The sequence below is a fragment of the Schistocerca nitens genome, chromosome 11 (genome assembly GCF_023898315.1).
Source record: "Schistocerca nitens isolate TAMUIC-IGC-003100 chromosome 11, iqSchNite1.1, whole genome shotgun sequence".
Classification (NCBI taxonomy): Eukaryota; Metazoa; Arthropoda; class Insecta; order Orthoptera; family Acrididae; genus Schistocerca; species Schistocerca nitens.
Genome location: NC_064624.1, coordinates 28,019,190 through 28,163,368, shown reverse-complemented (window position 1 = coordinate 28,163,368; position 144,179 = coordinate 28,019,190). Strand labels below are relative to the sequence as shown.

The following is a 144,179-nucleotide window of genomic DNA, read 5'->3' as shown; positions in this document are numbered from 1 at the left end:
TTCAAATACCTTTTAACTTCTGTCTTCTGGCGCTGAGGCTGCTGCTTGCTATTCCATTACAGTGGCGGACTTGGTGCGTCTGTGTATGATGTAGTCTCTTCCTGCATGACGGTCTTCAGCACCGAAACTGACTGAAAACTACTGCTACTCTCTTGTTGGGCCCACTGCGTCTCGCCTATTTATTCACTTCAGTTCACTGGAGGTGAACGACTTCACGGTCCTTGCCTCTTCTGTCACGTTGAAAAGCATCTTGAAGAATCTAGTTAACGTCGGTCATTGGCTCTTGGAATGTAGGCGAGGGCCTTTGCTCACATGTCACAACTGAGAAACATGTGATCCGGTCGGGCGATGCCCTGACGGCTGAATCGACAGCGTCCGCTTATGTGGAGAGGGGGATGGCTCCTGAACTTGCTGACTTCACGGTCATTGTCTCTTCAGCTCTGCCTGCTGTTAGCCAGTATGTAACTCTCTAAACTAAACCAAGTTTTTCATTTATTTTCTGATTTCTACTTCACTCTGAATTCACTAATTTATTTACTTAAGTACCACTCATCAAAACATCGCATTTTTCCTTCCTAATTAATAATCAGTCACCCTACATTTAATCACCCAGATAATGCTCTGAACAACTAAAATTTTTATGTATAGATGGTTAGACAATTACTCTTCATCTTCCAGATCTCCACAATAGTTAGATGTTGGTATTTAGGAAACTCACCTTCAAAATTTTCATTCTTTATTCTATTGCTGATCACTTTCTATTTCTTCCAGTGGCCTCTCTTTGTATAACTACCTCACACCTATCAATTCTATCCAGGATTATATTTAATTCGATGAATTATTGCGAGATTCTCTACTTATGTTGTCTAATTAAAGTTCTATTATTGTCACTCTATGTTAATATCCAGTGTTCTCGACCATTTCGAATTAACTTATTCCATCATCACTTCTCTTTATGAACACGATAACCCTGGGACCAATAAGTCCATCTTGATCCAGTACAAGATAAACCTACCTGTCCACAGATCTACCTTACTTCATGTATGCCCAATGTCTTTCACCTTCTATTTCGAACTTTTTGTTCCTCATCCTTTTTCTTACACTTCTTCTCCACTTGTATGCACTGAATCTTAGTTGACACATTAATTTCATATTTCCTTCATTTTACTTTTTGTATGTTGAAAAAGTCTTTAACATTCTCCAATACTTTTTTTCATCACCAATCTGTTTATCTCCCTTACTGTTATATTCTCCAACTCCTCATTACTATTTTCTCTACTCAAAATTGATCTTGTAGCCAATCTCATAGATTTTCAAAACCTTTCGTCGCTATCACTACGAAAATAGAGAAAATGGTTTAGTTCCCTCTTCATTTCATTCTTATTTTGGCAAACCACTAGACTTTCTTCTCACACCTAGTAGTACTGCTTTCTGTAATTCTTTATTTCTGTATCAATACTCTTACTTCTAGTATTCTTACTACACATTCTGTCTCCACTACTTTGTGCTGATGCCCCGAAGCATCTGCTAATTGAATTTGTTTCATTAATGTATATTTTACCCTTCTCAAAGGAATTCCTTGTTTGAAAGTTATGTTACCTTCTCTCACCCTCTCAAATAATTGCTAATGGGTTTTCTACAAATTTGCATTTACAACAGTTCAAAAAATGCAATTTGTTCTTGAAATTTATTTCTGATATATTCAACCAACAAAACATTATCTTCCTTCTTTTTATTATATCTCTTAACACTGCTGTGTATCTTTCTCTGGTTAGTTTTCACTATTTCTTTAAGTTCTTTTACTAACAGTTCCTGTCCTTCAGTCACCATATGAAACATGATCTTCAGATCCTTACTATTCCAAAAACAAAAATTTACTGCTTTTCATTAGACATAAAGTTTCATCTTTATCTCGCATACCTCCACCCATGACAATCATCATATGATCTGGCCAATGAAAAAAACATGCACAAGAAGAAAAAGAAGATGATATGTTTATCATCTCCCACTTGTGATCAGGCTGGGTTCACCTCACAGCTTCCTCATTCCTGTACACAGCCCTCAATACATAAGACTGGAAACTGTGCACTTAATATATTTTCCAGAGAGCTTAACAGAATTGGCAGTTCTTGATGGCCCTTCTATATTTTCTGTGCACTTATTATCAGGCGTTATAGAGGTCAGTTACAAACTTCTCATTTGCCATATGGTCCACTGGAGTTATTGACTCACTGATTCCCAATCATTTAGTTTAATATAAATTTAATTTTTAAGACTACTCAGTATTTTTGATAATCTGATTGTGAGCATTAGTTCATTTAAATTTCAACTGATGCACTGTTTCCCTGCATAAGCATTCTGTGATGTTTCTTATTTAAGAAAATCATATGAATTCTCCCAAGTTTTCTTTTGTGATAAAATTCTGTCACATTTACCTCTCAACAGAATCTATCAAGAATTCTTCTTGATATTTTATCAATCTATTTATATGCAAAATCTTGACAAGTTTTAATACTGCTCCTTCCTTTGTTACACACAAACAGATAAAAACAAAGCTGCACGGGATTAGCCGAGCAGTCTGAGGTGCTGCAGTCATGGACTGTGTGGCTGGTCCTGGCAGAGGTTCCAGTCCTCCCTCAGGCATGGGTGTGTGTGTTTGTCGTTAGGATAATTTAGGTTAAATAGTGTGTAAGCTTAGGGACTGATGACCTTAGCAGTTAAGTCCCATAGGATTTCACATACATTTGAACTTTTTTTTTTTTTGAAAACCAAAGACAAACAATGGTCATAGATATGGCTCCATATGAGCACTCTTTTCTGTCAATCCGGATTTTACCAGTATATTAAATTTTTGATAACGTATTCTTCTTTCTATACACCATATTTATGTCTTTTCTTTCCTTCTTCCTTTCAAAATATGCATATACCTGCGATAAAAAGAAAATTAGTAAGTTTATTCACACCTAAAACCGTGAATAATCAAAAAACAGACATGTACACCTTTCCTGTCTTAACTTATCAATGCTGACTTTTTTCTACTTTTTAACTGAACACTACTGAAATCGAATTGTTCAGTGTTGTCTCCATTCATTGTGTCATTAGATCTGTGTTAGTATGAAAATAAAGAAAACCCTACTCACCACAAACGTTTCCTGCTTTAATTATACTTATCCAAACCCTTCCTCTTCAGCTCGATTTTAGTTTAGATACAAAAGAACTAAATGCTTGGGTTCCCACAAGAACTTAAATATTTTCAACACATAAATTTCTTTAGATGAATTTAGATAATCCAGTCAACTACTTAATATGAGTGGTCACTTTACCATGTCAGAATTACACTTTGCATTCTCTATATTGGGACTATGGTAACTAGTGAACAAGACATCTCCCACAGTCCAGCATTTTATCAGTGGTATTGTCTGACCAAAACAATTTCAAAACTGTGACTCATTCTTTAGGATCAGAATCTTCTTTCGGATCACACTCACTATCAAAACTGCCAATATGCTTCTGTTCACAGTTACACCAACTAGTACAATACAGAAGGAATTAAGAAACTTTTTATAATCAACCAGAGAGTTGAGCAATTTTTACCCATTTTTAACAACAGTTTTGATTTTGTGCATGGCTGTCAGCACTCATCCTTGTGGCTGGCTCCTCGACTTCTGAAGGTAAAAGCCCATCTGTGATTTTCTGCTTCACTTTGTCTTTCTTACATCTGCACTGGCAGCACTTTTTATTTCTCTTACTAATCCTAAACAACAAAAATACTTAAAACATACCTAACGCCCCTGTCATGCCTCAAACATCATCATCTAAAAATTTAATCCATTACTATCGCTCGTTACTGTAGATGATGGGGTGAAGGTAGTTTTGTGACCCTTATCATTCCTGGAAACATGACGATTGCACTTGGGCCATCAAAAAATGCATCTGACTGTACATGTGTTAATTTGAATATGGTCCACTCCTATGATACTGTGGCGTAATTGGGTCGTTAGAGCAACAAGTTTAGCAACATAAGAGAGAGCGCTGTGTCACCATCAAGCTCGCCACACACCTGGTTATGAATATCAAGGGCAGTAATCAGGTCAATTACGCCAGCTGAGCAGCACCAGAATATTCCACAAACCTACTGGGGTACAAGAACCACCGACATCAGTGGTAGAAAGCTGTATTCAAGTACCAGCAGCCAGTTCATTAACATCGACCATCTTGAAGTACTGAAATGAAACAGAGTCTGTGCCACTTAGTGCTGCCACCAGTTTGGAGTCACCACTGCCACTGGAGACATTGTAATAGTCACTATCGTAGAGGGCGCTGTTGTGATGTCGCTGCCGTAACTATCGTCAGACGCCATCAACAGGTAGCGCCTGTCATAGGAGCCATTGCTTGGGCTGCATTGTGATAATGCACTGTCGCCACCATCCTGGAGCGCTGCCTCCACAAACGCCATGACTGAGGTCAGAGCCAGGGACCCTGGCCCACCGACTCTCGACAGCCGCCACTTGGGATGGCCGCAGAGAAGGGGCACTAACCTACCCCTCTCTCACTACGCCCCCAGCCACGATCGAAGAGAGGTCTGTGAAGTGTTCTTCCAACTACTGCAGTAGGACCCAGCAAGGCTGGAGTGCCGATGTTGAGACAGTAGATTTTTAGTTGCGTCAGCATAATCCGAATGAGCGTACGCTGTCACCTTCGACGCCACTGAGAATATTACATCATCCAGAGGGCACACAACCTATGTATTGCAGTTGAACAATAAATGTTGTTGTTCTGTCATTAGAAGCCATCCGTGGAAACTCCTCTACCATCCCCTTCGTCACACCCAGCAGAGAACCACCATTTGATCCCGGCAACGGGCACTGGAGGTCTGTGCCTGTAAACATGATCCATTTAGATGTGACCATTTACAACTGGGTCAGGTAAAGTGCTGAGGCATCATGGAGGACGGATTGTGTAGAGTTAAGAATTAGCAGTACGAATCTCCTACAGTGATGGTATAACACATGTTAAAGGAAATAAGTGCCAATTTCAGTTATTTTTGTTTCGAGTCTGTTAGGTTGTCCATTTCCTTTCTTTTGCCTGGCTCATTAATTAAATCCTTTTTGTATACTTTTCTCTCCATTAAATCGTAATCATAGCAAAGGAACTTTCAGTTTCTAAGGTTGCTGAGCAACTGAGGTATCAGGCAGATAAATTACATATATAGGTAAATAAGTTCAGAACAACAGAGTGGTAGCGCTTACATCACAACCCACCTACCCTTGATGGCACTGCTGTGGGATTGGTTACTCCATTTTCAGTGAAACAGGGGAAGATGTTTTTTGACAATTTGGCTACAGCCCACAGATTGGGGGGATGAAGTAAAGAGGATTTATTATGTGTTGCTAGAATGAAGTTAACAGGACATGCTAGAGCACATATTATGTCTAATGAGAATCTGAGGAAGGCTAAAACATTTGAGGATTTTCGGGAGGGGTTAATAGAAATTTAGTAGAAGAAGAACACTGCAAGATATTGTTGGCAACAACGTACTAGGGTTTTTCGTGAGGAGGATAAACAGACTGAAACTTTTGCAGAGCACCTTTGTAAAATCAATGTAGGTACCAATGAGCTCCTACCCCCATGAACCATGGACCTTGCAATTGGTGGGGAGGCTTGCGTGCCTCAGTGATACATATGGCCATACCATAGGTGCAACCACAATGGAGGGGTATCTGTTGAGAGGGCAGACAAACGTGTGGTTCCTGAAGAGGGGCAGCAGGCTTTTCAATAGTTTCAGGAGCTACAGTCTGGATGATTGACTGATCTGGCCTTGCAACACTAACCAAAACGGTCTTGCTGTACTGGTACTGCGAACGGCTGAAAGCAAGGGTAAACTACAGCCATAATTTTTCCCGGGGGCATGCAGCTTTACTGTATGGTTAAATGATGATGGCGTCCTTTTGGGTGAAATATTCCGGAGATAAAATAGCCACCCACTCGGATTTCCGGGCGGGGACTACTCAAGAAGACGTCATTATCAGGAGAAAGAAAACTGGCGTTCTACAGGTCGGAGACTGGAATGTCACATCCCTAAATTGGGCAGCTAGGTTAGAAAATTTAAAAAGGGAAATGGATAGGTTGAAGTTAGATATAGTGGGAATTAGTGAAGTTTGGTGGCAGGAGGAACAAGACTCTTGGTCAGGTGAATAGAGGGTTATAAATACAAAATCAAATAGGGGTAATGTAGGAGTAGGTTTAATAATGAATAAATAAAAATAGGAGTGGGGGTAAGCTACTACAAACAGCATAGTGAACGCATTATTGTGGCCAAGATAGACACAAAGCCCATGCCTACTACAGTAGTACAAGTTTATATGCCAACTAGCTCTGCAGATGATGAAGAAATAGATGAAATGTACGACGAGATAAAAGAAATTATTCAGGTAGTGAAGGGAGACGAAAATTTAATAGTCATGGGTGACTGGAATTCGTCAGTAGGAAAAGGGAGAGAAGGAAACATAGTAGGTGAATATGAATTGGGGGGAAGGAATGAAAGAGGAAGCCGCCTTGTAGAATTTTGCACAGAGCATAACTTAATCATAGCTAACACTTGGTTCAAGAATCATAAAAGAAGGTTGTATACATGGAAGAATCCTGGAGATACTAGAAGGTATCAGATAGATTACATAACGGTAAGAAAGAGATTTAGGAGCCAGGTTTTAAATTGTAAGACATTTCCAGGGGCAGATGTGGACTCTGGCCACAATCTATTGGTTATGAACTGCAGATTAAAACTGAAGAAACTGCAAAAAGGAGGGAATTTAAGGAGATGGGATATGGATAAACTGACTAAACCAGAGGTTGTACAGAGTTTCAGGCAGAGCATAAGCAAACAATTGACAGGAATGGGGGAAAGAAATACAGTAGAAAAAGAATGGGTAGCTCTGAGGGATGAAGTAGTGAAGGCAGCAGAGGATCAAGTAGGTAAAAAGATGAGGGCTAGTAGAAATCCTTGGGTAAGAGAAGAAATATTGAACTTAATTGATGTAAGGAGGAAATATACAAACGCAGTAAATGAAGCAGGCAAAAGGGAATACAAACGTCTCAAAAACGAGATCGACAGGAAGTGCAAAATGGCTAAGCAGGGATGGCTAGAGGACAAATGTAAGGATGTAGAGGCTTATCTCACTAGGGGTAAGATAGATACTGCCTACAGGAAAATTAAAGAGACCTTTGGAGAAAAGAGAGCCAGTTGTATGAATACCAAGAGCTCAGATGGAAAACCAGTTCTAAGCAAAGAAGGGAAAGCAGAAAGGTGGAAGGAGTATCTAGAGGATCTATACAATGGCGAAGTACTTGAGGAAAATATTATGGAAATGGAAGAGGATGTAGATGAAGATGAAATGGGAGATACGATACTGCGTGAAGAGTTTGACAGAGCACTGAAAGACCTGAGTCAAAACAAGGCCTGGGAGTAGACAACATTCCATTTGGAACTATTGACGGGCTTGGGAGAGCCAGTCCTGACAAAACTCTACCATGTGGTGAGCAAGATGTATGAGACAGACGAAATACCCTCAGACTTCAAGAAGTATGTAATTAATCCAATCCCAAAGAAAGCAGGTGTTGACAGATGCGAAAATTACCGAACTATCACTTTAATAAATCACAGCTGCAAAATACTAACGCGAATTCTTCACAGATGAATGGAAAAACAGGTAGAAGCCGACCTCGGCGAGGATCAATTTGGATTCCGCAGAAATGTTGGAACACGTGAGGCAATACTGACCCTACGACTTATCTTAGAAAATAGATTAAGGAAAGGCAAACCTTCATTTCTAGCATTTGTGGACTTTGAGAAAGCTTTTGACAATGTTGACTGGAATACTCTCTTTCAAATCCTAAAGGTGGCAGGGGTAAAATACAGGGAGCGAAAGGCTATTTACAATTTGCACAGAAACCAGATGGCAGTTATAAGATTCGAGGGGCACGAAAGGGAAGCAGCGGTTGGGAAGGCAGTGAGACAGGGTTGTAGCCTGTCCCCGATGTTATTCAATCTGTATATTGAGCAAGCATTAAAGGAAACAAAAGAAAAATTCGGAGTAGGTATTAAAGTCCATGGAGAAGAAATAAAAACGTTGAGGTAGACGCTAAATAACAAGTGTGAGATGATCCACATGAGTTCCATAAGAAATCCATTGTAATTCGATTACTTGATAAATAGTACAATTCTCAAAGCTGTCAATTCAACTAAGTACCTGGGTGTTAAAATTATGAACAACTTCAGTTGGAAGACCACATTGATAATATTGTGGGGAAGGCGAGTCAAAGGTTGCGTTTCATTGGCAGGACACTTAGAAGTGCAACAAGTCCACCAAAGAGACAGCTTACACTACACTCGTTCGTCCTCTGTTAGAATATTGCTGCACGGTGTGCGATCCTTACCAGGTGGGATTGACGGAGGACATCGAAAGAGTGCAAGAAGGGCAGCTCGTTTTGTATCATCACGTAATAGGGAAGAGAGTGTCCAGATATGATACGCTAGTCGGGATGGAAGTCATTGAAGCAAAGACGTTTTTCGTCGCGGCGAGATCTATTTACGAAACTTCAGTCACCAACTTTTTCTTCCGAATGCGAAAATATTTTGTTGAGCCCAACCTACATAGGTAGGAATGATCATCAAAATAAAATAAGAGAAATCAGAGCTCAAACGGAAAGGTTGAGGTGTTCGTTTTTCCTGCGCGCTGTTCGGGAGTGGAATGGTAGAGAGATAGTATGATTGTGGTTCGATGAACCTTCTGCCAAGCACTTATGTGTGAAGAGAAATTTGTTAACATCGAGTATAGATTTAGGTGTCAGGAAGTCGTTTCTGAAAGTATTTGTATGGAGTGTAGCCATGTATGGCAGTGAAACATGGACGATAAATGGTTTGGACAAGAGAATAGAAACTTTCGAAATGTGGTGCTACAGAATAATGCTGAAGATTAGATGGGTAGATCACATAACTAATGAGGAGGTATTGAATAGAATTGGTGAGAAGAGGAGTTGTGGCACAACTTGAGAAGAAGAAGGGACCGCTTGGTAGGACATGTTCTGAGGCATCAAGGGATCGCAAATTTAGCATTGGAGGGCAGCGTGGAGGGTAAAAATCGTAGAGGGAGACCAAGAGATGAATACACTAAGCAGATTCAGAAGGATGTACGTTGCAGGATAGAGTAGCATGGAGAGCTGCATCAAACCAGTCTCAGGACTGAAGACGACGACAACAACATCAACAACAACAACCAATGAGTTCATGGCTGATGATAGAGTTAACGCGATAATTTTGCAGTGAGCAGAGCAGGGGTCTCCTATCGTATTTTTGATGGGGCTACTACCGGAAATGTCAAGAAAAGTTGGTTTGGAGTTTCTTAAGTATCTGTGTGAAGCAATGGATATTGAATTATCAAATGGCTCTATGCACAATGGGACTTAACATCTGACGTCATCAGTCCCCTAAACTTAGGACTACTTAAACCTAACCAACCTAAGGACATCACACACATCCATGCTCGAGGCAGGATTCAAACATGCGACCATTGAATTATCATTAGAAGAAATTGGGTCATACGCTATGTCACATGAATGTCCATCAGTGTTGGCTGTGGACGTAAATTATTTTTTGCTCTGGCTGAAAGGAACATGTGCAAACAGATTGCAGACAGCAATGTTGTAGGTATTGTAAGAAATTTGGTCACTCGGATTGGCAATGCTGTAACAGGAATCAGCAACAACAGAAGTTTCACTTGCGTGGTAGATCTTTCGGGGAGCAGTTAAATGACACAGGGGGTGGGGTGTCCAATGTGCCACACTTTTAGTAAGAGTCAGATCATGTAAGAAAACAGTGGCAAACTTTTTTCTGATTGGCTTTGCGGGTGGATAAATTATGTAAAATGTTGTTGGATACCAGTTATCAGGTATCAGTAGCAAGCAATGGAGTATTTGAGGCAAAAGGCTTAAATGCACCAGGCTGGACTTTAAGTGGTGTAGATGGAGAACATGTAAATTCACTCGACGTTGGAATGTTGAAATTGTGAGTGGAGGAGGTTAACTTCCAAGTGGATGTAGAAGTTCTTCCCGTGGTTAGTGATAGGTACAACGTGATTCTCGGACTTGATTTCCTGGTTGCACACCACGCAAGAATTGACCTGGAATGGCATATGGCAGAACTGGACGGATATTTGCTTCACCAAGGCTCTGCAGCCGGAAGACCTCTGCTGTCACAAGGTCTACCTCATGGCCAAGTGAAACCAATTAAACTGTGTATGTCCCTTATGGTCAAATTGGGTGTTCCATACCAGAAAGTACAGGAAAGGTCATGTGGATTGATGTTGGCACTGAACTGCCAGTGAACTCAACGTGTATCGTTGAACCTTTGGCAGATAACAAAATACTAGATTCAATTAATTGTTTTATACTCCATACCATGTCCTGCATTCAGGAGGTACATAGCATGAAGGTACTGCCTGTCAGTATTAATAATTTTAGCCCTGAAGAATTAAACTTATCGCATGATACCCTGGTTGCGAATTTAGAAATGTTACATGAGCATGAACTGGACCGTGATTTTACAGTAAATTACGCAATGCCGAGAGGGTCTATCGACTGATCAGCACTATGAGTAAGGTAGCACATCTGTAAGCACACAACATAACATTAATGAAAACACTGTTGAATGAATACGTGGAATTATTTAATCTGTTGGGTCCATTACCAGCAACACCGCTTGTTTGGCACCATATTTCTACTGGAAGCAACGCACCCATCTACAAACGACCATATCGAGTTCCAAGGCATTTACAGTCAATTATTTATGGGTTAATAGAACAGCAATTCAGATATAACATCATAGAACCTAGTTGTGGTTCCTGGCTGTTCCCATTGTAATTGTAATCAAAACATCACCGAATGCTGACAAAGCATATTGTTTCTATTGTGACTAACGTTTCCTCAACCAGAAAACGGTGTCAGCAGATACGTAACCTATGCCCAACGTAACTGAGACATTGGACAACTTATGTCAGTGTCGCTACTTCACAACGCTGTATTTGAATAGTGGTTAACCCAAGTTGGAAGTACCATCAGAGGAGCATCGAAAACTACGTTCTCAACGCCAACTGGGCATTTTTAATTTCGTTGCACACCTTTTGGACTCAAAAACGCACTGGCAAGCTTTCGGCATTTGTTGGATAGTGTGTTATGCGGCTTAAAAACAAAACAGTAGTAGTAACTGGGTATGTTAGGTGCCCTAGGGGATTATTTACTGCGCGAACCAAGCCCACCCAGAAAATAATATATAAAAAAAAGTCAATAAAAATTTATTCAAGCAATGAACTCCAGATCATGAATTTCGTTATCATTATTTTTAGTTCTCTTCATTCCTTTATGTTTTAGTTTAATATTGCCACCTTCAGAAAATTGAAAGTCCCTGTTACTTATTATTTTCTTAAACCTGTCTTGCAAAATAATTTTAAATTTATTATCAACCTTCATACACATTTTCTCCCCATATCTAGTTTTTAAACGTTCACAATCAGTAATGTAATACAATTCATTAACTTCTAGCTCACTAATCCTCTTAGATAAATTAGAATTGCTTGCAATATTTAGCTTCTTCAGAAGAATATCCATTTATATAGAATAAAAATATAGTAGATAAATTAAAACTCTATAGCACTTTCAGTTGCCATGACACTGGTCACTAAAATTCTATAACATTCTGTTAATTTTTCAGGATTGATGCTCATCGACCCTGTAATTACATACTTAATAAAAGACCAAATTTTTCATCTGGTAAATCCTTACCACCTGCAATTCATAAAATTGAATTTTTGTGGAGGGGACGAACAGTCGAGGTTCAGCTGAAATGTTGCCACACTGAAAAATTCCTTAAGAGTGTGTCATTATAGATTACAATTTCTTTATTATGAAGTGCATATTGTACTGCAAGCTCATAAATGAGATAAAAATACATGGTAAAAATACTAATTATTCATTTATAGAGATTAAAAAATTTATAAGGATTAATATTTTTTAGATGGCACTATTTTACTGCTATTGAAATTTTTACACTCCCACGCCATTGTCATCCATGCATAAGCCAATTCCTAATTTTCTCCTTCCATACATAATGCTTCTAACTGCAGTGGCTGCAATTTCTTCTCCTAAAGTTGCTTTACTTGCAAGCATTCTTTCCTTCGCACCTAATTGAAGTTTTTATCAGTTTCATGTCTTTTTTCTAAATCTTTATGATCACGATAGGTAATGTCATGTTGTTTGCAAGTTTTGTCTAATGTATTTGTTCCTTAATCTTCACATGCTGATCTTTTTCAAGCTTAGTGAAAGACCGGCAAAATTTATAGCCTGAAAGATGGAGCTCAGTCATTGGTACATTATTTAAAACTCAATTGACCAATCCTTTCCCATGTTTTCCACTTTTCCAGAATGTGTGAGGAAGATAATTCAAGATTCTTATCAAATGCGGAATTCCTTTTGGATTGTTAACGATGAAATCACTAAATTTATTTGTCAACTTCAGCATTATTCTGATTCGTTCATTGTAATAATTTTATTTCTGGCTAATTCTTCCCCAGGTATGACAGCAGATCTATCAATTAATTGGCAGACATCATTTATCCAGGAATATTCGATTGAATTTTCTGGATATTTTTTTACTAAGTCTTCACCAACTTTTTCTCTTTCACTTTGCAATGAATCATCTAATTCTTTTTCTTAGTGCAGGAATAAATCATCAACAATTTCTTTTATCAAATGTTTGTATTTATTTCCTCCATTCGATTTTTTTTATTTTGATTATTATTAGAATACAATGCTTCTGAATTGTATAATATATCTTCATAATTTGATAAATGAGAACCTGTAAATAATGTATACATGTCTTCCATAGCTATCTGTTTTTTAGTTAAAAGATTCATTAATCCATCTGTACCTTCATGTGTCCTATCACCATAGTTTATTTATCTTCATCAAATTTTACTGGTAATTTACCACCGAATTTATATGAAACAACAGGTCTCAATGCAAAAAAATTATCCTCACTGTCATTAATGATTCTAACATTTTTTCACTTACATTTATTTTTCTAATATCGTTATCCTTCTTTCTTTCTCTCTGTCTTCTCCATACTTCGTTAATAAATCTTGTATTTCTGATTCACTTACAGTATAATCACGCTTTAGACTTCCATAGTCTGTAATTGGTGGTATTTCATAAATCCTTCTAATTGACAATGAGAAAAAGGAACTATTTGATTTTCTAGTTCTCTATTTTCATCAATAGCTTTCATAACATTATCAGCTACTCCTTCGCTACCTTGTTTAATGTCTTGAATTGTATCGATAACCGGTTGATCTTTTTCATATTTTTCGTACTCTGTTCTTGGTTGTTTATTCCATTTGTTTAACTCTTCTTTTTAATTGTTCTTTTACTCTTCTATTTCTCCTAGCTTTTTTAATAACATCTTCATCATATTTTGCGAACATTTAATAGAGATGAAAAGAAATTAATTGAACATTTTTAACATCTATGTTTAATGTTTATATCTTGGATACGGCGTCCTAGTGTTTCTCTTCTCTAAGCGGCTGTGTGTGTCAGTGTTGTGCATCGGCCAGCGGAGCAGTGCGGCGGGGGAAGGCCAGTGTCCCGGACTCGAACAACAGGCTCCAGCTTCCCAGTCTTCAGCTGTCAGATCTTCATCCCAGCTCACAGGTGACTACTGATGTGAGGCCGTCTCCTTCCCATCCTCACGAGTCACCTGTGTACGTAAAAATCAGTCTTCAAATATCTTTTAACTTCTATCTTCTGGTGGCAAGGCTGCTGCTTGCTATTCCATCACAGCGGCAGACTTGGTGCTTCTGTGTACGATGTAGTCTCTTCCTGCGTGACGGTCTTCAACACCGAAAATGAACTGAAAACTACTACCGTTTTCGGGCCCACTGTGTCTCGCATATTCACTTCAGTTCACTGGAGGTGAACGACTTCATGGTCATTGCCTTTTCTGTCACGTTGAAAAGCTTCTCGAAGAATCTTCTTAACATCAGTCATTGGCTCTTGGAATCTAGGTGAGGGCCTGTGATCACATGTGACAATTGAGAAACACGGGAGCCGGTCAGGCGATGCCCTGATGGCTGAATCGACAGCGTCTGCTTATGTGGGGAGGGCGATGGCTTCTCTTGAACGTTATGACATGCAACCATCAGACATTGTTACTGCTGCTCTGCCCGTTGTTTGCCAGTGTGTAATTCTTCTAAACCAAACGAAGTTTTTCATTTATTTTCTAATTTCTACTTCACTTCAAATTGATTTCACTTATTTATTTATCTATCTGAAGTACCACTCAACATTCCTCCACTCTTCTGAGAAATTCGCCCTGGAATTTACCACTCAACATTCCTCCACTCTTCACATGGCAAAAACACTACCACAAGCAATGGAAACTCTTGACTTAGACGATTACACACGTTTCACATTAAAAATGTTGAAAATACTTTATCACTTTACTAAAGCACTGTACGCTCATGAATCACATAGTTCACACATAAATTGTTATAATAAGTGTAACAAATCTTGATGACAATGAATAAACAAAAATAGATTTTTCACTTAGAAAATTACACAGCAACACCTGTTTAATCTACCCTACAGTAATGCAAGAATATCTATTCTACAGCATTGTTTATTTTAACATGAGACTGTTTAATAAAGACCAAAGTACAATAAACAAAATTAATACACAAATGCTCACAAGTAACCACTGAAGTACACTAGTTAAGAGTGTGGTATCCCATTAACAGGGATTTGATGAAGTGGTATATTATTATTTGGCTTATTTTTTTCGTTTTAAATGAAACAAAACTGTACAAAGCAGAAACACCAACTCAAAGGTTCCAGATATACCCATTCCTAGCATTATAATTCCAGTTTTGTGTTCACTTTTTAACTTTAAGGCATGTTGCATCATAACATTGGCATCAATTTTGTCTTGCTGTGAGTCAATGAACATATCTAATGACTTCAGAAGGAAATTGTCAAGGGATTCATTTAAGGAGGATAAGTTTTGTGTAGGAAATGCTTGCATGGCGTTTTCTGGCCAATAAATTAGAGGGAAGGATGAATTAACATTTGTATACCATCCACAGTCTACTATGATTCAATTAGGGCATTCGCACCCCTGCTTGAAGATTGTATGGTGCCATGTCTGTATGTTGTGTTGGCATGGCCACTCTTTTTCCTCTTAGGGAACTTGCTCCCCCCTTCAGGAAAGCAGCCACTATTGTTGAGGGAATTACATCTGGAGCGACCTTTAAGGTTTTAAACGACTTGCATGGACAATAGTAGTTCGGGTGGGCATTTGCAGTTAAACGTTGACTGGTGAAGTGATCTCAAAAATTTGATAAGGACCTCTGTAGTTTGTTACGAATTTCTTCGTTTTTCCTTTCGCAATGTGTGGGGATGACAGCATCACCCACTGACCGATTTCGTAATTTGGATATTTAGCTTGGGCATTACCTAATCTTTCCTGTCGTTACAAAGCCTTTGTATTAGAATTTTGAACCTTTTTCCATACATCCTTCATCCTTCGACAGAAACCTTTTACTGTTTCTCAGACTTTCCGTTTTTCTGCCTGATTACATCAAAAGGGGACAGCATTTTTCTCCCATAGATCACTTCATAAGGTGACATTCCAGTTGCTTCATGCGTTTTGGCGTTGTATACCGACACGATTATTGGTAAATACATATCCCAATTAGAATGTTGTTCGTTAATATAATAACGAAGCATCTTGCCAATTATCCAATGAACTCTTTCTGTGCGTCCGTTGCACTGAGGGTGTAATGGAGTTGTGCGTAATTTACGTATTTTTAGTAAGTGGCATAGCTGTTTCATTTTGTCAGACGTAAAATTAGATCCCTGATCTGTGATAATAGCTTCAGGTACGCCAAATTTAAGTATCCAGTTGTTAACTAAAGTATGGGCGACTGTTTTTCCTTGCTGATCTGGGAGATTCACCATAGCTAGATATCATGAAAAGTGATCTATAATCGTAAGAACATACTTATTACCAGCAAGTGTTTTATGGAATGGTCTGTAAAGATCCAGTCCACAGATCTGAAATGGACATGAAGCCTCAGCGAGCCTCTGTAAGGGTATTTTTAAACGAGAAAGTTCAGCTCATTGTGCGCATGCAATGCAGTTACGAATGTACTGCGCAACATCCTGCTTTCTGGTTTGCAACCAAAATCGCTCTGTTATGCGTCTTTCGGTTGTCCGCTGTCCACCATGTCCTGCAAGGATATGATCATGGGCCTCTGCCATTATTTCTTGTCTAAGGTGATGGGGAACAACAGTTCGCGCCCAAGTTTTGTTTTACAGCATAATACACCATCTTCAAACCAAAATTGTTTTTGAGTTGCGTATTTTTTGCATTCTGTATCCTCATCTCGTGCCTTTCTCCAGTCCCCAGTATCTCAGCCTCTTGCTTCCAAAAGTGCTATTTTCCGACTTAGGCAATCAGCATTCATATATTTTTTGCCTGGTTTATGGATAACTTCGAAATCCAATTCGGAAAGACATAGGGCCCATCGGGTGACGACTAGATTGATCCTTTAATCCAAGCAACCATTTTAAAGCTGCATGGTCTGTAATAACCTTGAATGTCCTACCATACAAGTAGCATTTAAAGTATTTGATGCCATAAATAACACTTAACAACACTTTCTCCGGTGTGGAATAATTTCTTTCTGCTGTTGTTAGTTGTCTCAAAGCGTAGGGTATGGGATTTCTGCGCCATTAATATTCTGACTCAAAACAACTCCTACTGAATGACCACTTGCGTCTCAGGATAAAATATATTCTTTATTATAATCTGGATATGCTAATACTGGACTGTGTGTTAGCTTATCTTTAAGGCTTTCAAATGCTGATTCACAATCTTCAGACCACTGAAATTCTGAACCCTTTTTGAATAATTGGGTTAGAGGTTGGGAAATTTCAGCTAATTTTGAACATATTTTAGGTAATACGATCCAAGACCAATGAAACATTGTACTTCCTTAACGCATTGTGGTGTTGAGAAGTTCTTAACTGCCGAAATTAATCGAGGATCTGTTATAATTCCTTTTTCAGTAATGACATGCCCTAGGAATGTAACCTCTGTCAATGCAAAACTGTATTTTTCCATATTTAATGTTAATTTAGCTTTTCTAAGTCTCTGTAAAACGTTACGCAGATGCACAGCATGTTCATTAATGTCCTGGAGAATACTATAATACCGTCTAGATATACACAACATTGCTGAGTTCTGAGTCCTTGCAATACTCATCGAGTAGTCTTCGAAAAGTTGCTGGTGCGTTTTTCAAACCGAAAGGCATTCTTTTAAATTTCCAGTAGCCTCCAGGGGTGGAAAATGCTGTTTTATGCCTATCTTCAGGTGCAACTTCCAATTGATGATATCTGCTACGTAAATCAATTGTTGAAAAGTATTAACTGCTACCCAAACTGTCACTGATATCTGTAATGTTTGGAAGAGAAGAAACATCTGATATAGTTTGTTTGTTAAGGTGTCTGTAGTCGCAACAAAATCTATATCATTTCGTACCATCGGGAGACTTTTTTGGAATAATTACAACATCTGAATTATAAGGCGAATCAGAATATTCTATAATTCCATCTTTTAGATGCTGTTCTACAAATTTATCCAGTACTGGCTGTAGGTGATGCGGAACTCTATAAGGCTTCCTATAAACTGAGGGGCTATTTCCTGTTGGGATCATATGCTGTGTGATATCTGTTGCTGGCAGTGGACCTTCTGCATTAAATAAATCTTGGAACTCAACTAACTGATGTGAGAATACTCTTTCAAATTCTGAAGGTGGCAGTCGTCAAATACGGGGAGTGAAAGGCTATTTACAATTTGTATAGAAACTAGATGGCAGTTGTAGGAGTTGAAGGGCATGAAAGGGATGCAGCAGTGGAGAAGGGAGTGAGACAGGGCTGCAGCTTCTCCCTGATGTTATTCAATCTGTATACTGAGCAAGCACTAAAGGAAACAAAAGAAAAATTCGGAGTAGGTATTAAAATCCATGGAGTAGAAATAAAAACTTTGAGGTTCGCCGCTGACATTGTAATTCTGTCAAAAACAGCAAAGGACTTGGAAGAGCAGTTGAACAGAATGGACAGTGTCTTGAATGGAGGATATAAGATGAACATCAACAAAAGCAAAACGAGGATAATGGAATGTAGTCGAATTGAGTCTGGTGATGCTGAGGGAACTAGATTAGGAAATGCGACACTTAAAGTAGTAAAGGAGTTTTGCTATTTGGGGAGCAAAATAACTGATGATGGTCAAAGTAGAGAGGATATAAAATGTTGACTGGCAATGGGAATTAAAGCGTTCCTGAAGAAGAGAAATTTGTTAATGTCAAGTATAGATTTAAGTGTCAGGAATTCGTTACTGAAAGTATTTGAATGGAGTGTAGCCATGTACAGAAGTGAAACATGGATGATGATAATTTGGACAAGATGAGAATTGAAGCTTTCGAAATGTGGTGCTACAGAAGAATGCTGATGATTAGATGGGTAGATCACAAACTAATGAGGAGGTATTGAATAGAATTGCGGACGAGTTTGTGGCACAACTTGACTAGAAGAAGGGATCAGTTGGTAGGACATGTTCTGAGGCATCAAGGTATCACCAATTTAGTATTGGAGGGCAGTGTGGAGGGTAAAAATCATAGAGGGAGACCAAGAGATGAATATACTAAGCAGATTCAGAAGGATGTAGGTTGCAGTAGGTACTGGGAGATGAAGCAGCTTGCACAGGCTAGAGTAGCATGGAGAGTCGCATCAAATCAGTCTCAGGACTGAAGCCCACAACAACAACAACTGTCATGTTCTGCCATCTGTTTTTATCACTTAATTTAATTAGGACTGGCATGGATCAGTTAGGTCCCTCAACAGTCATAAAACTACAGTCCTTTTCAAAAATTGACTATTGTGAACACCTGTTTCCAGTACATTACATAAGCTACCCTGTGTGGTGCACAACATGCCAGTTTGCTTGAGACATCATGATCTTGGACAGTTGATCATGATTCCCTTCCTAGTTCGCCTCCCATCCTTATTGCACCATCCGTTATATTTTAACACATTATAATTACAAATGTAAACAATACTCTCAACTTTAATTACGTTACAGACAATTGAAGCTGGTTTGGCCATTTTCCTAACAGCTTCGCCCTCCACTCTTTCCCATAGCTCACCAAGGAAGTTATCACTACTGGGTAGGCCTACTGGCTCCTATTTTGACATCCTTGTCCTAAATCTAACATCTCCATATTCATGCCAGTTTACATAATGGACACTTCCAAAATGTGGTTTCATTCTTATTAGATTTTCAGAAAAGTGGGGATAGAAACTCAGATATAGAATTAGTACAAATACAGTAAATCATACACATTAGCCAACTGTTGACCTAATTCTGTATGTATGGCTCACTCACAACGAAGACAACCTTTTGGCTACCAACTGACAAACCCATAATATAGTCACTGTGCTAATACTGCAATAGTAGGGACTTAAAACCGCACTCCAGCGTGACTTAATAACTATACACAGGGAACTGTGCAAACTGACTGCTACTCTGGAAGTAACCAAAGACTTGTAGATCTTGTTGTATAACACCCATGCAGCAGTTGCATGTTAACACCCTACTCACTATCATTCAGCCAAGACTGCAACAGAGACTCAGCCCTAACATAGTGCCAGCTGAAACCTTGCAGCAAACCACAACTAAAATACATTTCATGCATCAGTGGAAATGCAAATGATCTACTCCATGTAGGAATCAACCTTGCTGTATTACTGCACTGCTGCCATTGTACAACTGTCATGATCTATAGATGTGTTAAATGTGCAGATATCCCTGCCCATAACTTGCACCAGTTGCAAATTTGAGTTTTATCACCTTCTCTTTACTTGTCGTCTGTGTAGCTGCTTATGAACGTAATGTTTGGCAAATGGACATCCTGTTTCTTTGCAAGGGTTGTCCATCAGACCGTCATGTAGTTCGAGTTTCAACTCTGCATTCATACTAATTATTACAAGCGTCCCACCTTATTACTCTGCACTAGTGTCGTGAATTGTGAAATTGCATTGCTTTCAGAGGAACTAAGGAATTCCCTTGCTCTTTCACAAATCCTTATTTATGCCCACTGGGAACAGATTACCGTATTTGGTAGCACAGTCGACTATAGTAGCAGTTCTCTACTGTGACCATACATTTACACTTCCGACTTATCGCGTTTCTCTAAGGGTACAATTTTATTCAACGTTCTTATTATGATGTATCACACCCACCATTAGGTTATCTGCTCATTTAACTTACACACACAACAGCTTTGAACTTTTTCTGCTAATTTGCCTGAAACAACTTTTGTGATGGCACCTAACAGACAGCCTGCCTATGCTACCAAAACAAATCAGACATACCTTCTGCAAAGCACTGACAAATACTAACTTGGGAATATTGCAAGCCTCCACTGACCACAGCAATGCACACTTCACTGAGTGGAGTAAGCTGGAATAGCAACATACAGTGGTTTCCCTGGTGTGATCTCTCTTGCAGTCACTGTAGTTGTCCTCAGAATGGTTACATGGATCATATATAATCAAAGATATTGTGAACAATTCAGATCACCAAAACCAAATGGTGCACGAGCAGCAGTGTAGGGTAATTTTATACTTCAGTCATGACTCTCCTTTATGACTAAGCATTAGGAGATGGGAAGCTAATATGTATTAGTTTTTTTCCATTGTATAATTTTGTCATTTTGCTGATTTTGTAACATGGGACAGCATTACATTCCACTTAGTTAAGGACCAAACAAATGACATAGGATTTAACGATCAATATCAATTAAGTACATGAAATAAGGTTTAATAAAACAATGATAGTGTTACAGTTGTCTTCATCAGATTAGTTTATTATGGATATATAATGAGGCTTGTGATGTATCCTTCAATAACCTCGTAATTTTAACTTTTATACTACAAACTGCAGAGATTATAGGCAAGGTAATGAATCTTATCAATACTATTGAGATAAACCCCCATTTGTATTGAAATACCCAGCCAGGCTTCCCTGATGCACCCCTTTGATGCAGAGTTACAGTCTTTCATGAACTGCAAGGCCAGACCCTCACAACTGGTAACAACATTTGGTGGCCCCAATGTTGTCATTGCCGACCACAATACTCCTCCACCACCCACAGGCATCACCATTGCAGCAGTCTAGCCACTGCCCAGCTGATGCATCTTGACAGCCCTCATGCTGTCCCTGCTGGCTCACAACATGGTCGACACATCTGTTGCCTCTGCACTACCACACCACTGTACCAGTACATCATCTCAGTTGGCTGCATATACTTCTACAATAGCAAAATCGGGCAATTCGAACTCAAAATTATTGTGCTATTATATGTAACTTCTTAAATACTTTTGAGTTTTCTATTCCTGTCCACCTTTTTAACTACATTTTGGAAATTATTTGTTCGCCCTATTACAATCTTGCATCCTTTAGCAAGAGCCACTTATCCAAAGGTCAATTTTCAACCATTAAACTACTACTTTTGCAATTTTGAAGTTATTAGACTGCTGCTATGGAGGCGAAGTGAAGTGTGCGTGGTGGACTAACAGACGGAGTGGGAAAAGCTTTATGAAATATGTTTCACTGCAGAGCTGTGGCTAGGCAGGGGCTGGTTCTGTATCAGTACCACTGTATATGCCTTTTTCACATTCATACCATTCTGACAGCGAGGATGCTGACAGGGTGACACTTCCAAAAAGCATCGCTAGTGAGGAAAAGCTTCTAGAAACCCATCCAGCAACCAATCAGACAACTGTTAATGGTCCCATGGGGTCATAGAGCATAGCCAGTTTCAATTTGGCTCACTCTTGACAACCAGCTTTCACTCTGATCAGATGTGCCCCTCCATATCATTCTGCAGCACTATGCCCCTCAGTCTGTTAGTGGCCTTAGAGGTAGAGTTCTAATGTAAACACCAGTGAGTTGTTTTAAAGCATTCTCCATTGTTGTTCTTTTAAACAATATGCTTGATTGCCGTGTTCCTGAATCCACATCCTACAATTGGCTTGTCCTTGACAATTCTTCGGCAATTGTTTATTCTGTCATGATTAGCTTAGGTTATGATTTTATTAGTTACAGTTACACTCTTTAATTTATCGGTATCTACTGTGTTTATGTAGACTCAGTTCTTTGGGTGGTTTTCCACACAACCACCGAATATGTTTATTTTCTGCTTACATCTCTTGTACAGAGAAATGCTACGTGACCCATATTTAGCTGACACATATAGATATTCAGTCCATATTGTGTACCTATTACCTTTTTTAACATGTTACTACAAATTTTACTGTTTACTTAGAGATTAATAATATGTATAGTCGCCACACTTGGTAGTATATTTTCAGATTAGTCTGAATAAAACGCTATTGTCAAGAAGCCTGGCTTTTCCTTGCTTGTATTGGGAAATAATATTTAATAAAATGTGTGTGGATGACCTATCATGTTGCTGTTGTTGTCTTCAGTCCTGAGCCTGGTTTGATGCAGCTACCCATGCTACTCTACCTGTGTAAGCCATCATCTCCCAGTACCTACTTCAACCTACATCCTTCTGAATCTGCTTAGTGTATTCATCTCTTGGTCTCTCTGTACGTTTTGTACTCTCCACACTGCCCTCCAGTACTAAATTGGTGATCACTTGATGCCTCAGAACATGTCCTACCAACTGATCCCTTCTTCTAGCCAAGTTGTGCCACAAACTCCTCTTCTCCGCAATTCTATTCAATACCTCCTCAATAGTTATGTGATCTACCCATCTAATATTCAGCACCCTTCTGTAGCACCACATTTCGAAAGCTTCAATTCTCATCTTGTCCAAATTATTATCATCCATGTTTCACTTCTGTACATGGCTACACTCCATACAAATACTTTCAGATACAACTTCCTGACACTTAAATCTATACTGGACGTTATCAAATTTCTCCTCTTCGGGAACGCTTTCCTTGTCATTGCCAGTCTATATTTTATATCCTCTCTACTTCGACCATCATCAGTTATTTTGCTCCCCAAATAGCAAAACTCCTTGACTACTTTAAGTGTCCCATTTCCTAATCTAACCCCTCAGCATCACGTGATTTAATTCGACTACATTCCATTATCCTCGTTTTGCTTTTGTTGATGTACATCTCATATACTCCTTTCAAGACACTGTCCATTCCGTTCAACTGCTCTTCCAGGTCCTTTGCTGTCTCTCACAGGATTGTAGTGTTATCGGCGAAACTTGAAGTTTTTATTTCTGCTGCATGGATTTTAATACCGACTCCGAATTTTTCTTTTGTTTCCTTTACTGCTTGCTCAATATACGGATTGAATGACATCAGGGAGAGGCTACAACCCTGCCTCACTCCCTTCGCCACTGCTGCTTCCCTTTCATGCCCTTCAACTCTTATAACTGCCATCTGGTTTCTGTACAAATTGTAAATAGCATTTCACTCCCCGCATATGAGGACTGCCACCTTCAGAAGTTGAAAGAGAGTATTCCAGTCAACATTGTCAAAATCTTTCTCTAAGTCTACAAATGCTAGATATGTAGGTTTGCCTTTCTTTAATCTCTGTTGTAAGAAAAGTCATAGGGTCAGTATTGCCTCACGTGTTCCAATATTTCTATGGAATCCAAACTGATCTTTCCCAAGGTCAGCTTGTACCAGTGTTTCCATTCGTCTATAAAGAACTCACGATAGTATTTTGCAGCTGTGACTTATTAAAATGATAGTTCGGTAATTTTAACACCTGTCAGCACCTGCCTTCTTTGGGATTGGAAGTCCGAGGGTATTTCGCCTTGCTCACCAGATGGTAGAGTTTTGTCAGGACTGGCTCTCCCAAGGCTGTCAGTAGTTCTAATGGAATGTTGTCTAATCCCGGGGCATTGATTCGACTCAGGTCTTTCAGTGCTTTGTCGAACTCTTCCCACAGTATCGTATCTCCCATTTCATCTACATCCTCTTCCACTTCCATAATATTGTCCTCAAGTACATCGCCGTTGTATAGATCCTCTATATACTCCTTCCACCATACTGCCTTCTCTTCTTTGCTTAGCACTGGTTTTCCATCTAAGCTCCTAATATTCATACAGGTGATTCTCTTTTCTCCAAAGGTCTCTCTACTTTTCCTGTAGACAGTATCTATCTTACCCCTAGTGAGGTAAGCCTCTACATCGTTACATTTGTCCTCTAGCCATCCCTGCTTAGCCATTTCGCACTTCCTGTCGATCTTATTTTTCAGACGTTTGTATTCCTATTTGCCTTCTTCATTTACTGCATTTTTATATTTTCTCCTTTCATCAACTAAATTCAATATTTCTTCTGTTACCTGAGGATTTCTACTAGCCCTTAGCTTTTTACCTACTTGATCGTCTGCTGCATTTACTACTTCATCCTTCAAAGCTTCCCATTCTTCTTCTACTGTATTCATTTCCCCCATTCCTGTCAATTGTTCCCTTATGCTCTACCTGAAACTCTGTAAAGCGTCTGGTTTAGTCAGTTTATCCAGGTTCCATATGCTCAAATTCCCGCCTTTTTGCAGTTTCTTAAGTTTTAAAATACAGTTCATAGCCAACAGATTGTGGTCAGAGTCCACATCTGCCCCGGGAAATGTGTTACAATTTAAAACCTGGTTTGTAAATCCCCGTGTTACCATTATATAGTCTACCTGATACTTTCGAGTATCTCCAGGCTTCTTCCATGTATACAACCTTCTTTCGTGATTCTTGAACCAAGTGTTAGCTATGATCAAGTTATGCTCTGTGCAAAATTCTACCAGGTGCCTTCTTCTTTCATTTCTTACCTCCAATCCATATTCAACTACTACGTTTCCTTCTCTTCCTTTCCCTACTCTCGAATTCCAGTCACCGATGACTATTAAATTTTCGCATCCCTTCATTACCTGAATAATTTCTTTTACCTCATCATACATTTCAACAATTTCTTCATCTCGAGAGCTAGTTGGCATATAAACCTGTACTACTCTAGTAGGCATGGTGTTTGTGTCTATGTTGGCCACAATAATGTGTTCACTATGCTGTTTGTAGTAGCTTACCTGCAGTCCTATTTTTTATTCATTATTAAAACCTACTCCTGCATTACCTCTATTTGATTTTGTATTTATAACCCTGTATTCACCTCACCAGAAGGCTTGTTCCTCCTGCCATCGAACTTCACTAATTCCCACTATATCTAACTTTAACCAATTGATTTCCCTTTTTAAATTTTCTAACCTACCTGCCCGATTAAGGGATCTGACATTCCATGCTCCGACCTGTAGAACGCCTGTTTTCTTTCTCCTGATAACGACATCCTCTTGAGTAGTCCCTGCCTGGAGATACAACTGGAGGACTATTTTACCTCTGGAATATTTCACTCAAGAGGACGCCATCATCATTTAACCATACAGTAAAGCTGCATGCCCTCGGGAAAAATTATGGCTGAAGTTTCCCCTTGCTTTCAGCCATTCGCAGTACCAGCACAGCAAGGCCATTTTGGTTAGTGTTACAAGGCCAGATCAGTCAATCATCCAGACTGTGGCCCCTGCAACTACTGAAAAGGCTGCTGCCCCTCTTCAGGAACCACATGTTTGTCTGGCCTCTAAACAGATACCCCTCTCTTGTGGTTGCACAAACAGTACGGCTATCTGTATTGGTGAGGCACACAAGCCTCCCCACAAAAGGCAGGGTCCATGGTATCATGAGAAAAATGGAGTAAATGAAATCACATCACTACAAAGTGTCGTAGCTAAAGTGTAGCAAACAGATCAGTGCCAATCACTTAATTGTAACTATCCCCAGTTGTTACATGTGTGGTGGGACATACTAAAGCACTTTCACCAATAACAAATAGCTAGGGAATCAAAAATAAAAACAATCGTTCTGAAATTAAAAATGAAGCGTAAGTACAGTTTTCCTAAAACGTCATGTTTATTTACACAAATTAAGAAGAATATCCAGAATGGGAACATCTTTGAATATAACACAAGACATATTTAGTACTCATGTCCTCAGCTCTCCCAGGTGTTGTTCTTGTGTATACAAATGAATGGAATCGAACTGTAACACCTAATGTTTGTTTTTCGATTTCATTTTGTGTAAAACTTACACAGTATTGCACGCTGAACAAATAATTAGGAGCTTCGGTGCATAAAACTTATCTACATTATCTCTTAATCAATCAGAGCTTTGTGAAACAGAAAAATATCATAAAAAATATAGCTATTGTACACTGGTGTAAATGGTAACCAAGCACAATGATTTTGGTAGACTACACATTCTCGCATCTGACCAGTTTACATGTAGATGCACTGATGAGCAAAAATGTCATGAACACTGCCCGAGAGGAGAATGAATGCCATGTTGTACACACATGATGCAGAACGTAGATTACAAGTATAGCAGATCAGATATTAAAAAGTAATTGTTCTACCAATTAGATGGGTTGTGAACATGTAAATCCAATGAGATAAGTAACTTTAGCAAAGGGCAGGTTACGGTGGCATTGCAGTTGGCAACTAGCACCTCAAAAGTGGTGAAGCTGGCTTTCTGGATCTATGCTACTGTTGTGAACATCTGTGGCAAGTGGCTGAAAGGTGATAAATCCATAACCTTATGTAAAGATGTAATACTTATATACTTCATCGCAAATCATGGAGATCAGAAGCTTACCTGTTCTGTAAAGCTGGCAATATGGCATATCTTCAAATCCACCAAACTGTTCAATTGCAACTGCAGCGGGCAAGGGATCATGTAGGCTGGAATGAAGGTTAATGCTAATGTCAACTGCCAACTGTCAACACGTGTGACATTTCCTATTACACCAGGTCAGTTGACACATCCAGATATGCAGTCAACTAGGTGAATGGCACCAGGAGGTCCATTATGATATGGGCTACTTTGGGACATCTGGTAATAATTGAAGGCAAAATGACAGTTGCAGACTATGTGATCTTTATTGCAACTACAAGGATTCCTTCATGACTGATGTGCTCTCCCACAGTGAAGGCAGCTTTCAGCAGGATAACTGTCCATGTCATGCACAGAACGACTCCACAGTGGTCTGAGTAGCATGGTAACTAACACTGATGTCTCGACCAAACCATTTAGCTGATTTGAATGTGTCGAATACAACTGGTGCAATATACATCCAGAAACATGAAAACAACGTGTCAAGTCCATATCATGTAGAACTGTCAACGTATTTTGTTCCAAATGTGGACAAACATACTAGTAAGCATGTTGCTATATAATAATTGCCATAATTATGTTCCTCCAGTGATGAGTTTACTAGCCTGAGTGAAAGAAATGCTATAAATACATTCTTGATCTCACCTTTGTAAAATGCAGAGCTACAAGTACTACATGATGACTATAATTGGAATAACAAGCAGGAAGTCGTCACATTTTCTTGGCCTTCTACTGAATATTGCATGGTACTTATGATTACTGAAGAAGGTAAGGATTTATCACAATTCACAATCTTTTTGTCTCAATATCAACTGGGAAAAACTGTAGTGTTAATGACAAAAACATATTTGATTCATGTTTCAGGAGTATTTAGTAATAGAATTTCTTGACATCTCAACCTGCTGATATGGATTTTTATATTGTCACATTATGTGTTACCACTCTATAGTACGCATCATTGCACACTTTTGTTTCTAACACATTTTAATGTTATTTCACAAGCATTACAATTTCTTGTCCCCCCTGTTACATCCATTATTTTATAGGCCTTGATGGCACAAACCAGGAAAACCTATTTGCGTAAACTAACACTTACTTGTACTTTCTTTCTTATGTGAACTAATGCATGTGTTTTGAGAGTACCCAATTAAGTGAAACTTTTGGCTCAGATACCACATTTGTGACGTCCCCTTCCAATGTGTTCTAATGCATGTGTCTTGAGATCGCCTGAAGTAGCAAAAGATTTCCAACAAATATCACATTTGTGTCGATTCTTTCCAGAGTGAATTAATGCGTGTTTCTTGAGATAGCATAACATAGCAAAAGATCTCCCACAAATTTCACATTTGTGAGGTTTCTTTCCAGTGTGAATTAATGCATGCCTCTTGAGACTGCCTGCTCTAGCAAAAGATTTCCCACAAATCTCACATTTGTGAGGTTTCATTCCAGTATGAATTAAAGAATGTCTCTTGAGACTGCCTGCGCTAGCAAAAGATTTCCCACAAAACTCACATTTGTGCGGTTTCTTTGCAGTGTGAATTAACCTATGTGTCTTGAGATTGCCTGCCCTAGTAAAAGATTTTCCACAAGTCTCACATTTGTGAGGTTTATTTCCAGTGTGATTTAGCAAGTGTATCTTGAGATTGCATAACATAGTAAAACATTTCCCACAAATCTCACATTTGTGAGGTTTCTTTCCAGTGTGATTTAATGAATGTCTCTTGAGATTGCCTGCTAGAGCAAAAGATTTCCCACACATCTCACATTTGTGAGGTTTATTTCCAGTGTGAATGAATCGATGTATCTTGAGACCACCTGACCTAACAAAAGATTTCCCACAAATGTCACATTTGTGAGGTTTCTTTCCAGTGTGAATTAATCCATGTATCTTGACATCGCCTGACCTAACAAAACATATGCCACAAATTTCGCATTTGTGCGGTCTCTTTCCAGTGTGAATTAATCGGTGTATCTTGAGACCGCGTGACCTAACAAAAGATTTCCCACAAATCTCACATTTGTGCGGTCTCTTTCCAGTGTGAATTAATTCGTGTGTCTTGAGATTGTTAGACAAATAAAAACATCTCCCACAAATCTCACATTTGTGAGATTTCTTTCCAGTGTGAATTAATCCGTGTATCTTGAGATCGCCTGACCTAACAAAAGATTTCCCACAAATCTCACATTTGTGAGGCTTCTTTCCAGAGTGAATTAATCCATGTATCTTGAGATCGTATGACCTAACAAAAGATATCCCACAAATCTCACATTTGTGCGGTCTATTTCCAGTGTGAATTAATCCGTGCATCTTGAGACTGCTTGAACTAGCAAAAGATTTCCCACAAATCTCACATTTGTGCGGTCTCTTTCCAATGTGAATTAATTCATGTGTCGTGAGATTGTTAGACAAAGAAAAACATCTCCCACAAATCTCACATTTGTGCGATTTCTTTCCAGTGTGAATTACAACGTGATTCGTGAGATGATGCGCCTGGGCAAACGATTTGTCACAAATCGCACATTTGTGAGGTTTCTTTCCAGTGTGTATTAATGTGTGTGTATTGAGATGACCTGACTGAGCAAACGATTCCCCACGAATCTCACATTTGTGGGGTTTCTTTCCCATGTGAATTAGTTTCTCTCTCTTGAGATGATGTGACCTAACAAACAAGTTGCCACAAATACCATATCTGTCAGTTCTGTTTGCAGTAATTAGATCAGCCTGGGCACTGAAATTAACAGCTGTAGATAAATTTCCATAATCAACTGTTTTCTCTGTATCATTTGTCATGTGTGTGTTACACATGTCATTAGAGGGCTTCTTTGAAGCTTTCCAAGTTTCCTTACATGAAGACTGCTCATTGTGTTCTGTAGCAGAAACTTCTGGCAAACTATCCAAGATGATACTGCTTTGATGCTCATCAATATAGCCATATTCTTCATGGTTGCCAGCAATTAAGACATGATAATTCTCACTCATTCTTAAATGTTTTTTCAAACTAACATTACTGTGAAATACCTCACCACACCACTTACAAACATACAAAGGTGGTTGTGTGCCATCAATGTGCATAAACACATGCATTATGAGTCTGTATTTTGAAGGAAAGCTCTGTTGGCAGGAATTACATCTATATACATGAAATTCCTTTTCCCTCGTACTACAGTCATATCTGGTGGCAACTGAGCATTCCTCATCAACAGTCACATCTTCTGTATAGGTACCAAACTCGTGTGTTGACTTCTCCATGTCTATCACAAACTCATCCTGTCTATGGTGACAAGTTTCTTCACATGATACTCCACACCTCTCACCAGTACTCTGAGTCAATCTGAAGAATGAGGAGCAGAATGTTACATAATGATATATATACAACAAAGAAACAATATTTGAGTGTCCATAAATACAGTACTATGGGCCAGAAGTCACAAAAGTGCATATAAATTACATATCAGTAACTGTTAGTTATTTAAAATTATAATGTTCCACCAGAAGGTAAGAACTGATAAGGTGAAAGTGGTTTAAAACCAAAATAACCAGAGCAAATTCAATAACGATTAATCTGAGTCACTGCCAACTTGATTTTGAGATCAGAATTAAAATAATTTCACGCGCTACAATCTTTTTAAAATACAGTGCTACAAGTTAATGGTCTACACCAATTTATTAAATGTGTCAAAAAATGTCAGTTACATGTTATTATTCAATATTCTTAAGTTCAAGGCACTTCAGATTCAATTAAGAGAAATACTTTTTAACTGTTCCTTTTCCATTATCTCAGCTCTGTAAGTGCCTTTTCTTTGTTTTGCAGATACTTTCACCTTTGGAAATGATAAATTTATTTCACCTAGTAAACAGATTTTTTTGTTTGATTCCCAATGAGTCAAGAACTAGTGCAAGCTTCAATATTTGGATTAGGTATCTAGTATGGATGTTAATTAGGGGGATAAAGACTGTTCTTGAACAAGAATCAATGTCACAGCAATCAAGGGAAAAATTTTTGCAAACTGATAAATGAATGTGAATGGCACACTTGAAGATGGTTTTAATCTAAGACTGTTTTTGGCACTATGATTTATATGAAGCCTTCCACAAATGGAAATACCGTCTGAAAGGATGGGAATGGTTGTAAATTTTCCCGTACATTAGCAGTGATCCTTTTTAAAAAAATTTACATCTTCCCAACATCTGGTCACCTGGCGTTGCAGAACACCACTGACTAAAGGACACACACGTAAATGGCCACTTCAACACCCATTACACACTGCTGGCACATATTGAGTGGCAGTGATAACAGCTGATGCATGAGATACCCCTCTAGTATCTGGGTCCCATAATTCCACCTGCAGATAACCCTTTCCCACAGATTAGAACTGTGATGCCTTTCAGGTCCGCAGTATGTGCAGCATGTTGGAAATGAAATATTACGAACTACTGAGGGTGTGCATCCTCCAGTGTTTTCTTTTGTTCTGACTGTAACTTTCGACTTTTTGCATTGTGTAGGGTATATAGTTTTGTTTGACCTCGTCCTGGTAAATATCGAGTGTTTCTAAACTCGTAATTGGGACCACACGATTTTTTAACGTAACTTCTATCATGGACTGTCAGATTCTAGAAGTTGACAACTGAATCACTAAATATTGTAATTTCTTTTTAACTCAATTAGATACAACATAGGAAATTGAAGTAACTGAATATTAACAATAAAAAAAGAAATCGAAAACATATGCAAGTAAGATTTCAAATAAATACCTTTCTGTGTCTCAAAGTACAAGAAATAAAACTTCCAATTAAAATTTTATGTTATGCCAGTCAACCGTAAACAAACCAGAATAAGAAAGAGAATCTGTTGGAAAGTTCAACAATAAATTAATTTTGATGTTAATTATTTATCAATTATTTTGAGACCTCCATGTAAGCATTGTGTAGGTACTGCGTACTTGTGTCAAATCTTTAATCTGTACTGCATAACAATTTTTGTGGCAAGTACATTCATAAACTATTCATACAGTGTTGATGGAAGTGCACATATGTTTTATAAACACACATACTACAGCCTGGACAGTAACACTACTAAGACTTCCCCTCCTCTCCACCAGGACAGAATTACTGTACTCCAACTGTCTGTGTCCTGTGTAATCCACGGGAAAGTGTGAATGTCTGCAAATGTTTGCAAGCTGTCTAACTGATGTGGAACGTGGAGACCAGCCTGGTATTCACCTAGTGGGATGTGGAGAACTGCCAAAAACAACATCCAGGATGACCGGCACACCAGTCCTTCATAGTTAATCTGATGGGCAGATTCGATCTGGGGTCAGCACACTGACCCGAATCCAGAAAGCAGTGCATTAGTGGTCTCGGCTACACTGGCAGGTCGTTCCTTACATTACTGTGAAAATATTACATCTAGTTTCACTTACTAAGGAATGATTGTCAATGCATTTGGTGCCGAACTTGGAGATGGCTGTGAATACAAGCAATCCTATTAAAGCTTTTATCTCAAAAACATCATGCCGAGAAGGTATGTTCTTTTGAACATTTTCATATTATCAAGATTCTGTTTCATCACTGTTGAATCTCATTAAAACATCAGATTTCTTGTTCAATGTCTTGAGTTCTACCCAACGCATTACCACTAAGTCACAGGGCAGGAATCTGCAAAGCAATGTTATATTGTCTTGCGCAAACATTGCTTAGGTTGTGCCTTTGTCCATTTGAAAGAGTTTCCCCTACCATAAAAGCAGGAATCATGTTGACATGACTATGTCCTTTGTTATCAAAATCATTTCCACCACCACCACCCAGACCCTCTTCTGAATTTGTATCACCAATTTCCATTGTGTAATCTCGATGAATATTACTGTCAACCAGAACATTTATCCAAACTCTACGTTGAAGTACGGTTCTCTTACTCTCAGAACTCATGTTTGGTTTGTGGTGCACTCAACTGCACAGTCATCAGTACCTGTACAAAGTCCAAATTTTTACACATTCTATTTTCTTACACAGTGAAATGTAGCAACTGTCACGGATGATGCAGATGATGATGATGATGATGAAGACAATGCAAACACCCGGTCACCAGGCAGAGAAAATCACCAACCCAACAAGGAATCAATCCCGGAACCCCATGATCTAGAAGCAGCAATGCTAGCTACTAGACCACAAGCTGCAGACAGAACTCATGGAGAATAATAAGTCCGTTCAGGCTGGTTTGAATGGTTAGAGAGACGTGGCACACACTGCATATTGTAAAAGACAGTGACAGCAGGCACTATAGTTATTACACTGTAATAACAACAATAAACACAAGCTGTTGATAAAAATCCCTGCTGAGTAGCAATCATGGAACGAGTGTGGTATATTTGCAAGACATCATAGCAGCTTTATTATGAATCTACCGAGGAAAACATTGTCTGAGCAGCACCCTGTTTTCATGAAAGATGTCAATACAAAGCATTTCAAGTGATTATAATTAAACTGACAGTGTTCTGGGTGCTGCAGTGTGGGCTCTACACTTTGCAGGATGCTGTAAAATTGTAGGCTGTTCATTAACTGATGTCCTCACCAAGTATGCTGAAAAATAATTTTTCACTTTCCACCACCAGGTGAAAATATGGCGCTATAAGCAGTGAAAATGAGGTATCAGTGCAGGAAAAGAGGAGAAACGATCAGACCAATGATAATGGTGGTTCTACTAACGTTTATTAGGATATGATTAGATGTTACATGTTCAAAATGGTCTACTGACTGTGAAACATGCTGAACCATGACATGACATGGTTAACAATTGCCTACAGCATATCCAGTGTAATAAGATTGACTGTCATCATATGATATCCTTCTGATCAGGCATATCTGGATACATCTGCAATAAATCTTTCACATATCCCAACATCCACATGTTGCATGAATTTAGGTCGGTGGATCTCGAAGGCCACGTATCTTTCAACTACCTAGATATAATGTGGATGATACCGAACGTTTCATGAAACCAATCATTCACTGAACAACTGACATATCATGCTGCTCCATCTCGCATCAAAATAATGTCGCAGACACTGTTGTGTTCTTGAAATGCTGGAATCACATAACATAACAATGTCCTTATAAAGTTCCGATGTCACTGTACATCTACGAGGTGCATGACATGAACACCGACTAAGAATGAAGGGGCTTGTAAAATCACACCACACTGTCACATAAGCTGATTGCAGTGGGTGTTCCGCCACAAGATTTGGGAGGACAACCCCATGTGACAGTTCTGTGCATTCACAGCCCCATGCAGAGTAAAATTTGCCTTGTCCATCCAAAGAATATTCCCCAGCCAAAAGTCACTAATTACCATGCATGCCAAAAATGAAAGCAGAGTCACAGTGTTGTAGCCCATCTTGAGGCTTCTATAGCAGCATATTCTGAGCCTTGTAGAGGTGTAGGTGTGTGTGTGTGTGTGTGTGAGAGAGAGAGAGAGAGAGAGAGAGAGAGAGAGAGAGAGAGAGAGAGAGAGAGAGAGAGAGAGAGAGAGAGAGAGAGAGAGAGCACCTGCTTTATGGTCAGCTGTAGCTAAAAGCAACTTCACCAACTGATATTGGAATCTGCTGCAAGACTCAATTCACCTATTTCTTCAAATATCTTGATTGTATTCAACACATTTATTGACATGGGGCCTCTTCTCAGCCATTTATTTCAGTAATATTCCTCCAATGCAGTGCCACTGTTCTGATAAAACAACTGTACCACCAGTACACTGCATTTCTTGTCAATAGCCCCCTCATTGCATATGGAAGGCTTAAACATTCTTAACTAGGGTGCATACTTGGACAAGAAAAAATTTCCCAGATTTCCCAATTAGAAATGCGTTTTCTAGGGTGAAAAACGTTTTACTGGGTAGGAAGTACATTGTTCCATGTCAAAAGATGGTATCATTTCCCTAGGAGCTGAAAACCTAATCAATTCTTTTAATGGTTATGGATTTATAAACGACTGTAGAACTTTGTAGCAGTTTGGAAATCTCAACCTAGCAAAATTAATGCGTTTTTGAAATATCTTTGATGCATGGAAACATGTACACTACAAACTTTCGTATCACGAAAGTACGAACACGAAATCCACCAATTACACCACAGTAGCTTCCAAAGCACTGAAATCAAGATTGTGACGTGCTTTTGTCAGCCAAGCACAGCTCATGTCACATGATCTCACCATAGATGACAGCAAATATTCAGTGCATAGGAAACGATGTAGTCAGCCAATGACAACATGAATGTTAAGCCGTGCAAACACACAAACGGAAGAAGTTAATGGTTTAAATTAATATAAATCAGTACAACTACAAGAAAAGCTAAGTTTTCATATATAATTTTGACTTTCGAAAAGTTTTTGTTGTTTTTCCGAGGGTTTGGTTAGGCTGGACTCTAAGAGCACATGCTTCAATTCTAGCAGATTTATATTTCTATATTTATTATAAATTTCAGTAACGTGCACTGGACACTTCGTGGGTTACGTGGCTGAATACATGTTCTGTAGAGCACTTTGACTTTTCCCATAGTGAAGCCAGTTACATGTGAAATCGAGAACGTACGTTGCTCTTGTTCTTGAACGGCAACTATACTTTCTGCCAGTATTACTGCTTAATCTGTAATCAATGAAAGGACTATAATAATTATGAAAGACTAAACCTGAAACTAGGTCATTTTTTGTGTCTTATCCTTTCAAGATATATGACACGCTAGTGTGCCACCAACATCTAAAATTATGGCATAAATGGCTGGTCTTATGGGCCCAAAATTTTTCCACATGGCTGGTCCTAAGCGTTAAGCCTTGAAGGAAAATATAATGCTCCATGATTTAAGAAATTCATCACACATTCTGACACGCATCATCATCTTGCATAAAAGGAAATTTACTTTGAAAGAAACACTTCTGAAACCAACATTCGCGATATTTCACCGCGTCCTGTTAGAAATGTAACCAGTTGTGACATTACTCATCAAAATGAGCCCAGGAATGAGACATACTGAAAGCAGTTTGTTGTTACAAAATATTGCAGAATTTTTAACATTGCTGTCGGAAGATGCCTGTGTGTGCACTTATGTTGTTTTGAATGGCGCATTTTCTTTGCAACAAAAGATTTATTTCGGTGATATTCCCTCGTTCATGTTTTATTGCTGCAGTGTTATTCTGCAGTGGCGGGCTAAACTAAAATGTTTTATTAGTGTATCAGTTCTTAGCCATCAGAATTACAAAAATTTAACTGAAAAATAAAATAAAAATTACTGGAATTCTGAAAAATCCCTAAGCCGGATCTGAGCAGGTCCGAGTCCTTTTTGTGTGGCTATATTAAAGACAAGATGTACAGCAGTAACCCCAAAACCATTATTGAAATGAAAACTGACACTCCAGTGGTCATCGACGACATTGATGTTCCTACACTTCAGTGAGTGTTGCAGAATTTTGCTATTTGGCTGTGCCACATCATCGACAATGATGGCAGTCATATCGAACAGGTCATACGCTGAATCCGGATATCTGTAGTGAAGTTTCCATGTTGAATAAAGTGTGTGCACGCTGTAATTGGTAGCTAATTTACTATTTTTTATATAGTTCAATAATTTTAACCTTTTGTGTTTGCTAAGCGACAGATTGGGCACTGGGCTGCATATCCATCACTGCTACCTGTGTTTTGACTGAGCAATTCAATTATGTATCTTGGTGTGGTTTTCTGCCCAAGTTAAGAGTGAGGTTATTATTTCCTTTATCATAATTCATAGGAAGTTGAAATCACTGTGAACGTTCATAATCCTTTCCCCCAAAGTAACCCTCTCTCTTTCACTTTCTCATTCTTTCATGTAAACAATTTGTGGTAAAAAGAAAAATTAAGGGGCTACTGATTGAAGCTTTCCACTTTTGGTGAGATTTCTTTACTGGAGTGTACATCACCCATGTACATACACTTTAGAACCATATACTCTAAATGTCTAATTCATGTACAGTACTTGCCTGGTTTCATATTACACTACATTACATTAATACGTGTTCCACATTTCATGAATATGACATTTTGCAATGTGGAACTTGTGAGTTTAAGTTTACATTTCTTTACAGAATGATTTTTTTTTTTACAATTACTATTTCATATTTAAAAATTCATCTACTGAGTAGACGATGTTGTCATTCATAAATTCTTTTGATTTGTTTTTAGATGCTTGTTGACTATGTGTCAGACTGTTAATTCTCCCTGGTAAATGATCAAACAATTTTGCAGCAGCACAATTCATCTCTTCCTGTGCCAAAGTCAGATTTAGCCCACTGCACTTTGCTGTTACTTTTGAACTATGATTTGTCATTAATAACACTGGAAGTGAATGTATGTACTGTGAATGTACTGTGGATATCTCCAGTTTCTTAAATAAGTGTCTACAAGGTGATCTTGCATGTTCTCCAGCTATTATTCTGATTATACGCTTTTGTGCAATGAATACTTTTTCTCTTAATGATGAGTTATTTTACTGATATGTTTGTCACCAAAATTTGCAATAACCCTAATAGTGTAAGATGTTGAAGTGAAATGTTTCATCAGCTGATTGATGTGCTTCTCCAAATTAATTTCTCATCTATACACACTCCCAGAAATTTCGAATATTCTGCTTAGCAACAGATTTCTGTTCAAAATCTATATTTATCAATGGTATTATGCCATTTACTGCACAGTATAGTATATACTGTTTACTCAGAATTTATTGAGAGACTATCTGCAGGAACCACTTAATTCCCTGAAAGACAATTCACAATTTCCTCAGCTAATTATTGTTTCTTGGGTGTGATTAGAAAGAGAACTAGCTTTGCATTTTCATGAATGTAGAGTGCCAATATATATTATGAAAAATATGGGGAATAAAACTGAACACTCTGGGATACCATTCTTGACACCTCTCCATTTAGAGTTCTGCTGCCTTTAGCACACTATATCTACTGTTAATTTCAACCTTCTGCATTCTTCCACTTACATATGAATTAAACTGGCCATGCATGTCCTTCTCACAACAGGCTTTAATACTCTATTGGAAGTGCTATGAATTCCATGCAAGCTTTTACTTTGAGTGAATTTATTATTTTCCTAATTTCAGTTAGAGGTGGGTTGAATTTCAATTTTATCAAATTGCATAGGTATTGCTTCTTCCATGTACAAACTGTTATTTCCTAATGAACAGTTGGATCCTATTTTCTCTACAACATTTACAACATTATTATTGAAATTACTTCTGTTTTTTGTTTAACTTTTCATCGAGTTTGATAGGAATACACTCTTCCTGTGATTTCGACTGTCATGTTTCCTTTCTAGCGATATCCCAAATCGTTTTAATTTTATTATCAGAGGTGCTAATCCAAGACATAATGCACACACTTCTTGACTTTTTAATAGCTTTTCTTAATACAGTGCAACAGTTTTTGTGATGTTTGGCTCTTTCTGGACAATTACTCCTTCTGGCTGTAAAATAAATTTCGATTTTCTGTATACAACATATTTTTATCTCTTTAATAAGGCACAGCTTTTTAGATTGTTTCTCATGATTACATTTTGATGTTTCCTTAGGGAAATTATTCTCGCATTACATTTGAAATTAGCATCAGGTTCCCTGTAGATCTCATCCCATTCTGTTGCTAGCTTTGCAATTGTTAAATAGAATGCACTATTTTGGAGTGCTGTTTTGCACTAGTTGCATGGAGCTATGTCATATAGAATAACTAGCTGTGCATCATGATCATAAGGACCATTCTCCAAGGGAAAAGTATTTATTTGATGAAATTTATATTCAATCAATAAAATAACTCTCTGAGTGCTGCTTTCCTGTACTACCCATGCAGCAAAATCACTAACTGCTGTCGAATTCAAAGATCCAAGTAATACTTCAAGGTCGTTCTTTCTATCACATTCTTTCAGAAAATCTACATTGACAACCCCAACGAACAATAATATGCTTCTGTCTGACTGCCAGATGGCTCAATAAAGAATCAAAGTATTTCAGGAACAGTTGAAAATTTCTGAATGGGGGCCTACACACAGCTACAATTATAAAAGTGCCATTCAGTTTAAGCTCACAGGCATATGCGTCTGCATGTTGCTCTAAGCAACTTTTTTTTTAGTTTCTAAATTTTTCATACATCTGCATGACAGACAGTAAGTGCTTCATCTGAAGTACAGTACTTTCAACCCATCATTGATTTTTGAGGCTTGTCACATGCTGTTCATTGCACTATTTTGTTTGAGCCACATCTGAACCAAATGAATATTACGGAAACGATTATTTCTTTCCCTGATGCTGTGAATTTTTCTAAGAGAAATAGCAATATTTACTACAGTATCGGATCCTCCATCGGAGTGCACCTTTTATCATTGGATATGAGGTATGTGTATGCCAAAGGTTTATGAATTCTTCCACTTGATAGGTCGGCCCCTGTGAAAGCTGTCTTACAATTTAAAACTACATCTACATTTTTCCTTGAAGGATACTCGCCATGGTCCTGAAATTTCAATATACTACTTTTGACTGCACTTCTGCAAATATTCTCAGTAAATACCAGATACCTATGTTGTTGGAGTGTGCAGAGCTGATAAGATTGTCTCTTTCCACTTTGTCTTTAAGGTCATGAAGAAATTCTTTCAACATGTATATAATACTGTCTGCTGGCTCTGTGTGTTTTGGAACCAAGTCATCTTAACTCAGAAACAAAAACTGCAATACTAATAAATGAAAATCTCTGCTCTCTGAGCAAGCATATGCTTCTGTCCAGTGGGCACAAGTGAATGATGGGTAGTGAGTGTCAAAAAATCTGCAAAGCCATGTCAACAGCAGCACGAATTAAGCAAAGCATTACCAAATGAAATTGTCTGTCTGGTAACCACTGCTTATTATGCTACTCGGAAAGCACCTGTGGTGGAAATGACCCTGTGGTGAAGGTATGAGCTTAGAGACATGGACCAAGCCAAAATAGGCCAAAGGGTGCTTGTTCGCATTAAAAACATGGAGGGAAGATAAAAGCTGATAAAACTGGCATCCAACCTGCTAAAATAGCATCTATAACAAATCTTACAAATGCCGGGTAGATTGCTGCTTCCATTTGGTTAGGTTTGCCCCAATTAAAATGTGGGGGGACACAGGTGGGGGAATAGTGGCCAAGGACGGACGGACAGAAAGGGGGATGGGGGGAGGGAGGGAGGGAGGGAGGGAGGGAGGGGACAAGATGACAGTTATGAGCTAGGGAATGAGGTGCACAGGATGGAATGGCGATATGTGAGGGGAGGTTGGAAGGAAAGGGATGAGAGGACCCTCCTGCCTCCTCCATGTGCTTCTGCTAATTGCACATGTAGCAGCTAATATTCCAATTGCCCTCTGCTCTGCATTCACAGAACGAGAATTCCACTACAGTTGAGATGCATGTCATACTTGAGTGATATCAGCATAAGCATCCAGCCATGAACACCTCCACGCCCATGGCCAGTGCTCCAGCAACTTATAAATGCGCACACTGCCCTGTCTTCGTCACATCTCTGGGACCATTGTGTCATATCACGTTACTACAGCTAACATGTATGAAGTGTTGCATTGTTTGAATTGTTTAAAATGCCTGTCCACACAAGGAACGTTTAAGAACTGATGTACTTACAACTCTTATTATGTTTTGTTACTATTGTATCACTAGCAGGTTGTACTTTCTTTTTTTAAATATCTATGCACAGCACTCTTTCAGCATTTGCATGCTGATATTCACTGATGAAAACGTCGACTATGTATTACAAACAAAAAAGAAATTGCACTGCCAAGCATTTGATTTTCTCTATTCAGTTAATATATTTTTTGTCCATGGCATGCTGTAATGGGAGTGCTGATGAAGATATTGAAGCATCTTTCTGCTGTTGCTGTGGTATTCCACAAAAAGTAATGGGAATACTGTTGGTAAATATGTGAAGAGCAACTGGCTCTGAAACAATTATCAGCCACAGCACATAAATGTCCTAAGCCCACAAGCTTAGACATATGTAAGATGACGATGATGCCTAGTAATCTATATCTACATGATTACTCTGCAATTCACAATAAAGGGCCTGACAGAGGCTCATGGAACCATCGTTTTTAATCTACTTCTCTACCATTCCACTCTCACTGTGTGCTGGGAAAACGAACACTTACAACTTTTTATGTGAGCTCTGATACCTTGTACTTTACTATGATAATTTCTCCCTATGTAGATGGGCACCAATAAAATCTTATCACACTGATGACAAAATTGGTATTTGAAATTTGACGAAAAGTCTTCCCATAGTGAAAAACACCTTTGTTTTAAATACCACCACCCCAGTTCATGTAGCATATCTATAGCACTCACACCCCCATTTCGCGATAATACAAAACAAGCTGTCCTCTCTTGAATTTCTTTGATGTCCCACACCACACAGCAATACTCCACAAGAGGGCAGATAAGCATAGTGTAAGCCGTTTCTTTACAAGACCTGTTACGTTTTCAAAGTGGTCTGCCAAGAAATCAGTCTTTTGTTCGCTTTCTCAGAGCATTACCTACATGAATGTTATGATGTAATTTATTCATAAGTGTAATTCCTATGTATTTAGTTGAGTTCACAGATTTTAGGTTTGTATGATTTATCGTGTGAACGAAATTTAGTACATTCCTTTCAGTACTCATGTGGTTGACTTCATAGTTTTCATCATTTACAGTCAACTGATATTTTTCACATCATACAGGTATCCTGTCTATCACTGCACAATTCGTTTTGATCATCTGATGACTTTACAATAAGGTAAATGACAGCATAATCTGCAAATAATCGAAGAGAGCTGCTCAGATTGTCTCCTAAATCGGTATGTAGATCAGCGACAAGAGAGGGCCTATAACACTTACTTGGGAAACGTCAGATATTACTTCGATGATATTCCCAGTTATTACGAACTGTGACCTTTCTGGTACAAAATCATGAATCAGTTCACACAACTAGGATGATACTCCACAGGCACACAATGTAATAGGTCACTTGTGAGGGACTGAGTCAAAAGCCTTCTGAAAATCAAAAATTATGGAATCAATGTAATGTCTTCTGTCCATATCTGTCATTACTTTGTGAGAATAAAGAGCTTCTGTTTCGCAAGAATTATGTTTTCCGAATGTGTTTTTGCTACTGGTCAATGAATGATGTCTTGAAGGTAATTCATAATGTTCAAACAGATTATATTTTCCAAAATCCTATAGCAAAGCGACTTGGGTCCTGGTGTGACTTGTGAAACTTTCCTGTCTTTGGGTACCGATCTTTCTGCAGTTGAAGAGCTGTATATGACCGCTCAGTATGGAGCTATTGTATCAGCTTTCTGAAAGGAACCTGAATGATGTACAATCTGGACCAGAGGCATTGCCTTTCTTAAGTGTTAAGCTGCTCCACTACGTTTAGGATACCTACTTCTAAGTTACTCATGTAGGCAGTTATTCCTTATTAGAATTCTGGAATATTTACTTTGCTTTTCCTGTGAAGGAATTTAGAAAATTCGTCTTCACTAACTCGCTTTAGTAGCACTGTCGTCACTAACTTTACCATTCTTATTACGCAGTGAAGGTATTAATGCACCTTCAGTTGTATACTTCACATACAACCAGAATCTCTTTGGGATTTCTACCAATTTCGAGACAGAGTGTCGTTCTGGAAACTATTAAAAGCCTCTCTCATATAAGTTTGCGTTAAATTTCGAGCTTCTGTAAAACTTGTGGATTTTGCGTTCTTTTAAATTTAGCATGTGTTTTGCATTGTTTCTGCACCAAAAGTCTGACCTGTTGTGTGTCAGTACCACCTCTTATTAATATATTTGACATGTATCTCTAAGTTATTACTTATTTTGCTTTAAACTGCATATGGACATGTTTAGAAAGAATTATCTGAAGGAGTGGAAACTGTCTCTTCGGATTGTGTCAAGCAAATTTTTATCTGCTTTTTCAGGGCCATGAATATTGAGTTTATTTTCGTGAGTTTCGATGTTACAGTATTCACTCTTGTGAACTCTTCATGACTCAATAACATTGTGGTCACTAATCCCTGTACATGTTATGCTCCCTGTTTGGTCAGGGTTATTGAGTGCGCTTCTGAACTCTTTGTTGAAAATAATTTTCAGAGACGCCATTCACAACGGTTCCGGACGACGTTTTATGCCTACCACTGAGATTAAAAATTTATTTTCGCCACTATATCGATGGTAGACTGAAATTCCCACTAACTGTAATTGTACGAGTGGGATACCTATTTGAAATGACACTCAAGTTTTCTATGAACTGTTCACCAACTGTTTCATCGAAGTCACAGAGTAGGTAAAGGGAACTTATTAATTTATTCCTGTTGGTGGGTATAAGCTCCACCCATACTAATCATAATGTGTTGGTTTTCAGTCAGCGTCTTCATTAGTTAAAACGTCCGGCCTGAGAGGCCGTGGTCAATCTGTGAAACTACTACTTCATAACGATTCGTTGCCAACTGTGGGCAACAACTTCCGAGGTGAGTCAACGACTGTCTGCCAGGCCGTGCAGGTCCCAACATTGCCTGTCCATGACTTATTTCCAGTATGATAATGAGTTTCATGAACAAACAGAAGGCATGGCTATGGGCAGCCCTCTTAGTCCGGCTGTTGATAATCTTTTCATAGAATTTTATGAACAACAGGCACTGCAGTCTGACAGTAAAAGCCCTTTAAAGTGGTATCGGTATGTGGGTGAGACTTTTGTGATATGGAATCGTGGTAAAGAGGAATTGTATGGTTTCTTGATCTATCAGAATAGTACTAATCCCAAGATACAATTTACTATGGAGAAAAAGAGAAATGCACAATTAAATTTTTTGGACGTATCAGTAATTAAACAGGCAGATGGGAGTCTATGGCATAAAGTGTACATACAAGAAACACACACTGACCATTACCTCCATAAGGATTGGAGCCATCATCCCAGGCAGAAGAGAAGTGTCATTAGACCACTGGTGGAAAGAGCTAATAACATCTGTGCGCCAGTTTATTTGCAAGGTGATCCAAATCATAATAATAAAAATGCAAATGGCTGTTAAGAAAAGCGTGTGACAACATTCAGCAAGAACAACTGTCAGCTGGAAAAGTTTTTGTTCCATTTATTTATTAATATATATTATGAACCCTACTGGGGAAGTTCTGGCCAAGTGTCTATTTGAAACAATCTTTAGACCCACAAAGAAGATTAGTGCATGTAAACGTAGGCTTCTGCGGCCCTTGTCACAGTCAATTAAATTCTTTAAATTCTTTTGGGTTTGACGCCACATTGTCAACCACAAAATTCCGACGTATCGGCGACTGTTGCAAGGTGTCCGAGGAAGGGGTCTTGCAACAGTCGCTGGAACGTCGGAATTTTATAGTTGACAATGCGACCTCAAACCCAGAATTTCACTGACCAAGATTAGTGAGTGTTTAAGATCGGCGAAAGATGCACGACACCTCTTAGCAACTCCTGAGGCGTATAAAATTCCGTGTGGCTGTGGGAAGGTTATATTGGAACAAAGATAAGAAGTGCCCATACCCACTAAACCAGACAAAAAAGGAACTGTCCACTGGGATATACCGACAAATCAGCTGTAGCGGAACATGTTTTTAAAGACACTGATCATGAACTAAAATTTATTGAGACAAGCGAACTAGCCAGGACATCGATTATTATGCATGTATGTATAGTGAAGCTATAGAGATTCAGCAACACCACAATAATTTCAACAGAAAAGAGGAAGGCTTAAAGTTAGACAAGATATGGTGGTCGACTTTGCATCAACAACGATCGATTACATTCAATCGAGAATAATGACATTAGTCAGAGATAGACTTACGGTCGGCCACACGTGACATATGTTGCTGCCCTCTATGCACTCTGTATAATAGGGAAATCCATGGCCTGACAGCCATTGTTGACTCACTTCCGAAGATGTTGCCCGCAGTTAGCAACGAAACGTCAGGAAGAAGTAGTTTTACAGACAGACCACAGCCTCTCAAGCCCATAACTTTTAATTGATCACTTGTACTACCTAAAGGGAACGATCTACTTAAATTTCACTACAAGGTAAACTACATTGGAGAAATGAACACTACACCACCAACTGTATTTCATCTATTCTTTGGGAACATGGTTAGGACCCTTGAAAAATTTCAGCTGAACTTATTTCCATACCTTTATTGTGGTTGTATCTACCCTCTTTCGGTGCTGTACTTGCAGCCTTTGAAACTGAAGCCCTTTCTGCACTTACCTGAGACCCTATAACCTAACAAAAGCCCAGTCTCCGCTGCACATCCCCCATACTCATGGACGTGCTTCCTTTGTATAGTTGACTCCTGACCCACTAAGCAGAAGCCACAAATCCACCACCTTTTGGCGCTAGTCGAGGAATGTGCAACCTACACAATTGCAGAACTGTCTGGGACTCTGATTCAGACCTTCACTCCACTCAGCACCAAGGAGCCCCTTTCAGTTCAGCCCATGATGCTACAGATGGTGAGCTCCACCTTCATCTCACAAGCAAGACTGGCAGTCTTTACTAGCTAGTCACCTGAACCAGAAAGAACCTCTTCCAAACCAGAAAGAACCTCTTCCAAACCAATGTGGCACTTATTGTTAACACCAATGTGAGCCACCACCTACAATGGCTATGCCACGCTTTTCATGGCATCCAGAAGCAACCATTTCGTATCTAGTATGCACACAGAATGCATGTTGGATTTCTTCCCCTCTTATGCAGTCGTATCTCTAAATGGTGCCATTACACACCTAACATCAGAGCTTCCAATTACCAAAAATACTACCCTCTTAGAATGCCCAGTCTTGCACACTGAGAGGTTTCCTCTGGAACATGGCAAGTAACTTCATCTGGCTCATGGATTTCATCAGCCATAGACAGCACCCAAATCTGTTCATCAGACGAACTGAGCAGGTTCTCCGATTGGAAACATGGAAATTCTTTCACTACCACCCACATGCTGGAATGACTTCCCATTCAACAAGTGAGAAGTCAATCTCAGAGTGGGCAGTGCCCAAGGTGACTGCAGCAGTGGACCAATTGGTGGACAACACTGCCTGGAGCTGCGAGCAAAGAATCACTAAACTGATTTACATCTGAACACAGCAATTACTATATCTGTCCATATCAGAATTGGCATGGTAAATACACAGACATATACGAAATATACGAGTTGAAGGTAAGGAACACTGAGAAAATTAAAAATAAGTCACTTCTTATGAAAACATGTATCAGCTCACAGTACTCTGATGTGCTACTGCTGCTACTATGAGAGCTACCACTGGATTGGTCAATCTAAGTGCTGCAGGTAACACAAACCAAATGAGTGATGGAATGCAGATAGTGGTGCTATGCATTACACAGTTAATAAAGCGTAGAATGTGCCTGATAAATACACAAATGTGAACAAAATACGGGATTTGAAGCTAAATAATAATAATAATAATAATAATAATAATAATAATAATAATAATGTCTGCGAAAGAAAATAATAAAAATAGTCATTATTACTACAATTATTATTATTATTATTATTATTATTATTCAATTATAACTATAATAGTGATAGATGTCGCGAAAATATACTTACAGCAATTGATAAATAATTTGCTCACTTTTGACAAACATCGAAGGATAAGGATGTCAAGTCATGCATCAAAAGTCCCTGTTTTGAGCCAGTTTAAGTATTAATGCTGATGCTGATTAACAGAGAAAATGAGCAAATAAGCCTCTAACTAACACTATGTGCTTTTCTTGCAGGAGAGGTGAAGTCATTGCTGCAGCAGGCATCTGGTATCAACATAATGCTGTTCAGTCAAACCTACAGTTTGAATACCAGTGGGTGTAAGCATGTTAGTCTCAGTGTAATCTCGAATAGGGACGTCTAATAAATGGCATTACTTGAAAACCATCTATTTAGTGATGACAAAGTAATATTCTCCTTTGATTAATAACACTGAGCATGCAATGTGTCAAAGAAGATTTCAGCCTTCTTCCACAGAAACATTTGCTCTCCCCTAATGTTATGAGGTGATCATACGATCTCTGTAGGGGATTAAGTTGGTACAGTTAAAATAGTTAACAGAGGGACCACAGATCTACAGGAACAGATTTTCAACATTTTAATGAAATGCAGTACAGGATGAGCTAACGTGTTGGCAAAGAAGGCAGTCACATATCTTCCAATTCTACGGCACATTGTGCAGTAATCTACAGTTGATCACTTGCCAAATTTTCCACACATTGTAAACTACCATAGCTTGAAAAAAATGGCTCTGAGCACTATGGGACTTAACTTCTGAGGTCATCAGTCCCCTAGAACTTAGAACTACTTAAACCTAACTAACCTAACTAACCTAAGGACATCACACACATCCATGCCCGGGGCAGGAATCGAACCTGCGACCATAGCGGTCGCGCGGTTCCAGACTGTAGCGCCTAGAACCACTTGGTCACCCCGGGCTGGCACCATAGCTTGACTCCATGGTGCATTCTGTGAATTGATGGAAGTGGATATGTATGATTCATCATTACCAGATGTGGGCACTGAATTACGATCTTATTTAAGTTTTGTTGATATACCCAGCTGTAAAGAAGAGTTTATAAAACAACTCCATTTCAATGTAAACAAAAAGTTACCACCGTAACCAAGTGGACGAAACAGTCTCACCACAAGGGTCTTTAAATGACTAGTCCTGCAATGATGAAGGTAGAAACCAGAAGAACAAGATGAATGGATCATTACTTCTCGATATTAGAAGTGCTTTGGTTAGTTATTGAAGCTTCATGCTGCGGAAAATAATATAGTTTTTACACTGTTGACATTCTGCGGGAGACCACTTATAGCATGTATATATTTTTCAAAACTTCTGTTTCACTCAAAATAGCAGCTACTGTAGGAGATTTTGCATGGAGTTAAGGGAGTAACATACTAGGCAGCCAGAAAAAGCAGTGATATTCCACCATCTGACAATGTAAAACCAAACACCACATTCTTATTTGGCAACATCTCAGTGGAAAATCAGGTTATCTGCAGATATTTCTGCTTTGCTCGCCACATGCAAGTCAATATATTTTACTTCAGTGAGACATACTTAAGCATACGACAGCCCTTGGTCTGAGATACACCAACCTTGTAACTTTTAAACAGGAGAATGTGAATTTAATGCATATTTTCCAAGCACCTATAGGAACTGACATGTCACTCAATGAATTCGTTATATGTGAGGATTGCCAGAGTAACTCTCAGTATAGCTTGCTGGTTACAGATAAAACTAGTAAATTGAATGAGGGTCAATAGAAACAAAACTTCAACAAGATTCTTCAGAAAGGCAATGCACCAAAAAGCACCTGTCAGTATATTGCACACTATGCACATGTGTTGCACATTCATTCAGAAGACACAAAGGACGTGCATTTGACAAAAAGATGGAGGCAATCAACACTAAATTAATGGAACTCAAGGTCTTGTCAAGGGAGGTGCTATGAATGTTGAGGTGTTGAATGCTCGAATACAGCGATGTGAACTGTGTATCAACGAGAAATTAAGCAAATCAATGCAAAACTAACGTATGTGTGGAACAACAATGTGATAGCCAAGGCACTTCACCCCCATCACCACCGATTGTCTCAAAGTATATGTAAGTTGTAAACTGTCTCAAAAATGGCTTAGTATACAGCAGCATGTTGTCGAAAACGTGTAATGCTAAAAACTGAGGTGCGGAGGGCAATTTGACAGAAGTTACATTTGTAAAGGTTAGGGCACCTGCAACGAGACCAGTATCTCCCAGTAACAGGTAAGTCAGTAACTGACAGTCTGAAAGAGCTGTCAGGGACTATGGACAAAAGCAGAAACAGAAGGAGGAGGAGTAATGCTGAGTTAAGACAGAACACATGAGGTCATCAGGGCAAAACCATATATGTTAGGTAACCACTCAATCTGTTTAACCAAGAAAGCAATAAGAATAGGGAACAAGGAATTTGAAAGATTGCCTAGGCTGTTACAGTTAATACTTTTGAAAATGTCAAATGTTAAAAATACACCCTGAAACAATAAAAACATGTGGTCCAATATTACACATGACCAATGCATGTAAAACCCAAAAAGGATGAACAGAAGTGTCATAGAGCGACAAATACAGGATTTTAACTGAACCAGCAGCAGCAGAGCTCCACATAGTCCAAGTAAAATAGTCGTAGTTCAGCCTGAGAGACTGAACAATCTACCTCTAGAGTATATAAATTATGGTAACTAAATGAAATCATAGATCGATTACGACTGCTTACAGCTTCAGCTGGTGAAGACAAAGCAGATCACGGGAACAAAATAATATCGATCTTCCCTGAGCTTAAAAAATTTGAATCGTTGAGTAATTGAGGAGTGAGTTGTTCGTGAGCTTTACATACATGCATGCATAATATTTCTGATAATACGAGGAATGGATTATGCATGGGAGGCTGGTCTCAGATACGCAATACTACTAACAATCAAATAATGGTTCCAAGTACATTCTCGTGGTTACAGATACATTCCAATTTCGCTTGGGCCTTACCTTTGGAAGGAAAGACAGAAGGAGGTTTGAGAGGTTTCTGAACAACTGTTGCAGACAGGACTAAATTGACTGCCCAACAACTTTGAGACAAATGATGGAATTGAATTTTACGACAGGCAGTTCAAAGCAGAATTGGAATGATGTGGGATAAATCACTATTCAACATTCTCCCATTTGGAACCTAGTATTGCCAAATGGTTGCACTGGACAATCAAAAACCGAATGAGAAGCAATGAATCTTCAACGTATGCGCAAATGGCTGAACATACAGCCACAAATCATTGACAAATATAATCGCATTATTCACCACAGTATTAAGAACAAACCTATTCGTGTCAGAAATGAATTACGGGAATGCTTTTAACCCAATATGTTCCTCATAGAGCAGGTCGTATGTCGAGGGAACAGGGCATTGATGAAATGGCTTAGTTTCTTATCTAGGCTCAAGAGCTACGTGAATACTCGCAATTTTCTACGTAATACGAAAAGCAAAGCTCAAACCATGCAGTAGTGTGACATGAGTGCTAGGAAACGTATCAACAAAGTTGGAGGTGGTATTCTCGAGAATCTGCCATTCGAACTTTGCATCTCTGGATACAGTTTCTGTGGAGCTCGAACAAAACTGAAATAGCACCTGGCTTATGCTGATAAGGGCTTTAAGGTTCTGAACAATGTATGCAAAGGGGACAACATTGGCTACACTTCAAATAAAGATCATTATATTGCAGACCAAATGTTCATTGATAAGGCTGCACAGGATTGTCAAGGGATGGATATTCATGTAGGACAACCTATTTCTGCATACGTGGTTGATGAGGCAATGTTTGCTCGAACTTAAATAGGGTACTGGACTAACCTTCAAGAAACACTCAATGCAGCTCACTGCAAACTAAAGAAGAAGAAAAACCTACGGGATGTTTAAAAAATTGTTGACAGCGGCAAAAGGTACCTTGAGGCAGAAAGAAGGAAGGAAACGATGTGTTAAAATGCCCAGGTTCCTACCAATACCAAAGACATCTGGTGGAATAATTCTGTTTCTGACACCTCCATTTGCTGCGCTGTCAGCCACTGGTTTCATCAGCTAGGAGAGCTAACGTTTTTCAAGCAGTACAGAACTTCTCGAAAAAGCGAAAAGTTATCACAAGCAGCTAAAAGGAATAATATGACCATGGAGACCATCGCTATCGGTAAAGGCCTATATTTACAACACAGGAAATGGTTTGGGTTGTACATTAAAAAAATGCCCACGGCAATTGTACTGGAAAGAAGCATTAAAAACATAGATATGCTTAAACTCGCCAGAAAACTTAAAATCACTAGATTTTACAGCGTGCTTACGTAGGATACATTGCTGGAGACAATGTGGAAATCCAAGAAACGTGGAACTGTCAATTTAGATGTTTGGGGTATGGAGCTCTTGGTAATTTAAGGCCACCTAAAGAATCGTGTTGTCACTTCACCAATAGGAACCAGCTGTTTTACAATGTTCGACTCTACCATGACATCAGTTCAAACCTCTGAGGATATTTCTGCATGATATTGTTCCTGAAAATTGTATAAAAACAATCAGTATGCAAGTCTCCACATCATTTGAATCTGCAATGTAATGACGTTCACTCTAATTCTGAAAGAACATTGGTCTAAATTGAAAGCAAACTACTTTCTTCCAAAATATGGGCAAGGGGTAGTGATGCGCAGCATTGACTGGTATGGAAACACACAAAAGCATGGCTAACGTCACTGAATTAATAATAAATTGCATCTCGGGAATGTGGAAGTTGTGGAAATATCTCCAGGCTCTTGGGACACTGACCATTCATATGTATACCTGGAACGTTTTGTTAAAGAATGTGAGGTACATGCAAACGTTAATATGTTTAAATCAGAGATAAAAACAAAACACATTGCGGACTTCAGCCACAAATATTCAGTAGGATGGCTACTAGGTTTCTCATGTGGACAAGTGATGTTGCATAATACTGATAAAATTTGTGAGTTATCAACTGGTGGCCATACTGCCAGTCAGTACAATTCGTGTAGAGTGTAATATTGCAACGAATCTCGACGACAGATTAGTCCATACTATTTATGCATTTTTTCCTACAGTGGGTCCTGCTTATAAAACTGGAGAAAATGAAGTCCACAATTAACATGGGCTGCTACATGAAGCCAAGATGGCGAAGAATTCACAACCATCAGGAACGTGGCAGGTACTGTGAAGTTAAGTTGCCGAAGCAGAAGCCAAAAGTGAGCTCCAGATGGTACCAGCAGAATGGCGTGCCCCATACTGGCAGGCAAGAGAGTCATCCAATAAGAGGGAATAGGATGAGTGGCCAGGCATGAAAGAGAAATGGCATGCCTAACCACTGAGGACATCATGCCAGTATGACTATAGTTCAACATGTCCTGCATAGACTCTCAATCGGGATGGTGAAAGAGTCGCCAGTGGCGAAACATATTCCATGATGGTGGAGGCTGTTAAGACAGCATATGATGGACAGAGGTGCAGAGGAATGAACTGAACACACACAGTCTAGTTATGAATGGACATGGAATTTAAAAAAAATGGAGGAGGGTGGTTTGATGCGCTCCCCTGGAAGTACCACTTAAGAGAAGTAGGACACTGAGGGTTTGGGAACTATGTACACCCAGGTAAGAATACACGGGATTACCAAGGAAGTTTCCTATCAGACATGAGCCCCAGGAATTTTCTAGTTTCAGCGAATGGAAGAACAAAAGGCGCAAGATGTAAAGAGTGTGTAACAAACTCATTCTGCCTCCAAATATTGAAATAAAAGGTTTTGCCAGTGGAAAAGTGAAGGATGTAGAACTGCAACAGATTGTAAAATCCTAGATGAAAAGGGAGCTGAGATGCTTGGTGCGAGAGTCCACAATATGGTTAATGGGGATAGCAAAGACAATGATACTAATTACGAGCATTCAGGCATCACATTTCCTGGATAAGTGTGTCTGACAAAGCCAAACCATCTAAACGTTGATAAAACTTTGTCTTTCAAAACTTCCTCTAGTAAATGGGGCAGATACCTCTGAAGCCCCACACGTATAGACCACAGAGGATACCAGCCCACCAGCAGATGCATCAGGATGATGGTTCAAAATGTGGAGAGCAAATCTCTGCAAGCCAATCACATCGCTGCATGCCTCAGTCCACCAGGGACCAGGACACGCTACAGTAAACTTGAAGTGCATGGTATGGAACATCCTGCAGCGGCAAGGATAACGTTTGGAAGATACTTTACCTGGTCATCACATCTGTGTACAGGTCGTGAGGGAGGAGTAAAAAGCGTCCAGTCGGCTTTAGAAAGTTGCCAATTGGATTTGTACTCAGGTGGGATAGGAGTCGGCAAATGGATAACACACAGAAAGTGATCACTTGAGTATGTGTCAGAGGGAACGAGCCATTCAAGACGACGGGCGAGCTGGAAAGCGCAGAACGAGAGGTCCAAATGGTAATAAATGTGCATGGAATCTGAAAGGAACATGTGCGCTACAATGGTAAGAGAGATGATTCAGAGGGTCAGCTAAGAGGGAAGCTCTTCGACAAGTTCTCCAAGAGCCCCAAAGCAGATGGTGGGCATTAAAGTCGCCAAGCAGCAAAAAGGAGTAAGGGAGCTGACCAATGAGCTGGAGTAAGTCCAACTTGGTAACAGCAAATGATGGAGGGGTGTAGATGTTGCAAAGAGAAAAGGTGAAATGAGGAAGGAAAATGCAGACTGCAACAGCTAGCAGTGGAGTGTTCAATGAGATGGATGACCAGCATGGCTCCCCCACTACATGGAATGGTGTCCATGGGGGAAAGGTTACAGAGGACCAGAAGGAAACATGAGAGGTCAAAGAGGTTGTGAGGACAATTTTTTTCTTGGAAGCAGAAAACAAGAGGACACTGCAATTCCAAGAGCAGCTGTAATTCCTCCTTTTTGGATCTAATGCCATGAATGTTCCATTGGAGAAGAGTCATAATGGGGATTGGGCCGGAGAGAACAAATGAAGATTAGTCATCCTGGTTGCTTCTAAGTGCCAGCCTTCAAAAATTCACTGCTACAGGGGGCAAAGGCTGGAGAATCCTGTTCTATGAGATCTACAAACATACTGGCTTTCTCCCTGGGTCAGCAAGTGAATTCCATGGCGTAAAATTGGTAGGCAGTGGGCACCAGCAAAACAGGTCAGTTAGGTGGGATACATGTGCCAACAGCACTGAAGGGGATCTCCAAGTCAGGGAAGGAGAAAACCGTTTGTTTTCGTTAGAGTTCTTAAAGATTTCTAGTTGGCAGATGAAGAATACGTTTTTAGCTGCAGAAAGTCTTTGCAGGAGCATTGCTTTTGTCCTTTCAGCTGACAGTTGTGTAGCAGGTGATTTCGCCACCAGGGGCAAAGATCTGATAGCTTGTTGTGCAGCTGTAGGAGACGGGGATGCTACTGTGACATGGGTGATTTCACTACTGCAATACTGAACTTGAGGTTGCAAGTCTGGCTGGGCATATCCTCCACTATGCATGGCATAGCAAAAATGGTACCATAAATGCCAAATGGTAAAATGCACTGATTTTCACTAGCTAACAACTGCAAGTAACAGGGTGGGGTTTGATGTCCTTCACTCAGATTTCCTGGATGGCTTGCTATGTAAGACACATGGGACATTCACGGGATGACAATTGATATAGCAGAGAGGAGGCAAACAGCTGCCCTCATGAGAATCTCTGCCGACAGTAACACATTTGCCCATGTTTTGACAGGATATGTGTTTTATTATAATGTTGACACTTGTAGGAACTCATCTGGTTTGGAATGTATGGTTGGACCGTGATGACTTCCTAGCCTGCCTTAATGTTTGAGGCAAACACTACTCGAGCAAATAGTAGAAAATGGGTGCATGTGGGCATTAAGTTTGCATCCATCTTTTTCATTACTCAATGGGCTGCAGTGATGCCATGATTAGAGAGGTAAGTGTGGATTTCTCCATTGGTGAGGCCATCGATGGTCCTCAACACGTACAGGGTAACTCTGGAGGAGTGTTGCTATAAGGAGTTTTTGGGCTTGAAAATCGCAAAAAGTCTTCAGAAGCAAAGCTGCATTACATAAATGAGGAAAGAATTTCACAGGGCCTGCAACTGCAACAACACCTTTCAGAATAATGCATGCATAAACCATAGTAAAGGACTGACCACATCTGGAACATGATACCATGAGGAACTGATGTGCAGCTGGTAGGGCCTTCAAATCTTTAGCCTCATTCTGTTTACATTTAGTAGACATACACTAAGATGCTGATTAAGTCACTGAAAAAAAAGTCCCCCATATTTGTCAACGACTCCAATGGCATGCTCCTTCCAACTGGGCCCCCCTCAGAGGGGGATTCACCCACTGTAAATGACTGTTCACACTTCAGGCCACGCCTCCCGAACTCCTGACAGAGGGACCAATTGGCATTTGGGAAAGTAACAGCTTAAGCAGTCACCCCTCTCTGGACCAGGCCTGTAACAGAGGGTATGTGCGAATCGTACCCATTGATCTGCAGCTGGGAATTATGTATTACCTTGTGATTAAGGCATTACCTTGTCACCTGTAATGTGTCTAATGAATGGGCAAGCCTTCAGGAACACACCGGGATGAACAGGAAACTAAGAGAATGAGGATTCACCAGTTAAGTCTTCACAACCTTACTGAAACTGGCACCAGCTACTTACATTTCTTCTTCATGGTGGCCCATAAACTGTCACCACTACAAGATTGTGTGTTTCCTGAGCACCACTGTGCAACAGCATTGAAAGAGCTGTTCAACACTATATTCATTAACCTAGAAGGCTGGGAATCAGCTCCAATTTTTGGGTATATAGCCACTCACCGTTTCTTCTTACTCTTTTTACTGCAATATGATATTAGCTTGTGCCCATCAACATGAATCTGTTGAATTTCAGTGATTTTCATGTGATGTTCTGCATTAAGCATAATACAGCTCCTGACATTCCACCTGAACTTTTATTTTCCTGTATGGATAGTAGACATTTGCTCTATTTCTCTAGAAAAAGTCACATAACGGTTGTTGCAGAGAATAGCATTACTGACCAAACTGTCTTGTAATGTTGTTGCTTATCGGTAATACTGAATAATTGCAGTAGTGCATTTTATATCTGAAGTACTCTCACAATTAATAAATAAAAATTTATATTTCTCAAAAAGTTCTGCAGTGAATTTTGAAAACTTACCTTGCTGTATCAGATGTGTATCTTGTTGAGGTTTCCACCTGAAATATTTGAAGAAATGGCCAGTGTTTTAGAAAAGATAAGACAGTAAATAGATTTCTATTACCATCCACCAACATGTGATTGGTCCACAAAATGCTGTAAGTGAGGCTTCAAAATATCATTAAAGAGGACACAATAAAATGTTGCAGTTAATGAAAAAGAATGTTATTAAGAATTCATTGTCCATTTTCTCACTTTGTTTTTAGTGCTGTAAATCACTACACAAGCCAATAACTTGGTTGTAGCAGTACTTCCTACTAGACACTTCAGAAAGAAAAGTGACCAAAAGCATCTTTAACCTGTCATACACTTATGCCTTGTATAAAATTTTCGTTCACTTTTTTTAATTATTGAAACTGACATTCACTGACAGAGAAATCGATCATCATATGTGACATATTTGTGTCTTTGTGCTCTGGGCAGCCCAGACCAACTTGCAGAAGTGAGGAGTGAGTTCTAAACTGAACCATAAGTTCATACCCAAGACAATATACAGGCTTGGATCATTAAATATACAAACATTAATAAATATTATCAAACTCACCATACTTTCAGACATTGAAAATGGACAATAAGTTAAAATTGGCATTACAAAATAGCACATTCCCAGATGGAGAAATACCACAGTCAGAGAACTGTAGATTCTTCACGGAGAACACTGGGAAGAAATTAGCAAAACTACTCCAGAGCTACAGTCTGCAATCATAATGGCAATTATGTTGCAAATGGTACCAAATTTTTCATTACCTCCAGGAAGAGTCTCTCCCTTCAATAATTCAATATTTAGATGAGAGGTACACAATAATTAATGCACACTCACCAATAAATCAGGATAAGAAGAACAATGTTCAAGATACTCACAAAAGTAAAGTGAAAAATAATGTTAGTATATTTCATCAAATTATTGGGGATTGAAGAATAAAACTGATGAGCTTCTGCTTTGTTTAGAAGATATAGAAACTGAGAATGTAATAGATGTACTATGCCTGTCTGAGCATCACATTGTCACTGATATGCAAAAGGTTAGCATCAACGGGTACAAATTAGATGCACATGTAAGTAGGGATAATATGATGAGAGGAGGAGTTGCCATATATGCCAAAAGCTTCCACAGTGTAAAAAATTTAGAAACTAAAAAAATTTGTGTATAGCAACATATGGAAGCATGTGCCACTGAACTTAAACTAAATGATGGCACTTTCATAATTGTAACAGTGTATAGGTCCCCCTCAGGGAATTTCCAGCTATTTCTAGAAAACTTGGATGCTTTGTTGTGCTATCTGTCAGAGAGGGGGAAGCAAATTATCATTTGTGGGGATTTCAATGTTGATTCCCTGAAAGAGTGTAATAGGAAGAATGACCTTGTAGTATTACTCAGTTCTTTCAATTTGAGCTCTGTCATTGATTTTCCTACTTGGATAACAAAGAACAGCAGTACATTGATAGATAACTTTTTTATAGCCCAAGATAAGTTTAAGGACATAAATGCTCATCCTGTTGAGAATGGTCTTTCAGATCATGGTGCACAGCTAGTTACAGTACATGACATAGCTCCATGCAGTGTATCAAATCAGACTTTCAAAGCAGTGCTTTCAATTCACAATATAAATATTGCAAACTTTAGGGAAAGCCTACAGCAGTTAGACTGGGATGATGTGTATAAGGAACCCGATGCAAACTTGAAATATAACTTATTTCATGTTACATTTTTAAGGGTATTTGAAAATCGTTTTCCCAAGAAAATAGTTAAACATAATTCCAAGAAATCATATAAAAAACCTTGGCTAACTAAAGGAATAAGAATATCTTGCATCTGTAAAAGAGAACTGTATCTAACAGCAAGAGGGAGTACTGACCCCGAAATTGTTCAATATTATAAAAACTATTACGCGGTACTAAGAAAAGTTATTAAAAAGTCCAGAAGCATGTGTATCATGTCTGAGATCAGTAACTCTGATAATAAAATTAAAGCAATTTGGAATATTATTGAAAGGGAAACATGGCAACCAAGAGCACAGGAAGACTTTAGTGCCATAAAACTGAATGACAAGTGTACTAACAAAAATCAGAAATTGAAAATATTTTCAATAATCATTTTTTAAATGTTGTGGAGAAAATAGGATCTAGATCTTCACTAGAAGAGGCAAGGCTACTAATAGAAGAGGCCATACCTGTGCAGTTTCAAACAACTGTATTTCCACCAACCTCTCCCTCTGAAATCAGTAAAATAATAAACTCACTGAAAAGTAAAAGCTCTTACGGAATTGATGACATTTCCTGCAAGGTACTTAAAGCTTGTTCCCCACAGATAAGTAGGATTCTCAGCCACGTATGTAATAGCTCTTTGGAGCAGGGTGTTTTCCCCGATAGACTGAAATATGCCACTGTAAAACCATTGCATAAAAAGGGGGATACGTCGGATGTCAACAACTACCGCCCAATCTCTCTTCTGACAGCTCTATCAAAATTTTTTAGAAAGTTATGTATTCAAGAGTAGCCTCCCATATTTGTAAAAATAAAAGTACTAACAAAATGTCAGTTTGGTTTTCAGAAAGGCTTTTCAACAGAAAATGCTATATACGCTTTCACTGATCAAATATTAAATGCTCTGAATAACCAGACATCACCCAATGGTATTTTTTGTAATCTCTCAAAGGCCTTTGATTGTGTAAATCATGGAATTCTTTCAGATAAGCTAAATCATTATGCTTTGAGTGGGGCAGTGCACAAATGGTTTAATTCATACTTAGCTGGAAGAATGCAGAAAGTTGAAATAAGTGGTTCATGTAATGTTAAAACAACAGCTGATTCCTCAAAAGGGGGGCTATCAAGTACAGGGTCCCACAGGATTTGGTCTTAGGTCATTTATTGTTCTTGATATACATTAATGACTTAACATTCCACATTGATGAAGATCCAAAGTTAATTATTTTTGCTGATGATACAAGTATAGTAACAACATCCAAAAACCAAGAACTAAGTGATGTAATTGTAAATGATGTTTTTCACAAAATTATTAAGTGGTTCTCAGCAAACGGACTCTCTTTAAATTTTGATAAAACACGGTATATACAGTTCCGTACAGTAAATGGCAAAACTCCAGTAATAAATATAGACTTTGAACAGAAGTCTGTAGCTAAGGTAGAATTTTCAAAAATTTTAGGTGTGTCCATTGATGAGAGGTTAAACTGGAAGCAACACATAGATGGTCTGCTGAAACGTCTGAGTTCAGCTACGTATGCTATTAGGGTTATAGCAAATTTTGGTGTTAGGAATTTCAGTAAATTAGCTTACTATGCCTACTTTCATTCACTGCTTTCGTATGGCATCATATTCTGGGGCAATTCATCATTGAGTACAAAAGTATTCATTGCTCAAAAACGTGTAATCAGAATAATTGCTGGAGCCCACCCACAGTCATCCTGCAGACATCTATTTAAGGATCTAGGGATCATCACAGTAACCTCACAGTATATATATTCACTTATGAAATTTGTTGTTAATAATCCAACCCAGTTCAAAAGTAATAGCAGTGTGCATAGCTATAACACCAGGAAAAAGGATGATCTTCACTATGCAGGGTTAAATCTGACTTTGGCACAGAAAGTGGTAAATTATGCTGCCACAAACGTCTCAGATCACCTACCAAACAGCATCAAAAGCCTGACAGATAGCCAACTAACATTTAAAAATAAATTAAAAGAATTTCTAGATGTCAACTCCTTCTACTCATTGGCTGAATTTTTTTATATAAATTAAGGGGAAAAAAAGACAACTTAAACATTAGTGTCGTGCAATATTTTGTGTAATGTAATATCTTGTACAGACATCTTTTATTAACCTGACACGTTCCACATCATTACGAAGTGTCGTATTCATGATCTATGGAACAAGTATTAATCTAATCTAATGCAGAAGGTAAAACAGTCCTGCAAACAATGTTGAGAAGCATCTGAAAACGTTCCAGAGGAAAACATATAAATTTTATTCAACTTCTATCCTCAGACTGGTACAGAATGGAGATGGGAACATTATCTGCCTACAATGAGCCTATTACATGTATTACTTCACAATTGGAATTTTGCCTGTTATGCTATTCTCAAGTGACAGCTTACTATCAACTAAGTCAAAGTTATTACATGTCATCCCTACTGCTTGGGGAGTGGATATTAAGACGTGCAGTATGACATGACTTTGACAGAAATTAGTACATGAAGGACTAACATTGTCTGGGCATACAGATTACGGAGACTCTCGTCTTGTAATGAATATGGAATGTGTAAACATGGTTAACACAAGGAAGGTATTACTTCAAAAGGAATTATAAAGGATTCAGACATCACACTGACCTACCAATTCAGAATTATACAGCTGCCAAATTAATTTTGAATAAATACATTCCATAACAGTCCAGGGAGAAAATGTTTTCATTTATAAATGTCTGCCTGATTGTGGATGTAATAAAATGGGACAAATTGTAAGAAAAAGACATTTAGCTAAAATGTTGGCAGGTAACCAACCCCCCCCCTCCCCACACACCACATACCTCACCAAGCATATGAGGTCAACAACAATATGATTTGAGAGTATCAGATAGCTTATGTGCCAATAACAAATCACAATTCCAAAAAAGGCGATGAATTCCTGATTCAGACATAGATACCTGTTGAAATTGACCATTACTACTGAATAATAAAAGTAAGATTCCTGCCCTAGAATAACTGATAACCTTGTTCACAGAAGATTCAAAGAAATTCCATGAAAAGGTTAAGGAGAAAACAGCAGCAGAAATTCTAAAATACAAGATATATAAGGGATGGCTTACGACAGGATGGTCCTGTGAAGGGCAAATTGATAAAGGACTAAAGGAGCAAAATGATATTGGAATACCTCTGTAAAATTTCGGAAGGATTATGACTAAAAAGCAAGACTGCTTTTATAGAAAATTCTTAAAGAATCTGAAATACAGAAGACAACACGAGTCCTCTTAAAAGAACTTGAACCTCATTATAGATAAGAACAGACTTTAGCCAAGGCAATGGACTAACTCCATTCTTCTTTCAGACCATACTAGAAAAGTGAACATTGAACAGGTGGAGCAGTTGTCCAAATCTAATACCAGACGTTGAATACTACTTGGTTAAAAATGGATAATGTCAAAATTGTCTGTTCAACTTTCGTAGCTAATTTAGCAATACTGATGGTGTAGAGAAAGCAGAAAACAGAGAGAAAGAAAAACAGTATGAAAAGCATGACTACTCGCCTCCTCTGATAAGAAGCAGTAGTGGGTAACAATAGGACTGCAACATCCCAATCAAATACAAAGCATGGGAGTATCAGGGGAAGACAAATTTAAGGATCTATGAGAAGTCATGTAGCCAAATGGTGGGGAAAATGGAGCCACAAGAGGAAGTCTATGAAACATGGACTTTGCATTTCTGTTAACAGATGATGTTTATAGTAAAAATTCGTTCTCCAAAATTGCAGAACCTCCAACTTGAAGGGCAGTCATTTGGCCAGAATACACATCTGCATCACAGACACTAATTTTAGAATCAACAATAGAGAGTGAAAATTATAAAAAAAGAAAAGATATTAGGAAACAGAACATCTGTACACACATTTAAATTCAGAAACAATATTGCAGTATAGATAAATATTTAAGAAAATAACTGGAGACAAAATTTGGCAAACAAGGCTAATGACTCAGCATACTGAAAACAAAAACTGTGCAGTAGTACTAAAAACTTAAAAAAAGAGAACTCATTGGCTTACACAAGTGCACAAAGACCTCCAAGGAACTTGCCTAAATAAGCAAGAAATAGAAAACCACACCAAATACAGAAACACTATTGAGTTGATAAATTCTCCACAGCAAAATAGTACCAAAAAGACAAGGTAGAAATTGAATATCAGGTGAGTGGAAAGAAAGAAGTGTAGAGATGAAGGAGTAGCATAAAGATATGTAAAACCTTAGCTGGCCTGTAACTGAGCAGGAGAAAAATAAATTTGTTCTACATTTGTAATATCTCCTCAGAAAGGCATAGTGACTGTGCATGTACTGCAAACAAATTACAGCAAGGAGGTCCAAGAGTCTCTGCAAGTGCAGATAACAGTATTTTGAATGTTTTGTTAAGCTACAGTAATGTTCAGAAATATTTTGCAGTTGCATTGTTATGGTGTCAGTACTTCATGCATGCAGTCACAAAACAGTAAAGTATGTAAGTGTCACACCAAGAACTTCATGCTGCTGTTGTTACACATCTAGTGAACGAGCATGATCATACAAAAACAATGTAAGTTTTATTCCTTTAGCTCAAAAGTATGTCTTGCCTTGATGGTATGGTATTCATTAACTAGTATGACTCAGGTATTCATTCAGTGATTATTTACTTGTAGAGAACTAGAAGTAAAGCAAAACAGAACACTTGCTTGATGTGAGACAAGCTGTTTTGCATGTCTTCAAGATTGGGAGGTAGCAGTCTAGCACTGCTGTAGAGTATGACATATCACAACCACTAACAAGTGTGCACAATCAATGGCAAGAACAGGAAACAACAGTAACCAATAAGCCAAGGTCAGGTCATCCTTGAAGAAGAGCAAGGAGGAAGGACAGAATGATTTGCAAGCAATCAGCTGCTGCTCAAAGAGAAACATCTCAACAAATCAGGGATGATCTGAAGCAACATAATGGACTAGGCCGACACATGTCTACTGTAAAAAGTCACTTAGTAACAGGTGATTTACGTAATGAATGACATAAACCCACTCATAAATTCAAAAAATAGGGACAGGATAGAGTTTCCAAGGAAACCCCAAACTTGGAATGACAAGGATAAGTCTAAGGTTTCATGGAGTGACAAAAATTAATTTGACGTATTTATTCTCTGATGGTGTGCATTATACAGGGTGAATCACTAACTATTGCCACTAAGAATAACTCTGAAATTATGGTAGGAGTTGAGAAGTTTGTGGGACAAAAGTTGCACGATACAACGGGGGCCATAATGTGACGTTGATTTTTCGTTGCTTCAGAGATATAAAGGTCCACTCTGCTTTTTTAAATGGGATGCTGTAGTTTGTTACATGTTTTCTGATAGTGGCTACAGAGTCGAATGGAATGATGTGCAACAGCAAGGTCTTTGAAGGCAACAAAGGTCGTAAAGGTGGCATGAACATGCATTTACAGACGGTGTTCAAAATGATGATCTTCGGTATGAATGTAATGCTGCAATATTCTTATCTACATCTACATCTACATTTATACTCCGCAAGCCACCCAACGGTGTGTGGCGGAGGGCACTTTACGTGCCATCGTCATTACCTCCCTTTCCTTTTCCAGTTGCGTATGGTTCACAGGAAGAACGACTGCCGGAAAGCCTCCATGCGCTCTCGAATCTCTCTAATTTTACATTCGTGATCTCCTCGGGAGGTATAAGTAGGGGGAAGCAATATATTCGATACCTCATCCAGAAACGCACCCTCTCGAAACATGGACAGCAAGCTACACCACAATGCAGAGCCTCTCTTGCAGAGTCTGCCACTTGAGTTTGCTAAACATCTTTGTAATGCTATCATGCTTACCAAATAATCCTGTGACGAAACGCGCTGCTCTCCTTTGGATCTTCTCTATTTTCTCCGTCAACCCGACCTGGTACGGATCCCACACTGATGAGCAATACTCAAATATAGGTCAAACGAGTGTTTTGTAAGCCACCTCCTTTGTTGATGGACTACATTTTCTAAGGACTCTCCCACTGAATCTCAACCTGGCACCCGCCATACCAACAATTAATTTTATATGATCATTCCACTTCAAATCAAATGGCTCAAATGGCTCTGAGCACTATGGGACTTAACATCTATGGTCATCAGTCCCCTAGAACTTAGAACTACTTAAACCTAACTAACCTAAGGACATCACACAACACCCAGCCATCACGAGGCAGAGAAAATCCCTGACCCCGCCGGGAATCGAACCCGGGAACCCGGGCGTGGGAAGCGAGAACGCTACCGCACGACCACGAGATGCGGGCCACTTCAAATCGTTCCGCACGCATACAACTAGATATTTCACAGAAGTAACTGCTACAAGTGTTTGTTCTGCTATCATATAATCATACAATAAAGGATCCTCCTTTCTATGTATTTGCAATGCGTTACATTTGTCTATTTTAAGGCTCAGTTCCCACTCCCTGCACCAAGTGCCTATCCACTGCAGATCTTCCTGCAGTTTGCTGCAATTTTCCAATGCTGCAACTTCTCTGTATATTACAGCATCATCTGTGAAAAGCCGCATGGAACTTTCGACACTATCTACTAGGTCTTATCATAGAGTGAGTGGTATTCCTTATCACATTGGCACTTATCGAAGCACATGCTCTGACAATTCTCTCTTGGATATTTTCAGGTGTAGTTGGAATATCTTTATAAGCTATGTCTTTTACGAATACCCGGATATCAGTGTTGGGGCCACTCATGTTCCTTATTTATATAAATGATATGCCCTCTAGTATTATGGGTAACTAAAATATTTCTGTTTGCTGATGACACTAGCTTGGTAGTAAAGGATGTTGTATGAAACATTGGCTCGGTTTCAAATAGTGCAGTACATGACCTCAGTTCATGGCTCGTAGAAAATAAACTAATGCTAAATTACAGACTCAGTTTTTACAGTTTCTAACACACAATTCAACAAAACCTGACTTTTAATTTCACAGGAAGGGCATATGATTAGTGAAACTGAACAGTTCAAATTTCTAGGTGTTCAGATAGATAGTAAACTGTTGTGGGAAGCCCAAATTCATGATCTTGTTTGAAGACTTAATACTGCCATTTTTACTATTCTAACGGTATCACAAGTGAGTAATCGTTTGACACGAAAATTAATGTACTCTGCTTATTTTCATTCACTTATATTGTACGGTATTATATTCTGGGGTAACTCTTCCCATTCTAAAAGGATATTTTTGGCTCATAAACGGGCGGTTCGGGCAATAAGTGGTGTGAGTTCATGAACATCTTGTCGACCCCTGTTCACAAGTCTGCGTATTTTGACATTGGGCTGTCAATATGTATATTCCTTATTGTCATTTCTTGTTCCCAATATTAGTTTGTTCCCAAGAATAAGCAGCTTTCACTCAGTTAATACTCAGCAGAAATCAAACCTGCATTCGGATCGGACTTCCTTAACTCTTGTGCAAAATGGTGTGCAGTGTACTGCTGCATCTGTTTTCAATAGACTACCACTCGAATTCAAAAATCTTAGCAGTAATCCACGCACTTTCAAATCGAAACTGAAGAGTTTCCTCATGTGTCACTCTTTCTATTCTGTTGAGGAGTTCCTTGAAAACTTAAGCTGATTCTTATTGTATTGTTGATAGCATTTACTTACAATTACGGACTGACTTTTCAGGTTCATGAACATTTATTTTTATCTGTTATTACTTTTATGTTGTAATTTCATGTACTGACATGTTCCATGACCTTGGAGATTTGCTCCTCAATTTGGTCCTATGGAACTTGATGTATAAATAAAAAAAATAAAAAAAATAATCCACAGAGATCAAGTCTGGCAAACTAGCCAGCCACGACACATCACGTCCGTGTCCAATCCAATGATTTGGGAATTGTTTCTGCAACTCATTTCTAGCCATCAGCAAAAAATGTGCTGGACACCCATTGTGCTGATACCACATTCTGCTTCCAATAACAGACCTACTGTTTCTTGCAGGAATGTGGTGTACTTCCTACTATTAAGATATTAAGACTGCCTTCAATGAAATAGGGGCCTATAATTCTGTCCTCCAGAACCCTGCACTATACCATCACTGACCTTGTGGGCACCTTGGAGCAACCAACATGGATTTTCAGTTGCGCAATAATGAATGTTATGCAAATGAACATTTACATGGTTCACGAATGTAGCCTTGTCAGTAAATAAAATTAAATTAATAAATGTGTCATCCCACTGAATCTGATGTTGAGCCCATCATCAGAACTTAATGAGATGCATACAATCCATACCCGTTAATTCTTGGTGGAGACTGATATGGTAAGGGTGATATTTATGGTGATGCAGAACATGTGCAATACTACTCTGGCTCATGCCAGATTTCCTTGCGATTTGACGCAAACTAACACAAAGATCTTGAACCACAGTGCAATGGTACCAGCTCTCACTGAATTTTGTTGGTATTCTCTGTAAATGACAAGAATATCGACTTGTTCTTCAAAGGAATACATCATTCACATTCGTTTGATTCGACGATATTAGTCTTACTGTTCCTGTGTTTTATTGCAAAATCATTGAATGGTGTTTACTTGTCAATAGCATGTTAGATGGATATGCCCTATTTGGCGAATATTTACTATTTGCACAAGATATGAGAGAGAATTGTAAGAGCATGTGCTTCAATAAGTGCTGATGTGATGAGGAATACCACTCAATCCATGATAAAGATTGCAGCACTGCATTGATACCAATGGTTGTCACTTCGAACACCTGTAAATGGACGTTCATGACACCTTTTTGACCTTGGTCAACCTTCAAAGACAATGCTGCAGATAACTGATTTGTCTCGATAGCTGCTATCAGAAAGTAAGTACCAAACTATACCATACCATTAGAAAACAAAGTTGACCATATCTCTGACGCTATCCAATCTAGCAACAAAACACCAACACCATACTATGGCCCCGTTGTCCCATGCAACATTTGTTCCACAATCTTTTCAGTTAATCTCACACTTTTGGAGTTATTCTAGGTGGAAATAGTTATTCAACTGTATACACAATAAAAAGGTAAAGGGACGAAACAAGGGTCAGGTATAGATCACTAAACATGGTGGTGGAAGGGTCATGGTGTGGGGATGTTTTCTGTACAGTCACATTTTAGAAAAGAATATGATTCCATGTAGGAGGCAGCATATGTCACACAATTGGATATTTCATCAGGTCAATAATTCGAAAAACACATCTGTCTATTTTCTAAAAAATTCTTTTCCGACCAGAAACGGAGCCTGGATCTAAATCCAACTGAACATCTCTGATATGCACTGAATTGATGTGTTCATGGTAGAAGCTACTAAAACAAGGATCAATTTGTTGGTATCTTATTGGACCTGTGTATGAACTCCCAATTGACCTGTTACAAAACCTTGTGGATTCAATGCCAAATTGTGCAGCTGTGATCAAAGCTCATGTGTATGCAATAAATGCTGACTTGTTCTTCAGATCCCAAAATAGTTTTATTTTTACATACTTAGACCTACAAATTACCTTTGATTCAAAAGAATTACTTCTCTCTTGATGTAACATAACCTTGATAAACTATATGCAGACTTGTACTAAATAGATTACAATTTCATATTTTTCAATTACCCAATGGTACTTTTTTCTATTACATCGTTATGTTTATGTAATTGTAACTAATGCTTTCTGTAAAACATTTTTGAGTGTTACTATAATAGGATTGCATTTAGAATAATGGTGAAATGAAAGCAGGGACAGCAGCAATAATCCTTAAGTACATTGTTTTATGTGAGCTCATCAGATCAAATCAAAATGCATTCAAAGAAATAGCTACCATATTTTACAGACTGTAAGGGGCACCTTAATTGTCAAGCAATTTTTAAGAAAATTAAATTTTTTCAATTTTTTTATTAGATTGCAAAGTAAGCCTAAAAATTTCTTATTTGGAAAATATTTCGAGTACATTTCCCCACCATGTTATAGTTGTGGGTGGAGATTTTAATTTGTCAGATATAGACTGGGAGAATCAAATGTTCATAACGGGTGGCAGGGACAAAGAATCCAGTGAAATTTTTTTAAGTGCTTTATCTGAAAACTATCTTGAGCAGTTAAACAGAGAACCGACTCGTGGCAATAACATATTAGACCTTCTGGTGACAAACAGACCCTAACTATTTGAAACAGTTAACGCAGAACAGGGAATCAGCGATCATAAAGCGTTTACTGCATCAATTATTTCAGCCGTAAATAGAGATATTAAGAAAGGTAGGAAGATTTTTCTGTTTAGCAAAAGTGACAAAAAGCAGATTACAGAGTACCTGATGGCTCAACACAAAAGTTTTGTCTCAAGTACAGATAGTGTTGAGGATCAGTGGACAAAGTTCAAAACCATCGTACAATATGCGTTAGATGAGTATGTGCCAAGCAAGATCGTAAGAGATGGAAAAGAGCCACTGTGGTACAACAGCGGAGTTAGAAAACTGCTGCAGAAGCAAAGAGAACTTCACAGCAAACATAAACATAGACAAAGTCTTGAAGACAAACAAAAATTACGTGAAGCGAAATATAGTGTGAGGAGGGCTATGCGAGAGGTGTTCAACGAATTCGAAAGTAAAGTTCTATGTACTGACTTGGCAGAAAATCCTAAGAAATTTTGGTCTTATGTCAAAGCGGTAGGTGGATCAAAACAAAATGTCCAGACACACTGTGACCAAAATGGTACTGAAACAGAGGGTGAGAGACTAAAGGCCGAAATACTAAATGATTTTTCCAAAGCTGTTTCACAGAGGAAGACTGCACTGTAGTTCCTTCTCTAGATTGTCGCACAGATGACAAAATGGTAGTTATCAAAATAGACGACAGAGGGATAGAGAAACAATTAAAATCGCTCAAAAGAGGAAAGGCCGCTGGACCTGATGGGATACGAGTTCAATTTTACACAGAGTACGTGAAGGAACTTGCCCCCCTTCTTGCAGCGGTGTACCGTAGGTCTCTAGAAGAGCGTAGTATTCCAAAGGATTGGAAAATGGCACAGGTCGTCCCCGTTTCCAAGAAGGGACGTCGAACAGATGTGCAGAACTATAGACCTATATCTCTAATGTCGATCAGTTGTAGAATTTTGGAACACGTATTATGTTCGAGTATAATGACTTTTCTGGAGACTAGAAATCTACTCTGTAGGAATCAGCATGGGTTTCGAAAAAGATGGTCATGTGAAACCCAGCTCGCGCTATTCGTCCAAGAGACTCAAGAGGGCCATAGACACGGGTTCACAGGTAGATGCCGTGTTTCTTGACTTCCGCAAGGCATTCGATACAGTTCCCCACAGTCGTTTAATGAACAAAGTAAGAGCATATGGACTATCAGACCAATTGTGTGATTGGATTGAAGAGTTCCTAGGTAACAGAACGCAGCATGTCATTCCCAATGGATGGAAGTCTTCCGAAGTAAGAGTGACTTCAGGTGTGCTGCAGGGAAGTGTCGTAGGACCATTGCTATTCACAATATACATAAATGACCTTGTGGATGACATCGGAAGTTCACTGAGGCTTTTTGCGGATGATGCTGTGGTATATCGAGAGGTTGTAACAATGGAAAATTGTACTGAAATGCAGGAGGATCTGCAGCGAATTGGCGCGTGGTGCAGGGAATGGCAATTGAATCTCAATGCAGACAAGTGTAATGTGCTGCGAATACATACAAAGATAGATCCCTTAGCATTTAGCTACAAAATAGCTGGTCAGCAACTGGAAGCAGTTAATTCCATAAATTATCTGGGAGTATGCATTAGGAGTGATATAAAATAGAATGATCATATAAAGTTAATTATTGGTAAAGCAGATGCCAGACTGAGATTTGTTGGAAGAATCCCAAGGAAATGCAATCCGAAAGCAAAGGAAGTAGGTTACAGTACGCTTGTTCGCTCACTGCTTGAATACTGCTCAGCAGTGTGGGATCCGTACCAGATAGGGTTGATAGAAGAGATAGAGAAGATCCAACAGAGAGCAGCGCGCTTCATTACAGGATCATTTAATAATCACAAAAGCATTACAGAGATGATAGATAAACTCCAGTGGAAGACTCTGCAGGAGAGACGCTCAGTAGCTCGGTACGGGCTCTTGTTGAAGTTTCGAGAACATACCTTCACCGAAGAGTGAAGCAGTATATTTCTCCCTCCTACGTATATCTCGCGAAGAGACCATGAGGATAAAATCAGAGAGATTAGAGCCCACACAGAAGCATACCGACAATCCTTTCCACAAACAATACGAGACTGGAATAGAAGGGAGAACCGATAGAGGTACTCAAGGTACCCTCCGCCACACACCGTCAGGTGGCTTGCGGTGTATGGATGTAGATGTAGTTTATAAAACCAAAATGACCTTCAAAATCACTGAAATTCATTATCTGAACTTTCCTCAGCATCACAGTCCTCTTTATATATAGGATGGTTTCCACTACCATTAAGACCATTATTTATGTCGACCTTGAAAGATTTAACATGATATTTTCTCTCACCTTAGATCACAACTGCTGTAGAGTTCTTCATTAATCAATTTTTATAAACACTGATTACAATAACGCTTAATTGTACTGCTGGTAAGCCACAACTGCCACAAACATAAAAAGCACATAAAGCTGTACAGTGAATACATAGTTTTTCTAGAACTCAACTGGATCCCAGGTATCTACAAGTTGACTAAAACTGCTCAATTAATTTGAACAGAGCTAAATATACTCCACAATTCTATACACCAAAAGAAAGCATATTTTACACTACACCCTTACCTTTACCTTTAGTGAATGTGTGTTACACACGTTTTTGACAAATTAACTGTTATGCAGTGTGTTCAAGACATGTCCAGTTCAACTGGTTGTAATTCAAACTTGGTATGTGCTACACAGTAACCTAAAGTACCATGTAAATGAGCAGCAAATTATGATCTCAAACTGATATGATACACTTGTTTGTATACATATATTTCCTTGTATTTACTTATTTTAACAGTTGTGTATGATGGCAGTTTATCATGCTTTCCAGGTGTATAATGTAATATTTATCTTAGAATGTTTCATTAGGTTCTAAAGGGACCAGCATGGGGAGGTGCTTATCTCAAGCCAGGCTTCACAAAATCCTCACTAGAGTCCCAATTAATCTAGAAGGTATATTGAGGAAGGGGGATGGGGAATATACAAACACAGCACATGAGACACAGGAACTGCTCCTCAAAACTCATTTTCCTCAATATGCTCTGGCAAATAACATAGACCAGAACACGACACCTGAAAGACAACGGTCCTCAGCCACTCAAACAGAGGACTGGGACCGGCCAAGGCATGTGTCAATTTCAGTAAAATCCAATGGGCAGTGGGAACATTTTAACTGATCAAGTCACCTGGCCCAGATGGAATCCTTCCAGCTCTCCTGAAACAAGCTGGAGAGAACCCTGTAAGAGTCCTGTGCAGGTTATTCAGGGTTAACGCAGCAGCAGGAGTCATTCGCAATGTCTGGAGGGCAGTGAAGGTTGTCTTTATTCCAAAGCCAAGGAGAATTGATTATACCAAGATCAAGGACATGAGACGGGGAGAGCAGGCTAACTAGGGCTCCTCTACATTCAAACCAACACACATATCAACCATGTAAGTCATGTGAGATGGCTCTCTGTCAACTTGTTGGAGGCTGGAGAAAGCACTTCACTTTCAAGAAATAGCCCTCTGCATCCTCCTGGACATTGAGGGGGCCTTTAGTAAGACAATCTTCGATTCCATGGTTAGGGCAGCAGAGGTGCATGACCTAGCGATCACTATATGTAGGTGGCCTAGGGCCATACTTAGTGGAAGGAGGGTAGAGGCCACCATGATGAATGAAAAGATGGTAATTAACACCACTAGAGGTTATCCACAAGGAGGAGTTTTGTCCACTTTATTGTGCAATCTAGTGGTGAGCAAACTCATTGAGGAACTAAATTCCAGACAATGCTTTAGCCAAGGATACATAGATGACCTTGTTGTAGAAATACATGGCAAATTTACTGACACAGTTAGGAATATGGCAAAAGATGTGCTGGACATTGTGCCAGACTAGTGAATTAAACAGGATCCAAGGGTTAATCCTAAGAAGACAGTTGTGGTACCATTCACGAAGAAGCATATCCAACACTCAAGTTGGAATCTGAAGCTTTTCGATGAAACTCTACCCGTGAAGCGGATAGTGAAAGATCTAGGGGTAACCTTAGATGAGAAATTAACATGGACCCCTCACATTAAGAGCATCTGCTCGAAGGTGAGAGGTACTCTAGTGATTACCAGAAGGGCTTGTGGCAAGAACTGTGGCCTAAGACCCTGAGGTATGCACTGGATATAAGCCATGGTGGTTACTCTTAGGATCTCCTATGGGGCTGTAGTATTGTGGAAGAAGGTAGAACAGCAGGTTGCAGCTAAGGAGCTTGCTAAGGTGCAGAGACTGACCTGCTTTGCCATAACAGGCACAATTAGTAGCACACCAACTGCTAGGATGGAAGCCATGCGGGACATGCCTCCACTAAACCTTTGGGTTACGATGAAGACAGCAGCTGGTGCATACAGATTCAAAACTGTTAAAAACAGGATCTCATTGGGATATCCAGACACACACACTAAAATAGTGAGTGGGGCAAATATAGGAATGGCTGGGGAAATGCCAGCCGACTATATAACAAATCTCAAATGCTTCAAAAGCCTTACAATATAATAATTGGAAGCAGGGACCAGTGGGAAAAAGCAGTTTGACACCATACTGGTGACACTGTCCGATTCACTGATGGGTCGAAATCAGACCAACGTGCTGGGACTGGAGTGTATAAGGTTCAGCCATGAAAACTGGTCTCAGTATTCCAAGCTAAAATTACTACAATCAGGGCGTGTGTGGAGGAGAATATACATAGGTGCTACAAGGACCGTAGCATCTACATCTATTTAGACTCTGAAATCATTGGCAGCTCCTGCAACAACATCTAAGATTATTGCAGAATGTCAGGGTAAACCTAATGTGGGTCCCTGGCCACTCAGGGATCGGTGGCAATGAACGAGCCAGCAGATTGGCCAGGATGGTGGCAAAAACTCCATTCATTGGACCTGAATGTGTCCTGACAATCACCAAGGCTTTGATCAAACTAGAACTACAGAACTGGCTTAGAAGACAGTGCATAGAACACTGAACCAAGGTCTATAAGCAAAAACATGGTAAGGTAATGATGCCAAGGCCATGTTTTGAAAGCAGCTCTCTAATCCTGGGCTTCAATAGGAAAGAGATTAAACTCATGGTTGGACTGATGACCAGCCATGGGAATTTCAAAAATCACCTACATACAATGGGTATAATGGGAGAAGACCCTAAATGTAGCATCTGCGATGAGAGTGAAGAAACTGCTGCACGGTATTGGAGAGCAAGAGAGACAAAATTTTTGGGGCAACTAGAAGTGAAGAAATTGGGTCTAACAAAGAACTGGTAAAGGGACTCCTTGCACTATCTAAGGACACTGGCTGACATTACTAGTTATACAGGGAGCAATACCGCACAATAAACTGTTTTGGTGTGGGCAGTGCCAGGTTAGACCACAGCTGTTTTAGATTACCTACAAAAATTAAATCAAATCAATCATCCTTAGTGAATTTGTGTTTAGGTATTTTTTTTTGTTGTTGTTGACAAATTGACTATTATGCAGTGTGATCCAGATGGGTCCAATTTAATTGGTTGTAATTCAAATTTGGTATGTGCTACATAGTAACCTAAAGCACCATGTACATGAACAGGAAATTATGATCTCACCTGATATGACCCACTTGTTTCTATAGAAATATTTCCTTGCATTTGGTTATTTTAACAGTTGCATATGAGGGAAGTTCATCATGTATTTACTTATATTTAACATAATATTTATCTTAGAATGTTTGGTAAGCTTCTAAAGTGACCAGCATAGGGAGGTGCTTATTTCAAGTTGTTTAGTTTCAACAAAAACTATGTACTTTCACTCATTGTTATTTTAATTTATTTTTATAAGATGCTTTGAAGATGACTAGCATGGTATGGTTTTATGAGGTTTTAAATAAGCAGTGCTGCTGTGCCTCAGTCTTTCATAATATATTTATGTTCTCACATAGTCTGTGCCGGTGAACAGTTACTGTTAATTCTGCGTAGGTCTTGACGGTCGTTGTACATAAGTCTCTGGGCAGTCAACCAGTTGTGCCATTTCAGCTCTCTAAAATTGTATGGACATTAGGATTTTGAGCAAAACATGAGGATTTTTGCATTTTCTCATTACATTCAGTTGTTGTACGTTATTGTGACTGACAAACTTTCACTTTGTGCAACTGATAATTCTGTTTTTTGCTGAACTTTGATTGAAAGTGACACAGCATCACCGATGAACTTATATTAACACACAGTTGGAACTTTCATTTTAGTTCTGATTTCACAGTAGCTTATGTAATGGGGGAATCTGTCATATATTCTTAATTATTCACGTATGTTAACAGCATTGATCTTCAGTCTGAAGTGTTCAACCTTGCTATGTGAACCTATATAATTCAATTTAATTATTTTAAGTATGGCAATTTCTATTTTTGTGTCTTACATCGACAGTACACACCATTCAACTTAACTTTGTTGCTGTGTTTAAATTTCCTTATTTAGTTTCCACTGCATTTAATTTCTGTTTAAACAACTTGTTTACGTATACATTAACTATTTCAATGTATGCCTAACTTCATACTTTTAAATGGTGCTTCACTGACAAAACCTAGTGTAGACAGCTGATGCTTTTAACAGGGTAGATACTCAGTGGTGGATGGTCTTGACCCATGCATAGGGCTGTAGAGGTACACTCTGACATCAGATCTGTTCACTAGCCTGAAACTCAATACATCATAGGACTAATTTCAAAACATTAACATTACGCATCTTGATTGTTATTCTCAATAAGGGGTCAGCTCACAGTGTCAGCAGCTGGACTGAAGTCACCATCAGTCACCCTACTGGCGCACAAACTGAAGATAACACACACAAGGCCAAAATATTCAATTTGCTCTTCCAAACATAATTCATCATGGAACATTGTAATGGAGTTCCTTCTTTCAGTACCGGCATCAACATCAAAATGACAGATTTTGAGATGATCAATTTCTGTTGATTTTCTATTGTGTAGCCACTTAATAGAAAAAAGGCACCAGGTACATATGAGATGGCTGTACAATACCGCTCATATTACACTGAACTTGTTCCTTCTGTAACACTAGCTTATCAAACATCACTAAGGTCATGAAATTTTCCTAGTGACTGGAAGAAGGCACAAATCAATCATATTCTCAATTAGTGTCACCTCATGGATGCACATAATCATAGCAAAATGAAGTGTGTGCATGAATAATGCTGCATGGCACATATCGGAGTTTTCAGGAAATCGAAAAAAACCATTAATAAAAATGTAATAGCAGATATGTATTGTTTGTAGATACAGACTGTTGAAAATAGTTGGTTGTGCTTTTTAAAACTGTGCTAAGGATAGGTTTTAGAAAAAACATGACTATTAAGACAGAAAAAGTGTATAGCAACTGATATACAGCATTACTGCAGATCACTCTGTATTCTGCTGTAATGATAAGGTTGCCTATTATATGAAAGTTTTAAATAAGAAAATTATAACCAGATACAAAGTAATATTTATTGTAAATTGATTAATTTGGTCTTAAAAACGTAATAGAACATGAGTTTGTTATCAAGTTGAGAGCCAAAGCTGGCACATTACACACAGTTGGCACACTGAATGTTTTCATAAAATGCCTGGATTTTGATTCCATGTATTTCATCATGTCAAACAGATCGCTTTTCTACTCCTTACAAGTTTCAGTACCCACTGTAGAGCAACCAAAAATCAAAATGCAACAGAATTTCTTTTAATTGATGTTCACTATCATGTTTCACAAATAACGTAGTTTTCACATGGATAAAAACAAGCTTATGCCTCAAGGATAGTCACTGCATAGCTTCAACCAGATAACATCAATAATTTTCAAAGCAGGTGGTGTTTTGAGAACCAGCTCAACAGATCATATGCCCTTTAATTCCTCCATCATCTCCTGAATGGTCGATTTTGAAGGTGTTACAGAGGCCTAAGCTATGACATGTTTCCATTCTAAAGGAGCCATAACTTCTGACACTTTCTTTTCTCAATCACTGCAAAGTTCCTGTCACTAGATAAGAAACTGTGACTCAAGCATAAAAGCTTTTTATGTATTTCTACACAGTAGTTGCAGTTGACCAGATAGAAAAAAAGTTCTAAAATTCACCAGTTATTGTTCTGCCCAACATGGTGGTCAGACCATATAATTAGTTTGTGTTCCATACCTTCTTCAAGCATCACAAATTTAATAAGATAGGAAACTACTTTGGCTGAACCACACCTTGCATCAGATTCATCCCATAAATTTACAGTGTTACTGAAGTACCGAAGTCATGAACCATGAAATTATACAACAGCAGCTGTCTCTGGCAGAATACCATGGAACGTGCCAATGTATGACAAAGTAGAACCTGTTGTAGATCCACACATGTACCATATATGTTGTTGTTCCTGTTCAGCCATTCTATATTGTTTTTTAGCAGTTTGTATGCTCGGTCTGCTCATGACACTACTGATGTAACTTCTATGTTGTGCATTTGTATCCCATCCGTAGCTGCAATCATACAGAATCAATACATTCTGCAGAGATTGAGATTGCAGTACAGGCATTCTTTTGAAGATTTATTCCTACTTTGAGAAACTCAAACTGAGTTCCTGAATCAGAGACCTGACATCTTTTGATATGACATGTGGTCCACACAAATATTTTCCTTAACCATCTTCAGGAGTGGCCACTCCACTTTCCAGTTTATGTTGAAGAGTTTTCATTGCTGGTTGATGCAGAATGTGTCAAGAAATGTTTTTTTGACACACTTTTTTTGACTGGACTTCATATTTGGAAGTGGCTTGTTTACATGAAGTACCGTCTGTCTTACCTTCCTTTTGTCTGGGTGGCACACCCGTTTATGTGGAGTTTATCAAGCAAATTGACTTTTCTGTGTGCATCAAGGCATGGTATTCTATGTACAGTTTTAACTTAATTTACATATTTATGTCCTATAATCCTTCTTTTGAACACACTTCTGTATTGCGTACATGATCCTGAATCCTGCTGTCAATGTTACTACCCAATATTCAACTGAAGTATCATACTCCACATTCACTTTTAATAATATAGCAGTGTGATTCTACTTTTTCATCAATTATAAAGACAGAACTGTAGTTAGTTTTATCCATGTTAATTATTTTTACTGTAATATTGTCAGAAGATGCACATAAGGTATGTTGTTAGAGCCATGTACTCTACAGGACATATATGCTGCCATTCAGGACACTTGTTATTCTATAAACGTATGTCCTTTTACAAAACCAATCGAACCAATCCAACATTATTCCAATCACTTGCATTGGTGGCTGTTTCGCAAGAACTACCTTTCCTTTTGTGATTTATGTTCCAATCCATTATCATGAAGTCTTTTTCTCTTAATATCCTGCCAATTTCCCAAGTTAATTTTCCTTTTTGTTGCATTATCTACACTTTTCAAACCACTTGCTGTAAGCATCACCTTGCTACACTATGCAATTCTTGTAACACCTTGCAAGCAGACAATATGGTGGTCATCTCACACTGTTGTCACATCATGTCCTCCACTACACCTTGTCTCCACTGGTTCCTTATCTGCTTCACTGTTGATGCAGCTTGCCTTGTGTGAACCAAAACATGACAGAATGACTAATAATGCTGCCCCATTTGAACACACACATATCCTGATATTCCAGCTTGTGGAACTGGCAAGGAATAGTGGCACTTGATTACATGTTCCTATTTCATATGACATCTCTGCACCAAGTGCTGTGTAACACTGACCTGTCCTATCACACAAAAGATGGCAATACTGGGCCTATGGGCATATCACCTCTCTGGCATTTAAATCATGTATTACGTTTCTACTATTGTACAGACCTTTTATTGTGGCATGGTGCAAACCACTGCTTCTGAATGTGTTACTTTTTAGAAACAGTAGTGTATTACAGTGTGTTCGTAAAGTCCTGGAACACTTTCAATTATTTATTGCACAACTACCAAACACTGTACACATATCATACATGTCATTTTGAAGAGAAACACCAAAATGTTTTTTTTTTAATGTCTGTCACCACAGCGTAATTTGGTAATATGGCGATAGTTGGCACTACTTGCAAACATGGCAAAATCAGGTACAGAGCAAGCTTTCTGTGTGTTGGAGTTTGACAAAAATGTCTGCTACAGCTGTTAAACAGATGTTTAGAACCAAGTAGGGTAAGAAGACACCGACAAGGAAGGCCATTTACCACTGACACAACAAATTCGTTACAAAAGGTTGCTTGTGCCTGGCGAAGAGAAGTGGACATCCCAGTGTGAGTGAAGTGAATGTGGAGCACATAAGAGAGACACGCTGAGATGGATAGAGCAAGAATTCGATTACTACAGGGTCCGGCATAAAAAACTCCCCGATTACAAAGTAACGTGCAGCGGACAGTAGAAGGAGCAGAGTGGTGGGGGGCGCGTCGTTAAGTAGCTGCCTACGTGCCGTTTTCAGTGTACGCCATGGCGTGGTCTGGTGAACATCGTGCCTTCGTAGTGGAAGATTTTATTCAAAATGGCGAATCGCCTATTAATACTCAACGTGCTTTTCGCGTTCGCTTTGCACTCGGACGACGGGACCCCATTCCCGATAAGAAAACAATTTATTCTTGGGTTGCTAACTTTCGTGAGACAGGTTCCGCATTAAAAAGGAAACCACCTGGATGACCACGGACTGCAACAGGCCCCGGAAATGTTGATGCAGTTACAGCTTCAGTTCAACAATCTCCTCGACGATCCGCTAAAAAGCATGCGGCAGCATTACGGATATCTGATCGAAGTGTGAGAAGAATCTTGCATCGAGATCTTAAAATGCATCCTTACAAAATTGTAACTACGCAGGAACTGAGTGAACAAGACTGTGGTGTCCGTGTAAGTTTGTGCCAAGACCTTCTTCGGAACATTCGTCCCAACGATATTGTGATTTTTTCTGATGAAGCACACTTTCACCTTGCCGGAACAGTGAACAGCCAAAATTGCAGGTACTGGTGTGAACACAATCCCCAAGAACTTCATCAACGACCACTTCATAGCCCTAAAGTAACAGTATGGTGTGCTGTTTACAATTCCGGAGTGATCGGTCCTTACTTTTTCGAAGAAAATGACAGGAATTTAACCGTCAACAGTGAACGCTATTGTGCCATGCTCCGCGACTTTCTCCAACCGCAACTAAGGGAGCTTTTTGGTGAAATAGAGAACGTGTGGTACCAGCAAGATGGTGCTACTGCCCACACAGCGTGGCAGTCACTGGCATTGGTGAAGGAAATGTTTCCTGGACATGTGATCTCGTTGCGTGGAGACATTGGCTGGCCCCCACGATCGCCGGACTTAACGCCCTGTGATTTCTTTCTTTGGGGCTATTTAAAAGCAAAAGTTTATGAACAATGTCCACAATCTTTACGAGCCCTGAAAGAAGCAATTACACAAGAGGTTGAAGCTATTCCACCTGAAATGACTCAAAGAGTAATGAATAACTTCAGGGAAAGACTCAAACAGTGTGTCGACAGTGCAGGAAGCCATTTAAGGGATGTTTTATTTAAAAAGCAAGACCATAAGAGTATTTTCTAAAATGGCATAATATGTACTTTTATTTAGTATAAATAAAATTGTTCTACCTTATTTGGTTTTGTTTTTATTAGCTTTCCTTAAAGGGGAGGTTTTTCTGCCGGACCTTGTATATTGATGTCTGCTGGGTTACTCATGGTTCACATATCAAGTGTTTGTAAAAAAAACTTTCAGAGTATTTTTTCAAAATGCAATATGTATGAAACCTTCCCAACTTTTAGTTCTTATGCAATAAATAATTGAAAGTGTTCCTGGACTTTACCTACACTCTGTATTTTAACATTATTTCTGTATCCATATTCTGGAGCTACATATACACACCTCAAGATGAAAGTAACTAACCTAGCCAACTTCAGAATTATTATGAAATTAATTTACCTAGTTTTGATCTACATTTTGATCATCCCAATTACGTTAAGAACAGTGCACCTCCTGCAAAATGTACTTCGCTTTAACAGTGCCAGCTGTAAATTCTAAAGAAACAGACTGAGAGCTATACTACTACTATAACATGGCCTTCAATCATTTACACTACATTTGTGAATTGCAACATAGTAAAGAGATCTCTGTCCCCACTTACAAGTTAGAAACCACACACTTTTGCACAATGAATGAAGTATAAAAGCAACACCAAAACAGTATTTCGCAAACCCTTTACCCATTCAACAGGGTAGTACTTGTTGCTCAGGCATTATGTGGCTCCAGTGGGGTGGAGTAACAGACAACTTATGCATGTGCATCTTTAAAAGCTGTACTTTGGAGGGTCGTAACTGCAAAATATTAGAATTATGGCCCAAATTTCAATGTCAGATCAACTGCAGCACTGATGTCTTGCAAGCATCATACTTTATGGAATCAGGTAATGGAAAATCCTGGATGGAATGAAGAAGCAATGAAGAGCAAAGTTGATTTTTTGGTTGATTTTGGGTATAAAGGGACCAAACTACAGGGTCATCAGCGGCTTTTTTCCTGACGGAAGGAAGGCTCAAGGTACAAAAACACCCAACACAAAAAAAAAAAAAGAATGGAATGAACAGAAAACGGGGAAAACATACACCACAAGGAGAAGTAGAAGAAGGTATTAAAACCATAGAGCATGTGGTCTGGGCTGGCTGATCACAATAACAAAAGAGGATGTGCCAGCCACTCTGCAACACATTAAAATGTCCACCCCAAAAAAGACAAGGCGAGATGAACTCATGTAGGGCAAAGATGACCACAAAGACAAACAAATGCAAAGAAAGCGTGACAGAGTTAGAATGGAGGGAGGGTGATTACCTCAGAGGAAGGCTAAGTGCCCATCCTTAGATGGTACAATAAACCCGCCCCCCCTCATGAATAAAACATTAAACTTAATCTGCTGTTGAAGCACTGTTGCCCAACAAGGGTAGTGTGCTGTGAAGGTTAAAAGTCAGCCACAGAGTGGCGGATGACAGTCATATGTCAGCCACAGAGTGGTGGATGACAGTCATATGTCAGCCACAGTGACACCGAGGTGGGACCTTTCGACTGGAGGTAGCCATGTGCAAGAGGCTCGCATGGAGGACTTCCCCACATTCATAGTCGTCTTAAGTGCACACAGTTTCTTCTGCATACTGAGACTATGCCATTCCGTCTCCCAAACCTGAAAAATCTTGTGGTGTAATAATGATCGCAGGTCAATTACAGGGATGTTGATCTCCAGACGGGGTTTCCAGCCTGTCAGAAAGTTCATTTCCTGGGATTCCGACATGGCCTGGGGTCCACACAAACAACATGAAACGACTAGACCATTCCAGGGCATACATGGACTCCTGGATGGACGCTAGCAAAGGACAGTGGGGGTAGCACTAGTCAATAGATTGTAGGCAGCTCAATGATTCAGTACATAGAAGAAATGACTCACCAGGGCATGAGTGGATGCACTCAAGAGCACGAGAAATGGCTGCCAGCTCTGCAGTCAAAACACTGCAGCTGTCTGGCAAGGAGTGCTGTTCAATACGTTCCCCATGAACATACGCGAAGCCAACGTGACCATCATCCACTGATCTGTCAGTGTAAACCACTTCATGGTCGCAGTACATGTCAAGAATCGAGAGGAAGTGACAGCAGAGAGCTGCAGGGTTAACTGAGTCCTTAGGACCTTGTGAAATGTAGAGGCGAAGCTTCAGCCTCAGTGAACACCATGGACTTTGGCATCTGCAAAAGGCTGTTCTGATGGCAGACTCGAGAGAAACTATCAATGGTAGAGTGACCCTGGCGGAAACTGCCCTGGCATGCAGCCTGTAGTCCATGCGGCTCCAGGAGTCAACACAACGGCTGACTTACCATATGTCCTGACAGCTTACAAAGAATGTTGTGAAGGCCGATAGCTATCCCCATCAAGTGGGTTTGTACCGGGTTTGAGCACTCAGATAATGGTGTTCTCACGCTATTGTGATGGAAAGACGCCATCGCACCAGAGATTGTTGGAGATAATGAGATGTTGCTTGTAGCAGAACAAGAGATGTTTCATAATCTGACTGTGGATCCAATCTGGCCCAGGAGCTGAGTCAGGGCAATGTGCAAGGACACTGAGGACTCCCACTCTGTAAATCGAGCATTATAGGGTTCAATGTAACATTCAGTGAACTGGAGGGCTTTTCTATCCATCCACCATTTGAGGGTGCTAAATGCTGGGGGTTAATTCTCTGACACGGAGGCTCAGCCAGAGTGCTCAGTAAAGTGCTCGACAATTGTGTTTGTGTCTGTAGATATCATGCCATTGATGTTAGTGCCAGTAACACCTGTTGGAGTCTCGTACCCACAAACACATCATCCTGATTTGGGAAGGGGATGTATAGGCACCCAATGGTCGAGACGTCAATCTCCTAACACGCCTGTTTCCGTCTTTTTATAAGCTGGCAAATACAGGTACAAGCCGTTTAAGGGCTATTAGCTGCTCTAGGGAAGGGTGCCGCTTATGTCGCTGTAGAGCTCGCCGATGTTCTTTAATGGCCTCAGCAATTTCCAGCGACCACCAAGGTACTGACTTTTGCTGGGGCCACTCTAAAGAACAAGGGATCGTGTTTTCTGCCACAGAAACGATCGTTCTAGTGACCTGCTCAACTACCACATCCATGGTACCATGTGGACGAGTTTCAATGGTAACAGCAGAGGTAAAAGCTTCCCAATCTACCTTGTTTAAAGACCATCTTGGTAGACGTCCTGGGGAATGGCGGTAGGGAGTGACAGGAAGATGGGAAGGTGGTCACTACCACACAAGTCATCGTGCGCTCCCCAGTGGACAGATGGGAGAAGTCCTGGGATAAATCAGTGGCCAAGTAAATGTCATGAACCACACTGAAATGTGTGTGTGTGTGTGGGGGGGGGGGGGCAGTATTTAAGAGGTAGGGATCGAGTTGAGACACTAAAGTTTCGACATATCTACCTCAGCAAGTAAGCACAGTGCCAAGGGGTTAAGGACATCAATATCTTCCAAAAGTAGGAAAGGTTTAGAGAGTTGATGAATCAGTGCAGCCAGTGCATTCAGGGGTACTGAATGCACCATCTGGAGGAAGATATATATTGCAGACAGTTATTTCCTGCGTCACCCTTATCCTAACAGTGGTTTGAAGGGGCACAGGTTAAACTGCATAACGAGTTCAGGCCCCAGACGCAAACTCCACCTGACACTCTATAATAGTCACTATGGTTCTTGTAATATCCCCTATAGCCATGAAGGGCAGGGGTCTGCATTGCTGGGAACTAGGTCTCCTGGAGGACAATGCAAAAAGCAGGTGTAAAGCTAAGAAATTGCTGTAGCTCAGTCAGGTGGTGGAAAAAACCACAGCTGCTCCACTGGACAATGAAATTATCGTGAGGCCGGGAAGGCATGAAGCATGCAAGAAGGCATGTTATGCCTCAGGGTAACCTGCTGCCACTGACTGAGTATTTGTATCCCTTCCCATTGTGGATGAGGCATCAGTGAGATCCAGATCCTCGGAAGATGCTGAGATCTCCACCTCATCTGCAGGTGCAGAATTGGTAGGTAGTGGTGGTGTTGAGGCCACCAGAGGGTTCTTTTCCTTGGTAGACTTCATTGTTTGTTTGCCCTCTCACTTCTCTTTAGGGGCTTGCTGGGAAGACTTCTCAGAAGTAGCTTCAGGTACGGATGAAGACCGTGAAGCTCTTTGTCGAGCAGCTTTTGGCTCCCATTGCTACTGGCGAGTGGAGTGTCTGCTGTGGCATTAGTGGAGACCTTGAGAGAGAAGGTCCCGAAGCACCTCTTCCACACGAGACAAGTCAGAGGAGGCTGTTGCTTCTCTGGCTGGGGGGAAGGGATCGATGTCCCCTGGATTTAAGGGGAGTCCTTGCTCCCAAAGTAGGTACTTGTGATGGCAGTTGTAATACAGCTGCAGAATATGTAGATGTCAACCAAATGGGATGTAATCATTCCAATTTACGTTTATCCTCTTGGTAAGTCAACTGGTCCTGGGTCTTGTACTCTATGATTTTCTGCTCCTTTTGGAGTACTGTGCAGTCTGGTGAGCTGGGAGAGTGCTGCTCTCCACAGTTGATACAAGGTGGAGGAGGCTCATGGGAAGTACGTGGCTGCAGTGGACACCCGGAATCTCGACATATGGTGTTGGAAGTGCTCCAGGAAGACATGTGCCCAAATTTCCAGCACTTAGAGCACCGCATAGGAGGAGGGATGTATGGTTTCACGTCACAGCAGTAAACTGTCACCTTGACCCTCTCAGGCAATGAATCACCCTCAAAGGCCAAGATGAAGGCACTGGCAGCACCCCTGTTGTCTTTGGGTCCCCTGTAAATGCGCCAGATGAAATGAACACCCCGCATTCTAGATTGGCGCGAGCTTTTGTCAGACTGCAAGAGGAGGTCGTGATGGAAAATAATTCCCTGGACCATGTTGAGGGTTTTATGGGGAGTGACGGAAACAGCAATATCACCCAGCTGGTCACAAGCGAGTAACGCCCAGGATTGGGCTGGGGATGCTGTCTGAATCAAGACTGCACCGCTTCTCATCTTGGACAGTGCTGTCACTCCCTCAAACTTATCCTCAAGATGTTTAACAAAAAATTGAGGCTTCGTGCACAGAAAGGAGTCCTTGTCCATTGTGCTACAGACTAAATACCAAGGCGAACATGGCTCTTTTCTTTCTGTAGCCCTATGACAATCCCATGGTATAGCAAGGGAGGGAAACGATCTTACCCTTCGTAAGAAACTGCTGGTGCCATACAGTCACCAGCAAAACGTGACTTACTCTGCTTCATTGCTGGTCATCTGCCATGATGCTACCCACTCTGATCAGGGGATCTCCCCATGGCCGCCACACAGCCACACCATAGGCCACCTGGCACAATGGCCATTGCTGGGAGTCCTGGTGCCCCAGGAAGACTGGTATCTACTCCATGGCATATGTGGGGAGTTTACAGCTCAGGCATCAGCAGTGCAATCCCTGTGTTGTCAGTGGACTACCACCAAAGGGGTACATGACAGCTCTACCACAACAGACTGGCTACCATGCTGGATATTGGGCACAGAGAAATCCAATACTGTCATGGGGGCAAAAAGAGTACAGGAGACAACGTAAGAAGATGACATACCCTGGAAAGTGTCCTTGCTCAAATAGTTTGAATTGCAGGTGGAGATGCAAAGCCATGACAAGAGGCTCAGGAGAGCGAATCTAAGAGCACTATGGTAACTCATGCACCACGTAAGGCATCCTTCCCGATATGGCCTGCGCTTCTGTAGAATTTGGAAAGAAGCAGGTCACACCATAAAATGGGGTCTGAACTTATAGGGCCGAAAAGTGAGAGACTCCTTTTAGTCACCTCTTACAACAGGCAGGGATACCTCAAGCCTATTATAACCCCTCAACCAGCAGGGGGCAGCAAACAGCAAAGTTGACACTCGCCATATTGTGAAGATGCTAAGTCACAGATAGGCACAACAAAAAGAGCGTCACAAATAAAACTTTTGACCTGTAAGTCTTCCAACAAAATTAGGTCACACACACACACACACACACACACACGACTGCAGTCAGGCAACTCTAGCCACACTGTGAGCAGCAGCATCACTGCATGATGGGAGTGGTGACTGGGCAGGGGTAACGAGAAGACTGGGGTGGGAAGGCTGAGTAAGGTAGGGGTGACGTACAGTGAAGTGCTGCTGGGGAGTATGCAAGGATGAGGTGGAAAAAGGGTATTGCAGCTATGTGCTATCAGGCGGTTAAACAGTGGGCAGGTGAGAGGTGGGGAGGTGGCTACCAAAAAAGGAGAGAAGTAAAATGACTGGGTGCGATGGTGGAATGAGGGCTGTATAGTGCTAGAATGCAACAGGAAGCTGGATGGGTGAGGACAAGGACTAATGAAGATTGAGGCCACGAGTGTTACATGAATGTAGGGAAAGTTCCCACCTGCACAATTCAGGAAAGCTGGTGTTAGTGGGAAGGGTAGGAGTATTACATGCTGCACAGAAAAACATGACCAACTGGCGTTGCGAAGCTGAGTCAGTTGGGTGTGTTATAGCAACAGCCAATGCTGCTGCACTTTAGTGGAATGTCGGGAGACTTTCCTCACTTGCCACCAGTTGTGCCTGAAGCCCTCAACAATGAATGTGTAAGCATTCAGCCATTCGTGTACAAAATGATTCTTTTCTCAATATCAGAGCCAACAACACCCACAAGCCTGTGACACCCAGAGTGATATCCTAGAATGTAGTATGGGGTCTGCCGTTTGACCATTAGACAGCCTGCCGTGATGCACGATGGAGCTGGTTGCTCACTGGAGGAAGTTCACGGACATCATCAGCTGCACCACTGCAGTTTGCGAAGCTGAGTCAGTTGGGTGTGTTATAGCAACAGCCAATGCTGCTGCACTTTAGTGGAATGTCGGGAGACTTTCCTCACTTGCCACCAGTTGTGCCTGAAGCCCTCAACAAACATAGTCTGAAATGTGTAAGCATTCAGCCATTCGTGTACTAAATGATTTGTTTCTCAATATCAGAGCCAACAACACCCACAAGCCTGTGACACCCAGAGTGATATCCTAGAATGTAGTATGGGGTCTGCCGTTTGACCATTAGACAGCCTGCCGTGATGCACGATGGAGCTGGCTGCTCACTGGAGGAAGTTCACGGACATCATCAGCTGCACCACTGCAGTTTCATCACGGTCGCAGCCAGAGAGACTGCTGACAGCAGCACTGAGTGACCCCATATTCAGCCTTGCACTGTCAGCAATGCCAGATGTCTACTATTTCACATGAGAGGCAACTGGAAGCCTCTAAAAAGCTGTTCCTGATGTACTGTGGCTGAGGGTTGGAAAAAGAAAGTAATTAAACATATCTACAGTTGCCCTGAAATCTCATTTCACTCTCCATGTGTGACAATCCAAGGGTCATGCAACACTGATAACAGAACTTTGCCTTCTTCTTAGAGCAATGTTTTAAGCTACACCCTATGTTACAGTGAATCACAAACAAAAAGAAAATTCTTATATTTTAGTCATGGAAGAAACATCTGACAGTCATGAATTTTATGAAGTAGATTTTATTGCAAATAGAGAACCAGTGGATTTTTCAACCCTTACAGGTAATGGAAGGCATGATTAGTTAGTGACTGTTAGATGTGCACAGAGTAATGTCAAGGGTCACCAAGTGCTATGTATGAAATCACTTCTAGGAAAATGTTACACATGTAATCATTTGGGCCATATCTGTATGCAGTGCTGGGAGTCAATATGGTTCATAATTACATGTAAGAAGTAAGTTAATGTATGTTGTCTTCTTGTCTTGTGAATGTTAGCTCTTGAAAAGAGTGTTGTGAAGGACAAATCTTCAATAGAACCAGAGACACAAGGTGTGCCATGGCCAGAAGCAGTATGCATATTGTTAGGAAATGTAGCACAAATACCAGCAGATTATATAGAACTTCATGGGTTGACAGGATCACTATCGTTAAACAGAGTGTAAATTTGTCAGACAAAAGTTTAATTGCTCCTTGCCCTGGTACTGACAATGAGCAGGTCTTCACCTGTGATATCTGGCTCAGATGCAAGCTTGGTCTAATGAAGTACTATTGACTGTTACAAAACTCAGGCTCACGGGGGAAGTAAAAACGTATTTAGGGTATACAGAAGCTCTGAAGGGAACTACAACATTCGAAGAATTTAAAGAAGGGTTAATTCAAAGATTTAGGGATCAAAATAGTGCCAGACACTACAGGGAAAAATTATCAGTAATGACTAAGAAATATACACAAACTATGGAATAATTTGCAGATAGGATAAGGTGGTGGTGGTGGTGGTTAGTGTTTAACGTCCCATCGACAATGAGGTCATTAGAGATGGAGCGCAAGCTCGGGTTAGGGAAGGATTGGGAAGGAAATCGGCCATGCCCTTTCAAAGGAACCATTCCGGCATTTGCCTGAAACAATTTAGGGAAATCACGGAAAACCTAAATCAGGATGGCTGGAGACGGGATTGAACCGCCGTCCTCCCGAATGCGAGTCCAGTGTGCTAACCACTGCGCCACCTCGCTCGGTGGATAGGATAAGGAAAATTAATGAACGTACCTGTGCATTTGGGCAGGATGCTGAAGCCAATGACATTATTTCACAAGAAGCAGAGCAGGGGGTCTTCAATGTTTTTTTAAGAGGGCTGCAAGCGTAAATGTCAATGTGTGTGGACAGCGTATCTGACAGATTTGCGCACAGCAGTATGGTAACTACAGTGTGTGAGAAGATCAATTTGTTTACTGGAATGTAGAACAAAGGGGCAGTGTTTGCAGCTAATATACAACATTTCAAGTTTGGACAAACAGGCCATGTAAGGATGAAGTGTCACCAGCCTCAGGGTGATGTGAATAAAGTATTAAACACTAGGTGGGACCCATAGTCCACCTATGGTGATTCCCAGTAAGACTAGATGCTACAAAACTGTATGGAGAAGTGGATTTGATAAGAACTGCATGTGGTAAGAATAGTAGGAAAAAACGGATTCCATATATTACTGGACACAGGGGACATGTTTCAGTTGCCAGTACAGATCTGGTGAAACGTAAGCAATTGGACCCACCACAGTACAGACTGCATGGAGTGGGAATAAAGACATTACACCATTAGGACGGTGGACATAAGCATTCACCCGGATACTGCTCAAGTTCAACAACAATTAGAGATTGTGCCACTTGCAAATGAGGGCTATGACATGATTCTTGAATTAGATTTCTTTTATCAGCATTGTGCCATAATCAACTTCCAACTACATAGGGTGGAACGTAACAGAAAGATGCTTCAGTTAGGTTAGGTTATGGTAGAGAGGTGGCTAGGAGAGTGTGTTGCAAAAGATGAACCAATTAAACCATGAACAACCGTACTAAGACTTGATTTTCATGATTATGTATCTAAGGGTACTGTGAAATTACTTTGGGTCAGTGTTGATTCTAGTTTGCCAATAGGAATTTTGTGTGTGATGGAACCATTAGAAGAGAATGAAGTATTAGATCAGGTGGGTTGTTTATTTAACAGACATATCATGCACATACCGGTTTCTATGTAACATTTCAGCATGGAGGGCATGTGATTAACAAACCAGTTGTTAATTGCTAACATGAATATCTTGGAGGAAGAAGAATGGGGCATTTAGGGGACAGACACGGAGAATTGACAGACATCACTGAAACTGTATGGGAAGCAAAAGTAAAGCACCTAGAGGGAAGCAATAGGGAACAGATGAAAAAACTACGTTTGGAATTCAATGATTTATTTTTTTCGAAAAGGACCATTATCAGGTACGCATATTGCACAACACTGCATACCAATAGGAAATGAATCATCAATCTAACACAAACCTTATAGAATAGCTAGCAACTTTCACACAATTTTGGAGTTATAAGCTGATGAACAGCTGAATGATGGAATAACTGAAAAATGTGATAGTCAATGGTGGGCAGGAATAGTTGTGCCAGAAATATTGGTTTTGGTTTGATTACAGACACTTAAATGCAAAAACCATAATGGATGCCTACCCTTTCCCTCACATCACAGAAACTATGGATCATTCACAGCAATGCTAATATTTTACAACAATGGATTTGTAGAGTGATTATCACCAGATAGAGCCTGCACCACAGGACTGACACCCTGGGGACACTACCAAATCATAAGGATGCCATCCTCATTAAAAATAAAAAAAGGACCTGTAACATTTCTGAGATTGTTGGACGCAATACTCAAAAGTTTGAAACCATAGCAATGCTCTGTGTATCTTTATGACATAATTGTCTTCTATAGAAGTGATATCAAACAGCATATGCAGTGAATAAGTGAAGTATTCCTAAGGTTAAAAGAAGTGAAGTTAACACTGAGAACAGAAAAGTGTGATTTTGCAATGGAATAGATAGCATACTTAGGACATATGACGAGATGGAGTTAAGGCAGACCCAAGATTAATTAGAGCTGTATGTTAATTTCCTGTACCATGATCTGCAAAAGAGTAACAATCATTCTGGACTTGCGAACTATTACCACCAGTTCATAAAAGGAAATGCAGATACTGCCAGAAGGTTACACAATTGTTAAAAGAAGGGTACTAAATTTGTGTGGTCACAACAGTACCAACATGCTTTTGAAGAGTTAAAACAAGCTTTAACATCCAGCCCAATACTGGCATTTCCAGATTTTAATAGAGAATTTATTTTGTTATATGACACATAAAACCACGCACCAGGCTGTCTTATTAGAAGAGGTGGAATGAATAGAACATCTAGTAGCTTATGCTCAAGGCAACTAAATTCTGCAGAATGAAATTATTCCACAAGGGAGAATGGGATGTTAACCTTATTTATGGACTCACATATTTCAAATTTTATCTGTATGGTAAAACATTTAGAGTAACAACAGATCATGTGGCATTAAAATGGTTGAAACTTCCTGGCAGATTAAAACTGTGTGCCCGACCGAGACTCGAACTCGGGACCTTTGCCTTTCGCGGGCAAGTGCACTTGCCCGCAAAAGGCAAAGGTCCCGAGTTCGAGTCTCGGTCGGGCACACAGTTTTAATCTGCCAGGAAGTTTCATATCAGCGCACACTCTGCTGCAGAGTGAAAATTTCATTCTGATTAAAATGGTTGTTGGGTTAAAGAAACCTTACCAATAGGTTGACATCATGGGCAGCAAGCCTAAGCAAATTTGATTTTGAACTTACACATAAAACTGAGAAGAAGCATGGACACGTAGACAGCTGAAGTACAAAAGCAACAGTATTACATACTACTAGGAATATCAGAACTACAAACCCCAGTACAAGTCTTAGAGAGGGAAGTAGTTATTAAAATGGTTGCAGTCCGTAGAAGATAGTGTTTCAGCTAGGGGTAAATTTCTCACAAGACGACCAGTATTTAAAGGGTCTAAGGAAAGTACAGAAGGTACTATCACCGAAGTTGACATTGATTTCAGAACCTGAGCACAAAGACTTGCCCTTTAATTTGGAGTAGAAAGAACTGATCGAAGTTTCCATATCCACTTCTGTAACAGTAGCAAGGAAACAAGGACATCGTGAGTGCTACATAATTCACGCATAACTTGTCAAGTGGGAAATACTGATGAAACTTGTAAGAGTAAAAACTCAGTGACTGTTATTAACTGCAAAAGACAAAGGAAGATATGTGGAAATGGAGAAAGCAAAGTTACAAAAATGTCACTGAGAGGAAATCATAGCCAGTCTGAGTATGGTAATAAGAGCGGGGCAGGATTCCTGCACTGTGGAATTGCTAATGGGACAAGGGAGGAAAGAGAATGCAATAAAGAAATGTTCCAGACAGAATTGTACTTTCAGCAAGTAGAGGAACGTGGGTTGGACCCTAGCTTTGACAGTATGATAGTAGGATCTAGCTGTTTCAAGAAGTGGATGGGTACATCAGCAATGAGGGTAAGATGAAAGGTGAATGCTTTCTTATTAAATGGAACAGCATGCAACATAATGGGGCCTACTTTCTGCATGTCCACCACGACTGCTGGGATAACTCACTTGACCATTTCCCAGCCACATTTGTACTGGCCAGAAGAGCCCATGGAAGTGCCACCTGCCACAAACCTAAGCAGTTTAAATATAACTCTAGGGCCAGAACTAATGTCATCTATAAACATATTTCTGAACCAGGAGGGACCAATCTCCCTTGAAACCTTATTGAGGCATGTAAATTCATATTGTGAAAATCAGCACCAGAAAGAGACAACACTGACTATTGTCATACCAACCACTGCAGTTGAACTTGTTCTGCTGGGCCTGATGTTCTTCTGGTACATAAAAGACAAAGAACATGATCAAGTTCAGACAGAGCTATAGTTCATATTCCACTGGGTTGCATAACCTGAGCATAAAAGCAGTAGAATGAAGCAGAATGCCCAGTGATATAGTATGAAGAATAATCGATTTATTTTCACTTTTAAGTGGAAAGTTAGAAAAAATTGTGCAGGAAGCATAGTAATGAAATTAGTTCCATGGTGTTTGAGTTAAGGTGCAGGGAAAGGGGCCCTATGGAAATGTGTAAGATTCAGTGAAAGGGTTAATGTAACTAATTGTTAGAATGATACTTAAGAGGCGAAATAAGGATGGAAATACTGGTTGCCAGTAACTCTGGTGTAATGGGTAGTACAGTTTGGTCAATCCAAGGGACAGAGTATTTATAAAACAAAGGTCAGTGTAATGTACTAACAATAATTGGTAAAAAAAAAAAAAAAACATGCCAGAGCAGAAGTGAGTTGAAACAGGGCCAGCTGCAGATGGGTGAGTTATGCATTGGAAAGCAAAACATGTCCAACTTGCTTTGCAAAGCAAAGCCAGCTGGGCATGCTAGTGGAAACATGATAGTGGAAAGACAGAAGCTTTTCATCAAACAAACATAATCTGGAGCATAGAAGTACTAAGCAGTTTATGTACTACATGATTCTTGTCCCACTATCACAGCCTACGCCAAATGCTTGTGACACACAGAGTGACATCCTGTAATGCAGCATGGGGTCCACATTTGAACACAAGACAAAGCAGCCTGCCCTGGGTCACAAGCAAGCTGCCTGCTCACTCTAGGCATTGCCTTCTGTGAAGATGTGTCAGAGTTAGACATACAGCAGGTCTCCGACAATAAAGGCCACTCTGCCAAAGCAATCTGCGAACAGTTTACCTTGATCCAACACGTCCAGCAAGTGCTGCAAGCTCATATGCCAGTTGCCGTGCAGTACTAAGGCAGTCAGTTGTGACCTTACAGCCAAATAACAGTCCTCTCTGCTGAAGTCACACGTGGTCAACCCTGCCCTGGACTTTGGGATACATTTCAGTCTCTATGAACTGTCACCACATCCAAGAAACAACAGAACAATTCACACTAGGGCATCAGGCCACATCAATTTTTTACTGTCCTGCTTCTTTCTATGGCCCTCCACTGCCGAGTCTGGTAGGCAATTTCTCTGTGTCAAACTGCACTATCTGTAGCTGTGTACACAGCAGTTGTGGATGTGGGGCTACCCAACAAACACTACCTCATTTCATACGTGCCCTGACATCATTGGCATAGTTGTCAGTTGACTGGAATGCTATCTTCAATGTAGAACATGATTGTACGGACATCTGGTTGAATGTTTGTAGGACTGTACCATGAATTAAACACAGGACAGGGAAGTACTTGTTTGTTGCTTTAATTGCAGATATGAGTGTCGTTTTGGTCATTTTACATTCAGTCCTCAATTTGCACATGTAGTCTTTTTAATTTTTTAGTTCTTCCTTACTAGCAAGCCAATCAAGAGTGGCTATTTCTGGTGGAGGACCAAAATGCCACTCAGCTGCTCTGTATCCATGTTGTTTTGCATATGCAATTACCTTCAATTTATAGCCCACGTCATATGAAACCTTTTTTTCCATTAGGAAACCACTAAAGAAAATATTACTCTGTTACCAATAACACAAATCTCTTTCAGTTCAAGTTCACTGGTACTGTAGACTGCAGTGACACATCTTCGGCTAGACAGTGTTCTGGGTTTGTGATGGCAGGGCAGGAGGGGGGGGGGGAGCAGGGGGGGGGCAGTGTTAGCAAGCTTGTGAAGCTCCACAACTCATGTTCGTCGCATCAGTGCACTGCTGCTGCCAGTTGAATCCAATATTGCCAGATAGAGATAGGTTTCCCACAGCATTGAATATATGGCCTTTCTTAAGGCTGGCAGGAATTTTAAATCAAACACTGGACATTTATATATTAATTTTGAGTATAAGACACACCTGAATGTTGTAGGAAATTTTTTGAAGAAAAAAGTGTGTCATACTCCATGAAGTATGGAATGCTTTTGTTCTCTCTAAAATATAAGGTCAAATTGATGATGTTTCCTTGTGAGTGACACTCTTTGGGTCTCAGTGACCTGACCTCCTTTCCTAACCTTCCTGTATTTATTACTAACTCTTTCCAGGTGAAGGAACTAATAATTCCAAAAGTTACGGAAGTTCCTTGTACCCGTATGTGCATGTATTGTCAATACTAGCTATTTCACGTCCTGAAGTTAAGTGGAGGCCAGCCATTTTTCCTGACGAATTAGTAGTTTTGAACCATTCCAAAATGTAAGTATAAGACTAAGATATAATTTTCTGAATATTATCTTTGTTTTTGCATCTGCAGTATCTGTTTTCCTGTCTGAGGAGGAAAAATGTAAATGATTTCCCACATCTATTTTTTGAAAGCTACAAGTAGATGTTACAATGATAGGAAGAATCTTTGTCTCCAAAATATATACGTAACGTACTGATCAATATGACACTTCCTGTGTGCTGATTTGAACTGTGTAGACTATGTTACAAAGTACATTTTGTTTGGCTACAGTGTTATAGGTATTTTAAGTTTGAATTCATAATATTTGCTGCCAGATATGCAACTAAAAATACTGATTAAGTTTTGATATCCGAAGAAGAATTTAATGTCAAGGATTCTTACTACCCAGAAGGTAGTTCAGGAAGAAAATTTACATTTTTCGTTAGTTAACATAAACCTAAACAACTTTTTTAAAAATGGTGCTGTAAAGCAAAGATTTTATGGGGGGGGGGATTATTTTGTGGATGAAACAATAAAAGTTTCATTTGCTGAATATATGAATGCTGGTGCATTGCTACACATTTGTACTAGCTGTCTGCTAAAGATAATGAATAGTAAATCAGAGAGAGAGAGAGAGAAAGAGAGAGAGAGAGAGAGAGAGAGAGAGAGAGAGAGAGAGAGAAATGTTGCAAAACTATAAGCAAATCAATTACAGTTGGTTCCATATAGAGAAAATGACAAGAAAATATCACAAGACTTCAGAAGAAAAGAAAGAGAGCAACTTAGCAAATGTCTAGATTTAAAGTAAAGGAAAAGAGGAAGAAAGAGTTGTGAAGAGTATGTACAAAGAAAGTAAATGCACAATCACTCATGTCACTAGAGTGTAATAATCAGAACCCTATTTAGGTTCACACAAATCCCCACAAACTTCAGCAAAAGCTACATCCACACTTGGAATTATGCAGTAACAAACAAATTAATTGTTCCAGTGCAACAGCTTCCGTAATGTTTAAGGAAACATTAACTACACAAACTGAATAACAATGTTTCAGAAAAAGAGAAGCAAACAGTTTAATTTTTTTTTACAACATAGATGACAATCTGTCAAGCACCTGACAGATGTGATACTTATCATTTAAAGATCTGAAGGCTAACTAAGACGCACAGAGTTTTGGAAAAACACTATATAATATTTTCAGCTCAGGGAGCTTATAAGCAATTTTAGGCAGACACAGAAATGGGGCAAATAAAAAATACTTTCATTCATTACACATTTTGTTGGTTTACAATACACCTCAATGTATGCGTGAAAGTATCATGCCAACTCTATCTGGTGAATGCACTGAAAAATGACAATGAAAAAAGCATTTTTTCATGAGGTAAGGAGTTACTGGAACATGTAGTCTACTGTTAATTCATGTGTACTACGAACTGATGTATGAAGTGTAAAAACTGTAACTCATAAACTTCACTCCAAATTTAATAATGAAGTTGACTGGCAAAGAAGTAAAATGGAAAAAATGGATTAATGTTGACATGCAACAAAAATATGCAGAAGGTAATGGTACCATTGCTGATGCAGTGTCAGTAACTGATAAGCACATTTTATATTTAATATTACACTGCTTCATTAAAGAAACTCACAATCTGCTGAATTGGGGATAAGTGCAAAATGGATCTCTCAAATCTGGAATCCACAGACAGACTTTGTAGATAATGATTCTCTGATTAATGAAGACAAAAGTCAAAGTGCTCATCATCACATGAACAAGTACAGGCTTCACAGGTTTTGCCTGGATGCTACGGAAACATTTTATCATGCCATAATCACTAATGAAATCTAACACATGAATGTTTCTATTGCTGTGTTCTTATATACATTACAGCTGATTTAAAGAAGAAGATCTCGTGTCTCTAAAAAGTTGACAATTTGTTGAGATGGCTACACTCCCCTATTTGAAAACAAGTACATGTTATCCAGCTTGTGTTCGAAAGTATTTAAAGTGGAAATGGACTGTTATTCTTTGCAGCATGTCATGGTAAAGTTGTGATGGATGCTATTGGTGGTACAATGAGGAGAGGAGTGTGGAACCAGATGAAAGACAGAAAACGGTATGCTGGCTGAGCTACAGATTTTTATAAATGCGCACAAACTCAGATTCAAGCAAAAACCATGTTTTATGGTACTGGAAGGCCTGTACAACTGAGTGTGCATAACTTACATTCAGGTCAAACTTTTTGCTCATATTCGAAACTACTATTATTTTTTACCTTAAGCTATCACAATATTCTTGTCAAAACAACCCTGAAGCTTGAAAAAATAAAACATCTTCTCATAACTGAGGACGCAACCCATCAAAGATGTTCTGGGTATTCAGAGGTGTAAAATGAATATTGCGGGGATCAAATGCTGCAGATGAAGGCAATTGCATTAGATGCTGCAAGGATGTGCATGTTGATCTGATAAATCCTGGATTGTTTGTCATTGTAGAAATTTTAAATGACGTAGGTATATAAAAATTTCTATGGCATCTCTGAAAATGCAGAAGCTATGGTAATGTCTATGAAACCCATTACAAAGGCTACAATATATTCGCACAATACGAAAGTGACAGCACTTTTTGTTATAACTGAGCAAATTTGAACATTAACAAATTAACCAATGATTATTTAAAAAGGAAAAGATATTACTCATGTCTTAGAATTGGGACCTACAACTGTGTTGCAAGATGAATTTTTTTAATAACAAAATGTAATACAATGAAAAATTGAAAGACTCGTGTTTAAACTGTACGATTTATGTATAGTTTTAGTTTCTTAGAGTATCCAAAATTACATTATGAATGACGCTATTTGTGTGAGCCATGTATAGAATCTATAATGTCCAAAATGCAATTAGTTTTTGACTTTTATCTTCGAGATTTCAAGTTTTTGATACAATTATTGCATGCCTAATTTAACACATTCCTTATGTATTTGTATTTTAAAAGAAGGGAACAATTCAAATAATTTATGATTTAAACATAATTTTGAAAAAATTCTTTCAGGAGCTATCTTTCATTCCACATAGCCAACTGTGTGAACACATTATCAATCATTTAGAAAAGGAAATGTTACTATAACAATTAATGAAACTCACTTTTCATATGGATGATTGCCCAAGAGGAAACTTGGAATCACTCTTTCCTCAGCTGAATTGTACTTTTGATTCAACTGACCTTTAATGAGTAAGTATACTGTTGTATTCGATTAAGAAATAATTTTATCTCTATCCACAGCAACTACGAGGCCTACCGATCGTACAACAAATTCAAATTATTTCCAACATCAATTGGTGGATATTTAGTGCTTCAGTCATTTCTACGTTGAAGTAAACATATTTATTAACTAATTTACAGGTTCTGCCAATTCTCCATTGCATTTTCTTCATATGAAATTACTTTTAGAAGCAGTGCTCATTTTTAATAATATTCCAATGCACCCTTTGGGTTGTTCATGAAAATTATTTCAACCAATACCTCAGAACAAGAGTAATTAGTTTTTATGTTGGAGAACTACTGCTACACAGCTGACCCATCACTATTCCTCAAATGTTCTGAGAAACAATGGTGCACAGATTACATTAACCTCTCAATAGAGCCACATCATTTTATGACAAGAAATTAAGAATCTTCTGACATTTACTCAGCCATGATGGGCTAGGCTGCAAATCTGGAGGCAAAAGCTCGCACAGGAATATACCGGCTGCAAATAATATTTACAACTAGCTGTTTGTGACTAGTGCTAATCTACTCACACTGCTAATTATGGGAACTGCTAATAGATTATTTTGTATGTATGCATGTACGTCTGTATGTATAAGTACTTTCACTACTATTAAAAATATCACTGCTGCTCCTACTACATTAATCGGCTACTTATTTTACCTAGTATCTCCAAATACATTGATACTTCGCTAACCACCAAATGGCGCGTGGCAAAGGGTACCACATAATCCTGCTGGTCATTTCCTTTCCCATTCCACTCGCAAATACAAGGGAAGAAGACTGTATGTGTGCCTCCATATCAGCCCTGATTTCTCAAATTTTATCTCCATAGTCCTTATGTGCAATGTATGTTGGAAACAACAAAATTGTTCAGCAGTCAGCTTCAAATAGCAGTCCTCTAAATTTCTCAATAGCATTCCTCGAAATAATATCACCTTCCCTCTGGGTATTGTCATTTGAGTTCCTGAAGCATCTCCATAGTTACACTTCTGTGTTGTTTGAACCTACCAGTAACAGAAGTAGCAGCATGCCACTGAATTGCTTCTCCAACAAAATGTTACTTGCTATGTTGCTAGCTTGCTCTAGCTTCTCATACAATTACCTAATAAAATTCCCAGTTCTGCAATTAATACAGAATCTTGCTGGCCATGTGCCAGTATCAAAATCGTCAACACTATTTTTCTGAATCATTATTAAGCCCTAGCATTTTATGCTCCTGATACCACGAAGACTGCATGTTGCTCTAGCTGACAGAGCTAAGATGTTCACTGCACAGCTGCATGTGCTACTCAGGTTCACTGTTATGGTCACATATCCTACTCTTAGATTTGCTACTCATGTTTTTCTTTTTTTATATATAGTTTTAGGGCGCAAAACTGCTTCGGTCATTAGTGCCCAGTCTGTGGCTTAGGTAAAAAAAAAAAATTGTAAATCAGCAGCAATGGGAGTGAAACTTAAAAAGTGGGTAAACTAAAAAACAGAAGGAAAGCTTAGAAAACAACTACAGAAGGGGGGGGGGGTGTTTTCCCCAAAAATAGCTTCAAACGACCGACATCATATCACTGACACTGATAAGCTCGAGGACGTGATCGGCTGATCGAGTGTCATCTGATAAACTGGAAGATATGTCAGGCAACAGCTGTAAACAGACGCGTAGCGGAGTAAAATAGGGGCACTGAAGTAAAAAGTGTCTCACCATCCACAGTTGAGAGCAGTGGAGACAAAGTGGGGGTGGATCGCCACTTAAACGGTGTCAATGGCCAAAAAGACAGTGCCCTATCCAGAGTCTAGTTAAAATTACCTCCTCCCAATGACGAGTTTGGGAGGAAGAAGTCCAAGCACAGGAAAGAGGTTTCACATCCCACAATTTATTATTGAGAAGTGCAGACTAATGTGTGTGCCATAAAAGAGCAACACAAAGACATAAAACACTCTGTAGATCGGTGAAGGGAACCATGCGAACAGTATGTTGAAGAAGAGAGACTGCAGCCTTGGCAGCTATATCGGCCATCTCATTTCCACGGATACCAATGTGTCCTGGGATCCACAGGAATGTCAGAGATTCCCCCCCGCCCCAAGTGGAGGCAGTCCTGAATCCGGTGGACCAGAGGGTGGACAGGGTAAAGAGCTTGGAGACTGAGGAGAGAGCTGAGCGAACCTGAGCATATAATATACTGTATCCGCTGATGGCAACAGATGTATTGGACAGCCTAAAGAACAGCATAAAGCTCCGCAGTAAAAACCAAACACTGGTCAGGAAGCTGAAATTGATTAGGGGTGTCGCCAACGATATAGACACTCCCAACACCAAATGATGTTTTTGAGCCGTCAGTGTAAATAAATGTGGCATCCTTCATTTGTGCACATAGAGTAGCAAATGCCCGACGATAAATGAGAGAAGAGGTACCATCATTGGGAAGATGACAAAGGTTACGGAGCAGGCAGGTCCGGCGGCACATCCAAGGCAGTGCTGTACCTCCAAGTCATCAAGAAAGTTTTAGGAAAAAGGAAGGAAAGAGAATGTAGCACTTTACGGAAATGGATCCTGATGGTAGTAGAGAGGAAGGGTGGCCTGCATACATTAAATCCAAGGCGGCGTTGAAAAAAAGGTCATGGGCCGGATTAGCAGGCATGGGAGACAGATGGCTTGCAAAATGACTCAGAAGGGCAACTCACCAATTGGACAGCAGAAGTTCAGCAGTCTTCGCATAAAGGCTTTCCACAGGGCTGGTGTAAAAAGCTCCAGATGCTTAACGCAATCCACGGTGGTGGACAGAGTTGAGACGCCGAAGAATAGACGGCCGAGCAGAGTAGTAAACTATGCTTCCATAGCCCAATTTCGAGCACACTAAGGTGCGATAGAGGCAGAGAAGGTGAGCCGAAAGATAGGAAACTTGGGAGGACCATCACAGTTTTCTTTCAAACATAAGACCCAAGAATTTAGCGACGTCTGCGAACAGAAGGTCAACAGGTCCTAGATGAAGGGATGTTGGAAGAAACTCTCTACGACACCAAAAACTGACACAAACGGTCTTACTGGGAGAAAAGCGGAAGATGGTTTCAATGCTCCAAGAGTGGAGGTGATCGCGACATCCTTGAAGACGTCATTCAAGAAGACTGGTCTGTTGAGAGCTGTGTACATTGCAAAATTGTCCACAAAGGGGGAGCCCGAGACATCGGGAAGGAGACAATCGATAATTGGATTTATGGCGATGGCAAACAAGTACAACACTTAGCACGGAGCTCTGGGGTATCCTGTTTTCTTGGGAGAAAGTATGGGAGAGAGTAGTGTTCACCCACAATTTAAATGTGCGCTCTGCCATAAATTCACTAATAAAAAGGGGGCAGCCGACCTTGAAAGCCGGAAGAGAACAGTGTGCGGAAGATGCCTGTCCTCCAACAGGTACCGTATGCTCTATCCAGATCAAAAAATATTGCTACTGTTTGGCGTTTCCTGAGGAAATTGGTCATGATATAAGTGGAGAGAGCAACAAGATGGTCGGCTGCAGAATGATGCTTTCGGAAACCGCATTGGGCACGTGTTAAAAGGCTTCGCGGCTCCAGCCACCAGGCTAAATGGCAATTCACCATACGCTCCAAAACCGTACATACACTACTCGTGAGAGAAATGAGGCGATAGCTAGAGGGGAGATGTTTGTCCTTCCCAGGTCTCGGAACAGGAACGACAATAGCTTCCCACCATCTTCTACGAAAAGTACTGTCGGTCCAAATTCGATTATAAAGGTGAAGGAGGTAACGCAGACTATGGAATGATAAATGCAGGAACATTTGGATGTGGATACCATACAGTCCTTGGGCGGAAGAGCAAGAAGAACAGAGTGCGTGTTGGAGTTCCTGCATGGAGAAGACAGTATTATAGCTTTTGCTATTTTGAGAGGAGAAAGTAAGAGGTCGCACTTCCGGTGCACACTTCTTCGGGAGAAAGACTGGCAGGTAATTTGAAGAGCTCAAAATCTCAGCAAAGTGTTGACCCAATGAGTTAGAAATTGCGACGGGGTCCACTAAGGTATCATGTGCGACAGTGAGCCCAGACATCAGGGAGAAACTAGGCACACCAGATAACTGTCGGATTCGACTCCAAACTTCTGAGGAGGGAATGAAGGTGTTAAAAGAGCTAGTGAAGAAGTCCCCACTTGCCTTCTTGCTATTGCAGATGACGCGACGGCATGGTGCACATAACAGTTGGACAAAGTAGGATGTTGGCAGAAAACATGAAGAGCATGTCGCCGCTCACGTATTGCGTCACGGCATGCCTTGTTCCACCAAAGAACTGGGGAGGGGGGGGGGGGGGGTGCTGCGGCAAATTGCAGATGCAAGGCTTTGAATGTTCCACAGGTATAAGAGTAACTTCTGTACAATGAGTGACCTGATCGTTGACGCTAGTACAGTGACAGTCATCGAATGTCGCTAGAGACGAAAACAGTGCCCAGTCAGCTTGGGCAAACTTCCAGCATCACAGGCGCAGAGAAGGCAGTTGTGGCTGCAAATCGAAGGACTCATGGAAAATGGTCACTTGAGTGTGTATCGGCAAGAGCGAATCATTAAATGTGCCGAGCTAGCTGAACAGTACCGACCAAAAGGTCCAAATGAGAGAAATTCGTCGTGGAGGCAGGAAAAAATGTAGGTTCCCCTGTGTTGAGGCAAACAAGATTCACTTAGTGGAAGACGTCAATCAAGAGGGAGCTTCTCGGACAAGGATGCGGAGATCCCCAAGGTGGGTGGAAGGCACTGAAGTCCCCACCCAGCAAATAGGGAGGTGGGAGCTGACCAAGGAGATGAAAGAGATCAGCTCTTGCCATTGGTGTGGATGATGGAATGCATACAGTACAAAGAGAAAAGGTGTATCCAGAAAGGGAACGACAGACAGCAACAGCTTGGAAGGAACTGTTTAAGGGGACTGGGTGATAATGGACAGTATCATGGAGCAGAATCGTAAGTCTGCCACGTGCTGGAGTGCCATCAATAGACGGGAGATCAAACCGGACTTACTTACTTACAAAGCGATCATGGGGCCGTAGTTTTCTTTACTGAAGACAGAAAATGATCGTCGAGTAGCATCGTAAGAGGTTTGACAATTCATCCCGATTGTCTCTAATGCCGTGGATATTCCAATGGATAATTGACATAGGGTGGACAGAAAAGGGAAGAATCTTATCACGGTTGCTCTCAACTCGACGACTGCTGAGAGCCGGCAGCCGACATCGTGGAACGACATTCAGCCAAAGGCATAAGATCCTGACCCATAGGTTGTTCGGGGGCAGCTCCTGCCACCAGCGATTTGCTAGTTGATCAGCCGCCAGCACTGCGCCTTGGTGACACAGAAGATGGCCGAGGGCAGTTACCTCCAGGTGGCGCTGTAGATGAGACATGCCGTGGCAGAGAAGGAGAGGAACTTGGTTTCTTATGAGCCTTCTTCGTGAGTAGGCTCTTTTTTGGAAGCCCGGGTGTCTCATTTTGGGGCTCGTGATTTAGCAGAAGCCAATGAAGGTTAAGCCGTAGAGTGAGCAGGTGATAGTGTGGAGGTTGAACAGGTGATCTTTGCACTGGCCGATCTGATGACCGTGGCACTGAAGGTGAGATCACAAGAGTGCATGGCTGCCTCCTTGGTAGGCTGAGGAGATGCAAGGACAGTGCTATATTTACCTGCTGGAGGCACAGTGAGCTTTTGACTGGCAAATAACGTATGAGCAGCAAATGTAGTCACCTTTTCCTTCACTCTGGTTTCCTGAATAAGCTGTTCATCTTTGAAAATGGGGCAATCTCTAGAGGAAGCAGTGTCGTCACCCATAGAGTTGATGCAACAAGGGGATGGAGGTGGACAAGCATTCTCTTGGGCATCCTTGCCACACGTAATGCAATTGGCCGGATTGGAACACGACTGGCTGGTATGATTAAACCACTGACACCGATAGCAACACGTAGAGTTGGGGATGTAAGGGCACACTAAAATTATCTCATAGCCCAATTTAATGTTCGATGGAAGATAAACTCTGTCAAACGTCAAGAAGATAGTACAGGTTGGTACCAAGTCCTTGTCAACCCTTTTCATGACTCTATGAAAAGCTGTTATGTCCTGGTCGGAGAGGTAGTTTTGAATTTCCTCATTGGACAATCTGTCGAGTGAGCATGTATAAACCACCCCGCGTGATTAATTTTAAGTGCGGTGCACTTCCACCTGGACAGGAAAGGTGTGTAGCAGTGAAGTTCGCAGCAACTTTTGTGCCTGGAGGGCACTGACTGTTTCTAACAAGTGCTATTTTGTAATCGGGAAGAAGACTTTACAGGACCTGCAGTTGTGTCGACACCTTTCTGAATAATGAAAGGGTTGACTGTGGAGAAGTCTTGACCTTTGTCTGACAAGAAACAACAAGGAATTGTGGCACTGATGGAAGAATTGTCCGTGGCAGAGACTCATTTAACTTTCACTTGTGAGCAGAAATTGTAGACGTAGAGGAAACCATTGCTGAATTATCCCCCATGATTACCGGCATCTCCGACGACGCACTCCTTCCTTGTGGAGGGCTCTCTCTGAGGGCACTCCCGCATTAGGTGACTGTTCACACCACAGGTCACACCTCCTGAGGAACGGACGGAGGGACCAATTAGCATGTTTGGAAGGTACCAGCTCAGGTAATCACTCCCCCCGGGCCTGGCCATTACCAGGGGGTATATACGTGTCCTGTCTGTCTACCCGGGGTGGGGAAGTACACGTTACCGTCACGGACTACGCGTGGGTCAACGTTCACACACGCACAGTTAGGAAAGAAAGAGAAAGGGAGGAACAAATGGTTCAAATGGCTCTGAGCACTATGGGACTTAACTTCTGTGGTCATCAGTCCCCTAGAACTTAGAACTACTTAAACCTAACTAACCTAAGGACATCACACACATCCATGCCCGAGGCAGGATTCGAACCCGCGACCGTAGCAGTCCCGCAGTTCCGGACTGCGCGCCTAGAACCACTAGACCACCACGGCCGGCCCCAAGGGAGGAACAAAGAAAAGGAAAGAAGACAGGTCGCGAACGCCGCAGCGGAGAAGTGGGTAAAGAGAAGAGGCAAGAAAAAGAGAAGGACAAATGCAGGGCAGAGACTTTCTAGTATAGAAAGCAAAGAAGAGAGACTGATTACAGTTACAAGCATCTGTCTCCGGACATAGGCATGAAACATACTCCCATAGGGGGAGAAGAAAAGGGAAGAGGCGGAGGTGATGGGGGAGGGGGCAGGATGGAGGATAGGGAAGGATGTGGAAAAGGAAGGTATGCAGCCCGGAAAGGAAAGAGAGCCGCACTACCTCAGGTTCCCATGCTTGCCATGCACGTATCCACAAGAGTTGTGGAACCCCTGGGGGGAGCTGCTGCTCAGGTGTCTACCATTATTTAATCTAAGTTACATATTTTCAAAGTAATAAATGGGGTGTACATCACCGATTTCAGTGATAACCGCATGACATGGTTTTTCAGACCACACAACCAGCAACACACTGTTCTGCATGCTTGGTATGGGAGAAGCACTCCATGCAGTGGACACTATACCTGAATCTCTGGCACCGGTGCCATGGCACCATCTTGCTCGACCTATGATCTCTTGGAATCCATATGAAGGCCAGTATGACCTTTTGTATTTTCATGGTAAGTGGTCACCAACTACAATCCAGCCACTTTGACATCTACAGCTATGCCCTAGAACACCCTACAGTTCGCTGTTTTGTTTAAACTCCTCATATGCACACCCATGACTACTATGGGTGGCATTCTCATTGCTGCAAAACCCTTCCTGTGGAACAATACTACTACCATTTTACTTACTGTCCTGTCTACTTGTGATGTCAATGCATCCCTTTAATTTGTTTAAAATGGCATATGAGTCTTTGTGACATTAAGTGTTGGCCTGTTAGCTGTGAATCAGCTACACTCCTTTACATACTGTCTAAGCTGTCCCTAGCATGATAGTTTGGTTCCTTGACCTGTATGCTTGTATAATCACCACACATTTCAGTGCCTGAAGAAGCCAACATTTCGGTGCCTGAAGAATCCTTTATAACTGCAACATTTGTTTACAAACAATAAGATCAAGAGTGAGCCAGTACCAAACATTCTGCAATTGTGTGTTGAATGTTCCCCGGTCTTTGCCTAATTTCATTCCTGTGACATCTCTTGTGAGCATCTGTTTCCCTTACCAATTTCATAAATCGCATTTAAAAAATTGCTCTTTCTTCTTTAGACCTGTCACGACTCGAATGGTGAGGTCACACATGGTTTCATCTATGTACAATTATTCACCAAAAGCCATACACAGAGTTTTTTTATTACTGAAAATTTTATAACTAATACAACAGGTACCACAGAAGCTGTCACAACATGTACAGGTTTTAGCCGAAGTATCAGGGCTCATCTACAACACACAAATTTTATCTCTCTTTTTCAAACCCCCAAAAATTTTTAGGACAAACTCAAGAATAACTATGATTCACACACAAGATAAGAACAGCTAATGTTTTTTTTTATTGTATTTATCAGAAGTTATTGAAAGGAGGAATATTTCTCAAAGGACCTACACTTCATCTAAATGTGAATTTTGTGCATCCATCACACACAGCCATTATACAATATAGATGATATCAACAACGTCAGCCACAAGTCCCATTCCACTTCTATTTAAAACAGTCAGCACGTACCAGGTGATATGAAAGTCAAGTGCCGGAGTACAAGAATACTTTACAATTACGAACAGAAACAAGTTCCAGAAAACTGACAATCTGTGAGAATTCCACTGCACTGCATCTTTTACTCTACACACTTAACAAAACACATTATTTGACTCAAAGCAATACATAAGAGATGTAAATACTTACAATATTCTCTGTTGCATTCAGTTCCAGATTTAATTCAGGATCCTTCTTGATAAAATCAGTGGACCAAGATATTCCCAGTGGGTCTTTAACAGACTGAAAGAAGAAAACACTCTGAATTATAACTGCTTGCTAACTTCTGTACATACTGGGTGTATACGTGGACAAGGAAAAAAAAATCCCAGAGTTCTCCTGGATTTCCCGGTTAAAAACACACTTTCTCCCAGGTGAAATCATACTTTTTCCCTGTTAACTGACAGTATATTTTCTCTCGGAACTGTGTAACTTATCAGTCCTTTGAATGATTATGGTTTTATACACAGGCAAAGAATTTCCCGGCCTTTCGAAAACTAAATACGGGGAAAAAAACACATTTCGGAAAGATCTTTGGTGTGCAGCAACACATACGCTGCATATTTTCGTATTACGAAAGTATATATTTGAATTTCAACGAACACCGCATGCTACTTTCCGAAGCATTGAAATCGAAATTGTGATGCGCTTTTGTAAGCCAGTCATAGCTCATGTCACGTGATCTCGCCAGCCGATGACAGCGGGTATTCAGAGCTTACAACACGTGATGTAGTCAGCCAATAGCAACATCACTTAAGTAGCGTGAACACACAAACAGAAAAAGTTAATGGTTTAAATTAATATACATAGTGTTGCTACATGAAACGAAAAGCTTTCACATATAATATTGGTCTATAAGATTAATACGCTGAAAGAGAAGCTACGCTTTCACGTATAATGTTGGTCTTTTATGTGTGTATTACAATTTACGATATATCACACAAATGTGCACGTAAAATTTTTAATAACGACATAAATGTCTGATCTTCTGGGCTCGAAATTCATCTAAATGGCTCGTCATAAAAGAGTTGATTTTTAAATGAAAGTCAAACGCTCTGATTTAAGAAATTAATCGTACATACTCGCACGTAGTTCAACTTGCGTAAAAGGAAATTTGCTTTGATGATGACGCTTTTCACACCATCATTTGATATATTTTCAAGTGACCAGTTAGAAATAGGTTCGTTTCTGCAGTTGCCAGAAAGCGACAGATGACATACGTCACCGCGCTTGCACAGCTACAATGCCGTAGGGAGCCCATATGTCCGAACGTGTAAAACATTAAAAGATCTTACATTATGTCATAAAAGAAACAAGACATCAGAGGATACTCCAAAAGCATTAGAATTTCGTGACTCACACTAAAATGTGCACATACAAAGTGCACATTTGTATGTCCAGATTCCCACTGAAGTAAGCGACGACCTGATATTAAGCTTATCAATGTGGTTTTCAGGACGTAAATTTTCTTGGAGTACCAATACTGTGTTATCTCATGTTTGATTGTTTATTATGGCATAATGCCACACGTGCTATAAGTTGAAAACACACGCTTGAAATGCAGCGAACAATGTGTGGAATTAAACACTTCGTTTCAAATATATTGTCTGCCTCAGCGGAAAAGATTAATAAAAGAAAGTTTCTTCAGCAAACCGACAAAAATAACTTCATTGTTCTGTAAGGCAGTTAATGCATGACTGTCAGGAAGGTGCAAATAAAATAAAAATTTTAGCCTTCCATAATTATGTGAATGTATTTTAATTCACTTGATAGCTCCCGGCTACAGAAATCTGTTTTGTTTTAATTTGACGTGAGAGCAGTAAACGAAGAGGAAACAGCATTATCACTAATTGTAAACATGGGTCACGTGGAGACTACCCACTTCCCCACTATAACTCAGACTGCTCTGCGCATCAGCCCCGGGTCTACGATATTTCCGAACCGGGGCAATACCCCGCCATTCCCTCGAGCGTTTGAGATAGGAAATCAAAAATTTAAAAACAAATTTCAAAATATATTAATTTTGTAGCGCACAGTTTTCTGTAGAGTCTGATGCATAAAACATATGTGTTCGAGGAAATGTAAAACATGTTATTTGGTCTTAAGTCCGCTGAAGTGCAGTGCCTCGCCTCCCTACGCAGCATTCTTCTACCACACATCACTGTATTTCACTATGTGGAATTGAAATGTATATTTTGTAATGGATGCCATCAAACTATATTCAGAACAATGGGAATTAAAATGTCCTGTGCTGCCTCTCTTGCTTACAGTCAGCCGGTTTGACATCCTGTCCCTCTTTTTTATTAAAAAAAAAAACTATTCAGAAAATGTGCACTCTTTATTCCCTATCAGCTAACAATTTGCTGCTTTGTGTAACATAAAATTAAATATAGGATACATAGACCCAGTAATGACATGAGACAAGCAAGACAATACACATTTATTCAATCCTTAGCTCTTAGAATTTTTTTCTCTCTAATCTTGCTACAGCTTTGCATGATGCACTTTCCTTTCTGCGAAAGTTCGTCAAACATAATGCTACATGAAAAATCGAAATGTCGCTGTCTAATATTGAAAAAGCTGTTAATACAAATAGGACCCAAGATTGGTGTGGTTTCCTGATCTGATTACGTCTATTTTGTCACTGTCTGCTAGATAAAACAAACTAAGCCTTTCTAATACTGCAACAATTGTAACACACACTAAATAAACGAGACTTTTTTGGCACAAATGGTCTTTTTTGTAATGACAGAATATAATTCACAAAGTACCAATATCAAATGCCTATTGGTCCTACTACAAGCAACAAGCTTTACGTTATGGAATAGTTTCACACTTCATTCTTAAGCTCCAGTTTCTCAAGCATAAGATCGAAAATTAGTAGTACAAAATTTTTATACAAACTTGAAATCGTCATATTGATCCATAATTTGTGTGATGTCCCCGTTTCTTTTCCTTCCTCGTTCTAACAAACAGTCTTGTTATCACTAATTCTGTAGCTATTCCTGCCAATGTCAAAGTTTATTTACATGTTAACTTCACTAACTCTGCCAGAATCACCGGTTTAGTTATTCTGCGATTATTCTCCGGTTAGGCGTTGTTACATGTTCATACAACGCGTTTTCCGCGCTTCTTCCAGAACCGAACTTAAAGTGGCTGCTAGATGGGGACTGTACAACTGGCCCTTACTAGTATAGCAATCTGGCCAAAAATTTTCAGACAAAATTTCATTTTCTTCGATACACCGAGAAGGTAATAAGTAATCTTTCTTACCTGTTATATGTTTATTCCCACTCCTCTAGTCTGTATCTATGGATTTCGCTAATAATTATAACAAAGCTCATCATTCGCAAACCCAATCAAACAGACAATCAGGCATCTGTTAGCATTCAGCCGTACACCTTGACTCGGTCAGCTTGTGTAGCCGCTTTTGTCTGTACGAAAATTTGTTTCTACATGCGACGAGGGTTCCCCTGACAGAGAAATCATGTACAATATGCACGTATTCACAAATCAACATAGAATGTGTTCAAAAATGTTAGAAAACCGATAGGGATGCGTTTCAACGTCATATGGATAATCGATAGACTTACATGTGCTGGATGTTAGTCGCTTTGTGCAACAAGGTTTTCTCCCCTCAAGAATATGAATTCCCCACCCCCACTTCCTAGGTCTGGACCTGATGCACATGCATGAATCTGGCAACTTGGGTGCTCCAGTAAAATTTTTCCCGGTAGCATCTAGCTACTTGCAGAGACTGCTTACACAGCCAACAGCCACATTTCTGTAGCCAGAAGCGGGGGAAGATACTACTCAACTGCGCATGCGCTTGATCCCGCTCATAACTGCTAAAACGAAGCTAATGTAAACAGTTGTGACGTCACTCTCATCGGAGGCAATTTGTTATTACGAAGTCTTCCTAAAGCCTTTGACACATTTTGCTGTTGGTAGACGCTTGTATGAGCACTGTGTTTTGTTGCTGTATATGGCGCATTTCCTTTGCAATCTAAGTTTTATTTTCGTTTTTTCTGTCGTTCATGTTTTATTGTGCTGCAGTATTATCTGCAGTAGCAGGATACAGTAATATCCTTTGTTAGAGTATCGGTTCTTACCAGTCAACATTACAAAAATTTAACTGAAAACAAAAACAATGAAAAATTCCCGGAATTAGAAAAAAATCCTGGGTTTTTCCCAGTTTTCTCCCGGATGAAAAAATTCCCGGGTTTTTCCCGGATCTCCCGGTTGTCCCGGATCGCATACGCCCTGACATATGACACAGCTCTCAATATCCTTTCTTATGAATATCATCCAACTTTGCAGACATTCTTATCGCTTGGGAACAGTACCTGTCAGAATGAATCCGAATCAGTTCCAATGTCCCTGATTTTGCTTTCTGTCATTTTGTATTACTTATTTGGCATACGTTCACTTTCTATTCCTGTCACATAATCCAGAGGCACTATGGCCTGCTCTATCGGGTGGTCGTACTCCCACATACAAACTTTATATACGTGTGTGGCAACGTTTCAAAATTAAACTCAGATAATATAGAGATGCAAATAATCATCCAACTGTAAACCCATAAACAAGAGGAGGTTTTGGTTATTAATCAAATGAATATGGCATTCCACACATTATCATCAAAATTAACCAAATTTACTGCTATTTACACGGTTTCTTGCTATGTCACCTTGTATTTTCAGTGACCACTTTTTAGGAAACAATGCAAATTTGTCATGTGTACTGGGGGAAAATCACAAGAAACTACATACAGCCAATGCAATATTTCAGTAATGATGTAAATACTACAGTGAATAGTGACTGGGAACTCTAGAATATACACCCATCACATATCACAGTTCCACATCATCTGTTAGAACACTGTGAAACAGAGACATGTGACCAGATTAACTATTATTTCCAAGAGGAAGTCTTCCTTGCTCCCTTGACACCAAATATGTACTTAAGGCATTCATTACATAGAATCACAATAAAAAATTAATGCAAGGGTAAGGGTTGATAAACATATGCTTGTCATGAGTGCAGTTAAAATACCATTCGTAATAACCTACAAGTAACACATCTAACTAAAGTCAACTGGAAGACCATGGACATTCTTGATAACAGCTGGTATCATAGGTTACAACTATTCACCATCCATGAAAATTTAGCTTCAATGCTCCATTTTTGTGTCATAACATTCTTACAACACTTTCTGCACAATAAAGTGTTTTTGTGAAAACTTACATTATGCTCAGATCCATCAGCATCTTGTTTCAGTTCAGGATCTTGCTTTACCCAAACACTAGGGCTTTCAGTCTTTAATGGGTCTTCAAGAAACTGAAAAAAGGCAAAAAAAGTGAAGTGATCAAGGCTCTGAGCACTACGGGACTTAACTTCTGAGATCATCAGTCCCCTAGAACTCAGAACTACTTAAACCTAACTAACCTATGGACAACACACACATCCATGCCCGAGGCAGGATTCGAACTTACAACCGTAGCGGCCGCGCAGCGATCAAGGCTTCTGTGTCTTGTTCCAGTGGACTTGTGGAGGGAGGTGGAGAGAGGTGGAGGTAGGTGGAGAGAGGTGGAGGGAGGTGGAGGGAGGTGGAGAATCTTTCAAACATATTTTGTGTAGAAGCTGTCATGGCCATACCCCTAATAATCACATATATTCATCAATTAGAAACAGGCAGCGAGAAAAATTGGTGCCACAATTCAAATATTTGAAACCAAAGCTTTGTTTATTCTTGAAGGCAAGCACAACAGTAAGCTATTGACACCAAAATATCAATCAAAATTATTTCCTAGATACCAAGCAGCAACCAGCATAGACAGTAATCATATATATTATGAAAGTGGATTTGTTCCACCACCTCCTAAATCACTGGTTCGACTTCAACCAAGCCAGGTACACATATTACTCACTTATCTAAACTAAAATACTAAGAAGGTAAGAAGCAGCAACCTCCTATGGAGGTGGGCAGGATGATGTGGAGAGAGGCAGGGAAGAACAACAGACAGAGAGGGAGGTTGCAGGAAAAAGTGGACAGAGAGAGAATATCAGGTGGACAGAAGTAGTTGTCTGATTGAATGATTAAAGGCACCAAACTACTAGATCATCCATCCCTTCTTCCTCAAACAGGCAGGCAGATCTACATAACTATTGGTAACAGAGAGCCTACCACACACAATCCAGAGGAAGAAAACCCCAATGTCTATGAAAGGTCAATGAAACAGCTACAAGGAAAAAAAGAAAAATTGTAGACAGAGGGCGAAAGACAGGCAAGGTGCAGCCAGAAGCAGCGGAGTGCAGAATGCAATGGGGGGGGGGGGGGGGAGGTACATACATCCCCCAGTCCCCACCGCTTACCAGAAGTACGCCAGTGCCTCAGAAAGACTAGCAACATAGATAGGGCATGAGAAGTACATAGACAAACGATCAATGTGAAAGGAGGGAAGAAGAGTAAAAGGGAAAGGTAGGGTGAGAACCGGGCTGGTCCACCATGCCCAGACAGCCGCAGCCTGGTGTGGGCAGAGGAGGCAACAAAGTGTGCAGCTAACCCCTCAATGGGTCAATAATCTTAAGTTGCCCTCCCTTAAAGAAAGTGGTAAAAGCCCTCCTCATGAATTAAACGTAAAACTAAGTCAGCCACTGAGGCATCATCTCCTAACAACAGGGGGTAACGAGTCAGGGAGACTAAGATTCTGCCACAGGGTGGCTATGTTGCACAATACAGGAAAATGTAGACCACTGTTGAACGGGAATGACAAAAGTGGGGTGGCACTGGAGGTGATGACTGTGAGTCAACCAGATACAGACGATGTGGAGCTGGCAAAAGATGGTAGAATGCTTGTGAGAGGCATGCATGGAGAACCTCCATAGATTCATAGTTTCCTTATCACTGCTTGTTTGAAGTCATAGAGATCCATTCCATATTTCAGGTTCCTAAAACTTGATGGTGTAATACCGATCAGAGGTCTGTTTCCAGACTACTAATTACCAGAGCCTGTTTACTGGTAGCTTGTTTGGGCAAGCTATCAACAAGTTCATTCCCAGGCATCCCAACATGACCCAGAGTCCAAACAATCGTCACTGAGCGTTCACATTTCTCAAGGGCATACTGGGAATACTGGTTGGCAATGACCAATGGATGCTGAGGTTAATACTCGTGGAAAGCTTTCAAATTGGTCAAGAGGTTGCTGAAGAATGAAGGACCCACCAGTGGAGGGAAGGATAGGCTCAAGAGCACAAGATATAGCTGCCAATATTACAGCTTCTGGCAAGGAAGGCAGTTCAGTATGATCCGTGACAGTGTAAGCAAAGCCCATGTGATCAGCAATCAGTATAGACTACTGCTGGACTCCAGGATGCACCGAGGATGGAGAAAAACTGGTGGCAGAGGGCCTCAGGAGGGACTGTGTCTTTTGGACCTCACGATGGGTCAAGACAAAGCTGTGACCAATGGGTTCCTCACAGAGGTATACATGAGTGGGCCCAGAGGAGATGTGGACGGAGAAATAACTGAAATTCTAAGGGGAGGGACAGGGTGTGGACTGCGATCAAAATCCCTGATCCGGGCCACCATTGAGGTGTGTTTGGAAAGAGGGGATGACAGTCTGGATACTTAGGAGAGTTGCAAACATAGGTAGCATAACTGAGAAGCTGTTGTTGGCACCTGATACACAATGAATGGACCCCAGTCTCCATGAGTAATCTGTCCACAGGACTAGTTCAAAAGGCTCCTGTTGCAAATCAAACCCGACAGTGGTGCATCAGATCCTGTATCCGCAATGCTGAGAATGATGCTGAACCATATGCCAGACTCCCATAACCAAGACAGGGTAGTGCACTATGCACCCCTGCTGGTGTTACTCAGGTGACAAAGTGTACTGAGGTGCAGGAAGCACTTTCACTTACACTGCAAAATACTGGGAATTCATGTCAACTAAGAATCAAAGACGAGTCCTAGAAAGCATTAAGTTCCTGCCACATTTAATAGTTTGTCATCAAGAAAGTTCTGGTTGTGGATAAACCATATGATGTTGACAGAAAACTATGACATGGGTCTTGGCAGCTGAAAACAAAAACCCATGGGCGAGTGCCCATGACAGCGTCTTTCATATGGCGCCTTGCTGTCTACATTCAGCCACATGCACACTAGAGAAGCAATAGTAAGAGACAGAAACAGTCAGCATACAAGGATGATGACACTGATGACCTCACAGCTGGAGGTGACCACTGATGGCTTTTAGAGAGACAAGGACACTCAGTACAGAGCCCTGCAGGACTCCATTATCTTTGATATGGGGAGTGTTGAGGGAAGCACCAACTAGAACCCAGAATATTCACTGTGACAGGAAATTCTAGATAAAAACTGGGAATGGATCCCACAGATCCCACTCGTGTAAGACAGCAAGGATATGGTGTCACTTCCTAGTGGCACAGAGCTTTTACAGGTTGAAGAAGATGGCTATTATGTATTGACATTGGGCAAAAGCTGATTGGCTGGCAGACTGCAGGCAAACCAGATTACCAGTAGTGGAAGAGCCTTGGCGAAACTCACACTGGGATGCAGTTAGAAGATCCTGAGACTAAAGAAACCACACAGCTGCCAGCTCACTGAGCATTCAAGTGATTTACGGAGAACATTGGTGAAACTTACTGGGCAATAACTGCTCTACTCTAAAAGTGTTTACCCAGTTTCAGCAATGTGACAATGATGCTTTCGAATTGTTGCAATGCGAACTGGGCCTCACTCCAGATACAGTTACAGATGTCAAGGATATGATGCTGACAATCTACTCATAGCTGCTTGATCATTTGGTTGTGGATGTGACCTGACTCTGGGACTGTATCAGGGCAGAGGGCTAGGAGACTGATGAATTTCCACTCAATGAATGGAGCTTTACACAGCTCTAGGTGGCATGTAGTAAAAGATAATTGCTTTTGCTCCACCCATTGCTTGATAACACGATAGACAGGTTGATAATTCTCAGATGCTGAGACTCAAGCATCTGCAAAGCAAAATGTTCGGCAATGGTGTCTGGGTCAGTGAAGACAGTGCAATTTCAAGGCAATAGCAGATATGCCCGACTAGTGTCTGGTATATGTAGACATGTCTCACCTTAGGTCAAACCTGCGAAGGAGAGGTATATGGTCCGATGGTTGAAACATGCTGCTACGAGTCTAATTGTTTACATGATTTCATCAGGTGGCAGACCTGGGCATGAAGCCACTTAAAGTAAATAAGATGCTCCATTAATCAGTGCCACTTATAGTGCTGGAGAGCCTGCCTACTGTCTCTAATGGCCTCTGCAATCTCTGATGACCACCAAGGTACTCTCTTGTCAGAGCAGGCCTGAGGAACAGGGGATTGCTAAATCAGCTGCCAAATGAATGGCTGGAATTATATTCGAGACTGCCTTGTTGATGCCTCCATGTGGCGGGGAGTCAAGGCCAACAGCAAAGGAAAAAGCACTCTCATCAGCAATGTTGAGAGCCCATGTGGGCATTCATCCAGGGTAGTGATGCTGATGTAGGGACAGGAAGATTATGGATGGTCACTACCACACAGGTCATCATGAACTCCCCATTCGATGGATGGGAGAAGCCAAGGGCAGCACATGAAAAGGTTAATGGGTGAGAAAACTCTGTGTGCCATGCTGAAGTGTGTGGCAGTACCAGTATTTAAGAGGCAAAGTTAAAGTTGTGTCAATAAGTTTCCAAGGTCCTTACGATGACCAATGATCATGATTAAAACCCACAAAGGGTTATGTGTACTGAAATTGTCCAAGATTAGGAAAGATGGGGTGGGGGTGGGGGGGTGGGGGGGGAGAGCTGAGAAACCGACACAACCAGTCGGTCACGAGATGCTTTATCATCAGGAGGGAGGTAAACACTGCAGACAGTACTATGCTGAAATGCACTTACCCGAGCAGCCACAGCCTCCAAAGGTGTATCAAGGGGCTGAAGTTTGCTATACAGTGTATCCAGAACATATGTGCAAACTCCATTCCAAGTTCCATTATGTGATGCAAACTGGGGCCTCAGGGGTTTCTGGATTCCTGTATTGGCCACAGGAGTGTGAGAGCCCACTGGAAGCTCCTCCTCCTTGAATCACTTTTCTTGTCTTTCCTATCCTTAGACGATTTTGATGATGCCAAGGATTTCTCAGAATCAGTTTCATGTAAAGATGATGATCATAAACCAGTGCAACCAACAGCCAGTGGCTCCTTCAGCCACTTGCTGGTGTCGTTTTAGACCAGTGCAACCCAGGGAAGGATGTGTCCCCAAGGACCCCTTCTGGCAAGAGAAGCCAGAAGAAACTTATTTGTCTGAGGCTGGGAGGTGGGGACAAATGTCCCTTGTGGATGGGAAGCTATCAATCCCAAAGCAGGCGTGGAGAAAGCAGTAAATAGGGATCCCCCAAACCATCAGGGGGGCAGGGATGGTTGAGTGGCCCTGAGGGCACACTACAGAACGAGTAACAGGCAGGAGCACCATTGGCCAAGAGGAAATGTCTTTGTAGCTGTAGCATATGACATTACGTACATGCTGAGGGACACAGTGGACATAGATGGGGAGAGGGGCACACAGGACACTTGCAAGTGATTCATTCTCAAGAAAACAGTGTAATCTGGTGAGCAGGGAGTGTGGTGCTTTCCACAGTGGACACAGATGGGGAGAGAGACACACATGACATTTGTAAGCGATACTCATCCGCAATCTCTACAGATGAAGTTAGTGCTGCAATGTAGAGACGTGCCCAAATTCCTGAAACTTTAAGCACTACATGGGGGGGAGGGGGGGAGACCTACAATTTCACATCAAATCAGTATACATTACCTTGACCTTCTCAGTCACTGAATCACCCTAAAAGGCCCTTGGGGAGGGGAGCGGAGGGGAGGGGACATGGACAGAGAATGGAGTGAACGGTAATGGAGGTCAAGGAGGTTAGAATTGGAGTAAATTAATACCCAGGTGAAGCCAAGAAGTCCACTACTTTTCCTTAAATAAAAGTTTCTTCATTCTGGAAAACAGTGCCATATCATTATTGTACGAAATAGAAAACATGTAAGATATCGTAACAACTTTCTGCTTCTCGCCAGTGTCACAATCACAGTAGTGATGTGGTGAATTATGGATGCTATGAAGGTTATAAATTTATTTATTTCACAATTAAATGTAATTGTGAATTTGACCTAAATCTGTACAAATAAAAATAAATGTAATCGTTTTGCTTGCACCACTAGCAATCCATCAGTAGTCATGGAAAACAACTCACATATATGCCACCTGGGCACCCATGGTCGTTGTCCTAGGAACCCAAAACTAGAGAGAAAGTTTCTGCGATGATGAACAGGCACAACAAATGGCCTTTGATGTAAAAAGCATTGACCACTTGTTTTATTGTTTTATGTGCAGTAGAATACAAATTCACAGCTCGTTTCCTCTCCACCACTTTTCCTAGTCAAATGGTGTAATGATGCAGCCACACACTTGGTACAATTATAGCTGTCAGTGAACATCTATGCACGCCACCAAAGTTTATAGCAACTGCCCTCTTGTTACATCCATATTTGTTCTTCCATGATTTTTCTGAAATATCCTACCTGATTGGACTTTCTCTGGATCCACCATATCCAGTATCACACATTTATCCCTACAAAAGCAGTGGCATAACAAATTTATTTTTTGGTCCACTCAACTGAAAGATTCTCATGGTATGTGCGTGACAAAAAGATAATTGAGTGGTACAATGTGTGCGGAACAGATACAGCACTTCTGCAGTAGCAATATTAGCAGGTGCATAAATATATTTCTGTTCATAATTTCCTTTTACTGCGTCCTCCTGTGTGGAAACCAATATTGTAGGCCCACACAATATTGTAAGCTTTTCTCTATCTGTATTTAGCTTTTCCTTGTTTGTGGGAATGTGATAGCATTGCCCTCATTTACTAATTTTGTTATTCATCTTAACCCTGCTGTAGCTGCCACTGCCATGTGACTTAGAGAAGCACCTGCTGAAACCTTAGCTTTGGGGGGGAGGGGGGGGTTATCACCAGTGTGACCTGCAAATGACCAAAACTACATTTGACATTCTGGCGCCAAATGTTCTAAAAACAACTGAGCCACATATATATGAGAAGCAGAGTCGCTGCCAGGTAGTCAGTTTGAAAGCTACAATCTTCAAGATATCTTGGAAGTGATAAAAAGTGAACAACTGCACTATTGGCTATTACCACGGACTTCAGTCAGTATTGTGCTTAGTGATATTAGAAACATGGGGGGCATGGACAAATGTGTTTTAGTGCTAAGTGTACCAGTGTTGCATTTTTCAGTGCGAATAAAGTGCTTATTTGTGAATAATTGGCATCTAATTTACCTACATCGTAACAACATAATAAAGTGGATCGGTATGTAATAAGGAAAAAAAGTAGAAACATCTGATGATTCTGGTCACCGTTCAGCCACAAGAATACCACCAGATGTAAAGATGGAGCCCAGCACTTCATCAAAACTTCCACAACGAAGTTCATTGATTGATTCCTTGAATCCTACAGATATTGGCAATTATTTGGATATATTATCACCAGTAAATATTAGACAAATGCACAATAATCATTTTGAACAATATCCATGGCTGGTGTTCATACAAGTTAAAAAGGGACTACTTTGCATTAACTGTTCAATTTTTGTGAATAATAAAATGGCTGGAGGAAAGAAATCCATTATCGCCAAGAAACCTGTGACTGAACCACTAACAAAGTTTGCCAAACTTGATGAAGATGGTGACCTTGAGACTCACTCTCAGCTCAAGTACCACATAGAAGTATCAACAGGTGCAAAATTATTTTTAGAAACATGAAGCAAACTTGAGGTCATAAATCAATTGTCAAGACAGATAATGGAAAGCAATAGGGAAAACAGAGACAGTCTTGTACCTATAATAAAAACAACTATATTTCATGGAAAGACAAATATTACCCTGCGGGAGCATACAAATGATGGGAGAGAGCTCTACTAAGATTTAGAATAGACGCCAGAGACTTGCAACTAAAACATCACCTTGAAACCACTAAATCAAATGCCACTTACATAAAACAATGTATAACAAACTTATTTCATGCTGTGAAACAGAGATGTTATCGAGATTACTGGAGGAAATCAAAGATTCTCATTATAACAGCATAATCTTCGATGAGACTACGGACATGGCGCACATCGCCCAACTGAGTTTAGCTGCAAGATATGTTGACGGTGACGGCAAATTACATGAAAGATTTTCGAGTTTCATTGACATCAATGACGACAAGGATTGCAGTGGAAACATTGATGATGAACCTCAAGAGTGTCAAGATGAAGAGCATAGTGTTACTGGCGAAGTATTAGGTACCCACGATTCTAAGGAGAATGGAAAGCCTTTCTCTGTACCTGAAGAACTGTGTGGGTATAAGCTGTGGTGGTTGCTCAGTTAATATGTCAGAATTGAAAGGAACTGTGGCTACAATAATAAAGAAAGCTATCAACATGTAAGTAGCACCGTATTGAAGTCATCAGCTCAACCTCACTGTCTCTCACAGTTGGAAAGTTACAAGTGTGAGAAACTCACTTGGTACTATTGAAGAAGTAGTATCGTTCTTTACAGTGTCTAGCAAGTGGTTTGCAACCTTGTGGAGTCACCTATAACACTCCCTCCAGACACACTGTCAAACGAGATGGGTTGAGCGACATGATGCTGTTTCTCAATTCGCAGCTGATGTCTGAACACTTTGCAAAGTTCTTCAAGAAATACAGTGTTGAAGGGATAGAACAACAGCTGCCAAAACCAATATTTTCTTTTGAGCTCCCTCTAACTGAGTTTCTTATCACTCTGTTTCCACTGAGTGACATTACGCGCATAACGTATCTAGTCAGCAAAATTTTACAAGTCTCTATCTTTGATGTCGCAATGGCAAAGGCAAAATTAGATTTGACGTTCAGTGTGTATGACAGAATGAGAGCTAATGCTGATATCCACTTTGCTAGTATTGTTTAAGAGGCAAAAGCCGTTATGGAAGAGTTAAACGTGGAGATGAGTGTTCCTTGTCTTACAGGCAGACAAAGACACAGGGAAAACTGCGATCATAATTATGATGTGATGACATATTGGGAAAAAACTTTTTATTCCAACAGTGGACCATGTTACAACAGGCATGAGAGAATGTTTTGCTGAAGAAAATATTTATCATTTAAAATTCAGCATAATTTTGTGTTCACAACAACTGAAACATGATGGTAATGATCTGGTGCAGAAACTCAATCAGTGCTTAACTAAACTACCATTCTTCGAAGAAAAGTCACACCTTGTGATTAAAAAGAGGCTAATGGGACAGATTCTTCAATACAAGCTAACCAGCATAAATGCCCATAATGATTGTGATTCTGTTATGCAAGCATTGTCTCTGTGACCTAGATCTGACTATCCTACTTTGCACACGCTGTACAAAATATTTGCCTGTCTACCTGCATCTGTTGCTACAGTAGAAATAAGTTTTTCGACTTTGTAGAGTACAAAGACATGGCAGAGCTCAACAATGAAGGAGGATCAACTTATTGGCTTAGCTCTGTTGGGCACTCACCCTGACACTGATTGTCCTACTGACAATGTAATTAACCAATTTGCCAGGAAGGATACGTGCATAGAATTAATCATTTAAGGATGAGAACCACAGTTGTAACTTCTTTGTACCATACAATCGTATTGCCTTGTATATGTGTATAATCAGTTTAAATAGAACTTTCTTAAACTTTCCATGTGACTTAATAAAAAATAATCACAGTAAAAGTAAAGGTAGCTCAAAATATCTTTAGTGCCCCCTCCTTCAGGTTTTTCTGTATCTGCCACTGTTTCATATGAGATCTGGTGAAAGTTCTATTGGCCAGCTCAGAACTGTAGCTCGTTTGCAACAAAGAAATCTGTTGGTTGGACTCAGAGGATATCCTAGGCTTACTTTTTGGCTGTTGACTGAAGAGGCAATGAACATTTCTTAGTGAAGCAAAAGAACATCTTTTAATTTGTAGAGTCTAGCTGCAGATTAACTATCACCTAATTTGGAGGAGAGCTTAAGCCCGGAACAAACCTTTTATTAGTTTTGCAATCTCCACTACATATTCTGTGGAAAATGGTAGGGTAGTTAAGTAGCAGCAATGAGTACATTTCGGAGATGTAATCTCATGTTTACAAAACTGTAATCTGTGGATTTGTGCAGTCTATTGCACAGTTGTCTTTTGTTTGTTTTGAATGGCCAGCAACTACTTGTCACAGAGCTTCAAACTGCAGTACGTAACACACCAGCAGAGCACTGTATGGGATGCACCATTACCTACTGAAAGAAAAGCGTATTTTATTCACATCAGTAGAAGATACCAGGTACTGACAGTCAATAACTTAATGTTCCCAGTATGCATTGTTGCTGCTTCCAGATGCAGTGTTAACTGTAATGGCACAGTGAGAGGAGGAATATTGCACTGGCTGAATGTTTGTCCCAATTGTTGTGGGTTAAGCCCAGCAAGCAAAGTTATACCATATTGTGACAATTGTTTTTACCAAGAAATGATCATAAATATGGAATGCCAATATTACACATGGATGTCCACAACACTGCCAAAGGACTGCAGTAAGGAAAACGTGTTCTGATTGTTGGAACAGGATATGATGATACATCAAAATGTCTGAAAGAACAGACACCACATATATAATTAAGGTGATGTCCGCCAATAATCCTTTCAATGTAGATGCACCACCACACTTGAACTCTTACAGGAACCAGTGAGACACCATATGTAATGAGGATCATGAGCATGAGAACTGCATCAGTGGTGTATAAATAAGCTGAGAATTGGGTCTGACAGGAAGCATGCTAGAGTAGTCCATGCAGATGTGATGACCACTGTGTCCAGATGGCATAGTCATCAGTGCATCTGGCTAGTCAGCATGAGACTCGGTTTCAAATCCCAGTCCAGCACAAATTCTCAACCCTCCCTGCTGATGTAAATTAATGCCCACAGACTTTCTTTGTTCCCCGAGTCATTGCGGCTGCAGGATCATAATACGGTCTGTCCCCTTGTACATATCCAAAAGAATAGACAACACATGCATATTTCATGTGTCAAGATTAGATATGAATAAAAGTTTATTTTGCAGTTATAGTGACTCCTTCCACTTATGTTTAACCAAAAAAATGTAACTTTACTTTGGGCTAAGTTTCATAACCTTGTTTAGTCAAAAATCTCTGCTCCTTGAATGTAGAGCATTATTGAGCAGCAAAATTCAGGCTGAAACAACACCCATAGCAGTCAAAACCAGCTAGCATGTATGCATTAGCTTACCATTACCTAAAACAAAGATTAATTTTGTACATTGTTTGACTGCTAACAGTGACGTAATTAAATCGGGGTTGTTTCAGAATCAAGTTACATATGTAGTGCTCTCTCTCTCTCTCTCTCTCTCTCTCTCTAATTTTATGATTACATTCCTTCCATGTCTTTGTAGTCAAGAGGTGCATTCTCATATTTTAGTAACTTTAAAGTGTATTTGCAGTCTGTTGCACAGCTCTCAATTCTTTTGAATGAACGACTACACAGCACAGTAATGCATTAGCCTCCTCTGGTGAAACGTCACAACAGTAAAAAGTTATATTTTGCTTTCTCTGTGTGTTTTATAGTTAATTCTTGAACAGTAGTACTGGAATGGATATAACGTGTGCACGCCGTGTGCAGATGGAGAAGGTGGCCTCAGTTCACGAACAGCTGAAGATGCTTTTTGACACGTTCAGCAGAGTTCAGGCTACTGCCTATTGTAGTAGCGGTGGCCGAGAATCTGGCTCATCACATGGGATGCCTAAGGTGTCACCTATTTTGCCCAATGGCTCTGCTGTCAAGACACCTTGTGGTGTACCCGATGTGGCTGAGCTGTCCTCACCAAATGGTGAGGGATGGGTAGTAACTGTTAGCGCTGTTTGAGGCGGAGAGTGAATACGGAGGCTGATCTCACCCATTGACACAGTGAGTTGAGTGGCAGGTTCATTAGGGTCGAAACGGCTGCAAGTGGAGAGTGGTTTGGCAGTTAATCAGGAGCTCCAATGTTCAATGCATTAAGGAGCTCCTTAGGGAAATGGTGTCCAGGACTGGAAATGAATCTTATGTGTACTGAATATGTCTGCCAGGGAGCCTCATCTGAGATGTGGAGAATGTTCTGCCTGTGGCTATCAAACATGCAGTGTGCAGCTGTCTGCAAGTTGTGGCTCATCTTGGCACCAATGATGCCCATCGTTTGGGATTTGAGGTCATCTTCAGTTTATATGGACAGGTAGCACAAATGGTGAAGAGCCCCTGAGCCACACATTGAGTGCACGCAGCACACACACTTTGTATCAACATTCCCAGAATTGATTTGAGTCCTTTGGTTTGGAGTGACTGGAGGGTCTCATCGATTCTTTGACTGTCCAGACTGCAGACTGCTGGACATGTATTATGAGGTGGAGAATTGTAGAAATACTTGATGGGTCAGAGGTGCACTACACAAAGCAATCTTTTTTTTTTGTAGGCTAGGCAGTAGTTTGCATGCTAGTCAGTGCAGAGATACAGAAATCAGACTGCATACAAAGTAAAGACCTTACTACCATCAAAATGTTAACAGTCAATTCTTGATGTATTTGTAGTTCCTGAATTTAATGCCCTCCAGGAAAGTTGTCATGATCAAATACCTGAAACATGAAGCAGAAACCCTTTAAATATTTAGCAAGGCATGGAATGTACACTGAACAGACAGGTGAGACACCACTGGGATGGGAGTGCCAGAAGAGTGGGGGTGGAGAGGAAGGAAAAGAATGAATATGGATAAAATTTGTGCGATAAATGAAAGCACGTGCTATTGGTGGCAACCCTTTTAACACTAGTGAAAGTAGGATTCTCCAATTCAATAATATTTTTATATTGCCAACATATAACTATCCTTAAAATACTGTTTGCCACAAATAACTAGGCATTTATGGAAATATTCATTTTCATTCCATATGTTTTGTGCGTTAGCTATGACTGTTGGACATCATCACAAGAGAAGGTATTAGAACAGTTTACGCATGGTAATGGCAGGTACGTCACACCTATCCATTTGCACCATTCAGTTCTAAAGTATTTTACTGCTTGCATGTAATTAAAGGCATTAGGTAACAACTAACTGCTGAGTTATTGAAAGACTCATCAACTACCTTTCCCACAGACACTATTTGAGAACTATGGTCCCATTTTACAGGCTGACTACATTGTGGCAGCACTGTGAATGAGCAGACTAAACAGTTTCACATGACCAGTAATTATGGGTTCCATTTCCATTCTTGCAGATGAACTGATTTTTTTCAAGAGCCATCATACAGAATTACAAACCCATTGAAAAAGATTTTTACACCAACTAGGTATGTCTGTAGTTTTGCACGTGTTTCCTTTGACTTTTCTTACAACTGGAATGACCTTTGCCTTTTTCTATACATGTGACAAACCACTGTTTAATAAATGAACAATTCAGATGCCAGAGAGGGGACAGTTCAGTTTTTGTGTAGCTGAATCTGCTAACAACACTTTATGGTCACGTGACCTCCCCTGCGTTCAGCATCTACTTTTGGTGTGAATTCCATATGGAATCCAAAATTATTTTACTATTTATTCTGGTTTCTTTTTTGTATGATGTCCCCAATGCTATTATTGCCTAATGAGAATAGGAGGAGATTAGTGTTTAACGTCCCATCGACAATGAGGTCATTAGAGATGGAGCGCAAGCTCGGGTGAGCGAAGGATGGGGAAGGAAATCGGCCGTGCCCTTTCAAAGGAACCATCCCGGCATTTGCCTGAAGCGATTTAGGGAAATCACGGAAAACCTAAATCAGGATGGCTGGAGACGAGATTGAACCGTCGTCCTCCCGAATGCGAGTCCAGTGTGTTAACCACTGTGCCACCTCGCTCGGTCCTAATGAGAATAACTCTAGACTTTATTGCTAAATTCTTCTGCCCTTTTCTAGTATTTGGTGGTTCAATGGGTAACGGTGACACTACAAATCCAAAGGTCCTTGATCATTGGACATCACATATTTTGTAACTGGTTGGGTAAATCAGTTCAGAAGCAGAAAGAGGGTAACAGCATATGGTAGTCAGTAGGACTGTGTGTAGTAGAGAACTCCAGTGTTCCAAACCTCCAGGCTGATGACAGCTTTACCTTTAGTTTAATTTTATGTTTACTTTTATGTCATGTATTCCCTTCATGACAAAAGGAGATGACCAATCCTTGGCTTTGTCACATACTCCAGTGAACAACTTATTGGCCTTACAAAGGGGCTTTCCAAACTTAAAAAGCATGAGAATGCATTCCACATGGACTCTGCAACTTGATTAGCTTCTTTCCGTACAGTACCAATGTTGTATTCTAACATTATGTAATTGTTTTTCCTACTCATCTGCATTCACTTGAATATTTCTACACCTGCCATTCATCACACAAAATAAAAATTTTGTCCAAGTCGTCCTGCATCCTCGTATTCACTCAGTGATGACCCTTTCCCACACACAATGCCATCAGCAAAAATACACAGAATGCTGTTCATCAGATCATTTCGTGTGTATATAATGAGAATGACCTTATGAAACATCTCTGTGGCACTATTAATGATACTCTTGTCTCTGAGAAACAGTTGCTGTTGAGGTCAAAGTACTGGCCTCTGTTACTTGCGAGGTCTTCGCGCCATTCACATATCGGGGAACCTATTCCATATGCCCATACCTCCATTGAGAGTATGCGATGGGGCACTGTGTCAAATGCTTTCCAGAAATGTAAGAATGTGGATTCTAGCCTGTTGCCCATCATCCATGGTTCGCACTAGATTAGATTAGATTAGCACTTGTTCCATAGATCATGAATACGACACTTCGTAATGATGTGGAACGTGTCAGGTTAATAAAAGGTGTCTATACAAGATATTACATTAGACAAAATATTACATGACACTCAATAATTTTTTTTTTTTTAAATTACCCACTTACTATATCCAAAAATTCATCTAATGAGTAGAAGGAGTTGCCATTAAGAAATTCTTTTAATTTCCTTTTAAATGCTATATGGCTATCTGTCAGACTTTTGATGCTATCAGGTAAGTGACCAAAGACTTTTGTGGCAGCATAATTTACCCCCTTGTGAGCCAAAGTTGATTTAACCTTGAGTAGTGAAGATCATCCTTTCCCCTAGTGTTGTAGCCATATTACACTGCTACTATTTTTGAATTCATTCGGATTGTTAATAACAAATTTCAGAAGTGAATATATATATTGTAAGGCTACAGTGAAGATTTCTAGCTCTTTAAATGTGTCTGCAGGATGATCTTGAATGAGCTCCAGCCATTATTCTGATTACACACTTTTGTGCAATGAACACTCTTTTAGTCTAAGATGAGTTACCTCAGAATATGATGCCATACAAAAGCAGAGAATGAAAATAGGTGTGGTAAGCCAATTTACTCAGATGTATATGGCAAAAAATTTGCAATGACCCTGATAGCATAAGTAGCTGAACTCAAACGTTTCAGCAGATCCTCAGTGTGTTTTTTTCCAGTTCGACCCCTCATCAATGCATACACCTAGAAATTTTGAATATTCTACCTTAGCTACCGATTTCTGATCGAAGTCTATATTTATTAATGGGGTCATTCCATTTACTGTGTGGAAGTGTATATACTGTGTTTTGTCAAAGTTTAATGAGAGCCCATTTGCAGAGAACCACTTAATGATTTTCTGAAAAACATGGTTTACAATTTCACCAGTTAATTCTTGTCTGTCGGGTGTGATAGCTATACATTTATGATCGGCAAAATGTACCAGCTTTGCTTGAGGAGATGGAAATGTATGTACATAAAAGCAAATCACCACAAAATCTTCTCAATGAACAAACCGAGTTAGCCAATGCAGCCTTTCTTCAAAACTTCATTCACCTGCTTTTCCATTTTAAAGCAGAAATAAATATAAATAACTAAATACATAAAAACTCAACTTTTTAATATTTGTAATATTTATATTTATATGTGTGCATTCATCCGAACCCATTTACTGTGCTTTCAATGTAGGCCATAATGTGTCCATAATTGTAACATATATTTATGTACATCTCACCCTTATCATTTACTTTTGTTCCAATGTATACCATAATATTTACATAATATCACTGCAGTAACACTTTATAACTGACTGCTCTATTTGTTTATCTGCATTTTAATCAGTTCTCTTTCAATGTAAGTAGTAAGTAATGTAACATTAGCAATTTGTAAATATCCATCACATGCCAGTACATAATGTATTATCTCTAAGAGTGGAAGTCTTTGGCATTGTTATGGTTGTAATATCACCATCTTTGTATGCATACATGCATGTGATGAAACTCCTGTGTAAGTGGTGCATTACATTATGTGCACATATATTCACAAAAAAATGCATTATACGGTTTTTGATGTTGCAAGATGTTCAACAAACTTCAGTGGAACGTAATGGTGCAGTTTCTTCATTGTAAGTAACCGAAACATCTACCATTTAATAATAAGTTTGTTTTCATCACTTAAAATCATTGTGAAGCCCAATTACATTTAAAAATACACTGCCTCACGACTTCTTTTGGCTGTAGGGCATCACCACCCCAAAGAAGTTTCGTCAGATGGGGAAACAAAACTCAAAATGTAATGTAAAACGTGAACTAACCATGTGAAGATGGACCTATCAGTTTGAAACCGGTAACTGCGCAATGTAAGTGAATAAATAGCATTATAAAAAGTGTCTGGTTGCTGTAATCTTATGCATAAGAATCAACCTACATATGTAATAAGAACATTTAAGCAGTCACAGTCCTCCCATATTATTTAAAATGTATCACATGTATCAAGCCCAACCGTCATACTATACTCAATAACTAAATAGTAGGTCTTGTAAAGTGTTCTCTTTTGAGTCAGAAATTCTGCGCGACAAGTTCACTATGGCATATTTCAATGGGAGGCAGCAAAAACACACACACACCCTACCTTGGCATACTACTTACTACTATTCTAACTTCATGAATTTCTTTTGGTGGGACAAGCATGTTTCTAATAGTACAAAAAAAGAGCATAGGCTACAGGCTGAACCAGTCCTAGTCTATGGATCTGAACTATAGGTTTTACTTACTGATCTCAAAATGAGACAAAGTTCTGTAAAGATTAATTATGGAGCAGCACCAGCATATCAAGACTGAAAAACCCATAATGTTGAAGTGCTGGAATGAGAACAAATGGAACAGTGATAGCATAGGAAGAAAATCATTAAACTGACATCTGCGTCTGTTGAGAATGTTAGATAATTAGCAGCCAAAGAATAATTTTTGATTGGAAATCACCTTACTGATAGAAACAAAGTAGACCACTTAACTTTAAGAAAGAGTGTATCGACAAAATAATGAAGCAACACGGTGTATGCAAAGAGGATGCCTTGAAGAGAGATGCCGGGCAGAAGAAAGAAAGAATACAGCAACATCTTATTAATTGATCATTGTATTAATTAACTGCCTACAATAATAATAATATACTAGTACAAGTAATGATAGTAATGATTTTATTATTATTACTACCTGAGCCATGGCAGGCTACCTCTTTGAATTCCCATCCTGCACTTGGTGTATGTCACAGCTTTTGCTTGGAGCTTGTGGCGCCATGGGGCATGGTAGACACACGCAAGGTACGTAGACAGCATTTGCCATTAAGCCAAAATTGATGGAATGGAATGACTGGTATCCCTTTAAAAGTTCTGTACCATTAATAGTTGCAGGCACAGGTGTTAACAAAAGACGGAACATTGGTGTGGTCTTGGCTATCTGTATTTTCTGTTGGTTCTTCTCTGTGGAAATCACATTATGCAAGGAGCTTTCTCATCTGAAAAACTGCCTGATTTGGGTTGTGTTGCGTGACTTAATAGCTTGTGGTGTTGCCTTGGAAGGACTTAGGGTAATGCCTAGCAACCAGACAAGCTTGTTATTGCTATTCAATTCCCCATGTTCAGCAGTGGATTTGATGATTTGGTAATCCCAAACACTATTTTAAGTGTGACCACAATTAGCCCTAGACCAAATTTTTGATGAGAATCATCTGACGAGTCCATTGATCTACACAACAACTGTGGTCATGTTGTTGTATTAAGTGAGAATGACAGTGGAATTTAGATGCTCCCTTAGTCTTCTCCAGTTTCCTGCTGTTGTGGCACATTTTGATTGTTTTGGACCTGGACTCAGGGCTTGCTCATCTACCTTGGCTGTTAACATTGCCTCTGTACATCAGCCTCATAGAATGCACCACTGCCAGCTACTGATGGGCTGCCTTCACTCCAGTTATGTAAATTACTGTTTGAAATTTGTACTAAAATTTTGTACATTTTGATGCTTGGGGGTTTGTGGGGTCAAGTGCTCTTCTTGTACATACCATTGAGCACTGTTTAGAAGGCCAGCTCTATGTTAATCACACATTTCATATTGAGATGTCATTCAGACTTGTGAAAATACAGCCTGCTGGTAAGGAACTGACACATTTAAGGCTCACGGGCTGGAACAAGCGAAAGTGCATAAAACTGTCAAGTGTTACTGAGCTCTGAACATTTTTGTGTGTGTTCATTCACTGGCCTTTTGTGAGCTGGAGAGTGAAAGAAATTTATTCTGTCTCAGGGCTAGTTACTGCTTACTAGATCTAATTGTTCAACTGTTTGTTATTTTAAAGTTGTCATGAGGTGACCTTTTCTCACCTTTTATTAATTTACTGCCAAAAGTTGGTTCTGAGTCCTAATTAGTGGTTTTCCTTTTTAATTGGCATTCTTGAGCTACCATGCATGCACATCCACTTACTGAATCACTTGCACATTTTCGACAGTATACCTTAATAGAATTTTCTCTCTGTCTGAAGCTAGTTATATCAATCTGTGCACACTCATTCTCTATTAATTACTTAACTGCTCATTGGGGGCAAGATTTAAATAGACTTGCTCTGTCTGCCTGAAGGCAGCTCTAGAAATCAGTGCACCTGTTTACTTTATTAAATTATCTAGATGCACCTGAAAGTGTATTTTAAAAATTTCCTTTTTCTAGTGGTCTCAAGGCAGCTATAAATTCCTCTGTCTTCCAGTATAGCTATTCAATTTTAACCTTTGAGATGAGTTATGCTCCTGTGTTGTCTTAAAGAGCCATCTCTTTCCAAATAATTATTTGTTCATTTGTTGAGGCATTTTTGAGTTTAAGATTTTGAAGGTGGAAATTTTGAATCTAAAATCTAAGAACTGGTGTCAGACACAGCTTTTGTCTTTAACTATTGCCTTATTTGAATTGTCACTAAACTAAGGTGTGTAATGTCTTAAATTTGAAAAGTTCAGAGTGTTGTTTGTAATCCTGCTAATGTATCTGATTTTAGTTATTTTTCTTAAACAAATGTGTTTTAATAAACAATGGCGACGCATGTGAATCCCAATCTGTCCAGTCCTTCCACTTAATTTCCCCTATTCCTGCTAGATGTTTGGTTGGTAACAGTGGATGGTTATTTTCCTGGAAGTAAAGGGGGAAGGTATCCTCATACTGTCATTCACCATGAGGTGTGTGTGTGTGTGTGTGTGTGTGTGTGTGTGTGTGTGTGTGTGTGTGTGTCCACTGCTGAACATGGGGTCCCATGACTGTCCCAGTTTGTTCTTATTGAAGAAGCAACAGTTTATCTACAAACTAAATGTGTTTCAGCTTCCATGTAAGGGGAGTTTTGCCAAACTTGAGGCTCATCTGCATGCTGGTGTGGATGACCCCTTGGTGATTAGTACCAACTGCACCATGGAGGTATATGTTGCACTAGCTGACTGAGCTCCGGCCATGACAACCTTGTGTCAAAATGTAGAGTGTTTAGAAAGTAGTCAGCCCTACCATAAGCAAATACACACAGTTCAGGCACAATTTATCCATTGGGATAATCACTTGTTGGGTATTCCACAATGTAATCTCCATTCTAAGCAGGTTACATTGGCTCTGCAGTTACAGGAGTACGTGCATGACTTGTGAAGTGGGGTCAGTCAATCTGATTTAGACAAATTAGGAGCAATAGGTGGTGAACAAGATTCTCCCACCAACAGATAACCACTGGAAGTAGTAGCAATAGTACAGGCACCTTTAAGGATCAGGGGGGAATACATTTGGGAAATGACCTTACAAATAATATTACTACTTCAAGCTGTAACGGAACTTTCAATTTAGAATGTAAAGAAAGGTGAAATCCATCCAAATTTACATTTCATGTTGACGCTTTGGCCATCTCCAATAATGTTGTTGTTCAGGCATTGTACCCCGTGTTAAGCCGTGTTTTCAGTCAAATTTTGCACGAAAGTGCAACATCGAGGGAGCTATGGAAATCAATTATTGGGCTGACATTGTCACCTCATATTAAGAGGCTGCTCAAGCATAAACATTTTTGGCAAGTGCAGTTTCCTCATGAACCTTTTCCTAGGTACATAGATGAATGCCTATAGCTATTCCATCCTTGGAATTGAAAGTCACAGAGATACAAATACTCAATAATATATTAGAGAAAATGCAGCCACAGGACTGTTCATTGATTACCTTTGCTAATAAATGCACATTTTCTACTGAATTAGAGGCTTTGGTGTCTGCTATTGAAACCTGAGATTCGCAGACCAGCAGTAATGGGGGTTTAAGTGTCATTATCAGGATGGGGATCGAGATTCCGGGCAATTTAAAAGGGGACCACCCATAAGGAACAAGTGTAGGATGTTTTTTGGTGCAACAAAGAAGGGAATTTTGTGTGATAATGTCTGGTTCCATGAAAGGAGAGTCAATCAGATGACATCACTAGGAATGGAAGAGGCAAGATAGTGTTCTACTGCCACAGTGCTGTCTCTGTGTCAAGTCCGAGGCAGGGGAACCCCTGACTTACCTTTGGGCACAACTTAACCAGGAACCAGTGTGCACCCTCCTCAACTCTGGCAATTCAGTTTCTCGTTCCAATTATCTGTGGTATTTGGAGTTCTGCCATATCTGTGAACTGTCTCATTTGCACCTGTCCTCCCACTGTCGAGCTGTCACTGGGCAGACGCAGCCTCTGATTGGCAAAACTGAGTATTGCAAAATTTTCTTGGCCTGTAAAGTGGATAGTACTCAAAAAACTTTCAGTGAACTCAATTTTGGGGTGTGTTTTTGTACGTGGTAGTGGGTTGGTGTTAGATTGTCAAGGCAGGGTTGTTTATTCTAAATTTAACCGAGCTGAAAAATTCATGTTGTGCTCCTGTCAGGTTGCCACAGAAATTCATAATGTGTTACCACAATGTTCGCCATTTGAGCTCAGTCACCTTGGTCCAGTAGAGGTGAAGCAGGTTCTGGAAGTTCTTGATTGGTTACTACAGATGTTAAATAACAGACTGAACGTGACCAATAAAATCCAGCACAAGATTCACTTTACAAATGACATTCCAGAGACAGGATCTTAACAGGCTTTCTACATCAAAGACGAAATATATATGTGCTTTGATTAATAATATGTTGTTCGATGGAGTCATCGGGCCCTCAACCTCAGCCTATGCTTCTCCCATATTTTCAGTGTCTATGGGCAGCAGTGGGGTGTTTCATCCAGTAGTGGGTTATCATGCAGTTAATGAGAAGGTAGTTTTGGAATCTGTGCCACTTCCCAATCTGCATAATTCTTTTACTTTGTTCAGTCGGGCTCAGTATTTTACTGTCCTGGATCTCAATGTCGCATATTATCATACAATGTTAACAGAGGATTCCAAGCATACTACTGCATTCTGTATAGATTGGAACCTCTACGATTATAACAGGGTGTCCTTTGGCTTGTCAATGGGAGTTGCCATTATGTCTTGCCTTGTAGATTGTGTTATCGGTGATTTTGCGTTCAAGTGTGTGTATAATTAGCTAGATGGCATGGTTATTTACAGTTCTAGTCTGTCTGAACACCTGCAACATCTTGAGGCAGTCCTGGTTTACCAGAGGGATGTGGGGCTTTCTGTGAAACCATCTAAAATGACACTGGCACATAGGTTTCACTCTTAGGACACCTTAGTTCCACTGATTGCATTACAATTGACCAGGAGCATACTAGTGATCTGCGGAAATTTCCTGCTCCTAGAAATAAGAAAGGTGTGGCATGATTCATAGGCATGACAATTTTTTTCTCGAAATTTTGTGCCCAATTTTACTAAATTACTGGGATGCCTTACAATTTCAGAAATTTCAAATGGGATGAAAGTCATACGGAATATCCTTAAGTCATTAAGGTGGCACTTAACAACCCACTAGTATTAGCCATACCCAATTTTGAGCTCCTGCTCTTCTTGCAGACAGACACCTAACTCTTCTGGAGTAGAAAGTGGCAGCTGTCCTCCTGCTGAAACAGAATTGGAGGGGATGTGTTGCACGTTGATGCCCTATAGCCTATGCATCTTGGAAACTTTCATCTGTGGGGATGGAACATTCTATGTATGAATGAGAAGCCCTGACAGTTTTGTTTGCCCTTGAGAAATTCAGAATGTATATGGAACACCAGGAATTTTGTTTAGAGACTGACAAGTAAGCTCTTAGTTAGGTTTTGGCTCATTATTTCCATAACATCCTCTTAGGTGGTCATTTGGGCATTTATAAAACTGTTGTGAAGATCAGACAATACATCACCTGGTCTCCCCTGTAGAAGGATGTCCAGCGGTTGGTGGAGGAGTGTGAGAGCCATAAGAGAGCTGAGATCAACCCAAATCCCCTCAACGGGCTTTTAGAGTCTACCCATTAGGAATGCCTGATGCATTAATTTCTTATTGATTATGTAGGTCTGCTTCCTCATGTGTGTGGGGGTATTAGTCACCTATTAGTTATCATGGATGAGTTTTCTCATTTTTTGACTCATTCCGAACAGAGGAGTGACCATCCTGGTAGCTATCCAGCATGTGTTATAATTTTTTTCTGTTTACAAGCCACGCAGGATGCTTGTTAGCTTTTGTTTCCCAGCTATTCACGACATTCTGCTTTGACAATGAAATTAAGGATGTGACTACAAATCTTTATTACCAGCATACTTTGCTGACCAGGTGAACTGCAAGTTGAAGGCTGTGCTTATCTTTCACAACAAGGCTCAGATGAAGTGGTACATGTCACAACTATGTCTCAATTTTGTCTTTAACACTGCACAACCCAAGTCTCTGGAGGCTGCTCCAGTATCCCTTGTGCTAGAACATCCAATCAATTCTCCTCTTGTCAACCTGTGGTCAATCAATGATTTGCTTCCAGAACAAGTCACCCTAGCAGTAACACAGCACAACTGGAGCCAGGCTAGGCATAGTACCAAAATTGCACATTACAGGCTAGCCATCTGCTACAATCAGGGACTAAATGGTTGAGTGCAACGGTTGGGGACACAGTGTTAGTTTGAAACCCTCATATTGCTCAAAAAGGGGAGTTAGGGTGCCAGCAAGCTAGCTCCTCAGTTCTTGGTACCCTATGAGACTGTCAGGGTGGTGAGCCTGGCAAAGCTCCTGGTTCTGAATTTATGCACCAGTAAAGCCTTATGCATGCACATTACACAGGCCAAGGAGAGTCAGATGTAAAGGGCTCCTGAATGGTGAGGAAGGGGGAATTTGGTTTGGTGGGGGAGGTTGAGCCATAGTGAACTCCCTCTTTGAATCCAGCCCCATGTGCCTGGCAGATGACACTTCTCACAGCTTGGAGCTCATGGTGCCAGTGGGCATTGTGGAGCCACAATGGGTGTAGAGGAACAGCAGTGGATCTCACGAGAAGCTGGTGTATTGAAGCTGGACTAGAGGGTGAGCTATGCAGGGCTCATGGGCAGCACGTGGCGTCTGGTCGATTTTTATGTGCCACTTTCATTATCACCAGCACTACAATAAAACAATCTTCTTTCAATAATGGTAACTGCCATAGTCTGATCAGCCCATACATTATTATCACTCATTTCAAAGCTAGTATTGTCCACCTCTGGCACAGATAACAGCAGGGAGACATGGTGACACAAAAGCCATGAGGCCTTGGGGGATCACTGGAGGAAGTTGCCACCATATCTATACACTCAGGTCACCTCATTCCCATAAATTCTGAAAGGGGGGGGGGGATGATCTCTGACATTATGTTAAATCATATCCCAGATGTCTTCAACCAGGTTCACAGTCGGTGAGTTGGGTGGCCATCACATCAATTGGACTCACCACTGTGTTCCTCAAACCATTCTATCACACTCATGGCCATGGGAAATGGTGCATTGTTTTCATGGAAAATGCCACTGCCAGTGGGAAATACGCTTGTCATGAAGGGGTGGACCTAATATGAACCATGGACCTTGCCACTGGTAGGGAGGCTTGTGTGCCTCAGCGATACAGTTAGCCATTCTGTTGGTGCAACCCCAATGGAGGGGTATCTGCTGAGGGGCCAAACAAACATGTGGTCCCTGAAGAGGGGCAACAGTCTTTTCAGTAGTTGCAGGGGGAACAGTCAGGATAAATGACTGATCTGCCACTGTAACATTAACCAAAACAGCCTTGCTGTGCTGGTACTGCGAACAGATGAAAGCAAGGGCAAACTATAGCCGTACTTTTTCCTGAGGGTATACAGGTTTACTGTGTGGTTAAATGAAGATGGCATCCTCTTGGGTAAAATATTCCAGACATACAGTAGTCCCCCATTTAGATCTCCAGGCAGGAGTAGCTCAGGACAATGTCATTATCAGGAGAAAGGAAACTGGTGTTCTACATACTGGAACATGGAATGTCAGATCCCTTAATTGGGCAGGTAGGTTAGAAAATTTAAAAAGGGAAATGGATGGGTTAAATAAGATACAGTGGGAATTAGTGAAGTTCGGTGGCAGGAGGAACAAGACTTCTGGTCATATGAATACAGGATTACAAATACAAAATCAAATAGGGGTAATGGAGGAGTAGGTTTAAAAATGAATAAAAATAGGAGTGCAGGTAAACTACTACAAACAGCATAGTGAATGCATTGTTGTAGCCAAGATACACACGAAGCCCACACCTACCACAATAGTACAAGTTTATATGCCAACTAGCTCCACAGATGAAGAAGATATTAAAAAAAACAAAGGATGAGATGAAATAAATTATTCAGATAGTGAAGGGAGATGAAAATTTAATAGTCATGCGGGAGTGGAATTTGATACTAGGAAAAGGAAGAGAAGGAAATGTAGTAGGTGAATATGGAATGTGGGCAAGGAATGAAAGAGGAAGACGCCTGGTAGAATTTTGCATATCATCACTGCTACAGTAGAAATTTAAGGAGATGAGCTCTGGATAATCTGAAAGAAGCAGAGGTTGTAGGGAGTTTGAAAGAGCAACAGGGATCAATTGCCAAGAAGATGGGAAATAGATACAGTAGAAGATGGATGGGTAGCTTTGAGAGATGAAACACTGAAAGCAGCAGAGGATCAACTAGGTTAAAAGCCGAGGACTAATAGAAATTATTGGGTAACAGAAGATATATTGAATTTAATTGATGAAAGGAGAAAATATAAAAAGCAGTAAATGAAGCAGGCAAAACGGAATACAAACATCTCAAAAATGAGATCGACAGAAAGTGCAAAATGGCTAAGCGGGGAAGGCTACTGGACAAATTTAAGGGTGTAGAGGCATATATGACTAGGGGTGAGATAGATACTGCCAACTGGAATACTGAAGAAGCCTTTGGAGAAAAAAGAACCACCTGTAAGAATATCAAAAGCTCAGATGGAAAACCAGTTCCAAGAGAAGAAGGGAAGGCAAAAAGGTGGAAGGAGTATACAGAGGGTCTATACAAGGGCAATGTACTTGCAAGCAATATTACTGAAATGGAATAGGATGTAGATGCAGATGAAATTGGAGATATGATACTGGGTAAAGAATTTGATAGATCACTGAAAGACCTATGTCGAACCAAGGCCCTGGGAGTAGACAACACCCATTAAGACTACTGATAGCCTTGGAAGAGCCACCCTTGACAAAACTCTACCATCTGGTAAGCAAGAGGTATGTGACAGGCAAAATACCCTTAGACTTCAAGAAGAATATAATAATTGCAATCAAAAAGAAAGAAAGCCTTGAGAGATGTGAAAATTACCGAACTATCAGTTTAATAAGTCATGGGTGCAAAATACTAACATGAACTCTTTACAGATGAAAGGAGAGACTGGTAGAAGCCGACCTCTGGGAAGATTAGTTTGGATTCCATAGAAATGTTGGAACATGTGAGGCAATATCTTACAAGATGGATTAAGGAAAGGTAAACCTACATTTGTAGCATTTGTAGACTTAGAGAAAGCTTTTGACAATCTTGACTGAAATACTCTCGTTCAAATTCTGAAGGTGGCAGTCATCAAATAAAGGGAGCGGAAAACTATTTACAATTTGTACAGACACCAGATGGCATTTATAAGAGTCAAGGGGCATGAAAGGGAAGCAGTGGTTGTGAAGGGAGTGAGACAGGGATGTAGCCTATCCCTGATGATGTTCAATCTGTATATTGAGCAAGCAGCAAACGAAACAAAGAAAAATTCGCAGGAAGTATTAAAATCCATGGAGAAGAAATAAAAACTTTGAGGTTTGCCAATGACATCGTAATTTTGTCAGAGACAGCAAAGGACTTGGAGGAGCAGTTGAACGGAATGGACAGTGTCTTGAAAGGAGGATATAAGATGAACATCAACAAAAGCAAAATAAGGATAATGGAACGTAGTCGAATTAAGTCGGGTGATGCCGAGGGAATTAGATTAGGAAATGAGACACTTAAAGTAGTAGATGAGTTTTGCTATTTGGGGAGCAGAGGATATAAAATGTAGACTGGCAATGGACAATAAACAATGTAGACATGAAGAAAATAGAAGCTTTCAAAATTTGGTGCTACAGGAGAATGCTCACGATTAGATAGGTAGATCATGTAACTCATGAAGAGGTACTGAATAGAATTGGGGAGAAGAGGAATTTGTGGCACAACTTGACTAGAAGAAGGGATCAGTAGGTATAACGTGTTCTGAGGCATCAAGAGACCATCAATTTAGTACTGGAGGGAAGTGCGGAGGGTAAAAATCATAGGGGGAGATCAAGTCATGAATGGACTTAACAGATACAGGAGGATGTAGGTTGCAGTAGTTACTTGGAGATAAAGAAACTTGCACAGGATAGAGTAGCATGGAGAGCTGCATCAAACCAGCCTTGAGACTGAAGATCACAACAGCAGAAGGGGTGGATGTGGTTTACAACCAGTTTACAATACTCCTTTTCTGAGCTACTGTCTCACACAAGCTCCACTGGACCCATGGATGGCCACACGGACGTTTCCAAGAGTATAATGGAGGCCCTGGCAGTACATGAGACAAGAAGCTGTTCCCATTGTGAGTGACAGAAATGCACCCTCCCAAAGGCATGATGAAGAAGGTATCAGGATTCATCACACCAGACAATGCTCTGCCATTGTGCCGAACATCCAGTGTCAATAGTTACATGCCTATTTCAGTTGTAATTGTCGATGTTGTGGCGTTAACACTGGCACATTCATGGGCCATCAGATGCACAGACCCATCAGTAGGAGAGTTTGGAGCATTGTGCATTCAGACGCACTTTTACTCTGCCCTGCATTGAAGTCTGATGTTAGTTCACCACAGTTTGTTGACTGTCTTGCTTTACCAGTCTGCCCAGCCTATGATGTCTACCATCTGTCACGAGGGGTGCTTGCCCAATCTCACAATGTCTGGACATGGTTTCACCTTTGTTTCGCCATGTGTTGAAGACAACTGCCACAGCACTCCTCAAACACCCAACAAGTTGCGCAGTTTCCAAAATGCTCATGCCAAGCCTTCAGGCCACAAGAATCTGCTCTCAGTCAAATTCAGATCGTGTGCATTCCCCATTCTACACATGTACAGCACGCTCACTGACACTTCATGCACCGTGTGTGTGTGTGTCTGACTAGCAGACAAGGTGAGGTGCTATGGCCTCGATGAGTTTATATCGATAGCAGATTGGTGATCATAATGTTTTGGCTGATGTGTATAAGGATACAGTATTATCACTTCCAAACAAATGCTGTGCAATGCCAAGGGAACCATTCCACAACATTCAAGGCAACTGTCAAATGCATAAATTTATTACAAGTGTGTACTGGAAAACAATGCCTCCAAAATTTTTATTCTGTTCTTAATATCAGTGAAGTATGACTTGTCATGCGTATTACTCTGTCAATCCTTCCCACTTTGCTGGCACAATACTCAGCACCCTCCTGCTGGTGAGTTCTGAACTGCAGCATGTAACATGGGTGTGTGTTACTTAACCATGTTGGTCCATGAGAAAACCCTCAGTAAACAGGGCACATTTCAAATAGTTCATACACACATGGAGCACCCTTTCCTTCAGCATGACAATGCCAGACCATACACAAGTGTTTTTGCACTTGCAACAGTCTGATACCTTTGATTCATTATTATCGATCATCGTCCATAATGTCCCGGCTTGACCCAATGAATTTTCAGCTGTTTCCAAAACTTAAGAAAACCTTCAAGAATGATAGTGATGAATTGGTGTGAGCAGAGGTGATGCTGGGGTTCTGCCAACAAAGTCAAAGACTCTACAGTGATGACACCAACAACCGCGTGTGTCTCATTAGGAGAAAGGTGTTCAGTGCCATGGTGACTATGTTTGAAGTAAATATATAAACATGAAGAACAAAGATGTAAAATGTTAGTAAAGTTTGTATCAACTAAAATGCTTCAATAAATTTCAAATAAAAATTTTGAGCCATTACTTTCTAGCAAGTCCTCATGCCCAAAATATACACCAATAAAAATGAAGTTTTAATTAATTTGACAAAGAAGGTAGCTTTCAATTGATATAATGTCTACATGCATCTCTTAAGGTCATAGGGAAATTCAACTAACATAGTACATAACGTAAGAGAAGACTTCTTGCATGTATAAATTACATTCTGGGTACCATTTGGATTTTTTGGTAAACATTAGGCTGTGATACTGGTCAATTTTTTACCAGATCCTTTATTTGGTTTTCATATTTCTTGGCTTTGTCAGCTCACAGCCACACTACCACCTTTCAACCTAGGCAGAGCCTTGAATTACAATATGGATCAGTCTCTAACCACTACATATATTTCAAGGGGGGTCGGGATCTATCACCACATTTTAACCATGTAGCTTCTGAATAGTTCTCACATTCAGGTGCAAGGTCAATGACTGTTCAAACTGCTTTTCATTCACACACTATGTGTTGTGCATACATATTCTATATGCCAAACCATCATTACATCAGGGGTCAAAGCCAAAGCTTGAACTATGTTGAGTCTAACCACTCTTTTGCTGTGTGTAATAAAATTTAGTATATTTACTTTCCTATCATTTCCTCACAGTGATGGTTTAGGATTACTGTTGTGATACTGCCTGTCAAATGAATTGCAAGCTGTTCACATAGTTTGTATAAACTATAATGAAGCACTCACATACATTCAAATGCAAATGCTGCATTAATGCTATCACAGAACTTCTGCAGTTGCACCCAAAATGGGTATCAAACAGATAGTTACAAGTAGTTTGCGTGATTGTGTCAGGATCCTCAGTTCTGATTGTCAGAATAAAAATACTAGTGGCACGAAGTGAATCTGTTTGCCTGCTGAAGCTGAAGACCCAACAAATGGTTGCACTGCATATCCTGGTAATTTTACAAACAATATGTGTAACAATGTGCAGCAAATGCAGAAAGTGGTTATGAACAAACCTGTCAGTATTTAACTCCATGGCTTCATCAAAACTTTGTTGCCGAAATACATATTCATTCTGCACCTGTCTGAAATTTATATTTACTGCTGACAGTTCTACTTACACTTTATTCACATATTCAAAGTCAACACCTGATGTTAATAGTACTCCAAATGTACTTCTCAGATTATTGTCCATGTGAATGTCACTTCAACATTTTTTACAATTAATTTATTTTACATCATCAATAAATAAATTACAACTCTCAATCCATAGCATGATACACTGCATTAACACGACACATGCATTACCTGCACCCATACTATTTATACATTTAATGGCACTGCTAACATTCAGTATGACCACAGTTATTCTTAAGTTGCACATTAAGGTTGTCATTTACAAGACGTGTATCACAACAGAATATACCCACTTTATGGCAACAACATCAGTATAATTGGGTTGTGCATTGAAGGTTTCCATGTTTACTGAACATTACATTGAAACTCTTGCTCAGTTCTATGTGAGGTTTAATACAAGGCTAATTTCAATGCACTGTGCAAAATGTTATATTTAAGACTGAGCGTTCATCAGCTTTTTAGTAAACAGTATTACTCATGTTTCCATCAATATGACATCAGTTGTATGTATTCTCACACGATACTACACACAGAAAAAAATGAAACACTTATAAGAAATACAAATAACCCACTTACCATGGAGCATAACTCAGTTTGTACTTCATCCGTTTCCTCTTTTTTTATCCACATAGTTGGTTCCTGGAACATGGCTTCAGTTCTACAATCTGAAAAAAAAAGCAATCAGATAAGAACAGCTGTACACTGTTTCCATTGTTACTATGAGGCGTAGCTCAAAGGCAGTATTTTCACTCATCTACTGGGTGTAGTAAATGGGTGATTACACAGGAAACTGATTCAAAGTGGCCGAGGAAAAGAGTGTTCAGTGATATAAATTCATTTACATTTCTCTGGTCATGAAGGGTGAGAACAATCATAAAATCATATGCACTGGAAACGGAGAAGTTACAGTAGCTACTGCTCCTTTGTAACACTTTATAGATACTGTCCTATTGTGACCACTATGAAAAATATGTTTTTTTTTTTTGTGCATGCACTAACTTCAGCATTACGAACAATCAAAGCAATCAATAGATTGCAGTGATATTACTTAATAACACCAAATATTTCATTCTACACTTTGTTTGTTGTGTTATTTACAGTCTGATAGGTACATGAAGAAAATCCGGACGTATGGATTGTTTACTTATCAGTGAATATGCAATTTCAACATAGGTATTACTGAAACTTTCTTTATCTGTATTCATTTACAGTTGTACACAAAATTCACAGTAAACATCATCATTTTGGAATCTTTACCTGCTATTAAAGGAAACCATATACCTGTACTGTAGATTGCACACTGCAATGTGGAAATTCTTATTCTTGATTAGCATCAAGATTAAACACTGGTGAGCTTTTTCTTACAACACTGATTTCCATAAACATATTTCTGCTAACTGTAACTATGACGAATGTTCCGAGTTCTGATGACATGTAATGCTTTTTGTTAGAGAAATTACAGTTAATTTGTGCCTCGTATTTCGCCAGTTCCTAAATAATGTTACAGTATTCTTATACAGAACTCCATTAAAAGCCACACACTACAACAAACTGGTATTTACACATGATTAGACGAATACTAACGACACGAATAATCAAAGCACAGTGAAAATTAGCACAATGCAACAGACTTAATATCTTCTACAGCCTTTCCTTGCATGTGAACATACTCAAACCATGAAATGATGTAGTAGCTGTGGGCACTTGAAGAAATGCTTACGTTAGCCCTACCATCTGGAGCCGCTATGTCTACATCAGATAACAGCAAATTATGTTTGTGAAGATAATTGCATCTAAGTAATTCACCATAACGGTATTAACATGGTGAATGTTTGAACTTCACTGTCCGCCTTTTCTCGTCAGTCCCGAAGTATATCACGGAGATCACTGCAAAGACAAACTGCCCCTAACAACAGGTCACAATCTCAGCCGTTTCTTTTGCGAAGATACATGAAGCGATTTTACCGAACAGACCAAAAACAGCAATCACTATTAACTCAGGTATTTGGTTGCGATGAACATAACCTAAAAAATTACAACATTCACACACCGTCTGAAAGTTTCACCAAGCACACTGCAGGTGATGTGATCACAATTAAAGACATGTAAATGTACCCACTAAAATTTTTAAAAAGAGACAGCAACTTCAAAAATGGATAGCACAGCGTCATCACAACATATTCGCGGATAATCCACTCATCAAACTCAACTGTTATAACAGAAGTGAAGAACTGTGTTCATTTACTCCCCAAAACATTTTTTTCACGTATTCTTGTTTACAGTTTATAAATTACCTGGAGAATGTCACACACAAATTTTCGAAAAACAACATTTTAGCTGATTACACACAGCAACGAACTAAACCAAAGAGCTTGCAACAAGACAAAGCACTATGCCGTGCGCTATGAAATAAGCAGTATGGAATAAATGAAAAGATAAAATGCGAAAATTAAAATCCATAGGATATTCTATCCCTTTGGTAAATCCTTGTCACAATTTTAGTACAACAACTAGGTAATTTTAAATAACTGTTACCGAAGGAATGCGTTTGAAAATTTCTTGGAACTTTAAATCTTCACTCTACTGTGTGGGAAGCACTGATGTGAACAGGGACATCACATCGTTGTAATTCTCCTTTGTTACATGCAGGACCGGCATGTACAAGCTGCTTGACAGTGATAGCTTGTTGATTTTTTTTTTTTTGTCTTCTTGTTACAGTTATGAGCTCTAAACTCTCTGTCAAAGTTTTCTTTAAATCACATAACAAATGGACGCTGTTTTATGACATTCTCATCCGAATAAGGAAGGAAGATTAGATTTAACGTCCCATCGACATCCAGGTCATTAGAGTCAGTGCACAAGCTCGGACTGTGTTAAGGACGGGGAAGGAAATCGGCCGTGCCGTTTAAAATGAAATGTCCCGGCTTTTGCATGGAGCGATTTAGGGAAATCAAGGAAAACCTAAATCTCTATGGTCACATACTGGTTTGAACCACCGTTCTCTCAATTGCAAGTCCAGTGTGCTAACCACTGCACCACCTCACTCGGTTTAGCCAACTGACTGGTTTCTTGTTAACAGCTTTCGTAACAGCAACACAGCGAATCAGAACAAGGAGTTCCCTGGATGAGATGTAGGATTCTTTGCACTGGTATCTGATTTTGAAAACATTTATATCCACGTGTTCTCAGTGATTATATATTTTTATGGTGTTGCTTGTACTTGAATATGTTTTCCTATATCACTAAATTCTGTTCTTTAAAGGGGTGCACATCAGTAATGGCATCTTCATTGGCTGTCTACAATAGCTCTGAACTTTTTCACAATCAGTTGGCTTAAATTGCTTCAAATTAACATTTGCTCATTTTTGTGGCTCTTCATCT

The 144,179-nt window shown here is 40.0% G+C and overlaps 1 protein-coding gene across 4 annotated transcripts; it reads right to left on the bottom strand.

Annotated features, from left to right (window-relative positions):
• Positions 1-27,705: 27,705 nt before the first annotated feature.
• On the bottom strand, positions 27,706-143,212 carry LOC126213523 (zinc finger protein 708-like). 4 transcript variants are annotated; one of them, XM_049941359.1, is made up of 6 exons: positions 143,093-143,212; positions 141,375-141,463; positions 111,074-111,166; positions 105,977-106,069; positions 55,707-55,744; positions 27,706-30,190 (listed from the first exon to the last, which is right to left on the bottom strand). In XM_049941359.1, the coding sequence occupies exons 2-6, from the start codon at positions 141,444-141,446 to the stop codon at positions 28,024-28,026; spliced, it is 2,463 nt and encodes an 820-aa protein (XP_049797316.1). In that variant the 5' UTR covers positions 141,447-141,463; positions 143,093-143,212; the 3' UTR covers positions 27,706-28,023. The 4 variants fall into 4 exon arrangements, with proteins under 4 accessions (XP_049797316.1, XP_049797317.1, XP_049797318.1 ...); XM_049941360.1 differs by lacking the exon at positions 111,074-111,166; XM_049941362.1 differs by lacking the exon at positions 55,707-55,744 and having other exon boundaries at positions 30,052-30,190.
• Positions 143,213-144,179: the final 967 nt, after the last annotated feature.

Excerpts from the sequence above, each read along its gene's own strand:
- LOC126213523 (XM_049941359.1), bottom strand. The coding sequence starts at position 141,446 with ATGTTCCAGGAACCAACTATGTGGATAAAAAAAGAGGAAACGGATGAA. Across the intron at positions 111,167-141,374 it reads AAACTGAGTTATGCTCCATG|TTTCTTGAAGACCCATTAAA; the intron begins GTAAGTGGGTTA and ends GCCTTTTTTCAG. Across the intron at positions 55,745-105,976 it reads TGAATGCAACAGAGAATATT|GTGGAAACCTCAACAAGATA; the intron begins GTAAGTATTTAC and ends CAAATATTTCAG.